The sequence below is a fragment of the Balaenoptera ricei genome, chromosome 15 (genome assembly GCF_028023285.1).
Source record: "Balaenoptera ricei isolate mBalRic1 chromosome 15, mBalRic1.hap2, whole genome shotgun sequence".
Taxonomy (NCBI): Eukaryota; Metazoa; Chordata; class Mammalia; order Artiodactyla; family Balaenopteridae; genus Balaenoptera; species Balaenoptera ricei.
In genome coordinates this window covers 81,974,483-82,110,938 of record NC_082653.1, presented here as the reverse complement: position 1 = coordinate 82,110,938, position 136,456 = coordinate 81,974,483, and the positions used below count along the sequence as shown (strand labels likewise).

Below are 136,456 nucleotides of genomic sequence, written 5' to 3'. Positions count from 1 at the left end.
TAGGATGGGGGCCCTCTTTCAACAGCATTGGAGATGTCTGTTTCTATGTTGCAGGGTAGACCAGATGGAAATGAAAGGGAAGATGATCCTGGCTGTCTCATGCCCAGGGTTGAGCTAAAACCTTCCGGGATGGGGAGGTAGGGGAGTGGGACACAGGCACTCAGCTGTTTTCTCTTCATCTTCCTCCCTTACTGAAATGGGGCTGTCTGCACTGCAGAGATCAAGGCTGAGAATATCCAGGCCTGGGATTTGGTCCAATAAGTCAGAGACGCCTAATTTGATGCTAGAGCAACCAAGCATTTGCTGTGCTTTCCTCCACTCTTGAACCCAGAAGGCAGGCTGAGCCCAGGAACCCTGATGCTCTTCTCAGGAGCAGCCCCACAGGTCTGGCCGACCCCCCAAGACTTACCAGGCACCAGCTCAAGACCCCCCCCACACACACACTCCAAGGAGAGGCTAACCCCCTGTATTCGTTTCCTAGGGCTGCCATAACAAAGCGCCACAAACTGAGTGGCTTACACAACAAAAATGTATTCTGTAGCAATTCTGGAGGCTGGGAGTCCAAGATTAAGGTGTCAGCAGAATTGGTTTCTTCTGAGGACCATGAGGAAGAATCTGTTCCATGCCCCTCTCCTGGCTTCTAATGGTTGGCTGGCGATCTTGGCATTTTTTGGCTTGTAGAAGCATCATCCCTTCTGCCTTCATCTTTCGATGGCATTCTCCTTGTGTGCGAGTCTCTGCGTCCAAACTTGCCCTTTGTATAAGGACTCTGGTCCTATTGGATTAAGGCCCAGCGTACTCCAGTATGACTTCATCTCAATTTAACTCACTACATTTGCAAGACCCTATTTCCAAATAAGGTCACGTGCTGGGGTACTGGAGGTTAGGACTCCAAAATACAAATGGGGAGGTGGGGGGACACAATTCAACCCATAGCATGGCTCTTCTCTTGCAACAGTTGTTCTCACATTTGGGGGAGGATCAGAATCAGCATCAAAGAACACAGAGGCTCAAGTTTGTTGACACAGGATGGGGACCAGGTGATTCTGATAGCACCACGTGTGCCACCTCCTCTCCTGGAGCAATTTTAACTGGACCTCAGGTGCAGTGGGCTGAGCTGGTTACACATCTCCCATCACCCCACCGTCAACAGTCCAGGCAAGGCTCATTTCTTATCACCTTTGTCCCTCTGTTCCCTGTCTCCTCCTTCCCCTCCTCCATCAGTGCCCACTCCAATGTGCCACTTAGATATTAATTATACATTTATATATTAAGGTAGGCTTGAAAGTTATATCGTGCTGTTTCATCTATGCAAGTGTTTTAAAATTATACACGTGAATGTGTTCTGTGGATGTTGTCTTTTTCTGTGTCTATTCTTTTAGGCTTTTAAGACCAGTCCACGCGAGAGTTTCTCTGGGAGTTGCATTTCTAGGTCATCAGATTTACACATAACTTAGTTTCGCTGCTTTGCCGGATGGCTCTCCCGAATGGCTGTGCCCATGTTTACTCCCACCAGTTCCCATGTCTCCACAGACCTGTCTTTGGATGGGTGCAAAGTTACCAGTGAACATCTTCGAAAATTCTTGCTAGCCATTTAACTTCCATAATCTTTGCCTATTTTTCTTTGGGTGGCTTGTCTTTTAAAAATTGATTTGCAGGGGCTTCCCTGGTGGCACAGTGGTTGAGAATCTGCCTGCCAGTGCAGGGGACACGGGTTCGAGCCCTGGTCTGGGAAGATCCCACATACCGCGGAGCAACTAGGCCCGTGAGCCACAACTACTGAGCCTGCGCGTCTGGAGCCTGTGCCCCGCAACGAGAGGCCGCGACAGTGAGAGGTCCGCGCACCGCGATGAAGAGTGGCCCCCGCTTGCCGCAACTAGAGAAAGCCCTCTCACAGAAACAAAGACCCAACCCAGACAAAAATATATAAATAAATTAATTAATTTTTAAAAAAATGGATGCCATTATTTGGCATCTATATTAAAAAAAATTGATTTGCTGGAATTTATTGGATGTGAATCCCTTGTCAATTTCAGATATTGCAAATATGTCCAGCTGGACACCCATATGTTAATTGTCTCTGCAGTGCCCTTTGCTGAACAGAAAAAAATTTTTTCTTTCCCTTATACGGTTTGTGTTTTGGAGCTCCAGTTCAAAAAGTCTTCCCCTATACAAAAATCTCGAAGATACTCTCCTACATAATCTTCTGTTAGTTTTGTAATCTTATTTTCCACATTTAGGTCTGGGCCTACTGGGAGTTCACCTCTCTATATGGTGAGTCAGGGGTCTGTAGTAGTTTCCCATTGCTGCTGCAACAAATTGCTACAAATTTAGTGACTTAAAAACCACACAAACATGGTGGAGTAGGAGGATGCGGAGTTCACATCTTCTCACAACTAGGGCACCTACCAGGCACTGATGGGGGACCTCGGACACGTAAAGGGATGGGAGGAAACCCCGCGTGACTGGGTAGGATGTGGGGGTGGGGAGGAGGAAAAGTGGAGGCCAGGTGGGACCAGCGCCCCTGAGGGGTGGCTGGGGAAAGGGAAGGGTTCCCACGCTGGGAGAGGCCCACTCACCATGAGGGGATCAGTGGGGATGGGGATAGACCTTCAGGGGATTGGAAGATCGGAGGGGAATGCAGCCAGTGTTTCCCCTGTCCGCTCTGTCCCAGGGGTCAGCCTGCTGGGGTCCCAGGCCTAAACCTCCAACCTCCAAGGCCCCCTCCAGCCGTGCTGAGCCTAAGCCCCGCCCCCACCCCTCCCCCCTTCCCCCTCCCCGAACATTTTCCGAAGGCTGGTCCTGAGCCTAGGCCCTGCCCCTGCCTAAGCCCCGCCCCCTACAGCCAAGGCCTTTTCTGGCCCCTTTCTTTTCTTTTCTTTTCTTTTTGCTGTTGTGGTTCTGTTTTGCCTTGTTGTTGTTGTTTCATTTATATTTTTATTTTTTCTAATATATTTTTTACTTTTCTAATATTATTATTATTTTTTATTCTTTGTTATTGTCCTGCTCTTCTTCTTCTATTTTTTTTTTTTGCCATGCCACACAGCTTGCGGAATCTTGGTTCCCAGGCTGGGTATCAGGCCTGAGCTCCTGTTCTGGGAGCACTGAGTCCAAACTGCTGGACTAACAGAGAACCTCAGACCCCAGGGAATACTAATTGGAGTGAGGTCTCCCAGAGGTCCTCATCTCAGCACCAAGACCTGGCCCTACCCACTGCCTGCAAACTCCAGTGCTGGATACCTCAGGCCAAACAACCAGTAAGACAGGAACACAGCCCCACCCATCAAAAAAAAAAAAAAAATGAGACGACAAAAAATATGTTACAGACGAAGGAGCAAGGTAAAAACTTACAAGACCAAATAAATGAAGAGGAAATAGGCAACCTACCCGAAAAAGAATTCAGAGTAAGGATAGTAAAGATGATCCAAAATCTCAGAAATAGAATGGAGGCACGGATCAAGAAAATACAAGAAATGTTTAACAAGGACCTAGAAGAACTAACGAATAAACAAACAGTGATGAGCAACACAATAACTGAAATGAAAAATACACTAGAAGGAATCAATAGCAGAAGAACAAATAAGTGAGCTGGAAGATAGAATGGTGGAAATAACTGCCTAGGAGCAGAATGAAGAAAAAAGAATGAAAAGAATTGAGGACAGTCTCAGAAACATCTGGGACAACATTAAACACAGCAACATTCGAATTATAGGGGTCCCAGAAGAAGAAGATAAAGAGGAAGGGTCTGAGAAAATATTTGAAGAGATTGTAGTCAAAAACTTCCCTAACATGGGAAAGGAAATAGCCACCCAAGTCCAGGAAGCACAGAGTCCCAAACAGGATAAACCCAAGGAGAAACACACCAAGACACATATTAATCAAACTAACAAAAATTAAATACAAAGAAAAGATATTAAAAACAGCAAGGGAAAAGCAACAAAAAATATACAAAGGAATCCCCATAAGGTTATCAGCTGATTTTTCACCAGAAACTCTGCAGGCCAGAAGGGAGTGGCAGGACATATTTAAAGTAATGAAAGGGTAAAACCCACAACCAAGATTACTCTACCCAGCAAGGGTCTCATTCAGATTTGATGGAGAAATCAAAAGCTTTACAGACAAGCAAAAGCTAAGAGAATTCAGCACCACCAAAACAGCTCTACAACAAATGCTAAAGGAACTTCTCTAAGTGGGAAACACAAGAGAAGAAAAAGACCCACACAAACAAACCCAAAACAATTAAGAAATGGTAATAGGAACATACATATCAATAACTACCTTGAATGTAAATGGATTAAATGCTCCAACCAAAAGACACAGACTGGCTGAATGGATACAAAAACAAGACCCGTATATATGCTGTCTAAAAGAGACCCACTTCAGACCTAAGGACACATACAGACTGAAAATGAGGGGATGGAAAAATATATTCCATGCAAATGGAAATCAAAAGAAAGATGAAGGGGACTTCCCAGGTGGCACAGTGGTTAAGAATCCACCTGCCAATGCAGGGGACACGGGTTCGATCCCTGGTCCAGGAAGATCCCACATGCCACAGAGCAAATAAGCCTGTGTGCCACAACTACTGAGCCTGTGCTCTAGAGCCCGTGAGCCACAACTACTGAGCCCGCATGTCACAACTACTAAGCCCGTGCACCACAACTACTGAGCCTGCACTCTAGAGTCCATGAGACACAACTACTGAGCGCATGTGCCACAACTACTGAAGCCCACATGCCTAGAACCCATGCTCCACAGCAAGAGAAGCCACCACAATGAGAAGCAATTGCACTGCAACAAAGAATAGCCCCTGCTCACCACAACTAGAGAAAGCCTGTGTGCAGCAATGAAGACCCAACACAGCCAAAAATAAATAAATAAAATAAAATAAATTAATTAAAAAAAAAGAAAGCTGGAGTAGCAAACCTCATATCAGATAAACCAGACTTTAAAATAAAGACTGTTATAAGAGATAAGGAAGGACACTACTAATGATCAAGGGATCAATCCAAGAAGAAGATATAACAATTATAAATATTTATGCACCCAACATAGGAGCATCTCAATACATAAGGCAAATGCTAACAGCCATAAAAGGGGAAACTGACAGTAACACAATAATAGTGGGGGACTTTAACACCCCACTTACACCAATGGGCAGATCATCCAGACAGAAAAGAAATAAGGAAACATGAGCTTTAAATGACACAATAGACCAGATAGATTTAAATGATATTTATAGTTCATTCCCCCAGAAAGAGGCAGAATACACTTTCTTCTCAAGTGCACATGGAACACTCTTCAGGATAGATCACATCTTGGTTCAGAAATCAAGCCTCAGAAAATTGAAATCATATCTAGCATCTTTTCTGACCACAATGCTATGAGATTGGAAATCAGTCACAGGAAAAAAACTGTAATAAACAAACTCATGGAGGCTAAACAGTGCACTGCTAAATAACCAAGAGATCACTGAAGAAATCAAAGAGGAAATTAAAAAATACATAGAAACAAATGACAATGAAAACACGATGACCCAAAACCTATGGGACACAGCAAAAGCAGTTCTAAGAGAGATGTTCATAGCAATACAATCCTACCTCAAGAAACAAGAAAAATCTCAAACAAACAATCTAACCTTATGCCTAAAGCAACTAGAGAAAGAAGAACAAAAACCCCCAAAGTTAGTAGAAGGAAAGAAATCATAAAGATCAGAGCAGAAATAAATTAAGTAGAAACGAAGAAAACAATAGCAAAGATCAATAAAATTAAAAGCTGGTTCTTTGAGAAGATAAACAAAATTGATAAAGCTTTAGCCAGACTCATGAAGAAAAAAAGGGAGAGGACTCACATCAATAAAATTAGAAATGAAAAAGGAGAAATTACAACTGACACTGCAGAAATACAAAGGATCATAAGAGACTACTACAAACAGCTATATGACAATAAAATGGACAACCTGGAAGAAATGGACAAATCCTTGGAAAGGTACAACTTTCCAAGACTGAACCAGGAAAAAATAGAAAATATAAACAGACCAATCACAAGTAAATTGAAACCGTAGTTAAAAATCTTCCAACAAACAAAAGTCCAGAACCAGATGGCTTCACAGGTGATTTCTATCAAACATTTAGAGAAGAGCTAACACGGATCCTTCTTGAACTCTTCCAAAAAATTGCAGAGGGAGGAACACTCCCAAACTCATTCTATGAGGCCACCATCACCCTGATACCAAAACCAGAAAAAGATACTACAAAAAAAGAAAATGCATACCAATATCACTGATAAACGTAGACCCAAAAATCCTCAACAAAATACTAGCAAACAGAATCCAGCAACACATTAAAAGGATCATACACCATGATCAAGTGGGATTTATCCCAGGGATGCAAGGATTCTTCAATATACACAAATCAATCAATGTGATACAGCATATTAACAAATTAAAGAATAAAAACCATGCGATCATCTGAATAGATGCAGAAAAAGCTTTTGATAAAATTCAACACCCATTTATGATTAAAAAAAACTCTCTAGAAAGTGGGCACAGATGGAACCTACCCCAACATAATAAAGGCCATTTATGACTAACGCACAGCAAACATCATCCCCAATGGTGAAAAACTGAAAGCATTTCCTCTAAGATCAGGAATAAGACAAGGATGTCCACTCTCACCACTATTATTCAACATAGTTTTGGAAGTCCTAGCCACAGCAATCGAAGAAGATAAAGAAAAGGAATACAAATTGGAAAAGAAGAAGTAAAACTGTCACTGTTTGCCGATGACATGATATTATACGTAGAAAATCCTAAAGATGCCACCAGAAAACTAATAGAGCTAATCAATGAATTTGGTAAAGTTTCAGGATACAAAATTAATGCACAGAAATCTCTTGCATTCCTATACACTAACAACAAAAGATCACAAAGAGAAATTAAGGAAACAATCCCATTTACCATCACAGCAAAAAGAATAGAATACCTAGGAATGAACCTGCCTAAGGAGGCAAAAGACCTGTACCCAGAAAACTATAAAACACTGATGAAAGAAATCAAAGATGACACAAACAGATGGAGAGATATACCATGCTCTTGGTTGGGAAGAATCAGTATTGTGAAAATGACTATACTACCCAAAGCAATCTACAGATTCAATGCAATCCCTATCAAATTACCAATGGCATTTTTCACAGAATTAGAACAAAAGATTTTACAATTTGTTTGGAAACACAAAAGACCATGATAGCCAAAGCAATCTTGAGAAAGAAAAACAGAGCTGAAGGAATCAGGCTCCCCAACTTCAGACTATACTACAAAGCTACAGTAATCAAGACAGTATGGTATTGGCACAAAAACAGAAATATAGATCAATAGTACAGGATAGAAAGCGCAGAGATAAACCCATGCACCTATGGTCACCTAATCCATGAAAGGAGGCAAGAACATACAATGGAGAAAAGACAGTCTCTTCAGTAAGTGGTGCTAGGAAAACTGGACGGCTACATGTAAAAGAATGAAATTAGAACACCACCTAACACCATACACAAAAGTAAACTCAAAATGGGTTAAAGACCTAAATGTAAGACTGGACACTATAAAACTCTTAGAGGAAAACATAGGAAAAACACTCTTTGACATAAATCACAGCTAGATCTTTTTTGACCCACCTCCTAGAGTAATGAGAATAAAAACAAAAATAAACAAATGGGACATAATTAAACTTAAAAGCTTTTGAACAGCAAAGGAAGCCATAAACTAGACAAAAAGGCAATCCTCAGAATGGGAGAAAATATTTGCAAACAAAGCAATGGACAAAGGATTAATCTCCAAAATATACAAACAGTTCATGCAGCTCAATATCAAAAAAACAAACAACCCAATCCAAAAATGGGCAGAAGACCTAAATAGACATTTCTCCAAAGGAAACATACAGATGGTCAAGAGGCACATGAGAAGATGCTCAACATCACTAATTATTAGAGAAATGCAAATCAAAACTACAATGAGGTATCACCTCACATTGGTCAGAATGGCCATCATCAAAAAATCTGCAAACAATAAATGCTGGAGAGGATGTGGAGAAAAGGGAACCCTCTTACACTGTTGGTAGGAATGTAAATTGATACAGCCACTATGGGGAACAGTATGGAGGTTCCTTAAAAAACTAAAAATAAAACTACCATATGACCCAGCAATCCCACTACTGGGGATATACCCTGAGAAAACCATAATTCAAAAAGACATATGTACCCCAATGTTCATTGCAGCACTATTTACAATAGCCAGGACATGGCAACAACCTAAGTGTCCATTGACAGATGAATGGATAAAGAAGATGTGGTACATATATACGATGGAATATTACTCAGCCATAAAAAGGAATGAAATTGGGTCATTTGTAGGGATGTGGATGGACCTAGAGTCTGTCATATAGAGTGAAGTAAGCCAGAAAGAGAAAAACAAATATCGTATATTAACACATGTATGTGGAATCTAGAAAAATGGTACAGGTGAACGTAGTTCCAGGGCAGGAATAGAGACGTAGACTTAGAGAATGGACGTGTGGACACAGCGGGGGAAGGGGAGGGTGGGATGATTTGGGAGATTAGGTTTGACAAAAATACACTACCATCTGTAAAATAGATAGCTAGTGGGAACCTGCAGTACAACACAGGGAGCTCAGCTCTGTGCTCTGTGATGACCTAGATGGGTGGGATGGAGGGGAGGGAGGTCCAAGAGGGAGGGGATATACGTATACATAAAGCTGATTCACTTCGTTGTACAGCAGAAACTAACACAGCATTGTAAAGCAATTATACTCTAATTAAAAAAAACCCGCAAACTTATTATTTTACAGTTCTGGAGGTCAGAAGTCCAAAATGAATTTTGTGGGGCTAAAACCTAGGTGTTAGCAGGCCTGTTCTCTTCTGGAGGTTCTAGGGAGAATCTATTTCCTTGCATTTTCCAATTTCTAATGGCCACCTACATTCCTTGGCCTGTGGCCCCTTCCTTGATTTAAAAAAAAAAGAAAATGATGTGATGCTTCTCTCCCTCCGACCACAGATAAGGTTTTCTACTTTGAAGGATTTATGTGATTAGATTGGACCTACCTGGATAATTCAGGATAATCTCCCCCTTTTGCAACCTCTACTTAATCACCTCTACAAAATCCCATTTGCCATGTAAAGTAACATACTCACAGGTTCTGCAGATTAGGATGTGGACATCTTTGGGGTACCTTTGTTCAGCTGAGCACAGAAACCAACTTGATTTTTGCTCCATATGGTGAGACAGTGTTCCCAGCAGCATTTACCAACAGGTCATTTTCCCCTATCAATTTGTGGTGGTGCCTCTTCCATATGCCAGGTAGCTGCATTCACACAGATCTGATTCTGAGCTCTCACTTCTGTTCCAGTCTCGTTTATCCGTGCCAGCACAAGTATCAGTGTGGTTTTGGTGTTTTTGGTTTTTTTATTACCTTGGCTTTATAAAATATTTTTTAAACTAGTAGAGTGAGTCCTCCTTTTCAACATTTTCTTAACTATGTAAGGACTTTATTCTGCCATATAAATTTAGGATTGCGTTTAATAGATTAACTTGGGGAGAGCTGTCATCTTTGCAGTGCTAAGTCATCATATCCATGAAGACAGTATATTCCACCTTTTATTCGGGCCTTCTTTAAAGTGTCTCAAGGGGGGTTTAAACTTTTTCTCTGTAAGGGGGTAAGTGTTCGATCATCAACCTCCTATGTGTGTGTGTTGGGTTTTCCCCACATCAACAAGCAATTCTTTGACACCAACTGAGTGTCTTACTATCCAACTCAATTTTGACACTGTCTACCTGAAGACAGAGTCAGATTCCGCAGGTAAAGGGGTTAGTCCTACAAGACTGCCCTCCACTTCAGATGCCAATCCCAAGTCCAGGTTGCTATCTATATTCGTGATCAACAGGCTATAAATCAGAGGTTCCCATGACCTCCTCCTTAGGTTCAATTAATTTGCTAGTGTGGCTCACGGAAGCCAGAAAACTTATTTACTCAATAGATAACCGGTTTATTACAAAGGATATTAAACAATATGAATCAATAGCCAAATGAAGAGATACGTAGGGCAAGTTCCCAAACCAAGGAGCTCTTGTCCCCATGAAGTTTGATGCTGGCACAGTGGCACGTGGAAGAGTTCTGGTTCACCAACCTGGAAGCTCCCAAACCGTCCTTCGGGATTTTTATGGAGGCTCCATTACATAGGCATAATTGATTAAATCACTGGCCATTGACAGCTAATTCAACCTCCAGTCCCTTTCCCCTCCCTGGAGGTCAGGGGGGTGGGACTGAAAGTTCCAACCCTTTAACCACCTGGTTGGTTCTCCAGGCAACCAGCCCCAAATCTTAGATGGGGTCCAAAAGTCATCTCATTAACCTAACAAAAGACACCTTTAAGGCTCTCATCACTTAGGAAATTCCAAGGGTTTTAGGAGCTCTGTGCCAGGAACTGTGGACGAAGATCCAATATATTTTTCTTATTCTAAATCACAACATCACAAGAAGTCACATCGATTCCACTGATGGGAACAAGCATTCCCCAATGCTCGTGTTTCCACCAGGTATTTCTCCTGGATCTTACCTCCTTCCTACACTTGGAATGGTGAGTGACAGTTATTTGTCTAAATCTCTTGAATGATTGTGCCAACCATTAAAAGGCTTTAAACATTGGGATTTATGACTCTTTTTCTTCTCCCTTCTGCCCTGGGCAGTGTGAGGGAACGGTCAGTCGTGAGTAAGTGCCTCTGATGTTTAGGGTCAGGAAGATAGGAGAACCCAGAGAAGGCGTGGGCAGGGAGTTAGGAAGAAAGCCAGGAGAGTAGGGAGACCAACACGCCAGGAGGAAAGAGTTTCAAGGAGGGTGGATCTCCTCTGCCAGACGCGGAGTAAGAGGAGCACAGATGAAGTGAAGATCGTTGGTGACCTTGACCAGAGCCGCTTCCCGGGGAGTGTTGAGAACAAAAGCCCAATTATAGTCAGTTCAAGAGAAAAAGGAAAACAAGACAGGAATGATAGGGCGTGCGAAGTCAGGCGGGGGACTGGTTTTCTTTCGTCTTAAGACGGGAAATGTGCTAAAGCAGGATCCACGGGAGAGAAGACAGGTGATTCTGCAGGAGAGAGGCAAATGCAGAAAGCCACGTCCTTGACTAATTGGCAGGGGGTGGAACCCATCAGTGCCGGGCTGAGCCAGATTGAAGCCTGAGGCCAAAGGAAAAAATCAGTAATACTGATTCTGTCTTGACTTAAAATTTTGATATTTTGTTCATTATGTATTTTTGCATTAATTATAATTATTAAAATATTATTTATGTTGATTAATGGAATTTTTGGTGTTCCTTTAAATTCTGCACCTGAGACCCTGTGGAGGGGAATCTTTGAGAGAGATATTCTAGTATAAGAAGGAGGTTGCAGGAAGGGCCCCTGTATAAGAATAAAGGGGCACAGGGCCTCTGATGATTGGCAAGGGTGGCCCACAGGCTGACAGGCACCCCCAAAGCCCAGAAACAAGGAGAGGTTGTTTGTACCCACCGCTTGACAATGGACCGTGTCCCAGAACATAGTCAGCTTCAGCAGGGATAGAGCTCCCCCTGGTGGGCCTGGCTGGGAAAGACAGCTCAGAACGGATGGGGCGGAGAGTCTAGGGCTTGCTTGGGCTGAAAGCTGCAGAGGATGGGAAGCCCGCTGACTGGAGGGAAGTGGTCCCAGAAGGAGGAGGAGGAGCAAGTTTTGAGAAAGGAGTGATCAACAGTTTGAATTGCCAGAGAGGCCTCCATTAATTTCGGCCTGGTTATTTACATAGGTGCCGCAAGAAGTGTCCATTTACGTGTGTCAACCTCTTCAAGCATAGGGTATTATGCAAACTAAGATGAGAAATTTACCTTTTATGTGGAAATTTTCTAAAGGAATCTTCGTTTGGACCTTTAAAATCTCTATTATTTGCTCTTTTCTCCTGAGTCTAGGATCAAGACCAAAAAAGTCCCTTCACACATGTCACCTGCAGTGCCTGTTAAGTGGAAGTGAAGTTCTGTCTCAGAGATATTCCTAACACTTTATAAGGTTCTTACTATCAAGGAGTGGTCTTCCTTACCACTGTGAGGCGGGGACCTTAAAAAAAGATTTTAAAAATGTCAGCGAAGTCAAGGAATGTAAAAGGTAAAAGGAACCCACTATCAACCTGGGTGGCAAGGCAGATTTTGCTGTCACTGGGCATCTGATCCTGGGGTCTTTTGCGCTGGGCAACAAGGGCTGGCTGATCAGTGACCAGATGGATTTTGAGCGACTCAGAGCAACTTCAGTTGCTATAAAACTGACTGAATCCCAGACTCACACCAACAAGAAAATCATGACTGAGCTGGCAGCTTTACATACAGAAGGTGAGCAGGAATTTAGAGACTGCAGCCAGACTTGCCTGGACAGTTGGAGGTATGATTCTACTGGAGCAAGAGATAAGTTTCAGTCATGCTTCTCAGCGAAAGTGGACACTTCCAGCCTAATGGGTTTAGGATACACACAGACCTAAAGCAGACATCCAGCCCACGTTGTCGGCTCCGCTGGATGGCAGGAACACAAATGCCAGGGCCCTAGGCTGGGTCTGGCTCTATAATTTTACTTTTAAGTGACTATTATCCAATAATTTCATTTTAAATTATTTTGCAGCATAACTACGTCCAGAATGTAATGGTTCTTTTTAATGATACTTGTCTGGGATGTAAATATTGCTAAGTATCCTGTGAGACTCGCATGTTGGTTTCCTCTGGAAAACTGAGGGAACCCAGCAGAAAGTAAAAGCCAGGGGAGACGTGAGTATAGCTGAACCCCTGATGTGTCCCCCAGCCCACGCACAGGTCACACACATGTCACTTGGCAGAGGGTGGAAGCCTTAAGGGCTCCAAGTATTTGGGCACAACCTCTGCCCAAATCATTGATTGACAAACAACTAAGCTAAGCAGACATGGGGAGATTCCCAAAGTCAGACTGAAAAATAAGAAGAGAAAAACCAAGTGGAGATATCAGTGACCTCACACCATGGAGAAATGAAATCCACAGCTTAAGGCGAGTCTAGTTGCTAAACAGCAGCATCAGCAAAAACCCTCAGCACTTGGGCTTCCCTGGTGGCGCAGTGGTTGAGAGTCTGCCTGCCAATGTGGGGGACACGGGTTTGAGCCCTGGTCTGGGAAGATCCCACATGCCGCGGAGCAAATAGGCCCGTGAGCCACAATTACTGAGCCTGCGCGTCTGGAGCCTGTGCTCCGCAACAGGAGAGGCCGCGATAGTGAGAGGCCCGCACACCGCAATGAAGAGTGACCCCCACTTGCCGCAATTGGAGAAAGCCCTCGCACAGAAACGAAGACCCAACACAGCCATAAATAAATAAATAAATAAAATTTAAAAAAAATAAAATTAAATTAAAAAAAAAACAAACAAAAAAAACAACCCTCGGGCTTCCGTGGTGGCGCAGTGGTTTAGAATCTGCCTGCCAATGCAGGGGACAAGGGTTCAAGCCCTGGTCTGGGAAGATCCCACATGCCACGGAGCAACTAGGCCCGTGAGCCACAACTACTGAGCCTGTGCGTCTGGAGCCTGTGCTCCGCAACAAAAGAGGCCACAACAGTGAGAGGCCCGAGCACCGCGATGAAGAGTGGCCCCCGCTCGCCACAACTAGAGAAAGCCCTCGCACAGAAACGAAGACCCAACACAGCCAAAAATAAAAATAAATAAATAAATTTAAAAAAAAAAAAAAAAAAAAAAAACAACCCTCAGCACCAAATACTCCAAGATTCACAGAGAAGCAGGAAAGTGTGACCCACAGTCGGGAGAAGAGTAGTCAACAGGAACTGGTTCTGAGCAGGCCCAGGGGCTGCATGTAGCAGACGGATACTTCAAAGCAGCTATTAAGAATATTTGCAAAGAATTAAAGGGAAATATGATGACCATGACCCCCCAAATCTTAGTAGATTAAAAGAGAGAGAGAGAGAACCAAACGGAAATTCTGTGGTTGAAAAGTAAAATAACTGGAATGAAAAATTCATCGGAAGGGCTCAACTGCAAATTTGGGATGGCAGAAGAAGGAATCAGTGAACACAAAGATGGATGAATAAAAATCCAATCCAAGGAATAGAGAGAAAAAGAAGTGAAGAAGAATGAACAGAGCCTCAGAGACTGTGCGACAATGTCAGGCACAGCGATGTACATATAATGCAGAACCCAGAAGATGGAGAGAGAGAGAACGAGGCAGGAAAAAAATATCCTTCAAAAATGAACACGAGCCCTCCTACACTGTTGGTGGGAATGTAAATTGGTGCAGCCACTATGGAGAACAGTATGGAGGTTCCTTAAAAACCTAAAAATAGAGCTACCGTATGATCCAGCAATCCCACTCCTGGGCATATATCCAGAGAAAACCATAATTCGAAAAGATACATGCACCCCAATGTTCACTACAACACTATTAACAATAGCCAGGATATGGAAGCAACCTAAATGTCCATCAACAACAGAGGAATGGATAAAGAAGATGTGGCACATATATACAATGGAATACTACTCAGCCATAAAAAACTACGATATAATGCCATTTGTAGCAAAGTGGATGGACCTAGAGATTCTTGTACTGAGTGAAGCAAGTCAGACAGAGAAAGACAAATATGATGTGATATCGCTTATATGTGGAATCTTAAAAAGGGGTACGTAGGGCTTCCCTGGTGGCGCAGTGGTTGAGAATCTGCCTGCCAATGCAGGGGACACAGGTTCGAGCCCTGGTCTGGGAGGATCCCACATGCCGCGGAGCAACTAGGTCCGTGAGCCACAACTACTGAGCCTGCGCGTCTGGAGCCTGTGCTCCGCAACAAGAGAGGCCGCGATAGTGAGAGGCCCGTGCACCACGATGAAGAGTGGCCCCCGCTTGCCACAGCTAGAGAAAGCCCTCACACAGAAATGAAGATCCAACACAGCCAAAAATAAATAAATAAATAAAATTTTTTAAAAACCATTCAAAAAAAAAAAAAATTAAAAAAGAGTCTGGGGCTTCCCTGGTGGCGCAGTGGTTGAGAGTCTGCCTGCCAATGCAGGTGACACGGGTTCGAGCCCTGGTCTGGGAAGATCCCACATGCCGCGGAGCAACTAGGCCCGTGAGCCACAACTACTGAGCCTGCGCGTCTGGAGCCTGTGCCCCGCAACAAGAGAGGCCACGACAGTGAAAAGGCCCGCGCACCGCGATGAAGAGTGGCCCCCGCTTGCCGCAGCTAGAGAAAGGCCTCGCATAGAAACAAAGACCCAAAACAGCCAAATAAATAAATAAATAAATAAAGTCAGGAGCTCTTTAAAAAAAAAAAAAGAGTCTGAGCTCTGGAATCCGAATGCCTGGATTTATATTTTTAAAAAAAGGGGGTATGAATGAACTTATCTACAAAACAGAAATAGAGTTACAGATGTAGAAAACAAACTTATGGTTATCAGGAGGTTGGCGGGGAGGGACAAAATGGGAGATTGGGATTGACATATACATGCTACTATATATAAAATAGATAACTGATAAGGACCTACTGTATAGCACAGGGAACTCTACTCAGTACTCTGTAATGGTCTATATGGGAATAGAATCTAAAAAAGAGTGGATATATGTATACGTATAACTGATTCACTTTGCCGTACAGCAGAAACTAACACAACATTGTAAAGCAACTATACTCCCCCCAGAAAATGAACATGACTTCTTCAGCCACTTCTGGCACTGCTTGTGGCCCATTTGGTGGGGCTCTGGTATCTCTTTTGTAAAAGCAGAAGCTGAGGAGACTTCATTACTACTTGCTATGATGGAAACTTGGTCCAGCTCGAGAACAATGTTGATGTTAATGTGAAGGTAGTTGAAGACTGAGGCATATACCACTTAGTAGACTAATGAAAGCCTATTTTGAATGACAAGGTGGGTCAGTGAGGCAGATCAGATTCTGATCTGATGGGCAGCCAACCAATGAAACAGACACTCCTGCATAGTTGAAACTGGAGGGCAAAGATACAGTTTCTAGGATTCCTAGAGCGGACGGGAAGTACCCACTAAAAAGAGAACCTGCCACTTTGGTCCAGAATTCTGTTTCCACAAGCCAGCAACGTGTTCTCAGTTGGAAAACTGTCATTTTGCCCCACAACATCCTGAATAATTTTTTCTATTCTTTCATTTTTCCCTCCCCATTCCTTCATTGTATATGAAATGACTGGGACGTGTGCACAAGCCTCTTGCTTTTTTTTTTTTTTAGCTAAATGGCCAATGATATATTTTCATCAACATCAAATGGAGGTGAAGTCAGGAAAAACACTGTTTCTGTGAAAATACTTCCTTTTTCTGTTAGGAACAGGCTCATTTAACGCCCATCTTCTTATTCCAAAAAGTTACAAAAACCAGTAACAACAACAACAAAAATCCTGCATATCTTGTTTGGAGAATTTCAATGTTTTTCATTTGTCATTAGAAAATCAAGGGCAATTTTGTAACCTTTTTTTTTTTAGTATGTAGCTGTTACATGTATGGTAATATGTCCTTAGTGATACATTACTTTTAAGGAAAGGTAGTTTTCTCTTTGAGTCAAGCACATTGTTTAAATAAATTTCTTATTTAAAAAAAATTTTAAATTAAAGCCAAAATATAAGACATTCCCAGATAAATACAAACAGAAATTGTTGCTAGCCAAACTATTTTACAGAACAAAGTCCTTCAGATTGAAAAGGAAGGACCCCAGATGGTAGGTTTAAGTTGCAGGAAGGAAGAATATGGGAAATGGTAAACTTGTGGGTAAATACAAAACACTGATCTATATCTTTCCTTCCCTTAATGTCTTTTAAAAATGAAATTGTTTAAACAGTTATTATAAGGCTGTATTGTTGGGTTTTTAACATATGTAGATGTAATAGATTTGACAAAAATAGAATAAAGAAGGGGAGGGGATAGAGCTATGTGGCTATATTTTATTGGATTTAAGTCAATATTAACCTGAAATAGTTTCTCATAAGTTAAAGATGCATATTATAGTCCCTAGAGCAATCACTAAGAAATGAGTTTAAAAACATAGAAACAGTGGAATTAAAATAATGCAATACAAATATCTTTAACACAAGATAAGGCAATAAAGAAGGAACAGAGTTTCTTTGTGTTTACGGGACAGTTCTGTATCTTGATTATTGTGGTGATCTCATGGTGGTCATACTTGTGATAAAATTGCATAGAACTATACGCAACACACACACACACACTTGAGTGCACGTAAAAACTGGTGAAATCTGAATAAGGTCTGTAGTTGAGCTCACAGTATTGTGCTAATGTCAATTTCCTTATTTTTATATTGTACTACTGTATAGCATGATTATGTTGATAATTACTTGACTATATACATTGTCAAAACTCATTGAGCTCTACATTTATTATTTTTTTAATAAATTTATTTATTTTGTTTATTATTTTTGGCTGCGTTGGGTCTTCGTTGCTGCACACGGGCTTTCTCTAGTTGCGGAGAGCGGGGGCTACTCTTCGTTGCGCTGCCAGGGCTTCTCACCACAGTGGCTTCTCTTGTTGCGGAGCACGGGCTCTAGGCGCGCGGGCTTCAGTAGTTGTGGCACGTGGGCTCAGTAGTTGCGGCTCTAGAGCGCAGGCTCAGCAGTTGTGGCGCACTGGCTTAGTTGCTCTGCAGCATGTGGGATCTTCCCGGACCAGGGCTTGAACCCGTGTCCCCTGAATTGGCAGGTGGATTCTTTTTTTTTTTTATAAATTTATTTATTTTATTTTATTTTTATTTTTGGCTGCGTTGGGTCTTCGTTGCTGCACGTGGGCTTTCTCTAGTTGTGGCGAGCGGGGGCTACTCTTCGTTGTGGTGCGTGGGCTTCTCAATGTGGTGGCTTTTCTTGTTGCAGAGCACGGGCTCTAGGCGTGCGGGCTTCAGTAGTTGTGGCATGTGGGCTCAGTAGTTGTGGCACACGGGCTTAGTTGTTCTGCATCATGTGGGATCTTCCCAGACCAGGGCTCAAACCCGTGTCCCCTGCATTGGAGGGCGGATTCTTAACCACTGCGCCACCAGGGAAGCCCAGCTCTACATTTAAATTGGTGATTTTCATTGTATGTAAATTATAACTCAGAAAGCTAATTTTAAAATATAAAACAATTTTAAAAATAAACAAAATAAAACATAAAACAATAAATACTACAGTCATCTAAAGAGGAAGGAAAGGAGGGAAGGAGGGAGGAAGGAAACCATAACTTGGAGGTAACAGATACTGTGCAAGATGAAGAAAACTCACACACACACACACACACAGACACACACACACACCACCACACCACCACCAACAACAATAACAACACTATCGTTTACATCCTCAGAGAGGTAAGAAAATACTGGTACAAATAGGGTACAAAAAAAAGGAACTCATAAATTAACATTGGGACAGCAGATTTGAAAAAACACAAGGATTGAAAGTTCAAGTTGGAGAAATTTTCCAGGAAGTAGTACAAAAAAGAAAGAAATGAAAAATAAGAGAAAAGGGAAAATCAGAGGACCATCCGGGAGATGCAACCTCTGAATGATGGAAGTTCCAGACAGGGAAACAGAGAAAACGGAGCGGGAGAGAATCAACAAAATACTTTAGGAGAATTTCCCAGTCCTGAAAGGCACATCGACAAGTAGACAAAAAGTATGTGCATACTATAAATACAATATGTCAGATATGTACAAATATATGTATATACATATATATATAGAATTGTGTAAAACATACTCATGTGGACATAGACCAAAGGAAATACACATAGGAAAAAAGTTATTTTGTTTCAATGATGATAAGTGTTTCAAATTTTAAATTATGCTTATTTGTATAAATTAAGATTAAACACCTTTGCTTGTCCCCACCCCCAAGTACCTGCACAACAAAGTCCAAACTTGCCTAATAAAAATCCTATAATGGCTCCCCGTTACCTTAAGGCCTTACAGGATTCTCAACAGGAAATTTTGAAGTTTGTTCTGCCTGCCTGTTCCCATCTCCTGCCACTTCCCTCCACCTGCCTGCACTCCAGCGGTATCAGAACATCCAGCAGGAGAAGCATCTTGAGGAACCCCCAGCATCTGGCAGGAACTCCTCCTCCTCCCGGGTCTCCAAGGTAACACTTACCACTTGGTTGTAGCTGAGTTATCCCTTGCCTTGGAAGCCTGTTCTCAGGGAGGAGAAACTGCCTTCCCGGTGCCTGCCACACTGTAGGCCCTTTAAGCAATTGTTCAATGTTTGGGGAGGCGGAGTAGGGCAGGCATTGTAATGCCACCCCTTTCATGTGGCCTTTCTGATTCCCACACCACCACCATTCCAGGAGAAATCAGACTTTCCCTCTGTGTTGCCGTAGCACTTTATGTGACCTTGGATGAATTATTCTCTCTATAACTCAGTTTCCTCATCTGTAAAATGGGGCAAGAATGGTACCTATCTTACGACGTTACTGTGAGGATTAAATCAGGTTATGTTTACAGCACCCCATGCCAAGCTCATGGTAAACGCCCAGGAAAAGGAAGCCATTGTGATGATTACTTTGACATCTTAATATGACATTTGTCTGTTTCCTATGGCAACATGTACAGATCTCACCTCTCCTATGTGATTATAAACTGCCCGTGGGCGGGGAACCTATCTTGTTGATCTTTGTCTATTGCACAGCACATGGCATGCTGTCTGACTGCAGTAGGCATCCAGAAAATCGTCCTTGGATATGCACAGACAAACACACACGGAGCCTTACACATGTGCAGATGTGTGCACACACTTAGGGACACACACGTGCCAATACATTTTTCTGTGCTCATCTTGGCTGACCGTCAGGTCTGTAGCATTCAACTGCGCTGACCACCTCCTCCTGGAAGTACAGCATTCTCCACTCCTGGCTCCTGGGACCTACTCTTGCCTGGATTTCAATCTACCTCTCTGGAAGTACCTCTCAGCCTCCTTCACGTCCCAGCTCCTCCCCAACTTGCCCTTAAATGTCTATGTTCCGCATAGTGCCATCTCGGCCCTGCTCTTCTCACTTTGGACACTGTTGGGTGACTTCATCAAAACCAAAGATACATTGCAAAAGTCTAGAAAAGTCATAAGCTGGGTTATCAGCAGCCAAGCTCTCCGTCCTGACCTCCAGACCTGCAAAACCTGAAGGACTTCCTACCCTCCTTCCGGCACCTCCCTCCACAGGGACAGTCACAAGACCCACGGCTTCTTTCACCTGCAGCCGCGGCTCACACGTGAGGCTCTCATCCTCCACCCTCCTCTCTGCCCCTAGTGGCGCTGTGTCAGCTCAGACCCCTCCACGTTTCACCTGGACCCATGGTCAGGCCCCCCCTCTATCCTCTTGGCCGCTGCCAGAGTGAGTTCTCACCGGTTCTGTTTCCTCCCGAAATCCCATCACTGTGGATAAAGCAATGCATACATGGGTAGCTGTGTGATGAATCAACTACGGCAAGATGTTAACTGTAGAATCTAAGGGGTAGGTACAGGGGTGTTCGTTCCAATCCTTTCAACACCTTTGTGCGTCAAAATTTTCAGAAGATGTTGGGGGAAATATCCTTCAATGGTTTCTTTTGGCTTTTTGGATAAAACTCAGACCCCTTCATGTAGAACATAAGGGCCTCTGTGACCTGGCCGTTGCCTCACGCTCATCTGCTACCACTCACATGTCCCTTTCCCACAAACCATCCTGAATTACTTGGATCCCCCAGCAGGGTCGTGGTATTTCATTCCTCTGAGCCCTCGGACTTGCTGTTCCCAATTCCTAGAATGCCCTTCCCTGCGTTCTTCTCAGGTGATCCCCAACCCCCATGCACTCTTCTGACTCATCTCAAGTGATGCCTCCTCCAGGAAGCCTTTGCTGACTCCTCAGTTCGAGGCCCTTTATCTGGTTCCCACAGCCCCTCCCGTATCTCAGCAGAGATTTATGGTACGAAGGGCCTCACCTAAGACTGGATTGGCAGATATGCAGCAGCGCTGGAACCCGGGCCTGAGGCCGGGCTCTAGTTACCCTACGTCTCCGAATCACCTATGATCTCTAATTTCTTCCCTCAGAGGACGCATCCTCAGGCATCTGGCCTGCCTTTGCGACAAACACACTTAGCAGGCTGAGCGAATCCTCGGGCTCAAACTGACAAGCCAACCTCGGCAACTCCAGCCGCGGAGGCTGCCCTGGCCCCGGAGCCCTGGAGCCCTGCTGGCGGGGGCTGTGCCCTGCTGGTGGAGGAGGCCCCCGAGGAAGAGCTCCAGGCAGGGTAGGGAGGAAGGCGGGGCCTGCGGCTGTACAAGTCGGTGTCCCGGGCCTGGGACGGAAGTTGCAGAAGTACAATTAGTTTCAGTTTTGTTTCTCTTTCAGGAGCCCAGCAACAGCAGCGCCAGGGCCTCGGGGGGTCCCCACTTCGGGTCCCGGAGCCCCGGCTAGGTAAGGAGAGGGGCTTGGAGGGCGGTTGAAGGGACAGCTGAACTGGAGGGAGTGGGGGAAGGGAGAGAGCGGGAGGAAGAGGAAGGGAGTGGGGAGAGGGACCCAGAAGGCGGGAGGAGAGGGGAGGCTTCCCCCGCGGGGCCAGAGATCTGAGACTTCCTGGGGAAGACACCCTCCCACTGTCTGAGGTCTCCTCCCAGCCCCTGCTTTCTGAAAGTTTGGGGGAAATCCCCCAAGTTTCTTGCTCAAGTATTTCACAGCCACTGTGCAGGGAGCTGGGGGCATTCACAGATGATCCTCATGTGACTCTTACCCTCCAGAGGCTTCTAGGAAAGCAGGAGGCCTCTTGCAGCAGGAAAGGCTGAAAGAAAAGGGCTGAAGGAGATGGGGCAAAGGCTACGGTGACCCTGAGTTTGAGGGCTGGAAGGAAGGAGCGAGGCAGCCCCTTTCTCTCAGGCATCCTTCTGCCTGTTCATTTCAGGACAGTTGAGGCAGGAAGAGGGGCCCTCGCAACCCGTGATGCCACTGCCAGGGCCTAGGAGGCAGGTGTACGGGGCTGTGGGAATTGGGGTCCCTCATACTCCCCCACCCTCCAGGAGTCAAGGCACATCTGCCCACCCAGACCCTCAGCTGGTCCTCTCTGCCCTCCCCTCACCTGGCATCCCACTCCCAGCAGGACCCCCAGGATCTATTCACACCAGACTCGCACCCCATGTGCCACAAGGCCTGTCAGTGGGGGGCACCGATCATTACACCAGCAGGTCTCTAAGGCTGGGCTTCTTGGTGTTGTCATATCTCGCAGGGCCTGACATGCAAAAGTGCCCTTTACTTTTTCACATTTGCTGAATGTCTGCAGGGAGGAGGGAGGCGGCTCTTTATCTCAAGAGACCAGAAGAAAATTCCTGGCCATTCAGGTGAGACCCCAGACCTGGTGGGGCTTGAGGATGGGGGAGAGGCGAGAGGGCAGGTGGTGGCCACCGTGGAGGTGCCCTCTGTCCTCTGACCCCGACCCCTCGCTTGCAGAATGGTTTCCCAGGGCTCCTCGCCCTCCCTGCTGGAGGCCCTGAGCAGCGACTTCCTAGCCTGTAAAATCTGCCTGGAGCAGCTGCGGGTGCCCAAAACGTTGCCCTGCCTGCATACCTACTGCCAGGACTGCCTGGGCCAGTTGGCCGAGGGCAGCCACGTCCGATGCCCTGAGTGCCGCGAGTCCGTGCCTGTGCCGCCCACGGGCGTGGCTGCCTTCAAGAGCAACTTCTTCGTCAACGGGCTCCTGGATTTGGTGAAGGCCCGAGCCGGTGGAGACCTGCGCGCAGGGAAGCCGGCCTGTGCGCTGTGCCCGCTGATGGGGGGCGCCAGCGCCGGGGGGCCAGCCACAGCCCGGTGCCTGGACTGCGCCGACGACTTGTGCCAGGCCTGTGCCGATGGGCACCGCTGCACCCGGCAGACCCACAGCCACCGCGTGGTGGACCTGGTGGGCTACAGGGCAGGGTGGTACGACGAGGAGGCCCGGGAGCGCCAGGCGGCCCAGTGTCCCCAGCACCCGGGGGAGTCCCTGCGCTTCCTTTGCCAGCCCTGCTCCCAGCTGCTGTGCCGGGAGTGTCGCCTGGACCCCCACCTGGACCACCCCTGCCTGCCCCTGGCCGAGGCTGTGCGTGCCCGGAGGCCCGGCCTCGAGGAGCTCCTGGCGGGCGTGGACAGCAATCTGGCTGAGCTGGAGGCCACCCGGCTGGAGGAAAAGGAAGCCTTGGCCCGTCTGCGGGAGCAGGCGGCCAAGGTGGGCACGCAGGTGGAAGAGGCGGCCGAGGGGGTCCTCCGGGCCCTCCTGGCCCAGAAGCAGGAGGTGCTGGGGCAGCTACGGGCCCACGTGGAGGCTGCCGAGGAGGCTGCTCGGGAGAGGCTGGGGGAGCTGGAGAGCCGCGAACAGGTGGCCAGGGAGGCGGCCGCCTTTGCCCGGCGCGTGCTCAGCCTGGGTCGCGAGGCCGAGATACTCTCGCTGGAGGGGGCGATTGCCCAAAGGCTTCAGCAGCTGCAGCGCTGTCCCTGGATGCCTGGGTCAGCCCCCTGCCTGCTGCCCCGGCTGGAGCTCCATCCTGGACTCCTGGACCAGAAGTGCCACCTGCTGAGGCTCTCCTTTGAGGAGCAACAGCCCCGGAAGGCCAGCGGGAAGGACGGAGCCAGAAGCCAGGGAGGCGACGAAACCCAGCCCCAGAGCAGGGATGGAGCCCCGACCCCGAAGCAGGACGGAGCGCAGACGCCCCAAGAAGATGGAGCCCAGGCCCTAAAGGCGGAGAGAGCTGAGACTCCCCAAGAAGACGGAGCCAAGACCCCGAAAGAGGGCAGAGCCCAGACACCCCAAGAAGATGGAGGAGCCCAGTCCCCAAGGGGTGGCAGATCCAACAAGAAGAGGAAATTCAAAGGCAGGCTCAAGTCCATTTCTCGGGAGCCCAGCCCAGCACCTGGGCCAAACCTGGAGGGCTCTGGCCTCCTCCCCAGGCCCGTCTTTTTCTGCAGCTTCCCCACGCGGATGCCGGGGGACAAGCGGTCTCCCCGGATCACTGGGCTCTGTCCCTTTGGCTCCCGGGAGATCCTGGTGGCAGACGAGCAGAACAGGGCCCTGAAGCGCTTCTCCCTCAATGGCGACTACAAGGGCGCGGTGCCCGTCCCTGAGGGCTGCTCCCCATGCAGCGTGGCCGCCCTGCAGGACGCCGTGGCCTTCTCGGCTGGCGCTCGGCTCTATCTCATCCGCCCCAACGGCGAGGTGCAGTGGCGCCGGGCGCTGAGCCTCTGCCAGGCCAGCCACGCCGTGGCCGCCATGCCGAGCGGGGACCGGGTGGCCGTCAGCGTGTCAGGCCATGTGGAGGTGTACAACATGGAAGGCAGCCTGGCCACCCGGTTTATCCCTGGGGGCAAGGCCAGCCGGGGCCTGCGGGCACTGGTGTTCCTGACCACCAGCCCCCAGGGCAATTTCGTGGGGTCGGATTGGCAGCAGAATAGCTTGGTGGTCTGTGACGGGCTGGGCCAGGTGATTGGGGAGTACCGGGGGCCGGGCCTGCACGGCTGCCAGCCAGGTTCCGTGTCCGTGGATAAGAAGGGCTACATCTTTCTGACCCTTCGAGAGGTCAACAAGGTGGTGATCCTCGATCCGAAGGGGTCGCTGCTCGGGGACTTCCTGACGGCCTATCACGGCCTGGAAAAGCCCCGGGTGACCACCATGGTGGATGGCAGGTACCTGGTCGTGTCCCTCAGTAATGGGACCATCCATGTCTTTCGGGTCCGCCCTCCTGACAGTTAAAGGGCTGGGACTGGGGAGAGACTTCGGGGTGGGGGGACTGGGGGGGTAGAGAGAAGGGAAGCAGGGCGGCCCGAGGGATGTGGGCATTTTCCCAGAGAGCAGGGGTTGGCAACTTTTCAAGGTGAAGTGCCAAACAGCTCTTCAGGTGCGCAGGAATAGGGACCAAGGGGCGTGGCGTGGCGTGGCCATAACCCTCAGAAGCAGAGGAGGAGGGGTTGGAGGGGTGCTGGGCATTAATGCTTCTTTCTTTTGCTGGGGGTGACTGCCGCTGCTGCCACCGTAGAGTCTAGGTTTCCAAGATGTGTAAGCTAGTCCTGATTTGAGTTCTTCTTTAAAACCATTCCTGATGGGGTAGCCCAGGGAGAGTCTTGGGGAAGTGGGTAGAAATAGTCCTTTAAGCCCAGGGCTTGAAGGGTATGTCAGGTATGTACTTTCTGGAAGAGAGCTGAGAACCCCCTCCCCTCCGACTTGAACGGGACGCACCAAGTCAGAAGAGGTCTGGGATTTTGAACCCGGCCATAAATGGCATCTTCCACCAGCCTCGGCTGGGAAGTTGAGGCTCCTCTGATAATGGCGTCCCCCAGTGAAGTGCGGGGTGGACTTCATGGGGGACCAAGTATAGACAAAAGCCGAGGCCAACAGGCGTTTACCTTGAAGTCCGTGAAGAGAATGTGCTACTAGAAAATGGAACCCGGCAGGGTTGGAGTCTAAAACACAGGGTTCTGAGTGTGAGACGAGGGGAGACCCTGGGTCTTACCCCCCAACTTCCACCACCCCTCACCTCCAAGCCAACCTGAGGCCAGACCTATGTAGGATATAAAGCCTTTTCTTTTTTGATGTCTTTATACTTCCTGGAGTTTATTTTTAGCCCCCTCTTAGTTTTCTGGCACAATTCCTTTTGAGAAATTTTGGCTGAACTAAGGGGTTGAAGGCATTTGTCCATATTGCCATTATGGGTGGGGAAAAAACCTAAGCCTAGAGGCCAGGTGTGGGACTCAGGGGCCAAACCGGTTGGAAGACCTGGGAAGTCGGTAGTGGGGCTGGGATGGGCAGAGGGGTGAAAATCTCATGGAGGGATCCCGTCAGAAGTGAGCCATGACCACCGGCCTTTTGCATAGGCTGTGGCAGCGGTGGAACTGAGGTGGACATGTTTAGCCAGGGGCTGTTGAGAGGTGACCAAAGGGAATAATATGTAAGGATCATGGGCAATGAGTGTTCATGGGAACCAGAGAGATTTTGGACAAGTCCGGATGGAAAGTGCAGGACATTAGGTGTAGGGAAAAGAAAATCTTTTTCCAGGGAGGTCATTGATTGTTTAATGAAGTGAAAGGGGAAATCATCAATGTCAGGTGGACAAATTCAATTATATAAAATTTTGAAATGTATGCACAGGAAAGAAGAATGAAGATTAAAGGAAAATCAATGAGATGAGGAAATTACGGAGCATTGATCTGAGGAGTCTCCAGTATATGCAGTGACTAAACAGATGTACTTGGTCAAAGCACCAAATAAGCCGTATACCCAAGAGAACGAATGCACACAGGCCAGGACACATAAAATGAAAAATAAATTAAAATCGACCACTTGCATTCGTCAAAAATACATTTAAAAAAATATGTCGTGGGGAAATAGACCCCTGGCACTATAAATGATGCTTCCTGGTGAACAGTTTGGCAGTTCTTGACAAGAGTCAAAGAAGTGATTATAAGACGAAGTTATCTCACTTTGGGGAGTACATTCTGGGAAAAGGATTCAAAAGGAAAAAAAGTATCTGCACACAGATATTTGTGGCCACCCTATATATTACAGTCTTTGACAGGAAACAGCTCCTGTTCCTGTTTCCAAAAAATTGGCTTCGCTAGCCAATTCTGGCTAGACCAGAATCTAGCCAAGTAGATTGTGGTCTAGCAGGGCAATGAGCTACTGCCTTCATGTATGACAATTATGAGAACTATTTAGAAGAATATGATGTTATATGATGCAATCGTAAGCCAAAAAGAAAAGATTTTGGCTTTCTGATCACGTAATGATAGCAACAAGGTAAAAGCATGTCTGAATAGTTACCGAGTGGAAATAGGTTCAAAATGTGTAAATAGTCAGTGATTGGGGAGATTGGGTTCTTTTTATTTCATGCTGTTATTCATATATGCACATTTCTACTTCAGTTATTATTGTCCACTAAATAACATATATGCTTGACTACTTCAGAAAAATACACTCAAGAATAACTACTGGATTTGTAAATGAATGTGTCAGAATAAGTGAGACTGTCCTTTCAGGGGTAGGGGTCGGGGGGTAGGCAGGAGTCAGGAGGAGAATCCCAGCCGGTCAGGACCCAGCAGGGAGGAAGGGTCGTCAGAGCAAGGTCCTGTCTGGTGACTGACCAAGGAATCTGCCCTGGGAAGTTTGCAGAGCTCAGGTGGTCCCCGTGGATGGTCCCCGTGGGTGATCGGTCATTGTGGAGTGTCCAGAGGCAGGGGAAGATCTTACTGAGTTCACCAACTAATTCAGACCAACTGGAAACCAAGTGGCGGTTCTGTGGAACCAGCTAGTTTAAGATGAGTTGCACGAGTGGGGTGCTGTGTCTGTCTTCTTGTAGCTCTCTCTACAGAGTCAGCACAGTGATGGCTCCTAGTAGGTGCTCTGTAAACGCCTGTGGAGCGAATTGATGTCTAGAAAACGCCAAGTTGTCCAAAACTTTGGCTTGTGGGAAATCTCCAGTAGGGGGCACTGTGGACACAGCCTACCATAAGCCTCCAGGAGACTGGCTCAGCTCTAAGTCACAAAAGAGGTGAAATTCAGGTGTCCTGCTTATACATCCTGGGTGTGGGGTGCGGTCCTGGCCTCTAGGGGATAAATACCTTCAGGTTGGAACAACAGGTTTGCAGAGCCGCATGGGAACCGCGTGCAGAGGGCCCGGCTGGTGGAATGGCTGCAGCCAAGTGGCTCACGCCTGAGGCAGGAATAGAGAACTTCCGGAGGGAAATATCACCTGGATGCAGGAAGAGAACCCCACAGGTGCTCTAAAGATGCAGGGCACATGGGGCTTTCAGGACGCTGTAAGAAGCCTGGGGAGTCGGGCACTGGACGATTGACAGACATACTGAATTTTCCTCGTGACGGGGTAGGGGTGGGAAGGCACAGAACACGGCAAAATGTGAAACGGATGAGAAGTATAGCACTGAGCATAATTTGGAGGTAAAATCCCCAGTGCCCCAACCGTCACCCGGGAATCCTAACAAATCCCGGCACAGAAAGCACTGCTCAGTGCGGAGAGAGAGTTCTTGGCTCAACTACAGATGTTAAGAAATCAGGAACATTGTGAAAGATCCAACATCCCCACCCTGCATTGGACTATGGCAATTAACTTGATCAATCATTCCTTGTGCTGTCTGGAACTTTCCAGATCGTGTAGGAATGGAGAATGCCGTTCGGGTAGAGAGAAAGGGAGTAGAGAACCTTGTTCATATTCTTTGGGTTTAAAAAAAGGAAGGTGAATGAGGCAGCGGAGACCTGGGTTGAGTGCTGGCTCTTCCAACTAAATAGCTGTGTGATGTTGGTCTAGCTCCCTAACCTCTCTGAACCTCAGTTTCTACATCAGTAAAATAGCGATAATAATATCCACCATGCCCACCTCACGGGGTTGTGGTGAGGACTGGCTGAGAGGCATAGAGAAGGATTTTGTACCCCATAAAGCTCAAATCTGCAGTCTTGGTTAGGAAAAATTTTAACCGACTTTAGTACTGACTTATTTTCCATCAGGGTAAGCGTGAATGGGGATGTTGTGTGCATGCCTTGTGAGGGGAAAACTCGAGAACGTCTGGGTAGAGTTGTGACCTGCTTCTCCTTTGGAGGAGACTCATGTTTCGCTTTCCAGCAGTTATTTGGAGAAGCCATTTGCTAAGACACAGCAGTGACCATAAGAGCGGAAGGGACCAATGGCCAGCTTGCTAAGACTCAGTGCTACTCCTAAAAGCCAGCTGAGAATCAGGCTGTACTAATGAAGGCCTGATAACCATAGGTATTTAGAAGAAATTCAAAATGGCAAGAGTAGCCCAATTTTTTGGTAATTTAGAGAAAATATAATTTGGGAGAGAATAACTCTTCTTTCGCTGTAGTCTTACTATTACTGTATCTATAAAGCCATGTCATAGAATAATCTACAGAGATAATATTCCAGAGGGGCAGACATTCAAGAGAGAAGTCAGAAGTCTTCCGAGGAAATTGATGAGATTGGTGACCTGAGCTGGGCAAGATGTGATAAGTGGATGCCAAGATCAAGGTACTTGACCATTTCTCCTGGGCAGGTCAGCTGAGAACTAGAGTTATCCTGTAAGTTAAGTGGGAGATTGGATGGGGATGCAGAGTTCTGTTTGGGGGAGAAAGTAGTCTTGGACTAGCTGGGGCAGGGAGCTGCCAGAGAGAGTGCTCAAGAAGACGGTCCCATTAGGAGAAAGGTCAAGTTCAGATGCAGGCTTAGGAAAACAGGTAACTTGACAGAAGGTAACAAAACCAGCCTACCCGACCGATTCATGAATGTAGTTTAATTAAATGAATCTGGATGGGAACAAAAATAGGTCTAGGAACCACAGAGTGATTGGACGTATGGAGAAGGCTCACCAGGGTCTGGCTGACCTCACCCTCACCTGAAGCCTGGGTGAGGAATCTTTGGGACCGGGTGGAGAGGGGACCGTATGTAAAGAGGCAATTAGGAAGTAGTTTGGGGAGGTTTTGGAAGGCTATCTGACTTGTCTTCAGAGAAGGTTTGAACTGGTTGCATTAGCAGCTAAGAGAAATGGGATTGAAAATGGTGGAATTGGGGCCTCTGTACCCGTGGTGTCAGCCCAGCAAGTATTTCTTTGTTGCCACCAGGCTGAAGAATCTGTGTTGTAAACTCTTTCATTCCTTTATACTTTGTATCTTTTTTCTGTTTCTTAATAAATTCTTTTGGAAAATGTGAACCTTCTCTCAGATGGTTCATGGGTATGGGAAATGATCAACATCCAGGTAACGATCTTCCCTGGCGGTCTAGTGGTTAAGTCTCCGCACTTCCACTGCAGGGGGCGCAGGTTCGATCCCTGGTCGGGGAACTAAGATCCCACATGCCTCGCGGCGCGGCCAAAAAAAAAAAAAAAAAGAAAAAACTAAAAAAAAAAAAAAAAAAGAAAAACCCTGGTAGTGAAGGGAATCAGATATCATGGCCATTCCCTGCTGTAGCTCCAAAGATGCTACACAGAATCCTTGGGGACATTTCAGGAGCACGGCGATCAACACTGTCATCATCTGTGGTCCCAGCCCTCGTCCAGGGCCACTCCCACCTGTAGGACAGAGGGGCCCTCTGGGCAGAAAGCATCTTCCAGGCTCACATTTGGTGGGAGGGAGCCCTCAGGTGATCTGGCCCAGCAGGACCCCGTGGAGGTGTATATGAAGGAGGTGGGCCAGGGGCCCAGGTCAGGATGGCCGTGCCCATCACTGGTCTCTGCTTGTTTTCTGGTTTGTGGGCTCCATCTAACGTGCTGCATTTGTGATCCCACAGTGGCCCCTGCAGGGCTGAGAGGTACCCAGGCTCTAGGAATATCTGCCTACTGGCCAAACCCAACCCCTCTGACCTACTCTCCAAAGCCCCTCCAGGAGCTCCTGACCCTCCCTTCTGAGTCCTGAGCAGGAAGAGAAAAGATCTCAGGTCTTTATTTCTAATTCACTCAGCCTCCGGCCTCCCCATCAAATACAGGAGTCAAACAACAGTTACTGAGTGCCACCTACCTGTGCTTCACATCCATCGACTTCCGGGATGGAAGTAGGCACCATCAACGTTATTTTACAGACACGGAAACCTAGGCCTGCGAGGTTTGCTCATTTTAAGTAGATTTCGTTTCTGACTCCAAAATCTGCCCTTCCGACCAGCTCTGAATCCTGAGCGTCTGAATTCTGAGCCTCATTCATCGATGAGAGAGCTGAACAAAATGAGACCTGAGGTTCTTCCCCGAGCCAACAGGCCAGGACCTATCCCTAAACAGGTCCAGAGTCTAGACCCAGGAAGGGAAGCTCGGTGATTCCCCACGCACCTCCACCACCATCTTCTCAGTGCCAGAGCGGCCCCGCTTCCCCACGGAGCAGGAATGACAAGCCACAAGAGAATGCTCTAAGCGGCTCGGTGGGGAAGCAGAGGGTGGGGATGAGGGCCCACCACTGCTGCGGTGACAGCCTGAATAACAATTCCACAATTCATCATCTAATGACTCAGCCTGGCCTTGGACCAGAGCCTCTGTGAACCCTGGGGAGTGTGACTCAGCAGATGAGGGGGCCGGGCGCAGGAGAGCCTGCGGGTCCATGTGAGCGGTGACTGTGGGGAGAACGGCCTGTTCTAGCTCCAGACCCCAAGGCGAAGCGTCTGCCCCTGTGGTCAGGCACACGTGTCCTCGGTTCCCAGCCATGCGGCCCAGCCTCCTCCCTCAAACCTGGGTCTCTCTCTCCTCTGCACCGGAGACGTCGCAGCCCCAGAGGCGGCAGGCCCACTGCCTCTGCTGACGGGGTCTGCAGCAAGTTGCCAGGCCACAGACTCTGCAGGCCTCTCTCCTCTTCGCTGCCCTGCTGGGGTCAGGCCACCTTCGAATAAGGGCAGCAGAGGCCACACTGTAGGGGTGGGGAAGCAGGGCTATGTCACAGGCTGGGCACACAGCTGGACAGATGTTCACTGCATCCCTCCTCATCACTGGGGTCGGGAACAGGGCTCTGGGGTCTTGATTTTGCTCCAGGGTCAACTCAGAAAATGTCTCTTCCCCATCAGAAAGGGCAGCGCCTGTTTCCTCTCCCCTGAATACTAAGTTAGGGACAGTCTCACCAGAAGAAAAGAGCCAGAGCAAGGAGAGACGGAACAGCCCCCGAATCCAGCGAGGGGCCAGGGCACCGAGGCCAGAGGTCAACGTGCAGGGCGGGTGTGCACAGACCCGCTTCTCCCCGCCAGCGCCTGCTTCCCTCCCGTCTCTGACGGCCCTGACTACTTTCTCACCTCGATTATTCACACGCAGCTCTTTCCTCACCTGCAAAACCCTTCAGGACAAGAACTTCTGATTCACACTGAATTTTCCATAACCAGGTGTTCTATAAATACCGGTGAGGGAAAAGAACGAATGAGTGAATTTGGGCTAAAATCTAGTCCCTGTCACTTACATCAGATAGAACACGGAGAGGAGCTGGAAACATTGCTGGGGCAGGCCCGGAGGCAAAGAGGGTTTATCCCTTTTCCTTAGAAGGGAACATGATTAAGAGTGAAGGTATCTGGAAAAAAAGATAGTAATCTCACTCCGTTGTACTTCTCCTATGTTCCATGGCACTTTAACCTTCTAACGTACTATTCCATTGAATTATTTGTCCTACTTATTGTTATAATTTGTCTCTTCCCCCAAATTCTACCCCAGGTAGAATGCAAGCCCCAGGATGGGGCATTTTGCCTGTTTTGTGCACTAATACCTCCTATGCCTGCAGAATAGTGCCTGGGATACGGTAGGTTCGGAATGAATGAATGGTATCTATGAAACATTTACTTGGAGGCAGGTCCCTCTCTGCCCACTATGCGTTTACGTGTACTAAAGTCCAGGAGGTGCATAGTATTATCACCTCTGGTCTAATTATGGGGACAGTGAGGTTAGAAGATTATGTGACATGAACAGGATCACCAGGAGCCGGGAGAGGAGCTGGGCAGAGGTCAACACCAGCCTTGGCTGGCCTGGGGCCAACCCTCCAGCACTCCCTGGGGAGGTGATGCACACGAGGTCTTCCCAGGAGCCACACCCTGGTCCAGCTTTGCTGGGTGAGGCTTTTTTTCTTTTTTTAAAGTTTTTTTTTTTTTTTTTTTTGACGTGGACCATTTTAAAAGTCTGTACTGAATTTGTTACAATATTGCTTCTGTTTTATGTTTTGGTTTTTTGGCCACAAGGCATGTGGGATCTTAGCTACCCGACCAGGGATGGAACCCACACCCCCTGTATTGGAAGGCGAAGTCTTAACCACTGCACGACCAGGGAAGTCCCCAAGGCTTTTTTTTCTTTCTCTTCCTTCCCACCAACTTCCCACACGACCCCATTCTACCCCCCAAAAGTTAGCTCTGCCCCAAAGTACAGCTTCTTGTCAGTTGGAAAGACCTTTCTTGGCAGGAGAACCACGGAGACACAGGAGCAGAGCGCGGGCCGCGGAGCCTGGGCCTGGCTCTCCCTGCCCGGGCCCTGCAGAGCTGGGACAGGGCCGTGCCATTCCTGCTCCCCACCACCTCCCTCCCCCCACCCCACAGACTGCGTGGGAGGCTCCCAGGCCCAAGCTGAGGGCAGGAGGAACTCCCCAGATCACTTTTTCTGTGCGTTTCCTGCTGCTGGGAGCTGAGCTAGAACCTAAGGAGGTCCCTGCCCGCCTCCAGGCGCGAGGGCTCCAGACACTGTCTCCTCTCCAGGCCAGCCCTGCAGGGCCCAGGCAGGGAGAGCCAGGCCCCCTCACCTTCTGCCTTGCTCCCCAGTTCCCTTCTTGGCTCCCGTGCCTCCGTGGTTCTCTCGCCAGGAAAAGTCTTTCCAGCTGAAGAGAAGCTACACTTTTGGGCAGAGATATCTCTTGGGGGTGGAACGGGGTCGTGTGGGAAGTTGGCGGGAAGGGAGCTATAAAGAAAAACATCACCCAGGAAGGATGAGCTGGGGTGTGGCTCTCGGGAAGGCCTTGTGCGCTTCACCTCCCCAGGGAGTGCTGGAGAGTTGGCTCCAGGCTGGCAGCGGCTGGCGTTGGCCTCTGCCTGACCACTTGCTCCTGTGTGATCCCTGGAGAAAAGAATAGAGACCCAAGAACACCAGGAAGCAGGGAGAAGGCTGCAGAGACTTGAGGACACACACATCCAAGCTCGGGGAGACACGACGCCATATATCTCCATCCGAGGCCTCGGGGAGGCAGCAGGAGAGGAAGGGAAGGAGGCTGGCGTGTCTGAGCATCGTCTGGAAGTGGTCCATCAGGGGAGGCGGAAGCTGGATTGGGGTTTGTCATCGAGAATCTGCGTCCAGATGTTGAGAAGCAGTGCCACACCCTACGTATGGGTTTGTGGGCGTGGCCAGGGCCAGGCATCTTTGCTGGTGTTTAGATGAGGTGTATCTCTATGCTCTGCAAAGCACACAGTGGTGGGGGACCTGCTGTCAGGGTGTTCCCAGGCAGGGCACCATGTTCCCAGGTAGGGCACCATGCCAACTTTTGCCTCATTAAAGAATCAAGACTGGAATTTCCCTGAAGCTCATTTCCTACCACTTACTACTTAGCGGAGGACCAGAGCTGCCACATCTGTCCTCCAGGGCAGATGCTGGGCGTGGGCAAGGAGCAGAGCCCTCCAGGAGTGCCTCCATGCCCCGTCCACCTCTCCACCCAGAGGCCCGTCTCCTAACACAGAAGCACACGTGCCTTCCCTCTTGGATTCTTCCTCCCTCTCCTCCAAGAAAGGGAGTCACAGGGAAGAGATCCACATTTAGTCCCAGCTCCACCACTCGCTAAGCAGTGACCTGTGTGCAGAGGTTCCTTCACCTCTCTGAGCCTCCGTTCCTCATCTGTAAAACAGATGCAGTAAGACAGCACAGAGGTTCCCAGATGAATAAACAAGAGGAAGAACATAAACACAGACAGTGCCTGGCACGTGGAGATGTTCGGTCCATGGCTACCCATTCACTCCTCCCCTCACCCAGCCCTTGGGACCACGGGCCTTCTCTCCAGCCTTTCAGAGGCAAAACACCCCATGCACCCATCACTCACTCCACCATGCAGCAGGTATTTACTGGACCCTGCCTCTAAATAACCAATGCAAACAGCGAGTGCAAAAACGTCCAGGGGGAGCTTCCCTGGTGGCGCAGTGGTTAAGAATCCGCCTGCCAACGCAGGGGACACGGGTTCGAGCCCTGGTCTGGGAAGATCCCACATGCCTCGGAGCAACTAAGCCCGTGCGCCACAACTACTGAGCCTGCGCTCTAGAGCCTACGAGCCACGACTTCTGAGCCCGCACACCACAACTACTGAAGCCCGCACACCTAGAGCCCATGCTCTGCAACAAGAGAAGCCACTGCAATGAGAAGCCCGCGCTCGGTGCATCTAGAGAAGGCCCGCATGCAACAATGAAGACACAATGCAGCCAAAAATAAAATAAATTAATTAAAAAAAAAAAGTGTCCAGGGAAGACACGGCCGGGGCGGAAGGTGGCCGGGCTCCCAGACAAGGCAGCTTTATCATGGTGCTTCATCACAGCCCAGCACCTCCTTCTCGGCTACATGTGCACACCTTGGACAAAGCAATCTCAGGTCCAATTAACATGAACCGGACGCACAAAGAATAGCTTACAGACCCCAAATGCTGGCTTGTTAATTTACAAACAGAGTCACATCCCCAGGCACCTGGACACATCTCTCCTGGGGGCCTCAGAATGTGGCTTTAGTGTGGAATCAGAACAAAGTCAGGACATTGGATGATCTTAATGGCAGGATGACAGTCTGAGGCATCCTCTGCACCTCCAGGCACACCCGTCCTGGGTCCTAGCCACTGAAGTTTGCGGGACGGGACACCAATTGTCCGGCACAGCCTGGAGCCCCAGCACCAAGCTGGGTCTCCTTGGATCCCCCTTTATGATGAAGAGGAACTTTCCCCTCGTCTTGGCATTTTCCCTCAGACAGAAGACAATGCAGTTACTTCGCTGAAATTCAATCACAATCTTATCTGCTCCTCTACGTCTCCTTAATTGGATTTGGGATATTCACAGACAGACAGTCTCCTAGGTAATTTCTACAGAGGGCTAATATCCTCTCCTAAACTGAGTTTCTTCTTAATTGAATTCTCAGAAGGCGATGTTAACTTCAAGGTATTTGGCTGTCAGGCCCAAGTCCCGCCCACGTGGGGCAGTATTAAGGGACACAGGAAGAAAGTTTACACCCAAACAGTTCCTACCTCTAAACGATGTACAACCCAGTAGGGAAAACAAAACAAACACATGCAATGCAGTCGATGAATAATCCAGTGCTGAATGTGTGATTGTGTGGGTCTGATCGTAAAAGGGATCAAGTTCAAAGGACAGACAGCTTAGGATGGCCTGGAGGAGGCTGGGAAGGCTTTGGGGAAGAGGCAGAAGCTAAGGCATCTTGGGAGGCTCTGTGGACAGCTGACTTACATAAGAAAAGCAGGGGAGGTGGAACATTCCAAAGGCAAAAAATAGGTGGGAAAAATGGAAATCAGATGGTCTAGATGGAAGGGGGACAGATGTGACCAATTCAGATCCCGCCCCTGTGATGAATGGCTTCCCGGTTCCCTCTTTCACCCCCACTGTTCCTGTTCCTCTTCCCCATCCATGAGCTGGGCTGGCGGAGAAGGTCAGGGAGGCCCATCTCCCCCACCCTCCCCAACATACACAAACACACGCGTGTCCAGACGCAGCAGAACTAACGGTCTGCTGGACAGGAAAGCCCTGTCAGAGTGCAGGGAACCTCCACCCCAGGCCAGGAGGGACAGCCCTGGGCTTTCCACCTGCTGCACTGATCACAACCTGATTCAGCCCGGAAACCAGCCCCAGGTGCTAGACACAACATGACTTCTTCCCCTCTCCTACCAGCCCCTTGGGATTCTCAGAAGTGATAACAGGGAGTTCCCGAGTCAGGGGTTTTCCATCTGGGCTCTGCTGCTGGCTCCCACCTCCACCCCCACTTCCCTGAGTAAGCTACCAGCACAGGCAGGCAAGGGCAAGATGGAGTTTGGCATGCCATTTCCAGAAAGAGGGAGAACTGGAGGAGAAACCCCCTCAGAGCCCCGTTCTGGTGGTTTAGGTTCAGGACCAGACCCTTGAGACATCCAGAGCAGAATGGTTTCCATTAGTGCTAGTCTAAAGCAGGAGCTCAGAATGAGAAGGGGTGCCCCCCAATTTCCTGGTGTCCCCTCTGAAGGAGCTAGACCCTGGAAACAAGACAACGGCCCCTCTGCTTCCCCAGACAGCCTGGTCCTTAGACAGAGCTGGCCAGTGTGGAGCTGAGGACTCAGGAGGGCGAGGTCTCTGCCTGCAGGGCCTACAGCTCCTTCCAACCCTGGCATGACTGAGGCTGTCTGCGTCTGGGACCAGCCTCGCAGAATGGTGAGCTGGCAGGCCGGGCTGCACCCTGGGAAAGAGGGAGTGGGCCCCAGGGAGCCAGTTGTTGGTCTAGGCTGTGAATAACGGAGGCCTCATCGGCGCCCCAGAGCCCCGGGGCAGAAGCACCCAGCACAGGGACTGACTAAGAGAGCAGGTCCGGGCGGGTGGACGACGACAGGGGGGTCGGGAGGCTCTGTCAGGCTACACACACACACACAGACACAGACACAGACACAGACACACAGACACAGACACACACACACACTCACACGAGCAAATCTCCCGGCCTGCTCTTTGGGGTCCTTCATTTCCAGGCCCTTCTACCCACACAACTCTCTGCTTCTCCAGGCTGACTCGTCCTCCCTGCATGCCCCTCTGCCCTATCCCAAAGGTTGGGGCCTTGGACTTCTCCCCCGCTGCCCCAGGCCGTGGCTGTATGCCTGATTTCATGTGTCACTCAGGAGGCATTTGACCCAACCTTCCTTGGAACTGCTTATCTTTAGAAATGCCTGTCTTTCTCCGGAACTGAGCCCTGAGCCCCTCCAGGGCTGGAGCCATATCTCCAGCCCCAGCACCTTCATATGCCCAGTGGGCAGAAAACACAATGAAAGCAGCTCTGCAGGAATGCCAGCAGATGACAATTATGATAGTGACCTTCATTCTTCACAGGCCCTGCCCCACAGGGAGCTTTCCTGAACAGTTCACAGCGTGGCTCTTTCAAGGCATTCGAGGCATGTTCTGGCTCCTCCAGCCCTGAACCAGCTTCTCGTCTCCTCTCTCCCTCTCCACCCATCTCAGAGTTGAGCCTGAAGTCCAAGGTCAGCAGAAAACCAGCTCACAGACATGAACAGGGCAGGAAAAGTGCTCAGGGAGCAACTGGGTCAAAGTTCAGCACGCCCATCCTCCTCCCCAGCTCACCGCCAGAGGCTGCAGCTCCCTGTCGCCAGGTGACCCAGCCTCCAGGCCTAGGGGAACACTGACCAGCTGTCAGGTAGACTCCTTCAAGTGTGATAAGGGGGCTCTGCCTCCAACAGCCTCCCCAGGGCAGCAAGTGCCTGACATTTCACGTCACTGGCTCATGGGGTCTAAGGTCATAGTCTCAATCCTAGAAGCACCCGAAGAGCTAGTAAAAACAAAACAAACCCCAGTATCCCAGGATTCCAGTTCAAGATTCCAATCATCAGGGGTGAGTCTGGGTCTCAGGACTTTTCAAAAGCTCTTGGCGGGGGTGGGGGGTGAATTCGGAGATTGGGACTGAAACATACACACTATTATATATACAATAGATAACTAATAAGAACCTGCCGTACAGCACGGGGAACTCTACTCAATTCTCTGTAATGACCTATATGGGAAAAGAAGCTTAAAAAAAAAAAAGAGTGGATATATGTATATGTATAACTGATTCACTTTGCTGTACAACTGAAATTAACACAACATTGTAAACCAACTATACTTCAATCAAAATTAAAAAAAAAAATTAAAACAAAACAAATGCTCCTGGGTGAGCCTCAGGTGCATTGGCGGGGGGGGGCTGAGAACCACTGGATCAAGGCACAGAATATCATAATTCCAAAGTGAGTGTGACTCGGGAGGGTTTAAAATGGTGAACCCTTAAGACCTGAGTTGGAATCAGTTCCTTGCTGGGCAGCAGATCTGGGGGGGTGCGGGGAGGGGAGAGGGGATGAGACCAGGGTCAGAAGAGTTCTGAAGGAAAGAGTCAAGGGTGGTGGGAAGGGGGCAGTGGGACATGCAGTGAGGGAGGGGCATGGACCCATCCTGGGGTGGGAGGTTAGGGGGGACAGCTGTACAGCTATGTGGACAGGTGAGGCACTGAAAAACAGAATGGAGTTAAGAGCTGAGGGCTCTGGAGCCAGCTCCTCTCATTAGCTGAGTGAGCTTGAGCAAGAAATCCGACTCCTTTGTGTGTCGGTTTCCTCATTTGTAGAATGGGGACATCGCCACTCCCCGACTCTGAGCCACAGGGGAACGAACTAAGGTGATGAGTACCAAAGAGGGCCTGGCAGATGGCAACCACTCAGCATACCGTAGCCATCATTACTGCTGTAGTTTGGGGAAGAGAGCAACTCCTAAAACCCTAAAGAAAAGGCATGCAGACCCCAGCACCTTAGAAAAGAATGGATTTGCAGATCAGAAGCTGCCTCAACATACTAACAGGGTCAGTCACAAATCCAGGCTGCCTGGCCGAGTTTTCAGAGGCTCAGAATCCATCCTTCCTCCAGGCTTACCAGCATGGGAGTCTGGGAGGCTCGGGGCCCTGCAGCCCTGACGTGGGGGTTGCTTCTCCCTGTCCCTTTGGGATGTAGGCTTCTTCTCTAGCTCTGGGACTTGCCACATTCTTGCTCTTTCTAAAGGCCCTGAAAGAGGACGGAACTTTCCCCTCTGGTATTGCACACAGTGTGGGACCCCGGACAGGCCTCCACCCTGTCCCGGCCATGACCTCATTCATCTCTAATGAAGTTCCTGCAGGTTCTAGCTTCTGCAAATCCTGCCCTAGAACCTAGAATTGTCTTATTTGATTTCCAGCAGCCAACTGGCCATTCGGGGGCTGTGACGGTCCCAGCATAGATGGGTTTCTTTACCAGATGCTCCTTTGGTTCTCCTGGGATCTGCCTGACCTTGGCAGGGGGACCCTGTTTTCCCCCCTAGGAGCTCATCTGCCTAAGAAGGCCAGCAAAGGGGGGGGGGGGCAGGGACCATTTCTCCCAGTCACTACAAAGCGGGACTCAGACCTCCAGCCTTCCACTCCAGCGCCCATACCTGGAAAACAGTTCACGCTGGGGCATCCCCAGGGTTGTTTACCTGATTGGAGCAGGAAGGCGCAGTCCCTTTCCTTTCCCCCTTGTTCCCTGGTAGGTGACTCTGTCCCTTGTGCATTGTTTTCTTTCCGGTGGAATTTCTGCTCTTGAAGACTCAGCGTTCTGCGTTCCTCCCACCGCTGCCGTTCCTCCCACCGCTGCCGTTCCTCACATCCTGGTTTCCTCCTGTCCAGACAGTGCTGGCCATCAGCCAGGACCTCGGCCATTCGTGGAGAGGGCAAGGGCTGAGGACAGCAAAGGGTGGAGGCGGGAAGTGGGAAGCTGATCATTCCTCCTTCATCGGAGCCTCAGGCCTCTTCTGCAGGGCCTGCAGTGTGTCCTCCATGGGCAGTGTGTCCACAGTGGGTGTCATGTCCATATGGGTGGCATGTCCACCATGGGCAGTGTGTCCACTATGGGTGGTGTGTCCACCATGGGCAGTGTGTCCACTGTGGGTGGCGTGTCCACGGTGGGTGCCTTGTCCACGGTGGGTGGCGTGTCCACTATGGGCGGTGTGTCCACAGTGGGTGATGTGTCCACCATGCGCAGGCAACCCCTCCCCCCCTGCAGTGGGCAGTGAGGCCCAGAGAGCAAGCCTGGGGTGGACACATGGAGAGGTTCTACACAGACGGGGACAGACCTTGGACTTCCCACTCCCAAATTAGTTCCTCCCTGGATTGGGTACAAGACCCGCCTGGCACTAAGGCAGGCAGGGAGCCCAGACGGTCAGGTCAAGATTGAGGTTAATCTCCAGTGTGGTCTCAGGACAGCGGTTAAGGGTGGGCGCGGTGTGGCAGGCAGTACTGCCCAACTTGTGCCAGCTCGCCTGCCCATGGCACTTCCTGTGGGGTTGTGGAAGGTGGGGAGAGGGGGAAGGTGTTTGAGGGGGGGTGGCTCATGCTTCCCCTCTCCTGACCTGGACCCTAGCCCACAGGCCAGTTCCAGGAAAGAGCCCAGGTCTGATTCCTGGGTGTTAAACGCAGCCCAGGTCAACCTGCCCCTCCAGCCATGAAGCAGAAGGGGCCCCAGAGCCTTTGTCAGGTCTGGGCCACCTCACGTCTGCCACTCAGCTCCCCTCACTCCAGCAGCCCAGCCCCTCCTCCACCCGTCCCCCCAGGCAGAGCTGTGATGTGAATGACAGTTACGCATTTGCCTGTGTCAGCCTTTAATCACACAGCCCTGTTAGTTCCTGACACTGATGGGAGTGGGGGGCACAGCAAGGCACAACCAGGCAAGGGACTCAGGACAAAGCCATGTTATAATTCTGGGTCCTGGGAACAGGAGGGACAGCAGGCATTGCCAGCTCTGAGCATCTGCTTTAGATCGAATTTCTTAACTTGGTAACGATGTCTTTTTCAAGCATCTGCAGGAAGCCTGGTCCTGCCCTGCCAGCGCCAGACATGGGCCTTCCTTGCCCCAGTGCCCCGGCCCCACCTGCTGAATTTCTGGGGTTCCTTACCTGAGGACCTGATTAGCTAATCCCTTCTATCACAGGAGTCTTGGTCTCTACCCTCTACCCTCAGGAAACCAATGGGCTCAAGAGAGGACACACACACACACACACACACACACACACACATTTTTTAAAGTCAGCTGAAGCCTATTGATTGCTTTCTTCCTATGGATACATACACCTGGTCATTTCATTCAAGCCATCTTTTGAAACCCTAACAAGATAGTTATGGAAGTGACATCATTCTCCCCATTTTGCAGAAGAGAAAAGTAAGGCTGTGGGGAGTAAAAAAGTTACCCAGAGTCTCCTGCTAGTCCTCAGGCCACATCTGCCTCTTTCTACAGAAGACATCTTGTTCATGCCCATGGTGTCTGTCTAGAGAGACTGAAGCATTAGGAAGGGAAGATGATTTGCTCTCGACCATGTGGATAACTGGAGCCAGGATGTCTGGTCACAGTGATGACCACCGGGGAATCCTGACGTGTTGAGAGCAAACACATGTGGCCCAGTAAGCAGGTCTGACTGAATACAGTCTTCCCTCGGTATCTGCAGATTGGTTCCAGGGCCCCCGCAGGTACCAAAATCCACAAATACTCTAGACCCTTATATAAAATGGTATAGTATACCCTGTCCTCCGTATTCGCACGTTCTGTATCCACAAGTCCTGCATCAGGAGATTCAACCGACTGCAGATATGATCGGTTGGTTGCACCCACGGGTTCGAACCCACAGATGCGGAGGGCTGACAAGAAGGGGAGGGGAACCTTCTGGTGGTGAGTCTTCTTGGGATGCCTTTCCTAATCAGGGTGGGGTCTCTGAGGTCAGGAAGAGGCAGCAACGGGGATCCAGGAGAGAAAAAGCAGGTCTCCGAGGATGACGTAAGGGACAGGAGCGGTTGCAAGGAGGAGCCCAGTGCTCTGGAGAAGGGAGTGGGCCCAGGAAACCAGGGATCAGGAGGCGGGTGTGGACGGAGTCGGGAAAGTGTTTCTATGTGGCCTCCAGCCTGCAGAGGGTAGAGGGTGCTGCTTAGGACGGCGACTGCGGTGCAGTCTCTGAAGGCATCTCTGAATGTCACATCAAACCCATCCCAGAAGAGATTCAGAGAAGCTCCTTTATGAACAACTGAGCTGGCGGATGAGGGGAAGGCAGCCGTCCTGTGACTCCCCGGATCAAGCTAACATCCTCCTGCTCCCTTTTCTTCACACACTGCACTGCTCTCCCCAGCCCTTTCTGCAGCCAAACGACAGAGAGGGGCAGAGGAAGAGCCCCCCACGGATCCAAGCAAGCCAGCAAGACAGGCACCAACTGCCTTCCTGCTCACCAAGCCAGCTGAGGCAGCCCGGGGTGACTCAGATGAACAGACATGCAGAGAAGGCCTGCTTCCATATGGCGAGGAAGTAAGAGAGAAGGAATAGTCAGTGACTCGGGACGTCCCTGGCTCCCCACTGGCAAATTCCATCTGTGCTGCATCACCAGGCTGCTTCGTTCCTGGGACCTCTGCCCCCCACAGTTTCCCCACTGACCCAGGGTCACTGTTTATCTGGGCGTCTGCCCAGCTCAGTAAACTGGTTGTGTCCAGAGCCAGGATGCAGACTAGAGTAGGAGCCTCTACTTCAAGAACCTGGGAAGAGGCTGCAGTAAGAGTAGACCTAGAACACGAAAGCCCATGAAGAGAGCAAGACGGAGATGGGATGCCTCAGGCAGAAAGGGTTGCTGCCCGGAGATGGAGACAGGTGGAGAGAGGAATGGGAGCATTGCCTCCCCTCCCTGTCCTGGGATCTGTGACCCGCACCCCCCACCCCCACCCTGCCCCATCCATGCTGCCCTCTGCTTCTCCCTTGCAACCCAGCATCAGTACCTCTTCCTCCGGGAAGATTTCCCTCCACATTTGGGCCCACACCCTGATAGCCCGAGTCTTACAACTTTGTATACAGAGTTTGACAGATGGTTTTAATCTAATCATTGCATGATATTAATCTTCTCTCCCAGGACGTGTGTCTGTGCCTTTGGAGAAGGGAGAAGCTTATGTTTCTCTGAATCACACCATCGGGCATTGATTGTCAATAACCATTTGGCCATTTGGGGGAAGAGTCACACAACAGCCAGGGTAAAATGAAAGAGGATGTGTCCAGAGAAAGTGATAAAGGGAGATTCAGGAACGCTGGGAATGAGGAACAAGTTCTGGTAAAGAGGAAAGAAGTGAATCAGAGTTAGACAATCTATGTACGTGGAGAGAGAAGTGGAAGGAAGGTTAGGATGGGACTGCGGTAGACCCGGTGGGAGTGGGAGGTTCCCAGGCCTGCGCTACCTCATTCTGGCTGCCACCGGCAGGCTCTGCGGTCACACCTACGCCAGAAATCACACATGCCATCAGCCCCATACTTCCCCCTGTGGCCACACTGGGCCCCGTTCTCTCCCTCTTCCTCTTTCTCCCAAGAGAACAGGCTCTTTCTTGCCTGGGGGCTGTGGGGGGGTCTCTGGTGCTCACTGAACACTGACAGTATGAGAGACCACCCCCAAGGGAATACTGCCCCCCAACGCCCCCCCTCCGAGAAATAAGGATAAACAAGACATGACGATGGCCACAGTAAAGTGAAGGATAAGCACAGAAATGACTGTAAGAGAAGGGGATGTTTGTAAAAGTGGTTCAACTGTTAGGGGGTGTTACAGAGGAATCAACAAGACGTAAGGGATGTGGGTGGCAGAGAAGGGGACAAAAGGGCCAAGACCAGAAGAGTAGGTCAAACTCTACTCCATTTTCACCTGCTGATAAAACAAGCCGCCGTCCTTCCTGGTATGCTGGAGGGTTCAAGACACGTGTCAAATGTCAGTGGGGTCCACATGTGACCCCACAGCTCAGAGAGGAAAATCTTCCCAGGATCTAAAGTCTGCAATGTCGGCCAGTGGGAGCATGTCAGGATCAGGGTGAAATCAAGAAGATCTGGCCTGAAATGGACAGAGGGGCTGACAGCCATTCTCCTGGGTGACCAGCCAGTCTGCTTCCCCAGGCATTTCATCCACTCTGCTAATCACCGAGAGACATCAAAATTTATAACAAGGCGCTTGCCTTATGTCAAAATTAACAGCTCAAGTTGTCTGGGTTCCTGTCCTGGTTCTGCCCCAACCGAGAGCGGCTGCCACTTAGTGAGCGCCTGGAATATGCCGGATGCTTACAATATTTCATTTAATCCTCACAAAAACCCTGGGAATCAAGGGTGGGAATCAGTGTCCATCTACATACCTACCTCACATACAAAAACTGAGACCCACAAAGTTTGGTTTTGCCCAAAGACACATAAGTAGCTAAGTGTCAGAGCCCTGACCAGGCCGGCTCAATGGGCACTGTTCTCCCATTTATGGTATGTCACTGTATGTTCTCAAACACATCCCACAGCCTCTCTGGGCCTCAGGTCTCTTACCTGCAAATTCAAAGGACCGGACCAGATGGTTCTTAGAGCCCTCCTGCTCTGAAACTCTATGACATGATTGGAGAAAAAAGCTTCCCACGTTGGGGGATGCAGGTTTTACTGTTACGGGAATTTAAGGCGAGATGGCTGGAGGTGGCGGCTGGAGAAGGCGTAAAGGAGAGGGGCTTATGGTGGCAGATTAGGGGGAAGTCAGGCTCGGCACCAGTGTGAGGAGGGACCCTGGACAGGCTGAGGTGGCCCATGTCTGTCGGGCTGTCCCAGGGTAGTGACCTTCAAAGAGAAGAAGCTGACACGGAGCCCAGGCCTCGGCTCACTCCTACAAAATGGGGCCAAAAGCCCAGCCCAAACACAGGCTATTTTGGGCGTTGTATTCTTTGGAAAGCCACCAGGCCAGAAATAGCGCTCTGAGTTAGTAGGACCCCGGCCTTCTGCCACCCCCGGCTCTCCCAGTGAAATTACCAAGAATCAGGAGCCTCTTAACATTCCAGGGAGCCTGTGTAACTGATAGGAGGCAGCCTCTTCTCCCCACAGGAAGGCCTGGAGCAGAGCATTTGACTGTAAAAGGGATTCTGCACAGGGAGAGGAGAGGGAAAGAGGGATTGAGTCACGGAGAGCAGAAAAGAGAGAAGGGGAAAACGGGGAGAGAGCTCACATAGCTGAGACTAGAGGAGAGGTGCGAGAGGGGATGGAGATTCCCAGTGGATGGAGGGATGAGTAGAAGAGATAAGAAGAGGGAGTCTAGAGGGAGAAAAGGAAAGAGAAAAAGAGGGTGGGTGCCTGGGGCTTGGAGAGCAAAGGGGAAGCAAAGAGGAAGAACAGAGAGCAAGAGGGCAGCTGGAGGGCAGGAGGTAAAGCGTTGGAGGGAAGACCAGCATAGCTGAGGCCCCAGTGGAACCAGGGCTACTGGGGTGGGTGGGATGGGGACAGGGATGGGGGACAGTCACGGAAATTGTGAGTCTGATCTCGTCACGAAACACCTGCTCAGGGCAGATGAAAACATCTTTCCCAGTTGGCTAGAACTGGAACTTCCCCCAGAAATCCACAGCCGTGTAACTCATCCTGTTATCTCTGACCCTCCGGGACTCAGAGATCCAGTTATTTCAACAGTAGGGACTTTTGGCCCCTTAAAAAAGAGCCAACGCTTGAAAGAGGTGACGGGGTCAAGGCTGTTAGTTTGGTGTTCAGGGAAAGGAGGGAAAGTGACGCCTCCTTGAGTCAGGCTGGATTCTGAGAAGGACGTTGCAGGGAGGTCTGCTTTGGGGCAGTGGGCGATCGGACTGCACCCTGGTGTGGAGAAGATCTCCTGAGGGCAGACCAGGGGGAGGCAAGGCCATTTCACGGAGAAGAGAGGCAGGGACCACGATCAAGTCTGGGTTTAGAACATCTGGTGGCCCCAAGTGATCAGAAAGTCAAAGGGAGGGTCAGAAAACCCAGCATGGTACAGTTACACTAGGCTTTGCCTCAGTTTCTAATCCACACCCACCAGACACCTACAAGTCTCCTCCAGTTTGGGAAAAGACCCCTTAGTAAGTCAGCCCTTTCTGTTTCCAAGGTAAAGCGTACCCCTTCTCTCCCCAACAGGACATAGAGCTGCTCCCAGGTGCTCCTGTGCCCAGGAACAGAGGGGCTTTTCTGGAATGGCATCAGGATCATTCAGGTCCAGGGGTGGGGACAGAAGTGGTCCCTGCCCTGGCAGGACCCAGGCGGTCCCAGAAAACAACAGGGCTTTTACGGCTGAGGCTGAGCGAGGAGAGAGACAACAGCTTCTGGAACAGTCCACGGAGGAAGGGATGAGGCTCATCTGAAGTGGCAGGAGAGGCCGGACAGCTGGGCACCTGGAGGGCAGGTCCAGCCACCTCTTGACCCACTGCTCTTCCAACTTGGGGCTTGGCACTCCCAAAACAGACTCCCAGGTCCCTGTCCCCCTGTGGCCCCCAAGGGTGAAGGGCAAGGCATTGGGGCCTTTCTGGGGTTAGGAGATGGCTTGGAGGCTTCCCCTTCTCTCCGTGCCACCCCACATCCCCACCTGGTTCCCAGGGGCAACAGGGAAAACAAAGGCGGAGGCAGAGTGAAAATGGGAAAGTCCTCCAGCTGCAGTTGCCCTTGGTATCTGTTTACTTAAAAAATCCAAAACAAACATCCCGACACATCCACCCACTTAAACTTCCTGTGATGCTGCTACCGGCTGTCTCCATGGATACTCCCAGTTGAACCCCACCACCTACACAAAACATGACAGTGTGTGGACTCCCCCACCCAAGTCAAGGGCACCATCCTCCCCAGGACCCCTCTGGCACTACCCTGTCCACAACATCAGGCTACACAGCCAAGGGTGCCACCAGACCCCTAAATGCACCAGCACAGCCCTACAAACTAGCCTCTAGCCAACGTCCACCATCTATAGAATTCTTTGGTCACTTTGCCACCCCTAATCCCGGTGCCCTAGAAGCACATCCCGTAAACCCGCCATGAACTGACGCCCTTACTTCCATCCCTACTGCCGCCACTCCAGCCCTCCAAATGTCTGCATCTGGAGGAAAAGGATAAGACGTAATCCTCCCCAGTCACAGCAGGGAGCTCAGAAAAATGAAACCTACACACTGGGCTCCTAATTTCCCGCCAAGGCTTTAGCCCTTTACCCCAGTTACCCACCACCCCGCCCAGCACACCTCAAACCCCAGCCAGACAGGACTGTTGACACAAAGAGAGCCCTGGGGACACCACCAGAGTCTGGACACGTGGGGGAGTCAGCCACGCATCTCCCGATGGACGGGCTGGCAGGCGCTTGGCAGGGAAGAGGGAAAGAGGAGAGGGAGTTCTCCACCAGGCTCATGTCCTAGACAGTCAAAACCCAGACAATCACATGGCACGCTCCGTGCCCTCTGGCTGCTGGGATGTGGTCAGGAAGAAGGAGGGGTGTTCTTCCCAGTTTGGCCAGTGCATGGAGCTGGTGGACAAAAGTTGGCAGGATCTTTAGGTTCTTTGATAACTTTGCAGTGATCTGTTTCTCCAAAGGAAAAAGAGGAAGTGTAAATCGTTTCCCTACACTGAGTGCCGGGGAAAGTAAGCACTGCGTGCCAGGGGTCAAGCTGGCATAACATCCCGAGGCAGAGGGCAGCAAAATCAAGGGAGGCCCTGGGGTCAGGGCAACCAGGACTTGCTCAATTGTTCCAAGCCCTCTCTCTCACATGTACACAGACAGGACTGCACGCACACACACACAGATGCCTCAGCAAGTCCCACAGAGGGAGGTGCTGAGGGGGCCCGACCGCTGTTCAGACAGACTTCCAGAGCCAGAAAGTGGGCGGGGCCGGACCATGAGGTAATCTACTTCCGGCCCACATCTGGTATAAAGGGAAACAGCAGCCTCCAGAGGAGCACGGCTGCATCTGGCTGAAGGACCAAGAGCACTGTCCAAAGAGCCACACCCCCTCCCCAGCAGAGGAATAGCCACCACCATCAACACCCGAAGCCCCAGCAGCAGCAGGAACGAACTGCCAGTCACAAGGCACCTTGAGAGTTTCAGGTAAGAGAAAAGCAAACTCTCTCCACCTCCGGACCTCGGGCTAAGGCAGGGAGTAGCCCTCTGCAGAATCTCCTCCGTCCATGATCCCCAGTGTTCCTCTTTCTTTCCCCGGAGACCTGCAGCCCTGAGTTGACGCCGTCATATCAGTGATCCCAGGAGAGCGGGGAAGATGGGCAGGACCCCCCAACAATCCCACCACCCAGAAGCAAGGGCCTCACCTCTCTTGGACCCTCTCCATTGAGACATTCCCCTTTCCCAGCGCGGGAAAGGGGTTTTTCACGCCTGCTAACTTGAATGAAGCAATGATTGTGAAAGCATCATAAGAGAATGAAAAAGCATCGTGTAAATCACAGATGTTATTATAATTTCGCCTTTCAGCCTCCTGGAAGGGAAGAGAGATCTCTTGGAGGGTGGTGCCAGCGGGTTCTAAGATTCCCACAGGTGAAAACGCACTTAAGACTCCCTGGGGCTGAGACAGAGGGGAAAAAGCTCAGAATCTGAACTCATCATGGTTTCTGTCTTGCCCTCCTGTTCACGTATCATCTGCCAGCGGCAAACATGGGGAGCCTGGCCATGGCTGGGGTCCCATCACCCCTCCCCACTCACCATCCTTCCAGAACTATGCCCTCATCTGATCCTTTTCCACTGGCTCTAGGATGCAGATGTCTCCTGTCTTTGCCTGCCTCGCCCTGGGCCTGGCCCTCATCTTTGGTGAAGGCTCTGCCTCCTACCATTACCAGTCTCCGGCGGCCCACCTGGCCACAGACTTTGGAGTGAAAGTGTTTCAGCAGGTGGTGCAGGCCTCCAAGGACCTCAACGTGGTTTTCTCACCCTATGGAGTAGCCTCAGTCATGGCCATGTTACAGCTGACCACAGGAGGAGAAACCCAGCGGCAGATCCAAGAGGCAATGCAATTCAAGACTGATGGTGAGAGATGGGGCAGAGTGGGAGGCGGGCATTCACGTGGTCTTCCCAGGACAGGGGTGTAACTGACCAGAAGCAGAGGAAGGGCTGACCCCAGCTTAGCTGAGCCAACTCCTGTCCTCCCATGCCACAGGGATGGACCACTGCATCTTCTTCTCACCACACCCTGTGTCACTTGGCTCTTGGACAGTCACAAGGTGTACAGCCAGTGGATCTGGTATAAAACAGCCCTGCCTCACCACTCATATACTGTGTGACCTTAACCCCTCCGAACCTCAGTGTCCTCATCTGCAAAATGGGGACAATAAAAGTATCTACCACGTGGGGCTGTTGTAAGGGTTAACTAGAATGATGCATGTGAAATGCCTAGCATAGCTATTGTTATTATTAAAAGAAAAAAATTAGGGTTTATAACTTAAAAACAGAGAAGAATATTCCAAGCCAAAGAAAGTGTTAGGACCTAAGATTTTTGAGGAAAAGAGGGAAATGCAGGAAAGATTAAGGTTTGGAATGAAATCTCCATCCAGAGACCTCCGGGGGAGCAGAGGAGTCCCGTGCATGTGGACAGGGTTGGGGGAAGTTAGCCCCACTGGGAGCCCTGGGTTTGAGATGAGCTTAATGTGTCCTTTCCTCCCCGCTTTGGCCCAGAGAAGGGCATGGCCCCTGCCCTCCGTCGACTCTACAAGGAGCTCATGGGGCCATGGAATAAGGATGAGATCAGCACGGCTGATGCCATCTTTGTGCAGCGGGATCTGAAGCTGGTCCAGGGTTTCATGCCCCACTTCTTCAGGCTGTTCCGGACCACAGTCAAGCAGGTGGACTTCTCAGAGATAGAGAGAGCCAGGTTCATCGTCAACGACTGGGTGAAAAGACACACAAAAGGTGAGCAGGCAGGGAAAGGAGGCCAGTCCCAAGGGCCTGCAGAGAAAGGGGATTCAAATCCCAAATGTCCTAACCTCTCCCTTCCAGCATCTTCTGCTCTGTAGACAGAAGGTCAAGTGCTTTAAGAATCAAAGCATCATGTTTTTCCATAATTAGGCTTTCCCCGTGAGCCAACTCTAAAGTCATCCCTAAAAAAGTATTGCGAGATGTTATAAGAACAGTAATAACCATGACAAGGGGCACACACAACCCGTCAAGACTGCAGCTTAGGGAGCAAAGTAAGGGGAGACTTATGTTTCCAGGTCTGATCCTGGACAGGATCCCAAGACCATGCAAGTGTGGTGAGCTGGAAGGCTTTCTGAGACTCTTAGGAAGATGAAAGGGGTTGAAAGCAACTAGATAGGTTCACTAAACCTTACCCAGGCTGTCTTCTGACGGAATCCCTTCTGACACACATCCATTTGAGGACTGGGCGCTGAAGAGGACCATCGAAAAGGATTTAAAAATATCTAGCCTCCTGATCACCTCGATCTCCCACAGGCATGATCAGCGACTTACTTGGCGAAGGGGCTGTGGACCAGCTGACACGCTTGGTGCTGGTAAACGCCCTCTACTTCAACGGCCAGTGGAAGATGCCTTTTCTAGAGTCGAGCACCCACCACCGCCTCTTCCACAAGTCCGATGGCAGCACTGTCTCTGTGCCCATGATGGCTCAGACCAACAAGTTCAACTACAGTAAGTGCAAGACCCTCCCTTCCCCAAGTCCCAGAGTGACTGCACCTCATCCCTGGGGGGCATCCCCTCTAAGGGAGGAGAAACCCTAGAATACACCCCAGCTGTGACAAAGACTCCCCAGGTAGGAGACACTGGGATTATCAGAGCAGCAGAAAGTGGCTTTTACCTTGTGCAAGATGAAGCTGAAATCCAGAAATTCCCTCAGGCCCATATTTGACCGCTTTGACCCCATCTCTCATCTTCATGTGGTTCTAGTGTGATAACCTGGGGTTCACAGATCCTTCTGGGGAAGAGTGATGTGAAAGTTGAGATTGAGGAGATGGGGATTGGAATGAATTAGTAGCTGGGTACTGGGGAGAAGGCTGTGAAGGTAAAGAAGGCCAACAAGAGACAGAGAACCCAGAAGACACTGTGATTTGGCAGAAGAGAAGGGAAATGGGAATAAAGACATTGAACAGGGGAGTGGTGGGGTGGGGGAGCCTCAAAAGCTAGGATGGAGAGCTGGCTTCCAGAAAGAGTGGAGGGGACAGGAGGACTAGTTGAAAAGCCAGTGCTGGGTTAGAATCAACAAGAGCTGGAGCCATTGCCAATGCGCCATCTTGGTGTCTTTGCAGCTGAGTTCACCACCCCCGATGGCCATTACTACGACATCCTGGAGTTGCCCTACCACGGGAACACTCTCAGCATGTTCATTGCTGCCCCCTATGAAAAAGAGGTGCCTCTCTCTGCCCTCACCAACATTCTGGATGCCCAGCTCATCAGCCAGTGGAGAGGGAATATGACCAGACTGACCCGCCTCCTGGTTCTGCCCAAGTAAGCCACCCTTTGCTCTTGCCACACTTGCCAATGCTCTAGTGCCCTCTGGCTACCCCCTCCCCTCTCCCCTGGTTCCCTGGAAGGGCCACCCCCATGTGGAGTTTCCCAAACGTGACATTTGCAGGGTAGGGACAGGGACATGTGTGGGTGGCTGATGGGAAACACTCCGGCCTGGGTTTGATTAAGATTCCTCCCATCATCCCTCTTCTGCTGGAGGGCAGCGGGGGAGTTTTCTAGACCGTGCCCCACATTTCCCACCCTCTGAATACCCAGCAAAAGCTAGCCAAAGGAAGAGCCAGAGAGACAGATGATGCAGGGTTGGGGTGGAGGGGAATACATTGATCTACACTCTTTTAGGAATGCCCCTCACTCCCACCCCCATCTCTTCAAGTTAGCATCCAAACAATGGAGACAAAAGGAATCACTTCCGCAGATGAAACAGCCGGAACTACAGCTTCTAGCTGGCTTCCAACAAAGCAGAGTTTTAAAAATCCTTCTGCAGAAGCAAAGAGGGTACCGGAGGCTGAGACTGGATAATTCCAGAATTGTGGGGAAGCGTCCCACCATGCTTACCCCAAATTTCCAGATGCCATAATGCCAGGCTTAGGGAAAGAGGATAATTTAGTTGGTTAGCATGCTCTCACTCTCTCAAAAAAAAAAAAAAATAGAGGTAATTAGTTGTGCCCTGATAGGAAGCAGAGCGAGAGCCCCAAAGCCTCGCTGCTGGAGTCCTTCTCAGGCTCAGCTCTCAGAACACAATCTACAGACCGGGTTTTTGTTCAAATATCCTTGCAGAAGAATTTGCCCTGCCCGCTCCCTCCCCAGTCAGACTGAATATCATTGTGCTGAAACTACTGCCTTATTTGAGGAAAGTAATTAGTCATAGGTTCAAGGGGGTGGGGAGATTGCAGGAAAATGTTCATTAGTACTAGAATCTCCCAGCAAGGAGGAGACCTTGCAAACGGATTTGAAAAAAACAAGCTTCCCACTTCTACTTTTTTTTTTTTTTTAAATAAATTTATTTATTTATTTGTTTTTGGCTGCGTTGGGTCTTCGATGCTGCACACGGGCTTTCTCCAGTTGCAGCAAGCGGGGGCTACTCCTCGTTGCAGTGCACAGGCTTCTCATTGCGGTGGCTTCTCTTGCTGCGGAGCACGGGCTCTAGGCATGCGGGCTCAGTAGTTGTGGCTCGCGGGCTCTAGACCACAGGCTCAGTAGTTGTGGCATATGGGTTTAGTTGCTCTGTGGCATGTGGGATCTTCCCAGACCAGGACTCGAACCCGTGTCCCCTGCATTGGCAGGCGGATTCTTAACCACTGCGCCACCAGGGAAGCCCCCCACTTCTACTTTCACATCAGTCCCCATCCTGTTGGTCTGTGGGGACGGGGGTACCTGGTAGGGTTAGAGGTGGCCTGAGCTTGAGCTGTGTCCTGCTTCTGTCTGCAGGTTCTCCCTGGAGAGTGAAGTTGACCTCAGGAGGCCCCTGGAGAACTTGGGAATGACCGACATGTTTAGGCCAAACCAGGCGGACTTCTCAAGACTTTCAGGTAAGAGGTTTTCCTTTCACTTTCTTCCCCTGGTGGACATTGGGGTCCCTAAGAGGACTAAGGAGCTTCTCACTGAGAACCAAAGCTGATGTGTTTTGGTATCCACCTCTGTTTCAGATCAAGAGCTTCTGTACGTGTCACAGGCGCTGCAGAAAGTGAAGATTGAGGTGAATGAGAGCGGCACGGTGGCGTCCTCCTCCACAGGTGAGTCAGGCTCAGGTGAGGCCTGGCAAGTCTCAGCCCCAGGCTTCCAGGAGGGGCCGCGGTCTGGCACCCAGACCCTGGGTGAACCGGGAAGACCCCACTGCCCATGTCAACCAGGTCTCTCGTGGTAGAGCTTCGCTTCCTGTGTGGAGAGCACCATCCCGATCCTACTAGGATACAGGCCTGCTTTCCCTGGCACCCCATTCCCTCCCCACTGGCTCTGAGGTCCTCTGAATGTGAGGTCCTGGCTTGCTCTCAGAGTGGTCAGTCAACTTAAAGGCACTTGCTTCCAATACGCCCTAAAAGGGTTTAGATAAACGTGCCTGCGAGTGACTACCTGAGAGATCTCTACCTGATTCCTGGAGGAAACCAGGCCTCAGAGGACATCCCAACACTTTTAGGGTTCACATCCAGGAAACAACTGAGCCTCCTAAAACCACCCTCATCCCAGTGCCACTGTCACTGGATCACCTGTGACCAATCCAAGCTCCCGTGCCCACGTCCCTCTGCTCTAAGACATGGTCCCTTCTCTTCCAGCCCTTATAGTCTCAGCCCGAATGGCCCCCGAGGAGATCATCATGGACAGACCCTTCCTCTTCGTGGTGCGGCACAACCCCACAGGTGAGCGGGGGGCCCGGGAGACCCCCCACCCCCCCTGCTCTCCTGGACTCAGGCACTAGTCCGGGCAGGTGTAGACGCCCCCACTCCCCCCAGGAGGACTCCAGGCAAGGAATCATAGCTCTGTTCCCCTTCCCCTCCTCGGAGGCAGTGTTCTCTCCAGATGGGGTGCTCAGTCTGTCCCCCAGTCCCAGCTTAGTCACTAGAGCGGCTGTGCCTCCAGACACTCACTCATCTCCCCGTATCTCAGTTCATCCGTAAACACCGAGCTGGGTGAGCTGTGCCGTTCCCCTTCCCCCCACTTCTCATCTCCCATGATTCTTCCGTCCTCAGGAACTGTCCTTTTCATGGGCCAAGTGATGGAACCCTGACCATGGGAAATGCAGCCCTCATCTGGGACGGAACTGGAGATGTCCAAGAAGAAGAAACTCCGGAGCAAAGAATTTTTATTTTAATTCATTTTTCTGGAGAAAGAGAAGATATTTACCTTTTTTTTTTTTTTTTTTTTTTTAAATGGTAAATCTTTCGAATCTGCCTCTTAGACCTCCAGCTCTCCCAGGAGGGGGAAAGAGGACCTTTGAGTTAAACTCCCCAGTGGAGACCCTGGGAGAGACCTCGGAAGCACAATGCCCCGAAGGTCTCCCAACAAGACTGCAGAACTCCCAGGATCATTTGCGCAGCTGCTTCTGCCCATCGCTCTGCCCGTTCGGGTCTTCGGACCCGGATTGCACTGAGGCCCTGGCAGGATGGCACCGCAAGGCTTACAGGAAGGAGCTTTTGTGTGTTTGCTAGAAATAATTTGTGTTCCGGTCACGTTGCCATCACTCTTGCACTGTCTTGCCACTGCTGAGAAAGCTGGCTGCAGGCCAAAGAAGGCCAATGGGAGAAACACTCTTTCATGTCAAGGTCCGTCCTCCCCCAGCTCAGAGGCGCGAGACCCACCCAGGCCTGGTAGCCCCCTCCCCAGAAACAGTGTGCATATATTATTTTGGAGTGTAGGTGACTTGTTTACTCAGAGAAGCAGGTTTCTGCTTCCCACAAACTTTATGTTGCAGAAATAGAGGGAGAGAGATGAGATGTATGCTTGGTTCTTGGCTCCAATATCCTGGTGGGGAGGGTGGGATGCCAGGGGTGTCCTTGAGTATTTATCACATCCTTGTCCTTGTATGCTTGTGAGAGAGAAAGGACTATGGAGAAAACATATTATTTAAACTTGTTCATAGTGTTCCTTTGTGGTCTGTGTCATTGCACCTCAGGAGTGGCCACTTGCCTGTCACTCCCCTCCTGGCAGCAGGCGTGATAGGGCCCACACTGCCACCTGGTGGCTGCCTGAACCCCATCGCTCGTCTCCTGGCCTTTCCACTCCGTGGAGCAGGACCCCTGCCAGGACTGTCCAACTTCAGCCCACTTTAGGGACCAAAAGGATGTGGTGGGTCAAGGCAGACAGAGTTGTTGTTTCAAAATTTTCCAATATATTTAGGAGCGGGAGTGCAAGAGGCTACACGACCTAGCAGGACAGAACTTTCCCCAATTACAGGGTGACTCACAGCCGCATTGGTGACTCACTTCAGTGTGTCATTTCCGGCTGCTGAGTGTGAGCTGTGGACACGTGAGAGAGAGAGAGAGAGAGACAGAGAGACAGAGAGAGCGAGAGAGCGAGAGCGAGAGAGTGAGAGGAGAGAGAATGAGAGACACAGCAAGAAGCTCGGGCTCAATTACCCCCCGTTAGATAATCTTTCTGAAAGCCAACTAGCTGGTGGGTAAGGCATGAAGACCAATTTATTGACGAATTGCACATAGATGTCGAATGAATGTAACCTAATAGAACCCTAATCATCCCACTGCGCCCTTCAGTGAAAAATCTTCGTTCTTTGTGTGTTTTTTTTCTTTTTCCATGATGCACTGGACAATGACAGCCACACAGTACCCTCAAGAATACCCAGATGTGGGGTCCAACGTTCTTGAAAGTGTGTTGAATTCTATGCTTTTTCACTTTTGATATAGAAGCAACTAAAAAATGTTTTTTTAAAATAATAAATAAATAAAAAGAATATTCCAAAAGCGTCCCTGGCCTTGACTTTCCATGTTTCACACGGTACAAAATCCAAACGCTGTCAGTTCACAGACCTCTAGGGGGAAAGGGATCTTTATGAAACACACACCCGCAAGTTCAAGGCACACTGACCTGTCGTGGGCGAATCCACAGGGCTGGCCACCGGGGCTCTGCAAGAAGACCCCCAGGGATACATCGTGCAGGACATGATTCTCCCTTTGGGCGCCATCCTCAAAAAGGAAAGGGGGTTCCCCAGACACCTGCCACCTGCCCAGACACACCTGCTCACTGCTCTGTCACTTCCCATCTCTGTTCATGCCATTTCCTTCCCCACCCTCCCCCATGCCTACCCCACTCCCCATTTCTCAAAACCCAGACCAAATCCATTTCCCCCACCATGGATAACCCATGGATCCAGTCAACATCATCGCTCTCTGCTTGGCATGTACCCGTCTTTCTTTTTCCTGGTGTGTAACAGTGCGTGCATGTGTGTGTGCTCTGTGAGTGTGCATGTTGTCCTCCCCACCCCCATTGACATATCAGGTTCCTTGAAAACAAGGCTCTTTTGTTACATAGATTCTTTTTTTTTTAACATCTTTATTGGAGTATAATTGCTTTACAATGGTGTGTTAGTTTCTGCTGTATAACAAAGTGAATCAGCCATACCTATACATATATCATCCCCATATCCCCTCCCTTTTGTGTCTCCCTCTCACCCTCCCTATCCCACCCCTCTAGGTGGTCACAAAGCACCAAGCTAATCTCCCTGTGCTATGCGGCTGCTTCCCACTAGCTATCTATTTTACATTTGGTAGTGTATATATGTCCATGCCACTCTCTCGCTTCGTCCCAGCTTACCCTTCCCCCTCCCCATGTCCTCAAGTCCATTTTCTATGTCTGCATCTTTATTCCTGTCTTGCCCCTAGGTTACATAGATTCTTTTTTTTTTTTTTTAATTTTATTTATTTATTTTTTATTTTGGCTGCGTTGGGTCTTCGTTGCTGCACACGGGCTTTCTCTAGTTGTGGCGAGCGGGGTCTGCTCTTTGTTGCAGTGCGCAGGCTCCTCATTGCAGTGGCTTCTCTTGTTGTGGAGCACAGGTTCTAGGCGCACAGGCTCAGTAGTTGTGGTTCGTGGGCTCTAGAGCGCAGGCTCAGTAGTTGTGGCACATGGGCTTAGTCTCTCCGTGGCATGTGCGATCTTCCCAGACCAGGGCTCGAAACTGTGTCCCTTGCATTGGCAGACAGATTCTTAACCACTGTGCCACCAGGGAAGCCCCTACATAGATTTTTAATATCCTCCTTAAAATGTTATCCTGAACAGTCCTTTATTGTCTTCTTCCAGTATCTTGAAGGCTTTTGCCAGAGGACATACTTCCCCCAATTATTTTCCATTCGTATATTCAAAAATAATTTTTAAATGGAAAAAATACCAAGAACTAGCTGTCAAAATTGCGTGCTATCCAGCTCCAGAGCCCTGCAGATGGGACTGAGAGACGCAGGCCCCCCCCCTGGAAACCTAGATCATGTCTTAATAGGAACTAATTATTGTCCAGAGGCTCTTGATCAAAACATTGTCTGATAGTTAAGCGGTAGTGAGTTCTCCATCACTGGAAGTGTTCAAGGACAGCCAGGATGACCTCTTGGTGGGGATGAGTCAGCAGTCAGGGTAGAGGTGATTTTTTTTAAATGACAAGGAACACCTGCTCATACTAAGACATTCAAACAGTTTGAAAGGGTAAAAGTGGATCACTGATTGACGTTTTGGTTGTTTCATGGCTTTTTAAAAAAATGTCATTGTTGTTACCAACAATGCTGAGACGGACATCCTTGCACATTTATCCCAGTGCACACGTGCTCGTATATGCATAAGATAACTTCTTAGCAATGGGACTAAGTATCTTTTAAGCATCTCCTAATCCCGCAAGAATGTGATTATGTTGGTAACACCAACATTTTCAAATGGTACAAAACAATCAAAGGTGATCATCTTGCCTGGTAAGAATCTTACTTTTTCTGAAGCTTAAAAAAGCCTTCACAACTTTCCTGAATAACCCCACTGCCATGAATAAAGATAGATTTTTAGACATTGAACTGAAAGAAGCTTCACATTATAATTTTCCCTAAAATTATGTTAGACTTCCTTGGAGCAAATTTTGATTATAATGTTTTGGAGAGTAAATCTAGAAAGGGTCTCCATTCACTGACTCCCTCCTCAGTCATTCAACACGTACTAAGGCCTTCTCACTGCCCTTCCCCTTCTGTATCCCTCTCAAGTGTCAGTGCAGGGGCATTCTTGGGGCCTCCAACACGATGCACTAGGATGTTCCAAGGAGATGTGGTTATTACACCTTCTCCTTATGGTTTCCTCTCTTTACATTCAGGATTTCTTGTCTCCCACGAGGCTGATGTAGTAAGAGGGGCCCCAAAGTGCAATCAAGCCTAGAAGGAAGGTCTTCCTCTCCCCTTAGAAAGCCAGTGGGAACCAGGGCAAGACCCAGAGGAACGAGGCCTAGAATGAGTAGCTCCCCAAAGCTACTCTCAGCTTTAGAGAGAGATGCTCTCCTTTAACCTCGATGACTTCTCCGTCTTTCCTTTCCTATTCTCACTGTGCAACTGGCAAGCCTTGAAGGACTAAGATATGGTTGTAGAACTACAGGGAAAAAGGCCAGAGAGGCCACTTTGCCTCTTCCTAGCTGGCTTAGAGCCCATACACAAAAACTAGATGTAGCCTGAGCCAGTTCACAAGATACTTCTACGCTGAGATTTATGGCCAAAACTTCAGCTGGGGCTAAAGGATTCCTCTTCCTGCAGGAATACTTCCTTCCTCTCATACAGATCCCGCTTCGGGCTCATAAAGGGTAGCTGGCTCATGAAGGCAAAAGTCCAAGAATTTAGGACACCAGCATCCAGATTTAACTTTTGTCCTCCTTATACCCTGAAAATGTGACCAAAGCCAGGCACTGGGCTAGTTGTTGAGGAGCTACCCACCTGTGACAGATTTGCTTAGAGACCAAAAGAGCCTCCTTTTTGCACAAGATGCTTCCAAAAGCAGAACACATTATAGCCTTAATTCTGCAGGATGTAATTCAAACACTGTCCATACATGCTGAGAAGGCTCAGAAGAAAAGAGTTCTTCAGAAGGCCTCTTCGCCACCAAGGGAGTTTGCCCCAGGAAGTGCCCCATTTAACACTACCTTCTTTTCTTCTCAGATATTTTGAGGACAAAGACGGTGATGCAGCCTCACAGTGTGAAGCCCACCCAGCCCTCCTTGGCCACTCTTCCTCTCTCTATTTCTAGGGATGAAAACTCCACAAGATCTGCCTGTATCTATCATAACTGCAGATTTCTTGTTCACCTCACCCATTGGAATTATTTATCTGCCCAGGTGTGGGCAATGAGTATGGATTTTGTAAATCCCTCAAGGGTAAAAAGATTCTATCAGAATGAAACTTGTCAAGGAGACACCATCTGTTTTCCAAATCATTTTTTTTTTCCAGGCGGTTCCTCAAGTAAGTTTCATTGTACTAATCATGGCATGCACTTCTGTAGAGATGAGGAAGGTAAGACACAGGAAGGTTGAATCCCTTGCCCCAGCCATGCCTGTGCTCCTGGCCACTACACTGTACCGCCCTCTCTGTGGCATTTGTGAACACAGGTCTCCCTGAACACAGAGGAGGGCTCAGACGCAGTCAGGAGCAAAGGTGCTGCCCTCACGTGCCCGTCACCAGGGCGTCCTGGGTGCACACCTGTGCCTTACCAGCTTGAACACCAGCATCCTGAATGCAGCCTTTTCTCGCCTGGCCACCAGAGGTCGCTTTGGCGCCAGTGGAAAGCTTCTGAAGCAAAGCAGCTATGGCTTCAACCAAAATCTTGCCAAGTCTGAACTCCAATTTAACAAGTTTTTCTTTAAACGTGTAACTGTATACTGGGGGCGGTGAAGCACTTTTAAAACAGAGTAAGTGAGGGACTTCCCTGGCGGTCCAGTGGTTAAGACTCTGCAGGGGGTGCGGGTTCCATCTCTGGTCAGGGAACTAAGATCCCTCACGCTGCTCAGCGCAGGCCAAAAAAACAACAATAATGTAAGTGATTGATGTTTCTTACTCTCAAGTACAGGCATACCTCGGAGATACACTTAATTTATAAATACTTTATTGCTAAAAAATGCTAACCATCATCTGAGCCCGTAATTGTAATCTTTTGCTGGCGGAGGGTCCTGTCTTGATGTGGATGGCTGCTGACTGATCAGGGTCATGGTTGCTGAATGAAGGTTGGGATGGCTGTGTCAATTTCTTAAAATAAGACAACAGTGATTGACTGCATTGATTGACTCTTCCTTTCACAAACAATTTCTCTGTAGCCTGCAATGCTGTTGGATAGCATTTTACCCAGAGTAGAACTTCTTTCAAAATCGGAGTCAATTCCCTCAAATCCTGCCGCTGCTTTATCAACTAAGTTTATGTAATACTCTCATTCCTTTCTTGTCATTTCAAGAGTCTTCACAGCATCTTCACCAGGAGTAGATCCCACCTCAAGAAACCACTTTCTTTGCTCATCCAGAAGAAACAACTCCTCACCATGAAAGTTTTATCGCGAGATTGCAGCAGTTCAGTCACATCTTCAGGCTCCCCTTCTGATTCTAGTTCTCTTGCCATTTCTACCACATCTGCAGTTACCACAGTAGTAACAAAGATCACTGATCACAGGTCACCATAACAAAGATAATAATAATGAAAAAGTTTGAAATATTGCAAGAATTACCAAAATGTGACACAGAGGCATGAAGTGAACAAATGCTGTTGGAAAAATGGCGCCAGTAGACTTGCTCAGTGCAGGGTTGCTACAGTACAAACCTTCAATTTGTAAAATACTCAGTATCTGCGAAGCACAATAAAGCAAAGCACAGTTAAATGAGGTCTGCCAGCATCTACGGAGAATACTCACCAAAAAGCTGAAATGTTACGGGAATCACTGCAAAAATGGTTGAAAGGAACATTCTAGAAATGATCACTGGAGTGTAAAGGGTCATCAGGACCGGGTGCTTTGTTCAAACTTAAAGGATGAATAAGATGGATTTGGGTCTGTGGGGAGGGAATGGCAGGGCATTCCAGAAAACAATATGAACAAAATCACAAAGGAAAAATAATAGCAAGGCAGGTTCCAGGGACATGCCTGAGAATGAAGTCCCAAGTCATCAAGTTGTTTTTCAGACTGCTGCCTCCCTCCTCTGATAACCCAGCCAGTCTCCCCTTTTTCCATACGCTCTCCTAGTCTATCAGGCAGGTCTGATCTATGTCCCTTGAATAAGCCATGCTTTTTGTGATCCTTCATGTCCCAGGCTGATAGTCTGCAAACTTAGGAAAAGGTGGCGATGTTGACCACAATGGGAAACCAAGAAATGGGATGGTTTCAGGGGAAGGCGGAAGGAAGTTACTCATTTTGGGCAAGTGAAGTTTGAGAGGACAATGAAATTTTCAAGTGGAGGATCCAGTGTACCTTTCTTCAACAACTCTTGGGTACCTGCTGTGTGCCGGGCACTGTGCTAGGCACAGGAGAAACAGCGAAAGAAGGCAGTTTATCCTCCAGCAGGAATAATAGATATTAAATATGTACTATTATATAGAAAATTAGAATTTAGCATATTTGGGGTGAGATGTAAGATTTAAATATCTCGATTAGGTAACCATGTATACCAATCATAATTGAAGCCAATCAACAAGCACTGTGCTAGGTGCTGTAAAGAAATAAAACATGAGTAAGACACTGTCCCAAGGGGAGCTTACAACTCACATGTGCCATCAACAGACAGTGTGGCGTGATTACCTAGTTTAGCACTCAGAGTCCTTTGTTACCAGGAACTGAAACCAACTCTGGCTAAATGAAGCAGAAAAGGAAACTGGGGAGCTCAGGGAACTGCCAGGAGGGCCAGAGAACCAGCAGGAGGTCTCACACTGGAGACAGAGCCCCAAATTACAAATCACCAGGTACCCCCACCCTACCTCTTACTGGTACGGGACACTGCCATTGGCGCCACTCCACCTGCGCCCTAGGTTTTGTCCTCTACCCTCATCACCCCATCCCCCCTCATTCCCTCCTGGACCAAAGTCCAGGTGAGAGTAAAGACTGGCCGAGTCCAGCAGACATGCCCATGCTGTGGGCACAAAGAGGGCTGCCAAAGGGAATATCTGGGAAATTCGAATGCTACACTGGGAGGCTGCTCTGTCTCCCCCTAGACTCGTAAGGTGGGGATTCCGAAACCCTAGGAAGGGGGTTTAGAGCCAGTGAAGTGAAAAAGAATGGCAAACATCTACCACAGAAAGTATTCAGGACCCTTAGGAATAGCATATGATAAGGTCCCAACTGCTTAGGTAAAAAAAGAAGTTAAAAAAAACCCCAGAGATGACTGCAAATGACATCATCAGGGAACAATGAGTACTTAAAGAATACACCAAAAATGGTGGTGGGGGGCTTCCCTGGTGGCGCAGTGGTTGGGAATCTGCCTGCCGATGCAGGGGACATGGGTTCAAGCCCTGGTCCGGGCGGATCCCACATGCCGCGGAGCAGCTGGGCCCGTGCGCCACAACTACTGAGCCTGCGCTCTAGAGCCCGCGAGCCACAACCACTGAGCCTGCGTGCTGCGGCTGCTGGAGCCCGTGCTTGACAACCGGAGAGGCCACCCAATGAGAAGCCCGCCCACTGCCGCGAGGGCAACTAAGACCCAACGCAGCCAAAAATAAATAAATAAAACATAAATTTAAAAAAAAAGAAAAAAAAAGGTGGCAGGGAGCGTCATCACAAGAGAAACATAGATCATAGACTCAGAAATGAAAGGCTTCGGAGGCCATGTGGATCACCCTTCCACCCACCGCAGGAACCACCTCTCCAACCGGATGAGGGAAGAGGGAAGGCTTGGGGAGGTGTCAGCATGGGGTTTGCAGGGTAACAATAAAGACGCCATTCATACCAATGAAGGAGAATCTCACCTCTCCTATTTTTCCATTTATACAAATGGCACCACTAATTCTCCAGACTCATCTTTGATTCTTCTTCCTTCTCTACTTAGATGAGTTCTAAATTCAGGTGATTGGCCCATTACAGGTATCTCTCCAATTTGTTCCTCTCCATTTCATTTTTGTGCCTAGATTCCCAAAACTGCCTCCTAGATGATCTTCCAGCCTTCCATTTGTCCTTTCAAATCATCCCCCATATTACTATAAGATTAACTTTTTCAAAGCTGTTTTCACCAAGTTATTCAGCAGCTCAGACAACTATAATGACTCCCAACTGCCCACTGCATCAAATCCGAACTCATCTGCAGACACAAGCTTATTGCACCCACTAACTCATAGATTCTCTACGTGTATCATTCACTAAACATGAAGAGATAAATGCGGTCCACTATCTTCTAGTTAGTTTAAACCACTTGAGTCTATGATTCTTCGTGAGCAAAACCCCTATTTCTCACAATTCTCTCATGGATCTTATCTTCTCTGCAGCTAGGCATGGCACGTTGAGACAAGGAATTCTAGAAAGTGTCATCTTTCCAAGGAGTGTAGGAGTTTACATCTCTAGATCTTCCGCACTTCCTCGGGCTGTTGCCTAGATCTCTGCTTTACATCTTTACCTCACTGCTCATTACTTCTTTATATACAACCTTCTCCTCTCCCTTATGAGCACATTTTATTATTTTGCCTTCTGCCCTTCTCACACACTCCCACTCCTTCTTTTCACTCCATGATGACAACTTGCTTTATTGATATGATTCTTGACCTAAAAAATAACACCAAGATAGTTCAGCCAATGTCTATGCCATTGGCAAGCCTATGATATAGGCAGAGGAGAAAGGGAGATGAAAAACAAAGGAATAAGAAAAAGAAGTAGACCAAAGAAGTTGGGAAAGGCAAATAGTAGTAATCGCTACCAATATCAAGTGTTTACAGTGTGTCAGATACTTTCTATACAGTCTCAAATCGGACTTGCAAGGTAGGTACTGCTATCTTCATTTTTTAAATGAGTAAATGGAGGGTTAAAGGACCCACCTGAGACTATACATCAAGTAGAGATCAGAGACCAGATTGCATCCCAGGTGATTAGGCCCACCCCCTTGCAACTAAAGCATATGACCTCCATAACAAAGAGTAAGAAGAAAAGAACGCAAAGTGGAGACAGGTAGAGCCTTACCAACAATACCAAACAATAGCATCATTAGTTACCAACAATTATCTAGAAATATGCCATTAAGTTTTCGGCATGACAGAATTTAAGATTTTTCTCTTATCCATTTATATGCAAACTCCTTTACTATGTGGACACACACACACAAGTATACACACTCACACGTGCACATCCTTAGTCAAAAAGCTTGTATTACAATTTACATCCTTCTCATCTTGACACTTGTGTCTGGGTTACGACTGTCCCTTTTTAGCTTTGACCCGTGCCAACTTTTTAAGATTCTCTTTATTTCTTCCTCTTTCGCCTTAATCATGCTTCTCCCCCTCTTCCTTACATCACTTTTCTATCAGCCCCTCCTTTTCTCTTTTTATTTCTCATCTGCCTCATTACCTACACCTTTCTCTTACTTTGAGTGTTGTTGCATCTAGCAGGTTCCCAGTAGATATCTATTTTGAGCTCCATACTTCTCTCATGCTTGCCCCACCACCACCCTTTGTCTTTGCCTTCCTCGTCATTCCTCCTTCCCTACAGACAATTCCCACCCTGCTCCCTCTCAATCGCCCACGCCCCTTCCATTAAACCACCCTACTTCCTCACAAACTCCAGCGGTCATCTCATCCACCTCTCACCCCTTTACCCGCCTTTCTCCCCCAAGGTTCCAAAGCGCGAGGACCTCATTGTCCTCCTCCCCCATTCTCCAACCAGCCCACAAGACAGCCTTGTTACCATGACGACAGGGCTACTCAAAGCTGAAGTCAAGGACCTGGTTGCCATGGCTTCCGCTTCTCCACCTCCAGCCCCGCCCGCGCGCCCCGCAGCGTTGGCGCCTGCGCAGTACGCAAAGCCTTGGTTCTCTGAACCGCGGCGGACAGGGCGGGGCTTCAAGCGAGAGGGAGGGAAGGAGGCGAAAGGATAAGAAAGGGAGTGGAGCTGGCGCCTACGGTGGCCGAAGAGGGACGCGCAGGGCCGGAGGCTGCAGGATGGTAGGCTGTGCAAAGAGGGAGGGGAGGGGGAACCGAGGGGCGTGGGCTGCACCTGCAGGGGTCCTTGGGGCCGCCCTCGGTGTGAGCCGCTCTTTCTCCCTCCGGTCCTCAGAGGCCCTCACTTACCTGGGCGGGTGGGCTAGCCGGCCTCGGAAGGAAGAGCAGCTGGAAATGGCTTTAGGGAGAAGGCGCGGAGAGGGGGCGCATTTGTGGGGAGAGAGGGAGGTGACTAGGGGGCGGCGGGACCGTCCGGAGCCAGGGGGAGCGCGCGGGTCGCGATCCAAGGGGTCCCAACCACTGCCGCAGGGAAGTCGCCCGAGGAATGGGGGCTCCGGGGCCTGTTGGCGGAGGGAGGCAGCGGGGGTCGCGAGTCACCGAGACCCTCTGTCCACGTGCAGCCCAGAGCGGCGGCGGCCGGCGGGAAGGGCGGTGTGTGCGAGGGGATAGTTTCCGGGTCCGAGGAGTGGACGTCCTGCCTCACCTAGAGGCGGGGGTGAGGTGGGGAAGCCAAGTGGGCTCGAGGTTTTGCTCTCGGGGACCCAGGCTTTGGCTTCCCGGTTCCGGTGCTCTTGGCTCTCCGCCCCCCACCCCATCCTCTTTCCGGAACTCGGGCCTTCCGTCTTCCTGCTCCCGGCCCACCTCCCATCGTAGCCGCACACGGCTCCCTTGCGCCCCTCTGTTGACCACCCGCCGCGCTAGCAGCGCTTCGCCTTCCCCGCCACCAAAAAAACCCAGTTCTCTCGAATTCTGATCCTTAGCCGTCTAAACTAGTACTGTTCCGCACACCCAGGGCTCCAGCCCTGGTAATGTACACGGAGAGAAGAGCTACAGGGAGAGGGAGATGACTCCAGGATGTGGCCCGGACCCGCCCACCCCCCGAACTGGGAAGCTGTGGTTGCACGGGGTAGTGAGGGCTCTGCACTCCCCAGTCCACCCGCCTGCGCTTGTTCCACAAACATTCCCTAGGCGAGCCACCCTGAATGGCTGTGTCCAAACTGAGGGACTGAAAGGGAAATTGGTCACCTGGTATCTGGGGAGGTGTGGGCGTTCAGCAGGAGGCACCCTAAAAGGAGGAAAAGAGGAATATGGCTGGCGAAATGCCTGGAGGGCCGAGGAGAGCAGAGGGTGGAATCCGGGGCTCCCAATACCATGTGCTAACGTGAAGGATGCCCCTGGGCACAGGACTGGCATGGGAGGGCAGTGCATTGGGGCCATCAGCAAGGGTGTATGGCTAGGATGGGGTGGAGAATTGAGGTAGCTTCTTGAGAACAAAATACCTGATTTCAGCGTGGTGGTGGATAGAAAGAGCAGGAAAGAAAGCAGACATCTCTGACATCAGCTATGGACTGCTTGTCACCGTGATAGCATTTTACCCACCTTTGGAAAACAGGATTAAGAAACAGGAGGTCAGGAAGTAATAATAGCGATACCTAATGTGTTATAGTGCTTACTACGTGCCAGGCACTGTTTCACGTATCAACTCCTTCAATCCCACCTAACAACTTAGGAAAGTAGGTACTTTTATTATTTCCATCTTACACACCAAGAAACTGAAGCCCAGAGACATAAAGTAATTGCCCAAGGCAAATTGCTCAACTACTAGAGCCAGGATTTGAACCCAAATGACAGACTCAGAAGCTCTGGCACCCCCTACAAGGAAAGGCACCTGCTGGTGGGAAGAGCCAGAGTTGACAGCAAGGGCTGATGTTTTGAAGAAAGTAGAAGCCGTGAGTAGAGAAGAGTTAGATGGGATGAGTTTGGGGCTGTGTATTTCTGGAGGAAACCAGCTCAGAGAACCAAATCTCTGACCCTTGGCTCTGACTCCCCCCCACCCCCAGATGCGATTCATGCTGCTGTTCAGCCGGCAGGGGAAGCTGCGGCTACAAAAATGGTACCTGGCCACCTCAGACAAGGAGCGAAAGAAGATGGTTCGGGAGCTTATGCAGGTCGTTCTGGCTCGCAAGCCCAAGATGTGCAGCTTCCTGGAGTGGAGGGACCTCAAAGTTGTCTATAAGAGGTGACTCCCCACCTACTTTCAGACCTGCCTGGATCCTGCTTGATTGGGGTCTGGGATGGGTTCACCTGGCCAAGAAATAGGCAGTCCCTTAGGTCAGGGAGAGCTTAGAGCTAAGGACATCTGGAGGGCAGTGATGAACTCCAGCCACCTTTACTTTCCAAATTCACCTTGAAGAAATTCTTGTTCCCTTTTGGTTTTGCTCAAGCCTGACACCTACTTCATGCACCTACCTCTGTCCCAAAGGCCCCATCTTGTCTATTGCACACATCCCTGGCAGCCTCATTCAACAATCATAGATCCTGCACCACTTTCCTAACACACACACACACACACACACACACACACACGTGCACCAACCCTTTCCAGTTCCTCCTCTGAGCAGGTGAATTCGTGGCTCAGGTTTTTGCTGAGTCAAACTGAACAGGTCAGAGGTCGACAGGGAAAGAGCTTGCCTCCCTGCCTGCATTTGTGAGAGGCAGAGTGAGTTACTGTTTGCATACCCTGGGGCCACCCCGCCTGTGTCCAGTAGGGGCACAGACTGGGAATGGGGGGAAATGAGAGGTTTGGGCACAAAATGCCTGGGTCCCAAAGCAGCCCCAGCAGCCGTCCCCGCCATTCCTCCTGTGCCCCTGTCCTCAGATATGCCAGCCTCTACTTCTGCTGTGCCATCGAGGGCCAAGACAATGAGCTTATCACGCTGGAGCTGATCCACCGGTACGTGGAGCTCCTGGACAAATACTTCGGCAGCGTAAGTCTCCCCATCCACCCATTTCCATACGCAGCAATCCCCTCTTTTTACCAAACTCTGGGATCCTTCCGGTCTCTGCCCTGTAAGACTCAGGAGAGGGGAAGTTGGAACAGTGAGAACAGTAGTTAATCTCCCTCTTTAAGCCTTAAGCCTATTAGCCATGCCCCTTAATCAGCTCAGGGGGGAGGAGGGTGGGGACCAGAATCTGCCACTTAGTCAATCCATCTAGAGCTCAGCTCAAACTTCTCACACAAGGACAGAGGCCTTGTTCAGAGTTTTATCAGTGGTTCCTGACCTTGACTTTGCTTTGGAATCTTCTGGAGAGTTTTTTTAAAAATAGCGATGCCTATGTCTCAACCCCGGAGGTTCTGAATTAACTGATCTGGGCTATAGTCTGGGCACTGGCAGTGAGCTCAGATCTTAGGTGGGGAATAGTAATAACTCCATAATTTGTATTCCACTTAATAATTTACAAGGTGCTTTCAGGTTCTCCTGTTTGCTCCTCATTCCATCCTATGAGTAGGTGTTGGTGTCTCCATTTTCAGATGAGAAAACTGAGACTCAGAGAAATTAAATGACATGTAGAGTTAGCTGGCTAGTGTCAAAGTGCTGCTTGGAACTGAAGTCATTTACCCCATGATCCAGAATCTCCTTCCCTGCCCTGTCACCGTGCCTAGGGAGGGAAGCTAGCCCAGCCTCTGGTAGGAACTGTGTCGCAGATTTGGGGGGAAGGCAACAGGAGTCAAGGTCAAGGGTAGACTAGAGCAACTAATATTTCATGATCACAGAGAAAGAAGCAAGAGAAGGAGAAGGAAAAGCCTAACCAAGGACTAAGGCCTAGGGGTTGGGAGGACATAGACCTGGGGCAAGAACCCAAGGTGGGGAGGAGTGGTCACGAAGGCCATGGAACCGTGATGAGAAAAAAGGGGGGTGGAGATGCACCTTGACACTCAGCTCTGCCTCCCCCACCTCCTCCCAGGTTTGCGAGCTGGACATCATCTTCAACTTTGAGAAGGCCTACTTCATCTTGGATGAGTTTTTGATGGGGGGCGACGTCCAGGACACCTCCAAGAAGAGCGTGCTGAAGGCTATCGAGCAGGCGGACCTGCTGCAGGAGGTGCGGGCCGGGGCGGTGAGGAGGAGGGGGAAGAGGGCCAAGGCCAAGGGCGCCCTCCCTACCCTGGACTCCTTGCCTGCGGGCCCCAGCTGCCCGTTCCCGCCCTCCCTGTGGCGTCTGGCCCCCAAGGCGCCTGGTTGGCCAGCTGGCCCTCAAGCCCTAACTGCTCAGGGTGGGAGGTAGTGGGGGTGGCAGACGGCCGCCTGTGCCAGTTCCCCCCTCCTTCTCCCAAGACCCAGGGTATCTCATCCCAGCCAAATCGCCTTTGTCCCACGCTTCTCTTGGCATTTAGGGTTGCTCAGAGAATTGGAGAAGGGGGCACATGATAGGTCATTCTTTCTTTCTTTTTTTTAAACACACACATACTCAAAGCCTCTGCTCCTCAGAAGCAAAATTTTGCTATGGGGATTTGAGGGTTGGGGTTGAGGGCACCTGGTTGTTGATTCTCCCTTCTATCCGGCACCCCCGCCCTCACGCCATTACTGCCTGCCCCCTCTCTGCTGTGCCACTGCTGAGCCTTGGTGCAGGGAGATGAGTCACCGGAACCTGCAATGATGAGCAAGCCGGCCTGAGCTGGCTCTGAGGAGGGGGAGAGATGGGGGGCGGGGGGGGGGGGGGGCTCATCCCTGCAGAAGGAGAAAGGGCAGAATCCAACTTGCCACCTCACTGGTCCAGCTCCCCCATCACTCACACACACACACACACGCACACACACGCACACTCATACACACGTGCCCTGGCACTCGCACACCCACCCTGTTGCTAGTGCTCTGCTCAGACCCTAGTGACTCATCTCTCTGCAGTCTGGTCCACCTTTCCTCGGGGACCTGATGCCAACTTCTTACTCCCTCCCCGCACCCAACCATCTGCCACCCCCAGCCCTGGGAAAGCCAGTTTCCCAGCCCCCAGTCCCAGTTTTACTCCCTCCCCTTCAGATACTAAGGCCGAGCCCCCTTCTTGCCAAGCTCCTGGCTTTGGGTTCTCTGGGTGGTGGTGGACTCAACCTGGACCCCACTCCTTGCCATGGCTGGCTCTGGGGGGGTGCACCTGGGAGGCGCTCCTGGGAGGCTGGAGAGCTCCCCTGAAGGGTCCCCAGCTGCTCCAGCCTTGGGCTCACGTTGGCTTCTCTCTTCCCTCCCCGTGTCTCTCTGTGCTTCCCCCCTCTGTCTGTCCTTACGATTGCTGTCTTGCCCACCCTCTGCTTCCTCACCCCGTCTGCCTCTCCTGGTGTCTCCACATCACCCTCTGTCTGTCTCTGCCTTAGGAGGATGAGTCGCCGCGCAGTGTGCTGGAGGAGATGGGTCTGGCCTAGCCTCCGCCCGGGGCCGCGTGGAGATGTGGGGAGCTGGTGGAGAGGCAGGGCATCGGTGGCCCTTTTCTTGGTGGGGCCCAGCTGCCCCTCCCCTGCTGCCTCACCTTCTTTTGCAGTGAGCTGTGGGCTCAGGGCCCTCCAACATTCCCTCCCTCCACCCCCTACCTCCTGTTTCCCCTTTTCCCACTGAAGGTTTTAGGAGCTAGGAGGCAGGAAAATGTGACCAAGTCGGGGGTGCTATTTGGCTTTCATCCCCTGCCTTTGAAGAACTAATGTCACCCCAAACTCCCCCCCCTGCCCTTATAACTGTAAATATATAAATATGTCAGGTTAAAGGGAAAAGGTTTTCAGGGCTCTTCTCTTCTCCCTGCCCCATAACCTACCTCCAGCCCTCCCCGCAGCCAGCCAGGGCAGCTTCTCTGCCTGGGAGGGGGACCTCTGTGTCTCCAGAGGGAAGTCCTTTTCCCTCATCTGTCTCCTCCCCTTCCTTCTTGGCTGCAGTGGGGCCTCTCTTGGCTGCAGTGGGGCCTCCGTTCAGTTCCAGCAGAGGAGCAACATAGTTAATGTTTTTCTAACCTTGCTACTTTGAGGGAAGGGAGGGCTGGGGGAAGGGTAGGCCTTACAGAAGACTGGGCCCTGTCCCTCCTTCACTCCGAGTTCCGGGTGAGGCAGGAGCTAAGCGGGTGGGGTGGGGAAAGTGTCTGATTTTTTTTTCTTTTCCTCCGAAATAAAAGGAAAAGCATTTCTGGACTTTGCCTGGCTTAGGCTCTGTGAAGGAAGGCAGGGCTGCTGCGATCAGTCAGGACGCGAAAGCAACACTGCCCGTTCCACTCATCCCTGGAACTAGAGTTGCCAGATTTAAGGCCAAAAAAAAAAAAAAAAAAAAGAAGATACCCCGTTCAATTTGTTATGATAATGATAATGTTTTTAGAATAAGTGTGTCCTGTGCAAATGTATTCATTGTTTATCTGGAATGCAAATTTGACTGAGTGTCCTGTATTTTACCTGGCACCGCCCTCCCCCCAAACAGATTTGTGAGCTCAGTGTCTTTGACCTCAGTGGCCACTGACCAAGGTGCCTCCAGCTCCCTGAGCTGCCTTCAGACAGGGAGGAGCAACTCCTGGGGATGTGGTTTCACTCCTCTGAGGTTTCTTTGTGGTCATTCACCTGGTTTAGTTTCATTTGGGGAGGAGACTCAAGAGTTCAAGGATATATCCCATCCTCTATGCTTAGAAAAGGCTTGAGAAGCAGTTAAAAGCAGGATGTTTCCATGGCCGCCAACCCCTCCTCCCCATATGTCTTGTGAGGTACATAGGACCAGGGAATTTAGGGAGCAGTTAAGGGAGGTGGGTGGGTAAGGTGGAGCAGGGGTGGTGGGAGCCACCAGCACTGCCTAAGTGGCCCTGAGATCGTGCAAAGAAGAATTTACTAGGTGGCTCAGAGCTGCGGCACCTTATCCGCTCTGCATCTCTCTGCCAGGGCCTGGGGACCTGTGACTTTAACCCCCAAGCTGGAAGTGGAATTTAGGGTTTCCTAAAGGATGTGAGCCTATTCTATGCAACCCCCCTCCCCCCCGCGAATACGGTTGAAAGAGGTTCTATCACTCAACCTTGGCTTTTGAGCAGGAGGAGATGGGTGTTGTGGATGGCGCTTCCCTCACCGCCCCTTGGGAAGGACCACGCAGGCCCAAGGGGACGGGTGAATAACCGAGAACAAAGTCCTAATAAAATAGTCACTTTTATTTCTTAGCAAAACTATTTCCTCCGTGAGGGGTATTTACAACAGAGTAGGGAAAGAAGGGGTAAATTCACAGCGATCCGGAGAGGGTGGAGAGGCTCTTGGGAGGCCCAAAGGGCGGGAGACAGACACTTCTTCACACAGTTAACTGGAAATCCTTTTTCCGGTTTCAGACCGGGACATCCCGAGAGGGACTAGGTGGGGACGGGGCCCCGCGGGGGCAGGGAACTCGCACAAACTACCCGGCCCCCTGTGCTGTTCCCGAGACACCCGTGAGTGAGTTTGGGATTTCGGGCTTCCGACGCACGAAGAGGTCTGACAGGTCCCGGCGTAGCCCGGGGGCGGGGCGGCCCGCGGGCGGAGGGGTGGGCGGGGGCGGGGCTGGGCGGTGGCCGAGGGCGGGGCCGGGCGCATGCAAAACACTGAGAGGGGAAAGGAGCGACACGGAGGGGGGGGGTGGCGGCGCGCGCGGCGGCGCGCGGGGGCGGGGCCGGGGCAGGTCACGGGCGCCTGAGCAGCACGTGCTCGATGTAATTCTCCAGCTCCTCCTGCTCCTGCAGCCGGCGCTCCTCTGCCTCCGCCTGCTCCTGAGCGCGCCGCGCCTGGGCCTCCCTGTCGGGATAGTGGCTCGAAGGCGGCAGGGCGTGGTGGTAGTGGCGGCGGCGCGAGGCAGCGGGTGGCTGCAGTGTTCGCGGCCGGATGTAGTTGGGAAAAGGGTGGTAGGGCCCCGGGGGAAACACCTCGTCCTCCTCCCGATCCCAGGGCGGGAGCACCTCGTTCCAGTCGGGCAGCTCGTCCCGAGCCGGGGCGGGGGAGAGGGGCTGGGGCTGCGGGGAGCGGGCGTGAGTGGGGACGGGGGCGGCCCGGGGGGGCGGCACAGGCTCGGGAGGGGCGTTCTTCTTCCGCTTCCGCTTCTCTTCCACCTCCTCGATGATGCTGACCACGTCGTCCGCTGGCAGGTGGAGTTTGGTGGACAGCTCAATGAGGCTATCGATTGTCTGCGGGTCCATCTCTTCGTCGTCGTCCTCCTCCTCCTCCCCGCCCTCCTCTGCCCCCTCGGCCTCCTTTCGTCGGTGGCCGGGCGTCTCCTCCTGGGAGCGCTTGTCTTCGGCTCCGGCTTCCCCGTCCTCCTCCTCAGCGAACAGTAAAGCGTTCTGTCGCGCCCTCTCCGCCTCCTCCGCCTCCGCCTCCGCCTCCGCCGCCTCCTCATCCTCTTCCCCCACCCTCTCCTCCCCGCCGCGTCTCTCCTGCTCCGCCTCCTCCTGCAGCCCCCGACCCCCCAGGCCGCGCTGCCGAGCCCCGCCCTGCAGCAAATACTGGAGCAGCAGGTCGGAGGCGAGGTCGGCCAGCCGCTCTTCCTGGGCCGCGGCCTGCCGTGTGGCCTCCGCCTGCCGCCTCCCGGCTTCCACCTGCGCCAGCCCTTGCTGTAGAAGGCGCTCTCCCGCCTCAGAGCCGCCCAGGAGTGAGGTCTCCGGCCGGCGCGCCTTGGTAAAGGGAGCGCCCAGGCCTTGGTACGCCTTGGACAAGGGTGCCAATGCCTCACCTAGGTGTGTTTTGGGGGAGGACACTCCTTCCCCGAACTGGTGGGCTTCGGGAAGGGGCCCGCTCTCGGGCATACGCGCCTGGAATTGCGGGGGAGCAGGCGGCGGCAGGGCCGCGCGCTCCGGGACGCGCGCCTGGAACTCTCCCCAGGAAGCCCGCCACACGCGCTCCGGCCCGGGGCTCTCCAGGTTGACTCGGGTCAGCGTGTGCGTGCGGGTTTCCGTCTCTGCTGCCGCCGTCTCTTGCTGGCGCTTGGCACTGCTCGGACTGAAATCTCGCAGTTCCTGAAGCAGGGAAGCTAGCGCCTCGAGCTCCTCGGAGGGGTCGGCCGCCTCAGGACCATTCTCCTGAGTCTGAGGGCGAGGCGGGGCCGCGGGCGCCTGGGTCTCTGGCGCTGGGAGACTGTGGGTCTGGCTGCGCACGGTCTCGGTCAGCAGAGCTTCTGCTGCTTCTTCCTCTGGCCGCTGCTGGGAGCCGCCAGGCGCTGGGGGCGAGGCCGGGCGGTCGAGTGCCTGCAGCAGCACCGCGGCCAGCGCCCGGGGATCCACGCCCTGGAAAAGCTCTCCCTCGTCCTGCGGCTCTGAATTTCTAGCGGCTCGGACCTCTGGGGCGCTAACACCCTTCGGCCCGAGCACTGCGTCCCCAGCTACCGGCTCTTCATGCTCAGAGCTGGGGGGAGGTGGCTGAGCCTCAGGGTGCCCCGGGGGCGCTGCTCCCAACCCCTTGGTCAGTAGAAGGAAGCAGAGGAGGACAGGAGCCGGCAACCTGAGCGATTTCATGACCGAAGGGCTGCCGGAGACTGTGAAAAAATAGAAGTGACCAAAGAAAGAGAGGGTTTCTGTAAGAATTTTCCGCTCTCTGATTTTATATTCCCTTCCCCCACCTTTAATCAGGAAAGCCGGGGCTTCCCTTATCCCCCTAACCTTACCCTGAAAAGGGACGTTTAGGAGCAAAGGAGGAAGATGTTGTGCCGATCTCTGGAGTCGTGTAAATGGGAAAACGCCTGCAACCCTTGCTCCCCCAGTGCCTCCTCGCCCCCTTCCCTGAGCCAGCTCACTGCCAGCGCCCACGTACTAAGCAGCAAGGATACGGGGAAAAAAAAAAAACCTCTGCTCCCTCCCCACAGGACTCCCCGGATGGTGCGTGGGCGACTTCAGCAGCAAGAGAAAAGCGGCGACTCCCCCATTTACCAGGGACCCTTCCCGGGGGCTCCCCGCTGTGTTTTCAACACTCCCAACTGGGGGAGAGAGAACCCTCCCTCACGCCCACGGCTGCTGAGGGTTTGAGGGACGGACAGCAGAGTATTTACCAGCTGGTGCCACGACGCGGGAGGTGGAGAGGAGGGTCGGGGCGGGGTTGGGACAGGGGAAGATCGGGACTCGTCCGCCTCGGCTCCGAGCGGTGGCTAGGATACGAGCGATGGTCGAGGTCTGGCGTCCAGTGGGCTGGGCTCAGCTGGGTCCGCGCGGCTCCGGGAGACTCGCTCGCTCAGGCTTCAGCACGCTGGACAGCGCCCGCGCCGTTACCGCCTTATAAAGAGGAACGCGCGGGGTCACGTGGGAATCGCCCCGCCCCATTGACGTCAATGTTCATTCATGGGGAAGCGGGCGGGCGCCTAGAGGCGGGAGGCCGCCCAGCGATTGGAGGATGCGTGCCTCTCCCGGCCCGCGCCTGCGCGCTGCAGGCCTCTGTTGGAGGGGTGTGCGCTAGCCTGGCACCAGGGAAATGAATGAATGAAGGAATGAATGAATGAAATGCTGAGGCGGGCGGGGCAGGGGGGCTATGAATGAATGAAGGAGGGACGAGGAGAAAAGGATGAATGAATGAATGGCAGAATGAATGGAAGGGTGGATTCAGAGACGCTGCAAGGCGGGTGGGTGGGTTACAGAGCAACTTGCAGCGGCGGGAGCCCGACGAGCGGAATAGGGTGGGGGCTCTCCCAGTGTCTGACTGGGTCCCATAGGAGATCCACACTGGGAAGGGGGAAGATAAGGATTGCAAAACTGAGGAGGGGGCCAGACTCCCCATTCCCCGACTGCACGGTGCGTGGGGAACACGCCCAAGGACGGCGTGAACCTGAGAGAAGAGGGATGGTTCTGCGCGCCTGCGGGCGCTGTCCGCGGATCTGCGGTGCAGGGTGCGGGCCCGGGGCCGGGGCACATGGGTGGATCTTGAAGCTTGGGTGATCCTGTCGGAAAGGATCCGAGTTGGAAGAGATAGGGAAAAGATTGAGGATGTGTGTGCCTCTGTGTCGTGTCTGTGCATGGTCTGTGCGTGTCTCGAGAAAAAATGTGTGTCTGTCCTTCTGTCCAGCTGACTCTATTGGCCCCTTTTCAGACCACCTCTCCCCACCACCCTCCTGCTTCTTCCCCTCTCGCTGCTACCCCCCAAAGGACGTTTGGAGGACGAGAGCAGACCAGGTGGGGAGAGGGGTGCGCAGGTGGGGGGTGACTCAACTCCATCTCTCTCCATTGCTTAAAAGGAAGATTTAAACGCGATGTGGGGGGGGGGGAGTGGAGGGTGGGAGTGCAACGTCAGAGATCGCCCCTCTCTGCCACCAGACCCCTCGTCCGCATCTCCTGCCAGAGGGGTTGGGATTGGGGGCTTGGACAGTTAGAGGTTCCGGGGGGATGGGGGGCGATGACGCACAGATTGCGCAAAGAGAATCCATCAGCGAGCCGGGTCCAGTGAAGGGAGACCAGCCGTGGGCGGGGGTGGGGGAGGACGGAAATGAGGAGGGGGGCAGGGGAGAGGAGAGGGAGGCAAGGGGAGCAGCCACTGCAGGAATGAACGGGAGGGAGGGAGGCTGGAGGGGGGCTGCGGCGCAGGCAGAGAGCTGTGCGGGGGCGTGGGCAGGGAAAGGGGGGAGTGGAATGACACATGCCAGACACACAAGGACTGCGGACACGGGTGCCTGTGGGCACACACAGGGCACCCGCGCCCTAAGACTCTGGAAACCGGGATCAGAGCTGTCTGTCAGGAGCTCCGAGACTCTTTCAGAGCCAGTCCTCAACCCCTTCCTCATCTCTTCCTAGCACTGACCCTCATCCTCTCCTCTTTCTCTCTCTCTCAAACTCTCTCTCTCTCTCTCTCTCACACAGACACACACACACACACACACACACACACAAACACACGCTCACGTGCTTTCCCTCTATAGCCAGCAGTGGCTTCTCGGTTCCATCAGTGGCTCCACTTTCCCAGAAGAAAGCCCATCAGCTCTGCGGGGAAAGAGGTGGGGAGAAGTAGAGAGAGAGGAAGGAGAGAAGAGATGGGGGCAGGAGAGGGAGGAAGGCAGGCAGGCATCTGGAACAGGTAAAGGATCAGGCTAAAGAAAAAAAAAAAGGAGAACCAAGGTGACTGTGAAGATGCCAAAGATGGAGAGGAGGGGGCAACAGACCTGAGACTGTGCCTTATCCCCCTCCCCCAAACTATCTAGGACATCCCTCTGCCCCTATGGGTTCCCCTCATTCCTCTTCCTCCTCATCCCACTCCCCTTTATCCTCCCTGCCTGGTTACCGAGAGCAGTGGAATGGGGAGGGGGGGTCACGTTACCTTCCTGAGGAGGATGAATCAGAGAGAGATGGCTCAGACATCTGGTGGGGGGGAGGGGAAGCCATCCAAGAGGGAAGGAAAGAGGGAGGGAGGGAGGCGAGGTGGGGGGGCAGCCTGAGAGGCTGATGGGGCTAAGAGACCAAGTATGAGATGAGGGAGATGGGCATCTAGAGAAACTGTTTGTGTTCCTGTGGGCTTGTATATGTGCACATGCATGTACATACGTGTGCATTGCATTTGTGTGTGTCCAGAGATTAATGAAACATACGGGGAAAGAAAAAGAAAGGGAATGGGGGGGACCAATTGTGTATTTAATCAGCTAGAGAGTGGATAGGCATGGTAATGTTCCAATTTAAATATGTAATTTTCTCTTCCAATCTGTGGAGCTGTGTTTTTGCCTATTTCCAGGTGTCTCTGTAAGTGTGAGTGTGTGTGGGTCCTGATCCCTCTGAGTGCCTGTATACCTGTGCGGTTGGGAGTTTGAGTGCATCCAGTCTGGGTACCTGCTGGTGTCTGAAAATTGTGCCTGGCTTGGTGTGTCAATAATATGTGTGTACCCGTGTGTCTTTGTGCATTTATCTGGGTCCTTCCATGTCTGTTGATATACGTTACAGGTTATGTGGACTGCTATGGGCTTTTGATCTTTCCTGCCCCTCCCCCATTTACCTTCACCTCTAGATTTCTGTGCAGAAAAGCCTCAGTATCCTAGCCAGTCATCTGCAGCCTCCAAGTTCAAGTCTTGCCCCGCGTTTTTTAGAGTGTTCCCTCATTCCTCCATTCTTCCCCAACGCTTTCCTCCTCCACTCCGCCCAGAAGTCCAGGGGAGCTTCTCAGAAATCGACATCCTAAGAGTCTCAGTCATTATGACATGGGGGAGGGGGTAGTGAGATGGAAGCCAGGGCAATAGGTTTGGTGATTCCACAATCTGGATTGTGTCTGCATGGACTCTGAATCTCTGGGTCTGTTTCTGCCTCTCTCTATCCCAGTTCCCTTCCAGGGTCAGCTCGTTCACATGCACCCCACCTCTCAAAAATGTGCTGTGCCCTTCACACCTGGCTGCCTCTAAGGGCTTCTGGAAAAGAGCTGGACTGGGGACAGGTTCCTGGGGTTTGGGAGAGGAGGGAGATGGCAGGAAAGAAAGAGGAATGAGAGACAGAGCTGGGAAAGGCAAAGCTGAGATGGGGACCAGGAGGGGATGCCTGGTGTTTGCTCTGAGATGTTTGTATAAATCCGTCTCTTTGTCTTTGTTTCTGAATCTCTCATACTCTCCAGGAGGGTAGTAAGAGAAGATGGGGTCCAACCAAGTAGTGATCCAAGCTGAAGATTTGGAAAACCAAGGGAGGGGGCAGAGCACTGGGTCTTTTCCCTGAGAAGGTTTGGGAAAGAAAAAGAGAGCAGGGGCTTGGGGGTCCCCGCAGCTCACCTCCCCTCTCTTCCTCCCTTCCCCCAAACCGGTGACTCACCTCTGCAGCCTTTCAATGTGTCAGCTATGGGGGGGACAGGCAGGGAGGGGCACTTTATGAGAAAGGCAGGGGTCTCCACCTTGAATTGAAAGAAGGTGCTGAAGAACCCCGTGGAAATGGCCCCATTAGAACACATCATTGCCTAGCCCCTGCCCACCCCAGTTCAGGTGGGTGGGGAGTCCTGGGAAGGGGACTGGGAGAGGGCTACGGGCCACTGGTGGATCTGGGAATGATGAGTAATAAAGGGGGGCTCACCCTGATTTTTAGTCCCAGGGTCCCATTCCTTCATACCCCCACCCACTCCTGGGTGGGGGAGGGGAGACCCAGCAAGCTGGGGGAAGGCAAAGCCGCAGAGATGAGTCACCAAGAAAGGAAAAGAGAAAGAGGGAAAGAGACAGAGATGAGGAGAGACACAGAGACAGCCACTGGAAAGACTGAGAAAGGAACACACACACACACACACACACACACACACACGCACACACCATGAAGGTGGTATCCACAAACTAACAGGAGGAAGGAAATTTTGTACTTCCATAATCCTGAACCAGCCTCCTCCAGCATCCACCTGTCACACAAATACACACACAACACTATCATTCAGAGTTACACTGATATCCTGAGACACACCCACTTACACAAACACAATGTCACACCTAGTCCAGCAGAGTCACCTGTCCAGGCACATGCTGAAGATGTGACCAGTGTAATGGAGGTTCAGGTTGAGAGTCCTCGATTCCTTTTACACAGGATGGTGGGAGGGCATAAGAGCCCTAAAGGAATGTAACTTCAAAAATCCAAGACTCACAGGCTATGCCTTGCACACGCGACGATACACACAGTCCCCTGCTTCCCCATCCACACGTACATAGTAACCTATCAAGCGCCTCCTCGTCAGGAAGCCACTTGGAGTACCTGATTCTGGGGTACGCCAGGCCCGTAGCCCCGAATATATCCCACCCAGACACCCCCTGAGTCGTACACACATGTACAGAAACACAGACACACAAAGACGCCCATGGCCACACTCACACGGACGGAAACCACCTTGCGCTGCCTTGCCCGCGTCCGCACACGTCCTGGCGCCCCCGCGTGGTACTTTTCGGGATCGCAGTCTCCGCCGCTTCGGAGCTCGGCTCCCGCGGGGCGGCGCCCAGGCTCCCTCCACCTCTTCCCCCTCCGTGCGGTGCCCACCCAGGAATGGGGAGAGAGCAAGGGCGCTGGCCACGAGAGAGCCGAGAGCTGGGAGTTAGACGCCTGGATCGTGGGAATGAGGCAGGCTGGTTCCGGATGCCAAGGGGAACTTGCGAGAGAGCAAGAATTTGGAGCAGCAGCGGACTCCCAGGTCCAGGGGAAAGCGAGGCCCGGGGCTAGTCCAAGCGCCGCGCCGCTGCCCGCCTCGGTTCTGAGCAATCAATTCTTTCTGCCGCTTGGCTGGTGTGGGGGGTAGGGGCGCGCAACGGCCAGCAGCCCTCCCCAGCTCCCCTCCAGGAAGTCATTAGCCCCAGTGGCACAGGGCTTAGAGATCCTCTCTGATACAGGCTGCTGGGGAAGGGGGAGAGGACAATGCAGCTCATCCCTCCCCACCGAGAAGAAGTGAAACAGACACAGAAGGTGGGCCAAGGGCCCGTTTTATTGCAATACAGCCATGGCTGAAGTGACAGGGAGGAGGGCAGCTTGGTCAGGTGCAGGAGGCAGCCAAGCAAGGCACAGCAACACAGCCGGAACGGGGGAAAAGAGGGGAGCAGCGGCTGTCTTCTTTGTCCACCTTCTTCCACCTCCTGGCGCCCTCCTCTGTCCATGTCTTTGATTCCATCCCCAGCGAACCCTGTGCTCGCTGTCCATTGTCCAACAAGAAGGTCCAGCTACAGTGAGGTTCCGAGGTATGCTCTGGACTGGGGACACCTGGTTTCTAGTCTCTGCCAGACTCCCAGCTATTGTGAGCCACTTGGAAGGCACTTGAGTCTTTCTGAGCCTGTGTCCTCCCTCTGCGGGAGATGTGAGGATCCCGTGTAGGAGACATCGCTGTGCAAATGCAGCTGTTACTACTTGCATTTAAATAGAAGACCGTCAAAGTCCAGAAAAAGCATAAAGGAACAAGAGGATGGGAGGGGTGTCCAGAAATATCTGGAGGAGGGGGTTCCAGTCGCGCTAGAAGGCAGCCCGGGTAGAAGCAGGAGACAGCCTCGCACCAGGCTGAGGGACCTGCCCTCCACTACACCAGGCTCTCCACCCAGAACCCTCTGGTTCACGGGCCTGCTTCGGGCCCCTGGTTGGGGGCATAGGGAAGGGAGCCTGCAAAATAGCACCATTGTGCAAAGTTGGAGGAAACCCCAGTCAGAGGAGGCAGCCTCAGAAAGGTGCATCACCAGAGCGTAAGCAGGGGCCAAGTGGGGGTGAGGCATTATAAATCTATTTCCTTTACAGGGTCCTTCTCCATATTACACACAGGGTGGGGGATGAAGAGATCATGGGGAAGGGGAATGGAGGGGCAGACAAATGGACAACGGAGAACTAAGAGAGGTCCAGGCACAGGAGACTGAGAGGGTGGTGAGGAGAGAAGCAGAGGGTAAGCTCTGGGGGCCTGAGGAAGATGGGGAGGAAGAAAAGTAATACCTATTGGGCAACTGTGCTCCTGGCCGGGTACTGGGCGTTGCACACACTTCTGCCAGCTCCCATCCACGAGGGGGCAGAAGGGAGAAGCCACAAAGGGCAGAGTACACTCCCAGGCTGGGGCACGGACAGGGAAAGACTCTGAAGCTGTGAAGGAACCCATTCTTTGGCGGGGAAAGGGAATGGGTGGACAACAGAAGCGCGAGTGGCTCCCCCAAACCCGGCGGTTCAGATCAGGGTGTGGGCAACTGCGTTTGGGGGCGCTAGAGTCAAGATGGCAGACAGAGATGTAAGGGGAAGAGGGAAGGGAAGCATGGACAGCGGGTGAGTGTAGGCGGCAGAGCCGATGACCGAGGGCAGGGGGAGGGGGCGGAGCTTGAAAACAGCAGGGGCGGGGCTTTGGGGGGATCCGAGGAAGGAGGTGGGTCTAAAGTGCATCTTCTCTCCCCTCCGACTGGAGAGGACTTAGATGTCGGCCTCCAGCAGGTATTGTTCGGTATAACCCTTGACCAGCTCGAGCCCCAAGCCAGCCTGGCAGAAATCAGCCAGCCTGGCAGAAATCAACCAGATGTAACCACAGCTGGGGCGCCAGGAAGAGCTGGCACATGACGTTGAGGCCGACGAGACGCGGGGCCTGGCGCTGCAGATGCCACAGAAGCTGGCTCTGAACCTGCGCGCCGTCGCTGCCGAAGGCGTAGATGTTGAGGTAGCGCCACGTGCCGTTGCCGCCAGGTGGGATGGGGAAGGGGCGCGTGCACAGCGTGAGCACGCGCGGGCGCGCGCGGCTGTCCACGCGCCACTCCAGGCCCTTGGCCGCCAGCAGGCTCAAGTTACTCTCGCTCGGCCGGTAGGGCTGCCAGTCCTGGATGATGGTCCCGCCCGGAAGCACGTCGCGCTGCACAGAGGGCGACAGCAGGGGAGGCGTGCCACGTCGCCGCCAGCCTCCGACACGGCCTCCGTGGGCAGCGGCGAGAAGGTGCCGGAGGCCCGCAGAGCCGCCAGCCGCGCGCCCAGCCCCTCCAGCAGGGCCGACACGTTGAACTGGACCAAAAGGATGCCCTGCGGGGGGCACGAGTGAGCGCGGGGCGGGCGGCGGGAGGGCTGCGAGTCCGGCGCCTCTTGGCATCGTCACTCCCACATTCACACCCACGGGCTCCCACCTGGGCCCCTCGGGAGGGCCGACCGTGCGGGGCCGCCGGGTGGAGTGGGGTATGTGAGAGCATGCAGGAACCAGGGGCAAGGCCTCCGAAAACCTGGATCCCCAAGGAGAGTGGAGATCAATGTGGAGTAGTCAGAGACGTGGGGATGTGTGCCCCAAGAGTGGAAGCGAGGGAAGCTTATCGGTCGGTAGGATGGGGGAGGCAGAGGGGAAGGACAAAGGCTCAGATTAAGATGTTTGGGTCCCTGAAGAGAGGCGGGATCGATGTAGGGGAGGCAGGGACACGAAGTCCGGACGCCTGGGCTCCAGCCTCCTGGAGTAAGGATGGAGGGTTTAAAGATTGAAAGTCGGGAGCTGTTCGACTTTCCCTGGGCAAAAGGGCCTGGGTAAGGACTGGGAGTCCCAGGGCAGGGCTCATGGGCGCCCCCACTCGGCCGAGTCGGCAGCAAAGGAAAAGCCGGTGACTGGCTGCATGTGGGGTGACAACGCGCGGAGGCCCCTCGGGGACAGGTCCGCCCATCCGAGCTCCCTTGTCCTTCTCACCTGCTTGGTGATTAGGTGGTATTTCTTCAGCTCCCGGGACGCCAGCTGGTCGTCCCGGGTGAGTCGTGCCACCTTGATCCCCGGGTGCCTTCGCTTGACCAGCTGCGAGCAGAAGCGCTGCAGCATCCCAGCCAGGCCCTTGCCGCACTCCCAGGGCGCCGCGCGCAGCCCCTCCACCAGCGCCGTCTCCCCGGCGTCGATCACGTGCACCGACCCCAGGGCGATCTGCGGACCGAGGCCGTTAGGGGGCCCCCGCCCCGCCTTCACCCCTGCCAGGGCTCTCCGTTCAAAGGGCTCGCCTCTTCCCACACGCTGAGCACTCCGTCGTCACCACCCCGAGCGCTGGGCCAGACCCGGGGCCTGCCCAGGGAGCTCTCCTCAGCACGTGGGTCTTGGATTCAAGAGCCCGCGGAAAGATCATTCGCGGGCGTCTCTTCCACCTCTTGAGATGCTCCAGACCCCCGAGCATCAGGTCCTTGCCCATTCGCCACGGCCCCTTTCTTTGGCTCCACTCCCAGGAGCCTGCTACTCCCAGCTTCCTCTTAGCTCCGCCCCGGAGCCCATCTCTTAGCTGCTCCTGCATTCAGGCCCTCTTGGTGCGAGAGTTCAGTCTACTCAGGGGTCCAGACCCCTTTCTAGCTGCTCCCACCCCCAGACTACCCCCTCTTGTCTGCTCCCCTACTTTCTGTGCTCCTTCCCCCAGAAACTCGTCAAAGGAATCCTAAATTACCGAAGCTGTCAGGTTCCTCCGCTATTCCGAGTTCTACACATCCGCCACGCACCCTCACTGGCTGGGCCCCTGCATCCACACGCCCTTCTCTCTCTCTCCTTTTCTTCTTTTTGGGAAATTTCTTCCTGTAATCCTTGCTTCATCTCCCACTCAGGCTACCCCTGCTCTTCCCATTCCTCAGAGTTTCCTTTTTGGGTCAATGGCTTGTGGATCTGGTACCCCTTTGGCATCCAGCTCTTCTTTTTCCCCTGCCCAGAGACAGGACGAAAGAGAAAGGCCCGTCCCCAAGTCCGGATGATTCCTCATTTCCAGATGTCTCTCCTCCAGACCAACCAAATCAACCAATCAAATCCCCTCTTCTCTCTTTCAGCCAATTAGAATTGTCCACTCACATAACCTACATAAGCCTCAGTAACCAACATCCCAGGGGACACACATACCAGCTACTTTGAGGAGGGTGATTTTGGGATGATTAGACTTTTTTTTTTTTTTATATAAGAACATGACCTAGGTTTAGGAGATGGGACCAGCAGGGGCACCAAGGGGTGGGTTAGGGATAATTTTAGCTTCCATATCACAAACATGGCTTATATGAGCACAGTGTGGTTCCAATACAAACAAGCTTCAAAACAAGGGCTCCATCTCCCTCTTTCTTTTCAGTCTAATTCTTAGGCTTAAGGCTCTCCCAGGTAAGCTGGGGTGAGGTAAGACAGCTCAGGCCAGTATCATCAGAGGGCAGGGAGAAGCACAGGCTCAGAGGATCTTAGAGCCCCTGCTATGGCCACTAGGGACCATCAGGTTCAACCCATTCCTTTCACAAAGAGGAAATCAATCAAGGCCCAAGATGGTTAAGATCTCGCCTAAGGTGAGTTAGCTTGGACAAAGCTGGGCTAAAAGTTAAATTTTCCTGGATCTCAGGCCAGTGGGGAGATCTCCGACCCCAGCCTGAAGAGCAAGGATAGGCATGACTGGGTCCTTGGCAGGAGTCAAAGTTTCCAAGTGCTAAGGGTTAAGCTGACTCAGAAGCAGAGATGAGATTGCGGGAGGAACCCCCACTGCCCTCTCCCCACCGTCAATAATTTCTAAGCCAACAGTGAGCTCAATCAGATTCCTTGCACCAGGCTCTGGAGATGATGAGTCCGGAGAGGAGCAGGTTAGCTTGTGGCTCCCATCTGGATCTCCAGACAACCTCATCAGCTGTTCATGGGTCCCTGGAACATACAAGCTGGTGCTTCAGGGATATTCCAGCAATTCCCCACTGCCCCCATAAGGGGGCAGAATGTGAGCAACTTGTAGACCGGAACACATCCAACTAGGTGCAAACATTAGGCTCCAGTTTCCCTCTTACTTTCAAGATGGGGAGACTACTGCCAAAGAGTGTGTCTGCATCTCAGATAAAGATGTGTGTAAGGGGAGGGCATTCCCAGGGTCACAGGAAAGAACGGGGAACTTGCTAATTCACCCTGCATCTTTTCTTCCCCGGCACTCTACTCCTATTCCCTTTGGGGGAGATGTAAAGGTTCCAAGGTCCTTCAACCCTGGAAGAGGTGGGAGCTGGGAACAAAGCAGGTCAGGGGTAACAGGCCAAGTGAAAGCAGCCAGCTGGCCCCACAACCCTTACTCCACACTCTGATCCCTTCCCACCCTCCAACGTGGCTCCTTGAATTCTAACTCCCATTAGGTGTCTAGACAGAGACAGAGGCAGCCTTGTGCCCCTGGGCACTATGGGAGATGTAGTCCAAGCACCCCCTGGACCAGGCTCCAGGAAAGCGGGCAGCATTTCCTTATCATCCTTGTGTCCTTTCTCTCAATCTCATAAATATGAATGATCCACTCTGGCGAGAGGATGATTGGAGTCATCGCTGGCCATGCCGGGAGCCCACCCCCCACCCCATCTCTCTCCCACCAAACACACCTGAAATATTGATGGCCCTGAGGTCGCAGCTTCTCTGAGCTGGAACACGGAACAGAGGAAGCAGAGAGAGGAGGGGCGGAGTCAAAGAGACCGCAGCTACACAAAGCGCCCAAAGAAGAGAGCGAAAAGGACTGGAGCCGAGGCAGAAAGGAGACCAAGGCAACCTGGAGATGATGGGGGGTGGGGGAGAGGCACGGATACCGAGTCACAGACATGACACCTCGTGACTCAGGGCACAGCAGATGCCAAACAAGTCCTAGCACGCGCCCCCTCCCCAAGGAGACCAGAAATAGAAAGCAGCTTGACACACCCCCTTCTCCCCGCGGTGTGTGGTGGGGAAAGGGGTCACGGGCAGGAGAAAATCAGCAGAGGTTGGAAGAGAACAGAGACTTGAGAGCAGAGGCAGGGGAGACAAGATGAAGTGAGGCAGGGGCAGGGGATGAGGAAGATGGACCAACGAACTGGGGAGAGGGGGTGCCTCAGAGGGCCACAATCATGGAGAAAGGGCGGCTGTACTGGAGGGTGGTTCCCGGTCTTTTGGGGAAGCAGGCGGGAGGGAGATCCCGAAGGAAGCTGTCTACTAGGCAGGGGTCCCCCTGGGCACCAGACTCTGGGGACAGGTGGGAGCCAAATGATGATGGGAGGCGGAGGGAAAGCGCCTCCGAACACCTGGGCGAAGTCGGGTCTCAAGTTATCTGGGACGCGGGACTGGGATGGGTTGGGCGGTAGGAGGCGCAGAGGCTCTCTTCCCCTGAGGGGCGTGGCCTTCCGCTGCCCCCATTCCGCGGGGGAGGAGCACGCCAGCCCCCCGCCCCCAGGCCTGGCTGCCCCCCTACCTCTCTCAAGCCAGGGCCAGGGACCGGCTGCCGAGAAGCCGATTGGGTCCGGCCGCGCAGACAGCGAACGGTACCTAGAGCGGGGTCACCTCGGAGCTCCGAGGGTCAAATTCCGATGACACGCGGGGACCCGGCCGCCGCCGTCCGGTCCCGACTCGGAGTTCCGATGCGAAGGCCGGGTCTGCTCAGTCCTGCACGCGGGCTCGGGCGCCCAGAGCTTCGGGATTCGGGCGGTACGCGCGGCCGCGGCTCTGCTCGGGCTCGGCCGAGGGGAGGAAACCCCAGTGATGCCGAGGAAACATGGCGCGGATCTGGAGCGGACTCGGTTGCGACCGCGGGCAGGCGGTGGGGTGGCGGGGCGCCTGGGAAAGCGGAGTTGCCCCTGGGCGGTGAGGTGGGCGCTGCTGGGTGGCCTCTAGCCTTGCAGACGAGAATCCGCCCCTTGTCCCGGTGGGGGGCGGGACTGAGGGTGGGGAGGCGTCTCGAGGGTCGGTGGAGGGGCCTGATTGCTGGCTTAGTTATGGCCCCATGCCCGCAGCATCTCTATGTTGGGTCCGGGAATACCCCCCACGCCCAGTCCCCCTTCTCCGGGGGCCACGCTCCTACTCCCCGCAACGTCAGCCCCATTCTCCGACCTCCGGCTGCTAGACAAGTAACAGCGGCGGGAAAGGGGACGCGGAGCCGGACACCCTGGGGACCTGGTCGGAGAAACTGATAGAGGAAATTGGAAACCCATGAAGATCAGGAAGGGTAGAGACACCAAGTGGCAGAAGCCAAGAGCTGAAAGGAGCAGAGCGAGGCCAAGACGGGTCAGACGGGCCACCACTCCCCGGGGGTCGCCGAGCAGCCTCACGCCCCCCTCCCCGCCCTCCGCAATGGCAGGCTCAGCTCCACTCAGCCGCGGGCATCTCAGCCGCGGGCATCTCACCCGCCGTCAGGCAGCAAGGCCCCCGCGGGGCAGCACGCAGAGAGAAAGACTTCAGTGTACACCTGGGGACACCCGAGTACAAGAACACAGACCTCTGTGCACACGGCTGGGCACCCGTGCTAAGCCGGTGGGTGGACGAAGGGTGGGAGGGAGAGCGCAGTGCAGACGCGGAACCGGAGTGGCTGCAGCGCTGCTGCTGACTCTGAACAAGCTGGTGACCCGGGCTCTTAACTCCTGGGGGCTCCCCACCCCGTAAAGTGAGATAAAAACACCTGCAGTTCTACCTGCCAGGAACCAGGAAAGGGATGGATGTGCATGTCCTTTAAAACCTGTAAAGTGCTGCGGAGGATGGGACACCACCCCCTTGTCTCCACTCTCGTTCCTGCCCAGCTCCCCATACGCCCCCCCAGCCCCCAGGCAAAAGCAGACAGTACTTTTGTGTGTCTGGGTAGGGCTCTGTTTGTGGGGTGCCTCAAATGCTGTGCTGAGGAGTTCACACCTTCTGACAATGAGGATCCAGTCCCAGTGAATAGGAGGAAGGACACGATGAAAAGTTTCCCAAAGTTCCCACCGAAGTTGACCTCTCACCTACCTCATCCCAGTTTTATACTTTCCAAGGTAATCACTCCATAACCTGGTAATCCCATTGGCTGTGCTAATGTGAAAAGATGGAGGATCGTGTTCCTGGACTTCCACACACAAAGCCACCCCAAGAGTTAAAGGGATCAGAGTCATCTCTTGGCTTCAAGGCCAACAGGCCAATAAGTAAGTCACTCAACCTTTTTTTAAAAATAAGACTTCCCCCCATTTCTGATTTTTTGAAACTGCCAACACACTGTGCATTTCACAAAGCTGCAGTCAAGGTGGAATACATTCCAGTGTGGGAAAGGACCTCCAAAAGTTAAAGGTGTTGGAGCAAAAAGTCACTAGTGGCCGAAAGGAGATGCGATCACACTCTAATTCCTTCCCTTTCACCAGAAGACTCCCCTCTGCCACCAGAAACGCTTGGATTGGTCCAACATTCACCCACCTCTAGTTTCCTCAACCAATCAGAATTGAAAGTTTCCCAAAGTTCCAGTTCTTTCCTGTCCAAGCTATAGGTGGTGTTGCATTCTTCCATCAAAGGCTCAAATGCAGTTGTCTTACTGAAATTTTATCAAATATTGATGTTCGACCTAAATCCAATCATTTATTAGGGGTTACAAAACGGTGATATTCTTAATCTGTCATTCTGGGTTTTTTTCCCCCCCTAGCTGGAATATGCCTATAAAAGGAAACTTGTTCTCTTCTACTATGATTACCCTTAGAGATAGTTTGTTGAAGGAAAGACCAGATAAATGCTTACATTTTTCCCTTTATTTGTTAACTATTCAAATAATGTGGTGGTTCCTCAGCATCCTTCAGTGGTGATCGATTATTACTTTCAGACCGTTATGAACTCACTGATTTTAAACAGGCTTAATGTGGTGCAATCCAATGCTGTTATTGTCCTTATTAATGTTGAAGCTAGCCAACTTTTTGGATAAATTGATGTTTTAAAGCGACACGGAGGATCGTCCTAGATCTTCAGGAAGCACTACGTGGATGCAGAGGAGAGGATGCCCTGGACCAGCCTGGCACGTTGGCTGGTCAAGGGAAGTGAGACCCCAACTGCATCTTAGAAATTCCCCTCTGGGGACTTTCCTGGCGGTCCAGTGGTTAAAACTCCGCATTTCCAATTCCCGGGGCGGGGGAGCTGGTTCGATCCCTGGTCTGGGAATTCATGCCACGGGTGAGGCAAGAAAAAAAAAAAATCCCCTCCAGATGACAAAGAAGGGCAGGGTCCCTCCTGCGCAAGGGGAAGCCTGAGCAAAGCCCAGAGCTGAGAAACAGCCTGCTTTGCAAGAACAAGCAATTCTGGGTTGCACCCATCCTGTAGGCGGGGACTGGCCAGCCAGGGGAGGGCTTTAAACAGGAGAGTGACAGATTTGCCTTGTGAGTAGAGGTTGCCCTCTGGTGGCCACATGGACAATGGCAGGGAAGGAAGAAGGCCTGCCAGGAGGCAATTAGCTGTGCTCCTAAGGCATATATTCATATATTTGCAAGTTAGACGCTTCCAGATAGGAGGAGAAACCACACAGTGTTGGGGGTTATTACCCAGATACACGGCAGGAGAAATGGGACAGGGAACCTTGACGGCTCTGTACTGTGGAGTCCAGAGCTCTTGAAAATACAATAGATCCTTTAGGCAGTTTAGTGATCCATCTTCTCTCTGTGCACGTGGCACCTGCACTTCCCCAAAGAGAAGATCCCATAGCAAATGTCTGTCACCGCCCAACCTGGAACATTCTTTGTCTAATTTGCACAAAGACCACGTCTCGGTGGATGCAGCCCCCAGGCAAAAGCAGACAGTACTTTTGTGTGTCTGGGTAGGGCTCTGTTTGTGGGGTGCCTCAAATGCTGTGCTGAGGAGTTCACACCTTCTGACAATGAGGATCCAGTCCCATTGAATAGGAGGAATGACATGATGAAAACCGTGTTTTAGGGAGAGCATCTTGCCAGCGTGAGAAAGTGTTAGATGGGAGATGAGAGGCAAGACCCCTGCTCTCTGAGGAGTGGTCCCAGAGGAAGTCCACGGGAGGGATGGGAGCCTGGAGTAAGAGAAGAAGCTAAGAAGCACTTAGAAGAAGACAGGAGGTGAAGGTGATTCTGGCATCCCTAGCATGTTACCGGGGAATGATAACGTCTGGTGGCAGCGGGCAGTGCAGGATACTAAGCTCCTTGGATACGCAGATGCTATGTTTTGTCTACAGATGGGTTGGCTTTTCAGGGCTGCAGAGACTAGCAGTAGGGGAGGACCCACTGGGGCTGGAGCTCTGGAAGAATGACCAGAAATAGGTCTGTAGAAGAGCCCACATTAGGGTCTACATGGGTGGCGGGTGAGTGGGGATAGCCCCGGGCGCAGGGCTGAAGTCTGACCCAGTGGGATTCTCACTGTCTGGGGCTGGAGCTTCCGAAACAGCTGTAATGATTCTCTAACCGACCCTAACCTCCTCCAGCCTGCTGGGTCGACTCCTCTACCCATTCAAAAGGCTCGTCCCCAGCCCAGCCCAGCCCAGTGCTGACCCCTCTCTTCTTTCTCTGAAAAGGCTTCCAGATGTTTCCTCCTGGCTCCATCCTGGGTGAGTGGGCACCCACCCAGCAGAGAAATCCAAGGGTAGAGATGGGTGGGAAGATGATGGCTGACAGTTCTCCTCAATCCACACCCAAGGACGCCAGTGCAGCTGTCCCACGAGCCTGAGTACATCTCATTCACTTCCCAGGACAACCCCGTGTATGTTCAGTGGAAGAAAAATCAAGCCGTGCCCTTGTGATCTGTGCACTTCTCTGTGTTGTATTTCAATAAAAATTAGAAACCCTGCAACTCTGAAGTAGGTAGCCCCGTGTTATAAGGAGGATAAAGCTGTTAAAAGCTTAAGTGACTTGGATAAGGCCACGGTCAGTTGCTCGTGGAGCTGAGAATCCGATGGCAGGCGTCCGATTCTACAAAGTAGTGGTGCGAGAGAACTACCTTTTATTGGCGCAGTAGCATGGCAGTAGGTGGGGGTCTCAGGGCACTGGGATCAGGGGCTGGGGGGGCTGGTGGGTGCGGGAGGAGGGCTAGGGCTGGGGCTAGATGAAGGTGGGGCGAGTGGAAGCTGGGACACCACAGCTTTCCTTGTTCTCATCAAACAGTTGCTCCAGAGCCTTCATGTAGAGCATGTGAGAGTGGTCAACCTGCTCCTCGGTGGGCCGGAGACACTGGGACACTGGGACGGGGCAGCCCACTGAGGGGAGAGGGGAGACACGGGTGAGGCGCTGCTCATGAAGCTGATGGCAGCCTCCTTCCCTGGAGATGGGCACTCACCCGCAGTGGTCATGGGCCTGGAGAAGGGCACCAGGCCCCAGGAGTTGGCTGAGAAGAGACCACAGCCCCAGAAGAGGCAAGGAGAAAAGCCCAGGAGCTTCTTGAAGCCCAGCATCTTCTAGCACAGATGCTGCCACGAGTCTGGGGCAAAAGCCTTAACTCTGAAGATATCATTCTCCCCAAAGGATTACATGGGCACCAGAGAAGCACTGGGAAGGGGCGGCAAGAGAGAAGACGGGTGGTCAGATCAGTGTCTCAAGGAGTGCCCCAAATTCCTCCCTCGCATGATTCCACTTCCCCAGGCCATTTGAAGCAAATGACAGTGGCTACAAAAGAGATCTGAAAGAGGGATTTACATTTCTTGAGGAAAGACTGTGTATTGGGCCTTCCTATATACATCTTCTCATACAGTCTACAACTGCAACATGGTGGCCAGGTAGGTATTAACCCTATTTCACAAGTAAGGAAGCGTGCAAGGACTTGCCTTTGAGAGGGTGTCATAAAAGAATTTGAACCAAGGGCGTCTGAGCCCCGGGGTCCTGTGACTTGCACTGTGATCCTGTCTCTCTCCGCCTGGGAGGGAACCTGGGGAACTGGCACCTGTGCTTGGCACAGAGGAAACACTCAAGGGGCAAGAGCGCCCTCTAGGTGTGGTCACAGTGTAAGCTCTGAGGACACACTGGCCCACCTACAGGGATGCGGGTGTGTAGGGACAGAGAGTGTAGACCCCCAGACGCACTGTGACTTCTGAGAATTCAAGGCAGCGCCCCTGGGCACCCACTCACCCGTGCCTCAGTGCCAGGCAGACAAAGCCTTTCCGATTCTGGACAGTGAGGCAGTGCTCCCCTGGGATGGCTTACAGGGACTCGTGGGCCCCCTAACCAGGACGACCACAGCCTGCCCGACCTGAGGCTGCGGCAGAGTAAAATCCAGGCTCTGGCGGTTCACGGAACATCCTCCTGCAGGCACGAGGAGGTGTGGGAACAGTCACTACCCCGTCCTTGGCTCCCTAGTCCCTTACCCCACCCTTTAGCCTAGGAAGGGTGAGCCCCCCATCCCTTTCCTTCCAAGCTCCCCTACCCCTGTGCCCATGTCAGTGTGCCCTACAGCACCTCTCCCGGCAAGGATGCAGGACGCTTGCTCCAAAGCCATTCACTGACGCCCACTGTGAGCCTGGCCAATGTTCAAGCCAGGTCCCTGGGCTGAATGGTGGGTGGGGGCCACTGTGGGTGGGTGGGTGGGTGGGGTGTGGCTGCTTCCTCCCCTCAGCTCAAGACTCACCAAAGGACAGAAGGTAGTCTCGGTAGGCTGGGATATGGAAGAGGCCATTCAGCATGGCCGTCAAGGGCTGGAGCCTGGGGAACTGCTGGGAGAAGCCGGAGCTCTCAGTGGAGAAAGTTACAGAGGATTCCCATGGCCATGATCCCATGTGGGTGAGCGACCAGCAGGTAGTTCCGGTCAGGGGGCAGCTCTACTGTTTTCACCAGTTTTGGGGGCAGTGGGCAGGATGAGGGGAAGAAAGCATAGACAGGAGGATACCAGCTGAACAGAATTCCCTCCACACCAACAGACTTAACTTAGGGTTAGAGTTCAAGGTCCTACGATGGGGTCAAGGGCACAAGGGGCCCCCTCTGGTACACCATCCCACCCCTCCCCCATTGCCTGAACTTAGGCAGCTGGGGGGCTCAGACTCCAGCATAGGGAGGGGTGAGTAGGTGGGGTACATAGAGAGAAAGGGAGGAAGCAGAGCATCTCCTTGGAGGGTCACCTGTTGCCTCAATGGGAAAATAATCCCTTAGGTGCTTCCAAACAGTCCAGTTCCTCATCCACTCAGAACGCCTTCCGCCTTGGGCAGACAGATAAGGGTGGGAGAATTCCTGGAGGCACCATTTATCACCTCTCACTACTTGTTTAGTCCTCACCTGGGGGGCGGGGTGTGTGTCTCGGTCCAGGAAGAACCGTACCAAGTAGAGAACAGAGAAATACCGGAGCGACGTGAAGAGGAGGAAGAGCAGGAGAAGGGAACAGAAGGGCCCTGGGGGAAAGATGAGAAAGAAAAATGAACTAGCTTTTGAAACTCCAGTGGCTCCTCCCCTCCACCCTCACCAATGAGATCACTGGCCATCTCCCAGCTGGACCTCTGGCCCCTCCCCCCTCCCTTGGCCCTCGGACATCCTGGCAGGTAGGGATCCAGCCTTTCTCCCCCGACCCTCCCCCTTGCCTCCTTCCCCAGTGGACCCCGGGCACCACTCACCCGTGAAGAGGAAAGTGAGCAGGTAGCAGTAGGCACTGAGTACTTCTAGCCGCTGCTTCTTCAGGGTTTTCATACTGCGCGAGGGCGGCGGGGCTGTGGAGACTCCCACTCGCTCCCCTTCTGCCAGCAGGGCTCCAGGACCCGGAGGACAAACGGTGAAGATTTCGGTACGAGCCGGGGAAGCCTTTCTCGTCTGAGTGGCCACGCCCCTGGGGCCTCCCGGGGTTGCTTGTAGAGGGCTGTGTGGATGGGGAGACCTTGGGATCCGGAGCGCCACAGGCCTTCACACACTGATCTTTGAACTCCAGACGGTAGGTCTGGGCTGGCCGCTGGGCGGGGCTGGGAGGCGGGGTAGGGGCCGTGCGATGGAGGTCCACCCCCGCGTGCATTAGGAATCGTTGTGGGGAGCGGTCGCAGAAGAAGCCGCAGAGCCTACCGACTGGGTCCCAGCCGAGACTCTTTGATCTCGAGTGCGGCCAGCAGATCCTGGACGCGCGCCCCGGGTGTGTCTGCGGGTCTCCGGGAGTGTCTGGTCCCCTCCGAGGCCCGGCCAGGCGCGCGGACTTCCCCCGCCAAGTACAAACACACACACACCGCAGGTCTGTACCCACCTTTAATTTCAGTGCCCACCCACAGTCACCGAGGGCACCGGTGGGGGCCGGCGGCGCGTCTAGGTGGGGGGAGGTGCCCGTCGGCGGGGACGCCAGAGCGCGCCTTGTGCTCTTTCAACAGCTGCTTGAGCCGCTCCAAGTAGACCTCGTGCTGCGCGTCCACCCGCGCCCGGCTGGGCCGCGGGGTTCGCTGCGCCGGGATCGGGGCCCCCACTGTGGGCAGAACAGGAGGCCAGAGGAGTGGTCGCTAGCAGCCGCCCGCAGGTCACCTTCTCGCTCGCCGCGATTAACTGGGACAGAGTTCAGGGCTGGCGCGGTTGCCAAAGGCAGCCTGGGGGCATGGCCGGAGTCCAGGATGTCAGGCCCCAACCGGGGGGGCCTTCACCTCCCGGCGCGGGGAGGGTGCAGGGGCCTTCAGCCCGGGAGGAGCAGGCGGGCGGGCCGGATAGCGGAGCGGGTAGAGGCCGGGGCTCGCCGACGGTGTGGATGGGCGTGCGGAAGGGCAGGAGGAGGCCCCCGGGGGCCGTGGAACAGCGGCAGGGCCACTCTCAGCAGTGGCTGCAGCGCTTCCTGTGTCCTTCGCACCCATGAGCCCGGCGGGTTCGGAAACTGCTGGATGAGCTAGTTCTCCCCGAAAGAGAAGACTGGCACCAGGGAGGTCCTGGGGGAGCAGGGGGGCAACTGACTCCGGACCCCGCCCGGGGCGCGCTGCACTCCTCCCCGGCAGCGCTGCCCTCTTCCAGCGCCAACTTGACAAATCTCTTCTGATTCCGAATTCGAAAGCTCAGCGCTCCGGGCTTTGCCTCCCACGCCTCCAGGGGCCCTCCCACTCCCAGGAGGCCCCCCGGGGCCGGGACAAGAGATAGGAGGCGCTGGTCTTGTCCCAGGACACTGATCCTGCGAGAGAGGGCGGAGGCGGGGGGACCTGACGCCTGATTCTTCCAGAAAAGAGGGCGCAGGGCTCTGGGGAAGTAAGTAGAGCTGGGACCAAGTGCCCGCATTCGAGAGGAGGGCAGGTAGGAGGTGACAGCAGGGACTGGGGCTCCTGAGACCCAGCGCTCTCCTCACCAGCACACATGATGTAGTCCTGGAAGACAGGGAGCTGGAACCAACAGGGCAGCGTGAGCAGGTGGGGCTGGAGGTGAGGGAAGAGGTGGGAGAAGCCAGTGGCCTCTGTGCAGAAGTTGCTGCAGGCCCCGCTGACCAGGACCCCGTGAGGGTGGAAACCAAAGAGGTAGTTCCAGGAGGGATCCAGATCTGCGGTTTTAACCAGCTGGGGGAAAGAGGGTGCACACCCTACTGGGGAGCTGACATTGGACTTCGGGGGTGAAGGTCCCGAGAGTCCATTCTGAAGCCCTGCTCCCAGCCAGCGCACCGTTCCCGAGTGCCTCGCCGAGGTGGGGAGGTGGTCACGGATATGTCTGCGAATGGCCCGGTTGCGGATGCAGGCGGAGCAGTGGCCTCCTGCCCCAGGTGTGTTTCTGTCTCCAGGGAGCCGGACCAGGTGGAGGACCGCTAGGATCCCGGCCCGGCCCAGGAATACAAGGAGCCGGACCAGGTGGAGGACCGTTAGGATCCCGGCCCGGCCCAGGAATACATGGAGCCGGACCAGGTGGAGGACCGCTAGGATCCAGGCCCCGCCCAGGAATACAAGGAGCCGGACCAGGTGGAGGACCGCTAGGATCCAGGCCCGGCCCAGGAATACAAGGAGCCGGACCAGGTGGAGGACCGCTAGGATCCAGGCCCGGCCCAGGAATACAAGGAGCCGGACCAGGTGGAGGACCGCTAGGATCCAGGCCCGGCCCAGGAATACAAGGAGCAAGGCAGCCAGGCACACCTGGGCGGGAGGTGGTGGTGCTGCGTGGGGGGTTGTGGGGACTCAGGATCCGAAGGTTCGAGTCCCAGGTCCCCCGTTTGCCCCCTTCCCTGTTCCATGGCTTCAGGCCCACCTGTCCAATCTACATCTTTCTCCCTCGTTGAAGGACCCCACCCCACAGACCCCTGCCCTGCCTCCCTCCCTCCCGTGCTGGAATGGGGAAGCAGAGTGCCAGGCGCAGGGTTCCTCAGGTCTTCAGGGACTCAGTGAGCCCCCAAAAGGGGAAGACCCATTGCAGGATGGCAAACACTTGGAGGCCCCGGAAGAGGTGGCTGGAGGAGGATGCAGAGGGGAGTCACCCAGGGGCCACCACGGCTGTGAAGCGTACCTTCTTTGACCCAACCCACTGGTCCTGACCCCGGGCCTGGATTCTGCCCTCGCTTCCGCCCCCGCTGCTGACCTGCACATTGGAGCATTGTGAACCCTGGCATGGAAGGGTTAACCATTATTTGGGCTCACAGGGCAGTGACCAGTAGGACCAAAAGGAAAGACCAGGGCTGTGGCTTGGAGCCTGGGGGTGAGGAAGGCGTTTGACTTTGTGGAGGTCAGGACCGGCTCCCTGTGAGGAGCAGGGCTGGGAGAGGTCTGGGTCAGCAGGGGTTGCCATGTGTGTGTACCCTGAAGAGCAGGGCTCCCCATTTGTCACCCGGGCCTGGCCCCTGAACGGTAGGTGACCTGCAGGAGGATATATTCCCTAAGGAGTAGCTTAGGCCTCTGTGGGGAGACCTCCAGAGGGAAGGGTTTTATGGGAAAGGCTAAGGATTGGGGAACCCCTCCAAGAGAGAGCCCACTGGTCTGTCGGCACACCTTCCAGTGGGCTGGGGCCAGTCCTCACTGTGACCGTGGCCCTGTTTAACATTGACCAGAGGCCTGCAGAGCCAGCACTTTTTCCAGGTCAGGGAACGTCACTTGTTTTTGGTTTTTTTTGGCTGCACCTTGCCTTGTGGGATCTTAGTTCCCTCTCCAGGGATGGAACCCATGGTCCCTGCAGTGCAAGCCAGTAGTCCTAACCACTGGACCACCAGAAGTCTCAGTAAAAAAAAAAAAAAGTCCCGGTCTTGTCTTTTTCAAGGCTGCTTCCCATCCCCCCTCTTCCAGGAAGCTTTCCTGGGCTGACCCTCAGGATTCCCCTCTCCTGATTCCACCTAACTAACAGCTTAGATGCAAGAAGCCACAGTAAGGTTCCAGCCTGTCTTCCCTCAAAGAACACATGCCCCCAGGGGGACTTACTTCCCCAGCAATGTCCCTGGAGCCCAGCTTAGGGCTGTGCCACCCCACACTTCATGCACTGGAGAAGATGCTATCAGGTGAGGAGAGAATCAGGGAGGAGAGCTTGCGGGCTTTGCGGGGGTGGGGATGGGGGGTTCTCACCTCAGCCCAACAAGGGAAGTCCTTCTTTCGGTCTGGCCCTCCTCACGTCCTCCCCCAGCTCTGGCAATGACGGGAGTTAGACATGGGAGCCAGGGAAGCTTCCAGGCTCCCACTCTGCTCTAAAATCATGTTTCCACCTTTTCTTCTTCTCTGTTCTTTTCCTCTGGAAAACCCCAGGTCTCCCCTCTACACTGGGTGGTGGGAGAGATACGGGGTCCACAGGTAGATGAAAGAATAAATGGACTCGAGAATTACAAATCCTCTTTTATTGAGAGGGAGACTGAAAAACAATAATTTATCACGTGGTGAACACCCAGAATCCCTCTCCCCGGGAACCCTTGGGGGCTGAGGGGTGGAGCAAGGGGGCTCCCTGAGCTTCCTGAGGGCTGTGTGGTGGGGAGTGAGGCGACACATTCAGTCCCAGGCACACGGAACGTACACCCAGGAGGCGAGGAGCCGGACAGACCCCCTCCGAGGAGGGGGGCACAAGAAGGCACAATGGCAGGGAAGCTTGGGCAGAGTGGTGGAGCGTCAGGGGTCGACAAAGGACACCATGATGTAGCGAGTGCCCCGAGTGGTGGGCAGCCCCTCGTGGTAGTGGGTGAGGCGGCCAGGGTGCAGGAGCCCCCAGCCCTTCCGGGGGGACGACACCACGCAGTCGTAGCGCAGGAAGCGGCAGCCACCTCCCTGGGAACAGGAGAAGGGGCAGGAGTGCAGGGTGAGCGGAAGTGGGGACTGGGCGGCGGGCTGACAGCGGGGAGAGCCCGACCGGGGGAATCAGGGAGGCAGGACACAGGAGGTTTGGGCATCAGCAGATGGGAGACCCAGGAGAAAGGGTGAGGCTGCCAGCCCGGAAGGGGTCCAGAAGAGGATACCCACGAAGTCACTGAGAAATATAAAGAAGGCAGACCAGAGGGAGAGAGGTGACTGAGGGGTGTGTGTAGGGATTGTAAGGGGGCAGGACACAGGGTCCTGCGTGTGGGGAGGGGCCCTGGGGGCGCCCTGAAGCGGAGGGCAGTAGGGACTCACCTCATAATCCAGGCCCTTGTGGTTGAGGGCGACATTGAGGGTGAAGGTGGATGAGTCGTGATGTGGCCGCAGAGAGGGCTGCTCATCTGGCCGGTAGCGGACCACAAAGTTCATCACCGCCCGGGTCTGTGGGGACACGGGAGGAGAGGCTGGAGGGATGGCCATCAGGTCCGGGGAGGGGGAGGGGTTCTCACTGGTACCTGCGGGCTGCCTCCCCCAGGGCTGCCCTCCTGTAGGATCTCATTTTATGGGGCCCCAAACACCACGGGGGCCAAAAAGGCATCGTGTGGAGACGTCCCACCGGGACGGGGTGTGGGAAGGGGGAGGAGCGGGGGTGGCGAGTGCAGCGGCCCACCTTGGTGTGGTAGCCTGGGAACAGGCTCTCGGTCATGGGCCCCACGTACGTCCTCAGCAGCTGCAGCCACTGGTCCTCATAGCCCACCTGCTTCATGTGGATGTCCACGGTGGGCACGTTCTCGTAGCCTCCAGCCAGCCTTGAGTCCTGTGGGCAGTGGGCACTGAGCCGATAGGGCAGTGCCAGCCTCCCCCTCCTCTTGCTCCCAGGCCTTAAAGCCTGTATTCCCTCCGTCTGGAAGTCTCGACCACTTCTTAGCTTGACTCACTCCTCCTGTCCTCTAAGTGTCAGCTAAGATGTCACCTCTCCTGTGAAGCCCCTCGGTCCCCCCACGTCTGGGTCAAGGTTCCCTCCGGAGACTCCTGCAGCACCTGGGCTGCCCATCACAGCCTTTAGAAGCTGGGTTGCTGCTGCTACTGACAGCAGGTGAGACCCAGGAGGGCAGAGCTCGACCTGCACCACCCGGGTCAGGGGCTGGCGTTTAGGACCCACCCCGTAAGTATTTCTTGAACGAATGGATGAATGAATGAATACAGTTGTGCCTCCTGTGGGCCCCTCCCCCTTGGGGACCCCTCCTTGCTCCCACTCTCTGGATTCCATTTTCCCTCAATCAGGGAAATTTCACCTCCCTCCTCCTGAGGTCCCCCCTCCTCCCCTGCCCCAGCCCCTCACCTCATGCCGGCCTCCTGACCACTGGCCGTAGTGCTCCATTTCCTCCACCAGCTCATCACACATTTGCTCAGACAGCAGAGGGAACCAGTACACGTCCGGGCAGGGCTGAGGACGGACGGGGCAGGGCAAGAAAAGCAGGGCCGGGTCATGCTCGGGGAGCGGACAGGCAGCCAAAGGAAGGGAGAGAAAGCAGGGAGCAGAAAGGGAAGCCAGGAGATAAGAGAATCTGCAGGAACGGGGATCTGAGTGTGGGGACGGGTCAGGAGGCGCCGGGCCAGAGAAGGTGGGAGCAGTGCTGAAAACATGGCGCAAACGGCACGGGGGTCCTGGAGCCCCGGGTTCTGGGATAGTGGTTTTCAAACTCGTCTTAAAAAGTATCATTTCACCCATACACCAATATACCCAACAGACAAGAGAGGACCACCCTGATTAATGCCAGGATGGGGGCGGCAGGCCTATCTGCTCAGCCTTTGCCCTCATCTTGCCTGAGCAGAAAACCCTGAGGCACCACTAATCCAGGCGGTGGGCCCAGGGGGTGATGGCCGTGTGATGGGTCGGGGTCCTGCGTGGGGCTCACCTGTTCCACGAACCCCTCCCCTTCCAGGGCGCGGCTGTAGTTCTCGTGAATGTACTGCTCCTTCCAGTCCTGGGGGTGGGAGGAGGCGCACCTTGACCCAGGCCCTCTTCATTCCATCTGCTCCCACCCAGGAAGCCCCCTCCCCAGGCAACAGGAGAGCCTGCACAGCGCGCATGCGCGTGCGGTGGGTCTGGGGCATCCTCCTTTACGGAAGGAGGGGAAACTACCTTCTGAGCGAGGGGCCGCCTACTCACCAGGGGGTTGTCGAAGATCTGCCAGAGGTCAGGGTGCAGGTGGTCTGTGTCATACCGGGAAGTGGCCAGGAGGCGCCCAAATTCGTGCTGATTGCTGAGGTGGAGAAAGATGCCCTGGCGTGGGGGGAGGGTGTGAGAAGGGTGACAGGGAGCAAGCGCCTTGCCCCGCCTCGAGCCCCAGGCCCACTCACCTTATCCCGCAGGCTCTTGCAGAAGGCCATGTCTGGGTCAGTGTCACTGCCTGAGAACACCTCCCTCTGGGGCAGCTCCGTCCTCAGGGTCTCCCCGCGGATCACGTAGGCCTGGGATATGTAGGGCACATTCCACACGCCCCTGGAGGCACCCACACCGGGGTCAGCTAGGTGGGCGACCCCCACAATCCTGCCCTGTTCCTCCCAGGAGCCCCTTCCCTCGAGGGCTGTGAGCTGCTAGGTCCCACTGGCTTCCCCCGTCAAGCCCTGCTGGTCGCAACCCTCTCATGCCCCCCTGCACGGTCAGTCCCTGCCCACAACCCCCAGCACGTCTTATGGGTGGCCACTGGAGCCCCGAGACCGGGGCTTTGGGGCAGGATGCACGGGTCTCCGAGGGCCCAGCTCGGGGGAGGGGAGGGGCTGCAGGACGCACACTCGCTTCCGCTGCACCAGCTCCACGTAGTCCTCGGAGCGCGCGTAGTACTCATCGGGACTCAGGGCTCCCCAGAAATTGGACCACAGCTTCCCGTGGCGGGACAGCATGGGCGCTATCACCTTCCTGTGGACGAGCAGAGGTGAGGGCCAGGCGGAGTTGTGCCCCGCGCCCAGGGGAGGAGTTGGGGGTTCCCTGGGGACTACTTGGGGGCCCTCTGGCTGAACCAGGCGAGCGACCTGTTCTCTTCAATGAGGATGCGCAGGGTCTGCGGGTTGCTGATGACCGCGTCTGCGTCCAGGCTGAAGTAGAATTCACACTTGGGGTCCTGCCGGCAAATGTCCCTGGAGGTGACAGACCAACAGACAGATGAGCTGAAACGGGAGCAGGTGGGGGGTAGAGGGGACTGTAGAGTGGGTGGAACTCCCCCTACACGCTGAGGAGAAGAGGAGGAAAGTGGGTAGAAGCACCAGCAAGAAGACAGGAGGGAGAAAAAGACGGGGGGGAGGGGGAGGGCGGGAAAGGGGGAGGCCGAGGCCTGTGTGCCTCCTCCCCCAGGACCCCCAGCTTCTTCCATCTGTGCGGGGCAAGGGAGGGACAGCACGCGTAGTGGCTGGGAGTGCGCCACTGTGGAGGCCGAGGAGAGGCTGGATGGGGAACGGAGAGGGAAGGGGGCGTGCAGTGGGTGGCAGCCCCTCGCCCTCTGCTTTCACCGCCCCCCCCCCCCCAGCAACACCCACCCGAGGCTCACTCACATGGCCATGTCCCTGGCCTCGCCTGGCGTCAGGCCCTCCTCGGGCCCCACCAGCTTCACAGCTGAGAAGTGGTCCTGCAGCTGGGACCAGGAGTCAGCAATGTGGGGCTCGTGGTACACCTCCTGGAGATGGTGGGGGGAGAAGGGGGAGATGGGGAGACTGAGAGGGCAGAAAAGATGGTGCCTGAGGGACAGGAGCGGGGAAGGAGGTGAGCGGAAGGGTGCAGGAAGGAGTCTGGGATAGGGAGTGGGAGTTCTGATGAGGGCAGGGGCGGGGTCCCTTGGGAGGGAGAGGCTGTCAGTCGGGGTGTCTCACGTTGTTGTGCAGAAAGAGGGTGACCCTGTCGGGGGGATAGTCCAGGAGCAGCAGCCTCTGGAGGAAGCGGGGCAGGAACGGGCTAGGTTGTTCCACAAACACTGCGAGAAGCACCCGGGGGGGAGTCTGGAAGATACAACGTGATGGGGCTCAGAGGAAAGCCCGCCAGTCTGTCCTCCACAACCCTGGCAGGTTTGGGGGTCTCCAGGGGCTTTGCCCCCACCCACTGCTGCCTGGAATGCCCTCCCTGCACCCCCTGCTTCCAAGCGCTCTCCCACCCACGCTGGCACCCCCTCCTCACCTGCCCCCCCGGGAGTGGCCTCCGGTCCTGGTCGCAGAACCCACAGCCTCCCTCAGGAGTCCAGCCATTGGGGACGTAGTTTCCCAGGTAATTCAGCTGGAGCTGTTGGGAGAGACGGTGAGAGGCTGAGGCTGACGAGTCCAGGGCCAGAGGTGAGGGAGGTGGGGCAGACAGGCAGGGGACAGGGCAGGATGGGGAGCGGTGGCCACTGAGAAACTCTCCCAGCACCCGTGCTTCTGGGGCTGGGGAGGACTCACTACTTGGAAGGGCTGGAGGAACCTGGGGGCTGGGGCGAGGTCTAGGGCAGGGGCTGTGCGGCCAGGACTGACTGGGGCTGGGGCTGAGTGTATAAGCAACTGGGGCACCTTAGTGGGGCCGTTCCCATGGACCACAACAGGAAGTGTGTCATAGGCCACATTCCGGATACGCACGCGATTCCGACCAAACTTTAAAACCACCTCATCTGGGGAAGAAAGGCCAGGCTTCAGACTCCCTTTCCCCAAAAGCTGCCAAACAGCACGTGCTTCTAAATATAGGGGGGCGGGGGCTGCCCAGCTTCTCTAGAGGATGAAGGACTGTGACCCATGGGGCAGGGACGGGATACCTTCTCTCTCTGAGGGCACTGACCAGGCTGCTGCCACCCTGGGGCACCCCACCACTTACTACCTGTGCGACCTGGGCAAGTCACTGGCCCCTCAAAGATGCAGTTTCCCCATCTGAGACAGGTGGATAACCACAGACCCGCCCTTTGTAGAACTGTTGTGTTAAATGAAATTACAGAAGTAAAACCCTGGCCCAGAGCCTTGCCACATAGTATGTCAAACAGACATTAGGTACGACCATTGCTGCTTCTGTTACTATTAGCACAGTGCAACTAACTCTATCAGCCATTCTGACGTTTGATGAAGTTAACATCGAGGTGAGTTGAAGATCACCCCAGTTCTACCAGGAGCCCCTCCCACATTCAGGACCCCCAGCAGCCTCTCATCACCCCTTCTGATTGCCTTTTCCTCACCTAAAGCCCCGTTGAGGTTCTGAAAGATCTGCGATTTATGATCCAGATTAAGGCTGAGTTTCTCCTGGATGGGATGAGATGGGGCAGTTAATTAAAGAGGGGGTGGGACATCATTTCCCACTCTTTTCTCTTTATGTCTTTCAAGAAGCCTCTTTACCCCTTCCCTCCCATTCAGCCTGAGAGGCCTGCCACCTCCAGAGCTTCAGGTCGGGACCCCTCCTCTGCCCCTCCCTACCCTCAGTCCTGGGTCCAGGTAGAGCCGAGTGTAGAACAGCTGATCGTCATCGTCATCTTTGTACTTCCACTGGCGGACGATTTGGTGGATAGCGGGGGCGAAGCCAATGAATCCTGGGTCGGGGGAGGGGAGGTGCTGACTCCAAGATTCCCAGGGTCCCAGGACCTGTCCCCACTCCCCCTCCAGCCCTCAGGCACCTGGAACACTCCATGCCCCACTACTTTTGGACACTCTGCCACTCACCACCAGAGTTGAGGAAGCGCTTCCCCGTGCCCACCTCAGGGTACTGCTCCGCCAGCCCCCACTCGGGCCAGCAGAAGCCCTCTGCAGAGAAGAGCAGGCGGCTGCCACTCTGGACAAACTTCTTCAGCAGCTCCGAGGGGCTGCCAGCCAGAATCACATCGTAGCTGGGGGAGGAAGGGGAGGATGAGCAGGACAGCCACTAGGAACCTCAGTATCCTCACCCCCTCTTTCTGTCCACCCCTCTTCTTTCTCCCCAGCCCCAGCCCCTTTACCTGTCCACAAACATGATGACCATATCTTCCCTGTCTGCATATTTCTCCATTTCCTTCTTTAGCCACCTGACCTTCTGTCCTCCACCAACCGTTCGGGCTACATCACCCCCTCGCCACTCCTGTCCCAGGCCCAGGGTCTGTGGAGGAGACCCAGAATGCCAGGGAGGGGCTCAGGCGGCCAGGTGGTCCCACCGCCCTGACCAGGCTCACCGTGGGGTCCCAGGCATCCAGCCCTCAGCCCACTCCTAGGCTAGACCCCACCCCCACCCCTTCTAGAAGCCACGAGGGTGTTCCTCTCCTCACCCGCACAGTGTAGTTGAAAAATTCTGCTGACCGAAGGAAACGCCGGTATCCTTCTGTCTCGCCTGTGGCCACGGTGATCACCAGCAGCTTCTCTGTCACCAGCCAGGAATTGGCACTCAAGCCCCACTCGCCCAGCTCGCTGCCCCACGCGCTCCACTCACCGCAGGCCCCCTTCCCCTCCCTCTGACTCTGCTCCTGTTCCTCACCTCCTTTCCGCATTCCCTCTTAAACTCTTCCAACCCAGGGAAACCTGACCCCAGTGAAAGCCGGATGGGAGTAACACCCAGAAATTCGGGGTCAGTTTCCATGCGGAGAGTGGAAACAGTTCAGAGCGAGGAGTGGGCAAGGGGCCGTGTGGTTCGGCCCTAGGGAGCCCGCTGGGCGTGGGAGAGGCCGGCCTCGACCCTCTCCCCGGGGTCAATCTGGCGCCACTCGCCCCTCCCGGGGTTCTCACCTGGGTTGACAGGGTCGCTGCCCCGGGGACGATTTGAAGCCGAGGCCTCAGGAGGCGGCGACAGCAGTAGCAGCAGTAGCAGCAGGAGCCGGAGTCCCGGGCCCGAGGCCATGACGGGGAGCTGGCCGAGCGGCACACAGGCCCGCACCGGGCTCTGGCTGTGCGCCTGGACCCCAGCTCCGGAGAGGGTCTCTGGGAAAAAGGATGCGGGCTGCTGTGCGGCCCGCAGCTAGGAGGAGCCGGGTTGGGGCTCCGCCCTGGGGGGAAAAAAAAGCGTACCCGGAGGTTACAGAAAACTCGAGATGCCGGGCCTTAGACAAGGCGAGGATTGTCCCGGGCGGTGAGCAGAACTGAACGAGCGGAGGGGGCGCCCAGCCTGGAGGCGGGGGAGGGGCGGGGACTAGGGCCGGCGATCCCGAGCCGAGGACATTTAGAGCCAGCCCGGCCCACAGCCAGCCTAACACTTGAGGAAAGTGAAACGCGGAGAGGGGAAGTGACCCCTTGCGGGTCCGGCGGGATGCGGAGGCGGGTCTTTGCCACAGCCCTGCATCGAGCAGCCGGGCGGAAGACCCAGAAAGAGAGGCGGTGGGGACGCGCGGAGCGGGTTTGACGGCAGGGAGGGAGAAGGCCGAGGAGTCTGCGGCCCCAAGGGGTCTGGGGGTTGAGGTTTTGGCAGAGGGTCACCGGGGACCTCTGGGATTGCCCACTCAGGCCAAGTTCTTTGGTACTCCGCACCATCATCTTCACCGCCCAGGGGAGAAGCTCCAGGGGATGCCTTTGTGATGATTGTATCTTCAGACGGACCAAAGGAAAATGACGTTTCTTGAAAGATCACTGGCAACACCTCTTTAAAATGACCCATTTCGAGGGTCCCGCAAAATACACAACTACACCGAGGTCGGAAGTAGTTTTGCCCGTATAAAATATGGCGGAAAGCTTTCTGGTCTCTAAGGGAACATTACGCAGTTAAAGCGGTGGATTGCACTGCGCACGCGTAGAGGCACGCGCCACAGGAAGTCGTCATGCCCCTACCACAGCGCGTGATTTAGAACGCGTGCGCAGTAGGCTCATCTGGCGGCTGTGTTGTGAAAATGGTGGAGAAGAAAACTTCGGGTATGTGAGCCCTCGGCTGTTGGCCCCCTACCCTCCTCTAAAACCGAACCTGGCCTAGGATTCCCTCAACCAGTTATTAGTCTTAAATCCCTACCCCGGGCCTCGGGTCCTGACGTCGGGGCAGACCCCCAAACCATCCGTTCACGTTTTATTCATGCCTGCTGCAACCCGGGCCCTGGGGATGGAGAAAGAAAAAAGATCCTTAGCATCCAAGAACTGGCTTTCCGGGAGCTGGGCAGACGCGCAGACTTACCACTGCATTTCAGAGTGATACGTGCTATGGTAGAGGGATGCAGAGTGCCTGGGCTCGGGGAGGAGTGGCATCCAACCCAGCTTCTGGGAAGGAGGGGACTGGAGGGAAAGAAAAGAAAACGCTTGGATTGAGTCCTGAAAGTCACAGTTTAGCTCAGTGCAGTTGCGTGGGGACTCCTTCCCTGCAGCGGGAACCGCACGTGCCAAGGTAGGAGAGCAAGAAAAAGCAAATCGCTTAGGAAGCCAAGTTCACAGTTCTGGGGCTTGCAGAGGAGAGAGGCTGGAGAGCTAGGAAAAGGTATCCTTGAAAGGCATTGTATACACTGCCGAAGAGTTTGAACTCTCTGGAGAGGGCGGTGGAGAGCCATCAAGGGCTTTTAAGGCAGGGGAGTGACCCAGACAAATTTATCTCTTAGAAAGGGAGTTTAGCTTCAATGCGGAGGATGGATTGGAGCGACTAGAGCTGCGCCGTCCGGTAGAAATTTCAGGGATGATGGAAATGTTCTTAATCAGCACTATTCAGTATGGCAGCCGGTAGCCACATGTGGCTATTGAGCACTTGAAATGTGGCAAGATTGAGAAACTGAATTTAAAAATTTATGTGTCTTAATTAATTACAGCTTAATTAATCTACATCTAAATTTCAGTAGCCTCATGTGACTAGTGGCTGCTCTATTGTGTAGTGCAGGTTCAGAGATTGGAAGGCCAGTTAGGAAGCTGTTGAGGAATCCAGATAAAAAGAGATGAGGGTCAGAACACTCTGCCAGATTGACTTGTAATAAATCCAGTCATGTCATCTTTAAACCCCTCACTGGATCTCCAACACCCTCACCATAAAATCCCCAAATCCAAATTCCTTTATTTTGTTATTTTAAAAAATTTTTAATTTATTTGGTTGCGCTGGGTCTTAGTTGCAGCAGGCGGGCCCCTTAGTTGTGGCATGTGAACTCTTAGTTGCAGCATGCATGTGGGATCTAGTTCCCTGACCAGGGATCGAACCTGGGCTCCCTGCATTGGGAGCTCGGAGTCTTATCCAGTGGACCACCAGGGAAGTCCCAAAGCCAAATTCCTTTAGATACTTAAAGGTAAGATTCTTAATGGTCTGCCTGACTTCCTATCCCCATCCTCCCCCCGCCCACCACACACACATACTTTATATACCAGCCATACCGAACTTTAAAAAATTTATTGAAGGCACTGCAGTCTTTCATCCAGGCCTTCTCTCATGCTGGTACCAAGGCCTAACACACCCCACCCCCATCCCAATCAGGCTAACTTCTATTCATCAGTCAGGCCTCAACCTAGACTTACTTTGCTCTGGAAAATCTTCCTGACTACCCCAAGCCCCGGTTATGTGTTTCTGTCATGTGCTTTGTAGTACTTTGTACTTCCCTGTCCTAGCATGTACTGTCCTGTACTGGGCTTGTTTATTTGATCATTTATATTCCCCACCTGACTGTAAGCTGTGGTTGTATTCCCAGAACCGCCTGGTACTTGGAAGGGAGGCAGTATAGTACAGCGATCAAGAGGATCTTTTTTTTTTTTTTTTTTTTAAGAGGATCTTTTTTGATGCTGGGCAGTTCTGGGTTTGAATTCTGACCCAGGTGCTTATTAGCTGTGTAAACTTTGGACAGGTTTCTTAACCTCTGAACTCCAGTAAACTGGGGATGATAATGATACCTATCTCGTAGGGTTGATGTAAAGATTAAAGGATTCCATTTATGCAAAGAGCTTAGTACAGGCAGATCTCAGAGTTACGCAGGTTCGGTTCTAAACACTGCAATAAAGCGAATATCGCAATAAAGTGAGTCACACAAATTTTTTTATTTCCCAGTGCATATAAAAATTATGTTTAGGGACTTCCCTGGCTATCCGGTGGTTAAGACTCCACGCTTCTACTGCAGGGGGCACGGGTTCAGTCCCTGGTCGGGGAACTAAGATTCCACATGCTGCTCGGCGCGGCCAAAAAGAAATCTTTTTTGTTTTTACGTTATAGTCAGTTAAGTGTGCAATAGCATTATGTCTTTTCAAAATGTACATGCGTTAATTTAAAAATACTTTATTGCTAAGAAATGCTAGCCATCATGTGAGTCTTCAGCGCGTTGTAACTTTTTTTGCTGGTGGAATGTCTTGCCTCGATGTGGATGGCTGCTGACTGATCAGGGTGATGGTTACTGAAGGCTGGGGTGGCCGTGGCAGTTGCTTAAAGTAAGACAGCACGGACGTTTGCCACATTGATTGACTCTTCCTTTCGTGAAGGATTTCTCTGTAGCCTGCAATGCTGTTTGATAGCGTTTTACCCAGAGTAGAACTTCTTTCAAAATTGGAGTTAATCCTCTCAAGCCTGTCACTGCTTTATCAAGTAAGTTATATAATATTCTATTTTTTAAAGGTCTTTGTTTTCTCCTTTCCTTTCCTTTCCCTTTCTTTCTCCACCCTCCCTCCCTCCCTCCCTTCCTTCCTTCCTTCCTTCTGTCCCCACACAGCTTGCAGAATCTTAGTTCCTCAACCAGGGATCGAACCCTGGCCCACTGCAGTGGGAGCTCGTAGTCCTAACCACTGGACTGCCAGGGAATTCCCTGTTATGTGATACTGTGAATCATTTGTTGTTGTTTCAACAGTCTTCACAACATCTTCACCACGAGTAGATTTTATCTCAAGAAACCACTTTCTTGGCTCATCCAGAAGAAGCAACTTCTCATCCATGAGTTTTATCGTGAGATTTCAGCAATTCAGTCACATCTTCAGGCTCCCCTTCTAATTATAGTTCTCTTGCTGTTTCCACCACATCTGCAGTTACTTCCTCCACTGAAGTCTTGAATCCCTCAAAGTCATCCATGAGGGTCGGAATCAACTTCTTCCAAACTCCTGTTAATGTTGACATTTTGACCTCTTCCCATGAATCACAAATGTTCTTCATGGCATCTAGAATGGTGAATCCTTTCCAGAAGGTTTTCAATTGACTCTGCCCAGCTCCATCAGAGGAATCATTATCTATGGCAGCTATAGCCTTATGAAGTATATTTCTTAAATAATAAGACTTGAAAGTCAAAATTACTCCTTAATCCACGGGCTGCAGAATGGATATTTTGTTAGCAGGCGTGAAAACAACATTGATCTTGTTGTACATCTCCCTTAGAGCTCTTGGGTGAGCAGGTGCATTGTCAATGAGCAGTAATATTTTGAAAAGTATCTTTTTTTTCTGAGAAGTAGGTGTCAACAGTGGGCTTCAAATATTCGGTAAACTATGTTGTAAACAAATGTGCTGTCATTCAGGCTTTGTTGTTCCATTTATAGAGCACAGGCAGAATAGATCTAGCCTAATTCTAGCCTAATTCTTAAGGGCCCTAGGATGTTCAGAAAGGTAAATGAGCGTTGGCTTCAACTTAAAATTACCAGCTAGCTGCTTTAGCCCCTAACAAGAGAGTCATCCTATGCTTTGAAGCTTTGAAGCCAGGCATTGACTTCTCCTCTCTAGCTATGAAAGTCTTGGATGGCTTCTTCTTCTAATAGAAGGCAGTTTTGTCTACATTGGAAGTCTGTTGTTTAGTGTTGCCACCTTCATTAATTATCTTAGGTAGATCCTCTGATTTTTTTTTTTTGGCCGTGCTGCGCAGCTTGCGGGATCTTAGTTCCCCAGTCAGGGATCGAACCCGGGCCCACAGCAGTGAAAGCGCACAGTCCTAACCACTGGCCCACCAGGGAATTCCCTTAGTTTGAGCTTCTGAATAACTTACTGTAGCTTCTACAACAGCACTTTTAAAAAATATATTTATTTATTTATTTGGCTGTGCCGGGTCTTTAGTTGCGGCATGCGAACTCTTAGTTGCAGCATGTGGGATCTAGTTCCCTGACCAGGGATCGAACCCAGGCTCCCTGCACTGGGAGTGTGGAGTCTTAGCCACAGGACACCAGGGAAGTCCCTCTACATCAGCACTTGCTGCTTCAGCTTGCACTTTTATGTTATGGAGACGGCTTCTTTCCTTTTTTTAAAAAATAAATTTACTTATTTATTTATTTATTTTTGGCTGCGTTGGGTCTTCGTTGCTGCGCGCGGGCTTTCTCTGGTTGCAGCGAGTGGGGGCTACTCTTCGTTGCGGTGCGCAGGCTTCTCATTGAGGTGGCTTCACTTGTTGCGGAGCACAGACTCTAGGCTCGCGGGCTTCAGTAGTTGTGGCTCGCAGGCTCTAGAGCGCAAGCTCAGTAGTTGCGGTGCACAGGCTTAGTTGCTCCGCGGCATGTGGGATCTTCCCGGACCAGGGATCAAACCCATGTCCCCTGCATTGGCAGGTGGATTCTTAACCACTGCACCACCAGGGAAGTCCCTGGCTTCTTTCCTTAAACCTAATGAACCAACCTCTGCTCGTTTCACACTTTGTTTCTGCTGCTTCCTCACCTCTCTCAGCCCTTGTAGAATTGAAGAGAGTTAGGGCCTTGCTCTTTATTAGGCTTTGGATTAAGGGAATGTTATGGCTGGTTTGATCTTCTATCCAGATCACTAAATCTTTCTCCATATGAGCAGTAAGGCTGTTTTGCTTTCTTGTCATTCAGGTGTTGACTGAACTAGCACTTTTAATTTTCTTCAAGAACTTTTCCTTTGCATTCACAACTTAGCTAACTGTTTGGTTCAAGAGGTCTAGCTTTTGGCCTGTCTCAGCTTCTGACATGCCTTCCTCACTAAGCATAATCATTTCTAGCTTTTGATTTAAAGTGAGAGACATGTAGCTCTTCCTTTCACTTGAACACTTAGAGGCCACTGTAAGGTTATTAATTGGCCTAATTTCAATATTGTTGTGTCTCAGGGAATCGGGAAGCCCGAGGACAGGGAGAGAGACTTGGGACAGCTGACTGCTAGAGTAGTCGGAACACACACACATTTATCAATCAAGTTTGCCGTCTTGTATGGGCGCGATTTGTGATGCCCGAAAACAATTACAATAGTAACATCAAAGATCACTGGTCACAGATCACCATAACAAAGATAATAATAATGAAAACGTGTGAAATACTGCAAGAATTACTAAAATGTGACATATAGACACAGTCTCAGGCTATGGAGAGCTCAAGCAAACACACTGGATTTGGCCCTAGATGGTCACTGGTGTCCTGAGTGTGAGTGGTTCCCATTGAATGGAAGTTGGTTTGCCGGGGGTTGGTTAGGAGTGGATGGGAGGTAAGGAAATAAAACTTACCATGGACTGCACTCTCAAAGCAGAGTAGGTATGAAGTTGGGTAGACACGTGAGAGTTTAGCAGGTTTTTCTGTGGAGGGGAAAGTACCAGTTGAGTGGGAGGGGTTGAAGATGCAAGAGGTGGGGAGGACTCGAGCTAGAGGTAAAGGGTTTGGGTTTAGCAGTGGGACTTGGGGGTGCATCCACTTGGAATGGAGGGACGGGGGTACCCATGCAGTTACGATTGAGGGTAGGCTGATGGATGAGCATCTCTCCATGGTGGCTCATGTCCTTTTAGGTGGGAAAGGAGATTGCTGAGTGTAAAGGCTGAGTGCATCAAGGTCCCAGTGGAGCCTGGAAGCCCCGAGTGTACTGTGGTCTCCGTCAGCATGGTTGTGTGATTTTGGCCAGCAGTGAGAGGTCTCCAGGAGGCATTTCATTGGCTGTGTCTGGGATTAGGAAGAAAGGCTGGGGCCAAAAGGATAGAAAACAGGCATGAATGGGGACTTACCTGGTAGTCCAGTGGCTAAGACTCCACACTCCCAGTTCAGGGGGCCCGGGTTCGTTCCCGGGTCAGGGAACTGGATCCTGCATGCCGCAACTAAGAGTTAACGTGCCGCAACTAAGAATCCCGCGTGCCACAACTAAAGATCCCACATGCAACAACGAAAATCCTGCGTGCCGCAACTAAGACCCAGCGCAGCCGAATAAATAAATAAGTAAATAAGTAAATATTTAAAAAAAAAGAAAAGAAAACAGGCATGAGTGACTGAAACGGCAGTCTTAGGTAGCTGGGAAGGAAGTAGCCAGAGTGGATGATATATTGGGAGAAGATACAGGGGCCAAGGGCTTGGGGGCTAGGATGAGATCAAAGAACTGTGCCTCCCCAACCCCTGGACGTCTTCCACACACGGCTCAGAGCCAAGGCCGCCCCAGCTTCTCTCTTCTCTGACCCCATAACTCTTCTGGCCCCGTCCCGTCTAGTTCGCTCCCAGGACCCTGGACAGCGGCGGGTGCTGGACCGGGCGGCCCGGCAACGCCGCATCAACAGGCAGCTCGAGGCCTTGGAGAATGACAACTTCCAGGACGACCCCCACGCAGGGCTCCCCCAGCTCGGCAAGCGGCTGCCTCAGTTTGATGATGATGCAGACACTGGTGAGTCGGGTGGAGGAGGGAGCGGGCGCCGGGTGCCAGGAGACAAGGCTGCAGGAAGAGGGAAGAGCCTGCCCGGGTCAGGGTGCGTAAGGACATCGCGCTGGGGGATGGATGATCCAGGAGCTCCTCTGGCTCCTTTGAGCCAACTGCTCTCCCTTTCTGTGCTTCCGTTTCCTTTCCTGTATGTATCAATAGGATAAAGAAGCTGGAGCCGACGAGCTCTGAGATCCCTTGAGCTCGGACACAAAGCTCTAGATATAGGGAGGGTGGAGATGGAGGAAGGCTTGGCTTGGAGAAGTGGGGGGCGGGGAAGGGTGTTAGAGAGAGGCCGGCTTAGAACCCAGGTGGGCACCTGGGCAATGAATGGACACGGGGGATCGGAACGGTGAAGCAAAGAACCAGTGTCTTCCTTGGCACGTGCCAAGTAACTCATTGCTCTTGACCTCTAGGAAAGAAAAAGAAGAAAACTCGAGGTGATCATTTTAAACTTCGCTTCCGAAAAAACTTTCAGGCCTTGCTGGAGGAGCAGGTGAGAGGAGCTGGCTGGGGAGGACCCCACAGGGCAGGGATGCACCTGCAGAGATCCTTGGCCCCAGCGGGTGTTCCTGGGAGGGGACAGAGGGGTCACAGGGCCAGCCCCCTTGTCTCTGCAGAACCTGAGTGTGGCTGAGGGCCCCAACTACCTGACGGCCTGCGCAGGACCCCCATCCCGGCCCCAGCGCCCCTTCTGTGCTGTCTGTGGCTTCCCCTCCCCCTACACCTGTGTCAGCTGCGGCGCCCGGTACTGTACTGTGCGCTGCCTGGGCACCCACCAGGAGACCAGGTGAGAGGGGCCTCCCCCGGGTCCACACCCTCCCCCTCCTCCCCCCGCAGCCTCCTGGACCCTCTGCTCATCCTGGGCTTCCTCTGCCTTGCAGGTGCCTGAAGTGGACTGTATGACCCTAGGCGTCCCCAGAGAGGAAGGCCTTCCGTGCATCACCTGGCCTCGGAGAGGGCACCACCGAAAGGAAAGGCGCTCCCCCTGGACCAAGAGAGGAGCCCAACAAAGCTCGTGTCCTGTCCTCCAGGGAAGACCAGTCTTACTCCCAGGGACTGTGGCAGGGCAGTGGGCCGAGCCCTCAGCGTGCTGTTGTAATAAAAGGTCTCATGCGAGGAGGAACCTGCCTGTTTGGTCCTGTGGTGTTTTGGGGGTGAGGCTGAGGGGTCTGCTGTCTCTCGAACTCACTGCTCTGTGTCTTTTCCTACTCCCGCTCTCTGCCCCTCATGGTCCCTGACCGTGAAAGATTTTGTCCCATTCTCCTGCCATCCCCAGGTCTTTGCATTTCTTGGCTGCTTCTTTTTTTTTAATATTTATTTATTTATTTATTTTGGCCGCGTTGGGTCTTCATTGCTGTGCACAGGCTTTCTCTAGTTGCAGTGAGCAGGGGTTTTTCTTCGTTGCGGTGGCTTCTCTTATTGCAGAGCATGGGCTCTAGGCGCGCAGGCTCAGTAGTTGTGGCTCACGGGCTCTGGAGCGCAGGCTCAGTAGTTGTGGTGCACAGGCTTAGTTGCTCTGCAGCATGTGGGATCTTCCCAGACCAGGGATTGAACTTGTGTCCCCTGCATTGGCAGGCGGATTCTTAACCACTGCACCATAAGCGAAGTCCCTTGGCCTGCTTTATGTCGCTATTCGGATTATCGATCTAGTTCTTTTTTTTTTTTTTTCTTAATTTTGTTTCTGTAGTTCCTCTGGGTATCTTTTTTTTTTTTTTTTTTTTTTGGGTATCTTTTGAGTACCGCTGGCTCCCAGGACTGGTGATGGGGAAGTGGAGCGAGGGAAGGGGTGGGGACGGGGGTATAGAAGGGTACCACAGAAGGCACCAGCCCTGTCTTTGTCCTCTGGTTCTTAACCGAATGGGAGAGACTGGGACCTCGTTCTTGGTGCTGCCCGTCTGAGGGAGCACTTGTCCTTAGGAAGCCCCTCTTACCAGGGGCTGTGGTGTGTGAAATTATTAGCAGCAGAGAGAACCCAGAAATTTCTGGGACGCGTCAGGAAGTTCACGGTATAGAGGCTCCTGTTCTTGGCGGCCCTGGATGCTGTAACTTCTGTGGTACTAGAGCTTCTTACACCCACACCTTCTCTAAGTGGATTGCAAGCTATGAGCTCATAAGTGCCTTGGAGTTGCTGTCTTAAGGCCCCATACCCTGTTGCAACATAGCAAACCAGGTGCTTAGGAAATACTTGTTGCACAAATTACTTCAGTAGGATATTAATGGGATCCAGCCAAGCTGGTGTCAGGGAACTTCTTAGGCTCTTCTCCCCACTCTTGGGGACTTTCTTGGGGTTGGCCCACATATTCCCAGTGTCTTCCTGAGGAGCTTCCTGCCCTTCCTCTGGAGACTTGGTTGGGCAGGTGGTGTTGGTGACGTCTTCGTGTTCAGTGGTGGCGAGGACAGGGTTTAGAGACAGTCCTCAGTGTGGTGGTTTTGAAAAATGGCTGTAAAATTTTTTACTATCCTTTCATCAAAAGGTGGTGCTTGGTCCCCTTCCCCTGGGATCTGGGCACGCTTATGACTGCTTGGACCAGTAGAAAATGGTAGAAGAGTGATCACATGACACTCAAGGCGAGGTGGTAAAAGGCAGTGCGGCTTCTGCCTTGTCCCTAGGACACTTGGGACACTTTTGGAACCTTCAGCTACCATGTAAGAAATCCAAGCATCCTGAAGCTGCCATGCTGCGAGGAAGCCCAGGCTACACCCAGAGGCCACGTGCAGGTCCTCCCACTGACAGGTCCGGCTGAGCCAAGCCTTCAAGCCATCCCAGCCCAGGCTTCCATCATAGGAGTGAAGATGCTTCCTGATGATTCCAACCCCCAGACATCAAGTTACCCTCAGCCATTTGAGTCTTCCTAGCTGTGTCCTCAACATCGTGGAGTAGACGCCGTCTCTGCTGTGTCCTGTCTAAATTCCTGACCTGCAGAATCTCTGTGTATAATAAAATGGTTTATGCCTTTGAGTCTTGGGATGGTTGGCTATACAGCAGTAGTAACTGGGACATGAGGAATTCAGTCTGCTGGCTGCTAACTCTTGGCCTAGATTAATTATCTGGCTCTCAGGAAGGGAAACTTTCCTAGATCCTAACCTTTCTGTTTTTCTGTCCACCAAGAATTATACTCAAGAAAGTAAATAGAATTCCCTGGTGGTGCCATGGTTAGGACTTGGTACTTTTACTGCCGGGGCCCTGGGTTCGATCCCTGGTTGGGGAACTAAGATCCCACAAGCCGCAGGCATGGCAAAAAAAAAAAAAAAAAAGACCATTTCTGGGCTGAGAAACACCTTCTGTGATTCACTGTGATCACCTGCGTCGGAATTCCTGTCAGATTTCCACTGAGTCAGCACAATCTCTTTGGTTTATTTCCTAAATTTACTGACTTTGTTTCATATTTTGTTGCTATAAAAAGAATCACATAGGTTCCGCTTGCTGTAAGATTTGTCTACTCAGTGACACACTCAGTCTTCCCCAACTGCCCTTGATAGGACAGAGCCAGACCCCAGGGGCTCCCGATGCTCTGATGCTGATTAGGTCCCCAAGTCATTCATTGATCTTCTCTAGGAAGGATCTCCAGACCCGCATTTGAAACCTTAACTCCTCAAGGAAAACCTTGAGCAATTTTTGCCAGCTTCCTGTGTACTAGTGGAGACTTGGTCCCCACCTTGGGAAACACCTTGGTCTTTGGGAAATCTACACTATGCCAAAGCTTCTAGAGGCTAGAAGCTTCTAGATCCAGTGTCATGTGATAGGGCAGCACAGACCCTTCCTGGGCCCGCAGGGGCAGAAGAGGTTAATGCTAGGATCTGGAAGGCTGAAGACTGGGGCGCTCCCACCTAAAGACCTCAATGAGCTTTAAATATAATTGACATGGATCAGGGACTTCCCTGGTGGCGCGGTGGTTAAGACTCTGCACTCCCCTCAATAACAAAAAAACAAACAACCCAATCCAAAAATGGGCAGAAGACCTAAATAGACATTTCTCCAAAGAAGATATACAGATTGCCAACAGACACGTGAAAGAATGCTCAACATCATTAATAATTAGAGAAATGCAAATCAAAACTACAATGAGATATCATCTTAACACTGGTCAGAATGGCCATCATCAAAAAATCTAGAAACAATAAATGCTGGAGAGGGTGTGGAGAAAAGGGAACCCTCTTGCACTGTTGGTGGGAATGTAAATTGATACAGCCACTATGGAGAACAGTATGGAGGTTCCTTAAAAAACTAAAAATAGAACTACCGTACGACCCAGCAATCCCACTACTGGGCATATACCCTGAGAAAACCATAATTCAAAAAGAGTCCTGTACCAAAGTGTTCATTGCAGCTCTATTTACAATAGCCAGGACATGGAAGCAACCTAAGTGTCCATCGTCAGATGAATGGATAAAGATGTGGCACATATATACAATGGAATATTACTCAGCCATAAAAAGAAACGAAATGGAGGTATTTGTAGTGAGGTGGATGGAGTTAGAGTCTGTCATACAGAGTGAATAAGTCAGAAAGAGAAAAACAAATACAGTATGCTAACACATATATATGGAATCTAAGGAAAAAAAAAAAAAAAGGTCATGAAGACCCTAGTGGCAAGACGGGAATAAAGACACAGACCTACTAGAGAATGGACTTGAGGATATGGGGAGGGGGAAGGGTAAGATGTGACAGGGTGAGAGAGTGGCATGGACATATATACACTACCAAATGTAAAATAGATAGCTAGTGGGAAGCAGCCGCATAGCACAGGGAGATCAGCTCAGTGCTTTGTGACCACCTAGAGGGTTGGGATAGGGAGGGTGGGAGGGAGGGAGACGCAAGAGGGAAGAGATATGGGAACATATATATATGTATAACTGATTCACTTTGTTATAAAGCAGAAACTAACACACCATTGTAAAGCAATTATACTCCAATAAAGATGTTAAAAAAAAAAAAAAAGACTCTGCACTCCCAATGCAGGGGGCCTGGGTTCAGTCCCTGGTTAGGGAACTAGATCCCACATGCATGCCACAACTAAGAGTTTGCATGCCACAACTAAGGAGCCCACGTGCCGCAACTAAGGAGCCCACGAGCTGCAACTAAGGAGCCCACTTGCTGCAACTAAGACCTGGCACAACTAACTAACTAAATAAATAAAATATTGATAATAATAATAATTGACATGGATTAGTTTGGAGAGCCAGGAATTCTGGGAAACAGGCCATTTGGGTCTTCAGTCTCAGACAAATCTTGGGCCCACTACTTACTAATTACTGTACTACCAATTATTACTAACTTGAACAGGTCACTTTGCCTCTTTGACTCTGTTACAGCCACCTCCCAGAAACTGTGAGGATTAAATGAGACTGTACCAAGCCCAGTGCCTGGCGTCTGGTAAGTACTCAGCTGTTGACATCATTGCCCAAGACCTAAAGCAGTTTGTTGCTGAGCTTTCTCATAGCTAGTTCCTCAAAAACTGGAGGATTCCTGGAGTAGCCTTAGCACCTTGCCTATTACACGGTAACTAGCTGTCTGCATTTCTGTCTGCTCCCAGCCTGTGAGTTCTCTGAGGGCAGGGGCCCGGTCTTGCTGCTGTAGCTTCTAGCAAAGAAGAAAATAGTGTTGAAAAGGGTACATTTGTCTATGAGTCTGTTTCTGTTTTGTAGATAGTTCATTTGTGCCTTATTTTAGATTCCTCATAGTTGGTAGGTGCAAACTATTACATTTAGAATGGGTAAACAACAAGGTCCTAATGTATAGCACAGGGAACTATATTCAATATCCTGTGATAAACCATAATGGAAAAGGATATAAAGAATGTATATATGTGTATAACTGAGTCACTTTGCTATACAGCAGAGATTGACACAACATTGTAAATCAACTATACTTCAATTTAAAAAAAACTACAAAAAAAAGGTACATGTGTCGATAGCTCTTTATAGCCATGTGACCCTCGCACAATGGACAAAGAAATCAAAATTTAACCCCATGGTCATATTAAGGCACATAGTAAATGCTCGAATGTGAAACTCGGCTCCGGTTTGTTTTCCTGAAAGGGGGAAGGGACGAGAAGAGGCAGGTCAGCATCACGTGGCCCAGGGCCTGTCCTGGTAGATTGTTACACTAAGGGCCTGCATGAAATACACTTCCCAGTGTCTATGCTCCTGGACAGTCCCTTCCACGTGGACTTTGGACTTGGCCAGGGGACATCCGCAAATGGTACGAAAGCAGAGTATTGGTGGTGGAGGGGCAGGGATAGGCCCTGGAACCCTTTATGTAGGGAACAGCGCAAAAAGCATAATTGTTTCTGGGTGGAGCCCAGTAGGAAGCCCTGACTCAAATGTGTGTCCAAGTGAGCAGTCCAGCTCGCTGAGAGAGCACGGTTGCATGGAGGAATAGTAAGAAATGGGGACAGACAGGCAGGCTAGGGCCAGGTAGTGTGTCAAGGTGTAACTGTCTTTTTTTTTTTTTTTTTTTGATTAATAGCTACTTTATTTATTTATTTATTTATTTATTTATTTATTTATTTATTTATTTATTTATTTTTAGCTGTGTTGGGTCTTCGTTTCATGCGAGGGCTTTCTCTAGTTGTGGCAAGCGGGAGCCACTCTTCATCGCGGTGCGCGGGCCTCTCACTATCGTGGCCCCTCCCGTTGCGGGGCACGGGCTCCAGACGTGCAGGCTCAGCAGTTGTGGCTCACGGGCCCAGTTGCTCCGCGGCATGTGGGATCTTCCCAGACCAGGGCTTGAACCCGTGTGCCCTGCATTAGCAGGCAGATTCTCAACCACTGCGCCACCAGGAAAGCCCTGTAACTGTCTTTTTTGTTTTGTTTTTTCTGAGGCACCGGGGAGCTGCCAGGGCAGGACAATGAACAGTGCTCCAGTAGAGGAATGGGGACTGAGTCACAAAGATGGGATAAGAAGCTTACTTAGGGGAATTCTGTAATGAGTCCAGGCAAGAGAGGTGAGGGCCAGACCCAACACCAGGCAGTCAACGGGGAGAACTAGGGGGATGTGGAAAAACTCTGTGGAAGGAGAGTTGATAGGATTTGGCAGCCAACTGAGGGGAGGTGGTGAAGAGGAAGTGAAGGGAGAAGCCAGAGATGACTGAGGATGTCAGTCTCTGAGTGAGACTCAGAGCTTGGCATGACAGGAACTGTGGCTTTGGGGAAAAGTGATGAATTTACTGAGCCTGGTGAAAACACACAGGGGGTGCATGACTTCTGAAGCTCCGGAGAGAGGGCCCAGTTAGAATGCAGATGTGGGAGGTCCCTACAACCCAGGAGAATGTTGGTGCAGGTGAGCAGATGGGATGAAAGAGAAAGGGGAGGGGGCCAAGGTCAGAACCCAAGCCACCCCGAAGTGTCTGGTCGCTGTATTCAGCACGGCAGGGGATAGGTGCCAGGACAGGGCCCTGGTCCCCCCTCCTTCCACCAGATGCCAGGCTTCTTTCTCACGGCCTCAGTTTCCTGTCTCAAGTGTGTACTGGCCGCTCTGTTCAGTACTCCCTGGGCCTGTGCCAGGCATGCCCATGACCCCGTGCCACACCCGAGCTGGATACTGAGTCACACACACACCATCAACACGCAAGCCTCTCTGAACAGACCTCCAGTGCCTTTTCTGGAAGTTATTATTTTTTAAAATAAATGTATTTATTTATTTATTTTTGGCTGCGTTGGGTCTTCGTTGCTGCCCACGAGCTTTCTCTAGTTGTGGCAAGTGGGGGCTACTCTTCGTTGCGGTGCGCGGGCTTCTCATTGCGGTGGCTTCTCTTGTTGCGGAGCATGGGCTCTAGGTGCGTGGGCTTCAGTAGTTGTGGCACTCGGGCTCAGTAGTTGTGGCTCGCGGGCTGTCGAGCGCAGGCTTAGTACTTGTGGTGCACAGGCTTAGCTGCTCCGCGGCATGTGGGATCTTCCCGGACCAGGGCTCGAACCCGTGTCCCCTGCATTGGCAGGCGGATTCTTAACTGCACCACCAGGGAAGTCCCTCTGTAAGTTATTGAACCGTCCCCAGAAAACTGTACTTGCACCAGGCCTGGTTGATTTGACACAGTTTCAAAGGGCTTGTCAGTTTCTGATATCCACTCTCAGGCCCAGGTAAAGAAACTCTGCTCTAGACCAACTGTCTCCTTGTACAGCTGTGAGAAAGGTCCAGAGTAAAAGGAGTGATCTGTTATCAGTCTGGCCAGAGGGTATCTCTGCTATTCCGGTTCCTAGAGCTGGATATTCCTTATCTGCTCCTTGATGGCCCTTATCGGTAGTTGTAACAGTGCCACACTCTAGAAATCACCTGCCACTCCTCTTCTCTTCTGCTGGATGGGACAGTCCAAAGGCGATGGAGAGGAGAACAGGTGACAGCCTGGGGTCCAGGAACTGAGGCGACCCTGGGTGCTGCCTCAGCCACCCCTTGCTGGGCCAACTGCCTCATGACACCTTCAACCCCTGAACAGTTCCCAATACAAATTTATTTATGCAAGTATTTATACAGACCACAAACACTCGGGGACGCCTCCGCCCCCTTAACGGCCCAGAACCCAGACTCAGAAGGTTAAGAGGGGTCCAGCCTCAGGGGCCAGAGGTGAGTTCTCAGGAAGCGGGTTCTTGGCCTGAGAGGATCCAGGGAGCCAGACGAAAGAGGCGTGACCGGGGCGGAGCTCCGACGGGGAAGGCGGGGCCTGAGGTCAGAGCTGGGCGCGGCTTCCAGGCACGGGGCGGAGCCTGAAGCGTGGCTTGGCCCTGAGCTTGTTACCCCGAGCAGGGGCCTGCGCCTGCAGCCCCGGGTTTACAGGGACCCCTCTCCACTGGGGGCAGTGGGAAGGGAATGGGAGGCCAGGCCTCCTACACGTAAGCGTTTTTCCCGTACTTGCCAAAGCTGCTGTCGCCTTCTTCTTCCGAGGCCGAGGTGGGCAGGCGGGCAGCGAGGCTTTTGGCGGGCATCGCTGGGGCCTTGTAGGGAGGCCGGATGCTGGCAGGGGAGAGAACCCGGGTCAGAGGGAGATGCGGCCCTCGCCCTGCGCCCCGCGCCCCGCCCCTCGCGGCACGCCCTCCCTTACCTGGCGCCGTGGTCCTCGTCCCGAGAGCGGCAGCAGTTGGAGAAGAGGCAGATGCCACCCAGGATGGCGAGCAGGGAGGCGCTCCAGCCCAGGTAGAGGGCGGGGCCCAGCTCGTACCTGGGGACAAGGACGACGAGCAGGTGGTGCTAGCTCGGGGGGGGGGGGGCAAAGGCCCACCCATTACTCCCGTGGGTGGGGCTCCCACACTCACTTGGTTCCAGGGTACAAGGGGTCGAAGAAGTCCTGGGTGATGCTGAAGGCGTACCAGGAGATGGCCACAATCCCGCAGACACCTGGGGGAGGGAGAGGAGAACCGCACTAGGCCCTGTGGAGGAAGGGCGGCCCAGAGAGCAGGACGTGGGCATCAAGTCCAAGAGCAAGTTTCATTGGATCCCTTTCATTCCCCCTCTCCAGCTCATGACTCTTCTGTTTCCTAGGTCAACTGCAGGCTGCTCGATCCAGCCCCCAGGACCCTACCACAGCCCACCTCTCTTGTGGTCTCCCACTCTGCTCCTTAGACCCTCTTCCCACTGTTTATCCCCGACCTGCCCTGGCATTCCTACCTCTAGCGCCTGGACCACATAGTTTCCTCGCTGGGAATCTGCTCATCCAAGTCCTACCCATCCTCAGAAGCCCAAGCAGTCTTCCCCATCAGCCCTGCCTGCCCCGACTCCCCTTTCCTTGGCCTCCTAGAGCCCTCAGCGCTGTGCCAGGTCTTCACCACTCGGTGCATGAAGGCCTGAAGCCAGCTGGGCCCCCGGACTACAGGTCCAGCCTGGCCGCCCCCTGGGGGCTTGTCTTCCAGCAAGCCACCTGGCCTTTCTGAGCCTGTTTCCACATCTGGAGAACAGGACAAGACCTGCCCTCCCTCACAGGCTTGTTGTGAGGTGATGTGTGCAGAAATGTTTTGCAAATTGAAAAGGGATGGCAAGTCAGATGGTACTGTTATTGTGTACAGTGTGTGTGAGTGTGTGTGTGTGTGCATGTCCTAACTCTTCCCATCCAGGCTGTAAGCTCTGGAGGGCAGAAACTCTCACCTTTGGAGTCCCTCCCACACCTCACTCCTACCTGGCTCCTAGTGCGGGCTCAAGAAACATTGCTGATGGACTGATTTGATGGACTCACCAAGGGAGTTGGTGAGTATGGGTGAGAGTGGGGTGAGCAGGGAGAGAGGGCAGGTGTCAATGCAAAGGGGAAGGTGAGGCAACCGTGCAGTCTGGGCCAAGGGCCACCCCACCCCCACCGCGGCACAGCCTCCCCCCGTAACATTCCCCCAATTACCAGCCAGTATGTGTAGGGCCCCTGCGGTGGCCGCCAGCTTGGTTTTCCTGTAGGGCTCCAGGCCCCCAATGTTCGTGCAGCGCAGCCCCACCATGCCTAGGAAGAGGCCCAGGAAGCCCAGGAGGACGGCGGTGATCACGAGCGCCCGGCAGGCCTGGATGTACCCTAGGGAGGTGGGGCGCAGCCATGGGTCCCAGAGCCGGCCCCTTCCCCTCCATCTACTCTCCCGGCTATGACAGTCAGCCCCTTATACAACCTGCTCAGGCCTCAGTCCCTAAAAGCCGTCAAGTCCTCTCCCTGTCCTTCAGGCCCCATCCAGCCTAAGGGGTCAGGCTGAGGGGTCACACCCCCCTCCATCCCAGGAGCTCGCCTCAGTGCCAACGAGGCTTAGCGCCGCCTGACCCTCCCGCCTGCGCAGGCGCACTTCGCCTCTACCGCCGTCACAGGGCTTCTCCTCGGCGCCACTGACACTTTGGCTGGATAACGCTTTGTTCTGGGGGGCATTCTCTGCATTGTAGGATGTTTAGCAGCATCCTTGGCCTCTGCCCACTAGACCTCAGCAGCAGTCCCCCCAAACAGGACAATCAAAATGTTTAGACATCGTCAAAAAATCACCCCTGGTTGAGAACCGCCGTGCTCTGCTGGGTATTACAGACACTGCCCCCAAGCACCCCCTCCCTTTCCCTACATCTACTAGGTCCCATTTAGTGCCCAGCGCAGTGCCCGACATCCTGAACTGAGCCTCTTCCTGGAGTGACCGATAGGGGGCAGCAGTGGCCTATGGGTCACTGGGTAAAGGGCAGCTTCTTATCTGGAACGTGGGATACCTGGGCCTAGGACCAATCCACGTCAGTCTAGCTCATATGCTTTCAATGCCTGTTTCCCCTTTCTCAAACTCGAAGAAAAAGGCTGCTCCCTTTCTGGCCCCCCTTCCTCCTTCTCTGTCTTTGGTAGTTGCCAAGCACTCCCAAGGACCTTGCACCCCTTTACCGGGTGGGGCAGTGCCACCTGTGTTGAAGAGGAAAGGCTGGGTCCCTGCCAGGAGGATGTGAAGCGGCCCAGAGTTGGGGAGCAGGGAAGAGCGACAAAGTTCTCTGGGAGCATTTTCTTATTCCCAGCCACTCCTTCCGGAGTTCCTACCCTCTCCCCATCCATCCATCCACCCATCCCCACCTGGGGCAGACCAGCTCCGGATCCTCAGGTAGCTCTCGTAGACAAAGAGAGATTATTGAAGGGCCCATAAGAGCATGGGCTGGGTGGCTGCGAGGTGAATAATTGATAGGAACCTTCCCAGGACCAGAACCAGCCTGGGAAGGAAGTATCCGCTGGCTCGTGATACACACGAGTCTGGATTCCAGCCCCCCTACACCTGTGTGGCTCTGGACAGGCCACCTTGCAGTTTTCCAGCTTCTGGAAGATGAGGTTACTAACACCGCCAAAGGTGGGGCTGTTATCAGCACTGAAATGGTGCATGTGAAGCATGCAGCACGATGCCTGGAACCTCAACCTGGGCAGCTGCGCTCTCTGCTCTCCCCCTCAGCACGCCCTCGCACCCCTGTCTTTCATTGTCTTTCGTGCACACTCACGAGAGGTTTCAAGCAGCGGTCCAAGTTGGGGCCCCTCCTTACACCATGGTGTGGTTGAGGGGTAAGTCAGAAGGGGGTGGCCAGGGCTGCTGAGTGGCTGCCGCCAATGTCCGTTCTGGCCACCCAGCATTCTAGGTGTCTGGCCCAGACTGTACTCAACTTTTACAGAGGGCTTTTTTTCGGGGAGGGGCATCCTGGATGGGATGAGAGCATGAAGCCCCTGCAGCTGCCTCAGGAGATTCTGGGAATAGTGGGGGCACGAGAGACCCACCTGGACTCCCTAACGGCTCAGAGCATCTTTGACATACACGGGGGCGATTTCGTGGCATGCTGACCTCGGCTCTTTCCCCTACCACCTGGCCCCTGCAGCAAGGGGCCTGGAAGAGCATGACGGCTCCATGAGCACCCAGTGAGGGCATGGGAGCTGCACTGCATAGGGTTCCTCGTCGTCCCCTCTTGGCCTGGCGAGAGGCCGACTGAAGGACTCTCCTGGGGAATGATGGGGGTGCTACTCATAGGTGAGCAGGGAGCAGGAAGATGCTCCAGCCACCAGGGAGGAACTTTCTGGGCCAAAAGAGCTGTAGGCTCCAGCCCGCCAAGAACCTCAAAAAAGTACGTTGACCCGAGAACCCCAAACACATATACACACACACCCCTGCTTCCAGTGGACACTGAGATGTGCAAGAGGACTCCCTTTAAAACAGTCCTTTAGAACTCACCATGGCAGTGAGACCAATGCCCCAGTGGAAGCCTGGCGAAGCTACTGAGACTTTTAAGTATCTCAACCCCCAAGAATCCAAGATGAGGTTTCCTCTTCACCCCATTAGCCCCAGCACTCCCACCCTGAAACTAAAATGCTGAATTTGATTGAGCAAATATAGATGCTCACATCACATTAACATTTTGCACATCTTATCTCATAAAATCCTCACGACCACCCGGTGAACCAGTGCTATTATGACCGTAATCTTACAGATGGGTCAAATGCAGCTCATTTTGTCACCTGCCCGGGGCACAGAGCTAGCCAAAGGCAGGTGCTGAAGCCAGCACTCTGGCCCCAGTGCCTGCACTTGTAGCCACAAAGACAGAGGGTCAAGTCAGAGCAGGGGGCCACGTGTTGGTGAGGCCTCCACCGTGGTTCCAGAGGGCTGCCCCCAGCACTCCCGGCTTCAGGAAGCCAGGTCTCCCAGCTGGACTGGGCCTCCCGGATCTGTATGGCGCCCAAGGTCAGACCGCAGGCAGCACCCACCCTTGCCGGGGTCTCTCCAACCTCCCGCCTCCCTCTGCTCCCCTCAGCTCTCCCCACCCCGTACCAGAGAGGGCCAGCATGGACGGGAACTCCCAGCAGTTGTAGACTCCGAGGGAGTCGGTGGCACAGCTATACCAGAGGTTCTCGAAGATGGTGCTGGTGGTGATGACATTCCCGTGCACGGTGGACACTCGCCAGCTGCTGTGCGTCAGGGTCACCCCGAGCATCAGCAGCCCCAGGGCTGCCATGAAGAAGCCGAAGATCTCCACAGCCACCGACATGGTGGGACACAGGCCCCGAGGGGAGCCTGGGGCCCCAGAGAAGGGGAGGGACTGAGCCCCAGGGGAACTTGGTGGGGCTTTGGCTAAGGAGGGCGGTTAAGGCAGGCTGGGGAGAGGGAGGGAGGCAGGCTGCAGCCTCTGCCTCTTCCTTGGCCCAGGTCTGTCTCTGGCTCGTCTCTCCCCTCTCTCCGGGTCTCTCCGCTTCCCTGCAGGTCGGTCAGAGGAGTGAGACGAGTGCACGGCAGCTGTTGAAGAGGAGACGGAATAAACGAAACGGGCCAAAAGTCCACCCCCTCCCCCCCAGTCTCTGGGCTGCCCTGGGCTCCCCGCCCCGCGAGGGTGTGGGGAGAGGACTTACCGGGGAGGGACTAACGGATGCCGCCAAGGAAGGGCTCCCACGGGAGGCACTGGGAGCCAAGGGGAAGCGTCCGCCTCTGACTCAGCTTTAATCGGGGGCCAGAGAATGGAGTAAGGGGGACAAGAGACAGAGACGGAGACTGACCACAGACGGGTCCCCTGCACCTTTCAGTGGGGAAGGATCAAGGGAGCGGAGCCACCCTCTCTGAATGTTGGTGAGAACAATTCAAGAAACTCAAAGACCTAGGGGTTGAGGCATTGAGTCTCCAAGGAAGATGAAGGTTGAAAAAGGGAATGGGGAATCTGGGAGAAACCCATGGCTCTGGAATCCAACCAACCTGGATTCAAACCAGGTCCCATCATTTACCAAAGGGATGTGGGCATGAAGTTTGAGCCCCTTGAGCCTGTTTCTGATTCTGTGAACTAGAACTACTCCTCCTCACTTCATAGGTTGTATTAAGAATTGTGACTACAGATCAAAGCTCCCCGCAAGTATGAATTGCTTGATACTTGGTGAATGCACTGGGTCTGGGCGCCCAAGGGCCAGGGTGAGGCCACCAGGAGGTTGCTCTCCCCCAAACTTCAACTTCCTGAACTTGAATTTCCCCCCTTGTTGGGATGATCTTTGACTCTCGGCAAAAAGCTTGATCTTGCTGCTCAGGGGCCTCAAGGGGGCTAAATCACAAGCCCAGGACATGATCCTCTGATAAGCTAAGAAGCAAAGAGTTATCAGAACTCTCACCAGCTCTATTAATTATGAGAGATCAGAAACCTCTGGGTCCCCACCCCAAACCGAGGCTGGGCACCTGTCCCAGCACAGACGGTCTCAGTTCCCGCCCCAAGGCCACGGCTGGGGCAGCTCTGGTTCTCTTCTGGCAGGTGAGGCTGGGGCTCAGTCCAAGGGGCCCGTCCTACACCCAGGCGGTCCCATGGGCATCACTGCTCTGAGGTGTAGTCCCCCATCTCCTCCTCCCCGTGTCAGGCTCCTCTGTGCTCCCCCAGGTGCCTCCGCCCCAATCCCCCCCAAGCTGGGCTGAGGAACGAGAAGTGTGCAGTGAAGCAAGGCAGGCCCATGCTGAGCCTGGCACGGGGCGGGTGCTGGGCAAAGCAGGCTGTGTGGGGACTGGGTCCCGATGTTCCTTCTGCAACTGGGATGTCCTGGGTTCCTGACCTCTCCCAAGACCTCTGCCGACTCCATGCCAAATGCCCATTTCCTTCCCCCCACCAGTGGCCCCCCTCCCCTAAGGAGTGGGATGGGGAGGAGGAAGGGGAGGACGCAGGAAAACAAAGGGAGGGAAGGGTGGAGGTTTTGGAGGAAACTGAGTGGGGGCCCCCTGGTGTGGAAAACTCCACACGCTGAGAGGCAGCTGAGTGGGTCAGAGGAGATGGGAGACGTAAATTCTTGCCTGTCCCTTCAGCTCTGCCCTTTCCACCTCTGGTCACTGCTTTTTCTCAGGATTCTACGGCCGTGCAAAGGGCACGTCCCTATGCTGCCTGCCACTGCTCAAGGACGTGGCTGGGCTGAGGCGGGGGAGGAAGGAAGGGTGTAGGGTCTGGGCAGCTCAGCGGACAAAGGAGAACCCCACACCAGCCTGGGGGGCAGGAGTAGGAGGGCACAGAGCAGGGAAAGCCCATGCATGACCCCCACCCCTGGGCCCAACAGAACCTGCCCCTTCCTCAACACAGACACAGAGGTTCCCAAGCCAAAGCCCAATTTTATTTACACTCATCCCAAAACACATGATTTGGGGCTAGGGGACAGGTCCCAGGGGAGAGGAGGTTGAAGGTCACAGAGGACAGTGACAGGTGCAGAAGAAGAAAGGGACGGCGAGGATGGGTGGGCCTCTCTTCCAGTGTCCTCCACGGGCTCCCACGCACCCCCACGCAGAGGCAGAGATGCCGTCTCGTTCAGGATTTGGACTTGGATACAGCAAGTCCGATGAGCCCAGCCAGTCCCGCCACGCCCAGGGCCATGCCTCCAACAATGGCCATGCCCACTAGACCGTCTGGGGAGAGGAAAAGGGAGACCGTCACGAGTCCAGAAACCTAGTCCCTGCAGGGACCTCGGCCACCATCTTGCTGCCCGTTGCTCCTCGACAGAGGACGTGCCTCTCTATCTGGAGTCAGGGGTGAGGGACCCCTGAGGGATGGAGAAAGAAGGGGGTTTGGGGAGGAACTGCTTGGAGGGCACCATCTGAAGAGAGCCCAGAGGGCCCAGGCACGAGGGAAGGAGGAGGACTTAACAGAGTTGAGAGGGACCTGTGGATGCTGGGGGCCAGGGAGACACGAGGGTGGGGAGTGGACGGAGACGGAGGGAGAAGGGCAGAGAGGACGGCCTTCACCTTTCTTCATGGCCTTGTCAATGAGCCGTTCCAGTTCCTTGGCCTGGCTGTTCTGCGGCTCTGTCTGCAGCAGCCCCCGCACGTACTTCAGGGCCTTTTCATATTCCTACGCTCGGGGAGAGTGACACACCCCCTCAGAATTCTATCCCTCCTTCTCCCCATCAGAAGGGCCTTCCCTCTGCTGGCCCCAGGGCTCTTCCCTCTACCTCCTCCCCTCCCTCCCCCCCGCCCCACCCAGTGGAGTAGAGTCCACAAACCACCCCAACTGTGTGGGGTTGATAAGCCGAGGGAGATAAGAGCCCAAGGCTTGGGGCTGCACCCCACTGCTGACGTCACACTGCTCCCCACACCCTCGGCACCTGGATCCTCTGTCTCTCACCTTCCTTCAGCGTCCTGCTATCACCCTGCGCCTCTGTACCCAACACCACCCCCTGCCTACCGCCCTCTTCAGCCTTCCAGAGGGCCTGGGCTCTGTGATGGAGGAGAGGGACGAGAGGGAGCTTGGCCACCCAGGCCGGGTGGAGGGGGAGAAGGAGCTCTCTGCCTTACCTTGAGCCGGTAGTTCCCCACGGCCAGGTAGAAGACATAATCCCGCTGCTCCTCTTTGCTCCCTTTGGGCAGCAGCTCTAGGGAGGGAGGGAGGGAAGAGGGTAAAAACCCCTTCTCTCCCTTCCTAGTGCCTGTGTCCCAGAGGCCCCCTCCACTCCCTGAATACCTATAAGATCCTGGGAGAAAGTCACTGTCCTGAGCCTCCATTTCAGCTCCGGTCACTCCGGGCTTCCCAGCCAGAGCTCTGGGGCAGCATGAACCCCAGCTGCCCCAATGCCCCAGTGATCCACACCCCGGTATCAACACTACAGTCAGCTTTGGTTCATCCAAGTGAACTGAAAGGAAATCAAGGCACCGGAGAAGCCAAAAGGCATCTCTACTCAGCTGTGGCATCTGCTGTGTATTTTAACTACAGCCGCTTGCTGACCAGAATAGTGTTCAAAACCAGTTTGCACTCCTTCCCCCTTTAAAAAAACAGCTCCAAACTCACCTTCAGTTACCCCTCCCTGAAAGACCCCACCTGACTTTCTTAGTTCAGTGACTTCCCAGAGGCTCATGTGTTCAGTTGTACTCTGCATTAGAATTTGCTGCTAAGTGGTTTTGCAGGTGTTTACACATCTTCCCAAGTGTCTGTACTGCCTCCTCAACTAGACTGGCCATGTTTAGAGACCAATTCTACAGCTGTGCCCTGCTGTAGAGGAAACCTGAGAAATAGACAAATGGAGGCGGAGATGATTTGCATTAAGGAAGAGTCTTACTTTTATGGATTTACAACAGGCATCCTCGGCTAGTACAGTGATTGCTTATACACCATTACTTGACCAAGAGAAAGGGGGTACAGAGAAATTTAAAGGTCAAGTATTGTGGCCTCTGACAAACGGTGACCCATCCAAAACCAGCAGGAAATAGGATTCTGATCAAAAAAGCACCATGTGCTCACAAGTTTTGGGAACCGTCTTCTGTACTTCTTCCACACCGCCCCCCGCAAAAGGTTTTCAACAACAGCTGCTAAATAAGCAACACGGTGGGGGTGGGGGGCAAAGAGCATGGGACTGGGACACACAAGCAGGAGCTTCTAGTCCCAATTCAGCCATAAATCAACCAGCTGTGTGACCCGAGACAAGCCACTTTCCTTATGTCTAGACTACGGGATCACCAAAGTCCTGTGGGGACCGACATGCTATGACTCTGTCTGGCAAAACAACCATCGATGAGGTGGCAAGTAGCCAAAAGCACAGTGGGAGAAGTCAGGCTAAGTACAGCCCTTATTTTGCAGTGCGTTTACTGGTAAATAACTGCGAGGTGACTGCACTATGAGGTCCCATGTTGAAAAAGGATCCCCGAACTTGAGATGGAGGGAGCGAACCAGGCCAACGGTGGTTGAGGACGATGGCAGTTGGGAAGGGGAGAGCTGGGGAGCCAGCCTAGCACCTCACCCTCCAGCAGAGCAAGGCCTTTACGGATGTCATCGTTGTATTTGCTTCGCACCAGGCACCAGGCATATTCAAACTGCGTGCTCTTGGACACTGAGCCTGCTGCCTTCTCAGACTGAAATTTCCTTTCAAACTTCTGCCATAGGAGAGGAGAGGAGTCATTTAGAGGTGAAGGGGCAAGCCACACTGTAGCAGGACCTGGGTGTCCCTTTCCCTGTTACTCTCCATCTTCCCCTCTGCCACATTTCTCTTGCGGGTCTTGGGGCCTGGTACCCCAGGTTCTGCCATCTCCATCCCTGGGACCCAGGCATTCTGCTTCTTAGTGGCGGGCTGTCTTGGCCCCCCTCTGCTTCCCTCCCCCTAGTGGTACCGACTGGAGATGCCACCTGCTGGCGGCTACAGGCACCGCTCCCGGAGCAGCTGACCCCGAGAGGCTGAACAGTAAACACGCTGTCAGAACTGCTCAACAACAGCCCACGCGGTCCCTCGTCGGAGACTGCTTCTCCCATCCCCACCCTGCCGGTCTGGACCCTTTCTTATCTGAAAAACGGGAATAAAAATAGTGCCTACCTCCTACTAGAGCTACAAAGATTGAGATCTCCCCTGAAAGGTACTCAGCACCGTGCCGGAATTTGACTAATATATGAAAGTTTAAGGTGGTCACTGTGTTCCCCCTGCCACTGAAGGAGCACTCAAAATCGGGTGCCCGCACCCTGACCTCCTAGCGCCTGCATGCATTCAGCACCCGTCAAACTCCAGGCCCCCAGGCTGAGGCGTGGTGGCGCAAGGAAACTACATCTCCCATTAGCCTTTGGGGCAAAGTGGACCCTCTGGGCAGGAGCTGGACGCTGCAGGGGCTGCCGGGAGCCGTAGTTCGACTTCCCTAGGCAAAGCTGATGCTGGGAAGAGGGTTTGGCCCCTACCCGGGCTCTCCTCAGGGCCCGCCCTTCCGAATCTTCCTTTTCCCTCCCTCAGGGCCGGGCCTCACCAGCAGGTCCTCCACAGACACCAACTCGTTCAGCACGGCCTCCATGGCCGCCGGCCCCGCAATGCTCACAACTCAGACGCTACTGTGCCACCTTCTCCATGGCCCACTGATCGGGGCGGAGAGTCACTTCCGGCGTCCGACGGAAGCGGGATCGCCCTCCGCTACGCAGAGCCAATCGCTTCACATAGCCGCCGCGAGCCCGCCCCCCCCGCCCCCACGCCGCCGCCGCGGAGCAGCTGGGATCAGTGATGCGCATGCTCCAACAGGTCCTTCTCCTTCCCCCACGACTCGCAGGCCGCAGGCGGTGCCGGACCTGTCCTCAAGCCAGTCTTCCCGGGTACCCTGCGTGTGCCTCCGTCTACGGAGGCTGCCTCACTAAACTCTGAGACTATGTCTTGGTGGTTAGCCCCCAGACTGAAAACAGCGGAAAGAGAAGGTGGGGAACTGGGCGTGAATCACATAATTTTAGGGACCAGTGTAACGCTCCTTCGCTCCTCCTCGCCCCCCCCCCACCAGTTCTCCCCTCCCAGATATCTAGGACCCTAGAGGCTACGTGACTTCTCAGTGCCGGCAAGAAAATCATAACTAGTACCAGGGTTTCCAGGGCCCCGGCAAGAGGAAAGAAAACTGATCTGTTAACCATACACCCAGGACTGGAATACATAATAATGGGGGATGCTATCAATGGGAATTTAAAGAAAAGCTGTTGCCACTGCTTGCAGAGAGGGTCCAGTCTTCTAAATATTATTTAATAAAGCATCCTCTGGGTGTACCCAAGGGGGAAAGGCCTGCCATGTGGGGTCATGGACAATAAGGAGCTTGGCAGTGAGAAGCAACAAAGCATGGAAAGGAGAAATGCTGCATGCCACTCTGGCATCTGTGTTCTGTGCAGTGATGGGACTGGGTAGGCAGTCATTTTCAAATTTCTTTTTACCTTGACCCACAGTGCTCCAGTACACATGTGAATGTAAGTTCCACGAGAGCAGAGACTGTATCTTGTTTATCCGTGCATCTCCAGCTCCGAGCACAAGGTAAATGTTCAAGAAATATTCGTTGAATAAACAGGAAATGAAGCCGACAGTAGTAATGACGACAGTGCAAGCGCAAAGGATTATCATCCAAACACCTTTTACATTTGCAAGGCCCCTTGATTTTTTTTTTTCTTGCCTCATAATAGCCTTGTGAGTTAAGTTGGCAAATTATTCTTCTCTATTTGGCTTGGACAGTTGAAATGACTGTGATATGAGCTCAGTAAACTGAGAGAAACCTCAGTTTAGGGAACTGGCTCCATAATAGTCAAGGAGAAAAATTCACATTCATTCAAAGATGTATTGAGCTTCTAATCTTGGCTGGGCTTTGAGGTAAGCAGAGAGGGTAAAAAGATGTACGGAATACGAAGCAGATGGGTGAAAACAGGACCGAGCACAAAGGGCAACTACTAGCAAGGCAGGGAATATAAGAAAGCCAAAAGGGCATTATTTCTAGCAGGATGTTACTTCCTTTGGGTGGCCTGCTGCCCCTTATGCATGTTTGTATCTGTTGCAGCTCTTGGCACGGGCCTGGCATGTGGCAAAAGCTCCATCAGGGTTTGTTAAATGTATATTTGTGGGGGGGAAAGGAATGCCTTACTCACATGGCTCAATTCTGTGCCAGTGAAGAGATCCTAAGTCTGAGTTTGTGTTTCTCTGGTCTAGTTAGCATAGCCATCCACCCTGGATCACAGGGATAAGAAGTAGTGCCTGTTAATTTTACATCCAAATTATGTTTCTCCATCTTCTTCAACCAGCATCCAAATGCAAACCATTGTCATCTCTGCCTTGGGAGACACTGACAGCCAGTTCACTGATGCCCTGTATCCATTCTTGCCCTGTTACTGTCAATTTACCACCCAGCAGTCAGAGGGACCTTATAAAAACACAATTCTCAATTTATCTGGAACCCTTTAATGGCTTCTCATTGTCCTTCTCATTGTCTGGTCTGTGCTTACCTCTCTGCCTCATCTCTCCATCACTGCCTCTCCCTGTTAGGCCTTCTTTCAGGTCTGAAACCCCCAGTGGCCACAGGCCCTCTGCACATGCAGTCCCCTCTATCTGGAACATCTTTCCCCTCCCCCTTTGTTTATATGGCTCATTCATTCATTCATTCATGATTTAATTCATTCAACAAATACTCATTGAGCATCTGCTATGTGCCAGGCACTGTTTAAGTGCTAGGGATCAGTGCTGAATAAAGTTCTTGTTCTCATGGAACTTGCATTTTAGTGGGGAAAACAGAAAAAATACTTGAACAAGTAAATAACTAAAAACACAATAATGGCAGGGGTTGAAAATGCTTTGAAAACAAATAAAGCAGGGGAAAGGGATTGAGAGAAGGGATTGAGAGAAGAGGATACTATTGGAGGAGAGCTCAAAGAAGCCCACCCTGGAGAGGTGACACCTGGGCAGAGAACTGAAGGGCGTGAATGAGCCATGCAGGTAAATGGCGGAAGAACATTCCAAGCAGACAAATGGGCAGGTGCAAAAGCCTTAAGGAAGGAATGCACAAGAGTTGTTTAGAAAGTGAGGGCAGAGGGGTAGCCAGGGGCAGATCATGTAGGGCCTTGTAGACTCTGGGAAGGAATCTGGATTTAATTTGATGAGTGATGGGAAGGCACTGGAGGGTTTTGGGCAACAGAGTGAAATGATCCATCGTAAAGGAATCCCTCTGGTGGCTGCTGTGGTGGCCCAGGCAAGAGGCAGCGGTGACCTGGTCTACCGTGGCTGCGGTGGGGGTGAAGGGGTTAAGGGTATATGGTCAGAAGGGAGAGTCAGCAGGGTCTGCTGATGGATCGGATGTGTGAGAGGGAGGTAGGGTGACAGATAGGTTTGTGCGCTGAGTGACCTGGTGAGCTCCTACTGACCCTCAGTTCTAAGCTCTAAGGCTCTTCCTTAGGGAAGGCCTTCCCTGGCATCCAGACTAGGTGAGGTCTCGTGTAGAGAGGCAGAGCATTACCAGTGCTACATTTTAAGAATATAAAACTATAACCCGCTCATTCCTTTCTTAGTTCGCCCTGTGTTTTTGTGAGCCACACAAGTATTGGTTTGGGTATGGTAATAACATCTGCCAGGAGCCAGAGACTTTATTCTGCTCTCGTCTCTTTTTTTCCCCCGTAAAGGAATGCTCACACATGACCTGTGGTCCAAAATCATACCAGGAAGGTATGAGCTCCATTTGATCCATAAGGAAACAGAGGCTCAAAAAGCTTAAGTCATCTGCCCAAGGTCACAGAGCTAGAAGTGGAGGAGCTGGGATTCAAACCCGAGTCCTGCTTCAGCTTCAGAGATGAAGAGTCAGTTAAAGAATAAATAGAAAGAAAGGATATGACAAGTTTGTAAGTACTCTCTAGTTTTTCATCTTTAAAAAATGTAGGTGTAAATTTGTAATTTTTTGGTTTTGCACGGTAGAGGACTTCCCTTTAGCAGCAGATGAACGAGGAAGGAAAAATTCAGATTAATTTAAAATCAAAACAGGCAAAGCAATCCTGACAAACCATTTTTTTAGTAAAACACGGTAGTAAAATTGAAAACAAAACCCCCCAAACCACCACCAGTGCTGCTGAGATTGTTGTAAAACTGGTTTCTGCCTCTTGGCGAGCGGCCTGTATTTTTAGTTCACACTATGTGTTAGTTTCTAATTATTGTGTGATGAGCTGATAAATGCCACCCTCCTGTACTAGACTGGAAGCGACAGGAGGGCAGGGTCTGTCTATCTTGCTCATCTTATGCTCCTAGAGCTCAGTGCCTAGCGCGAGTAGATACTCAATTTGTAACTGTTGCATAAATGGATATTGCTGTTGCCATGATTAACTTTTTGGAAGAGAATCAGGCAATATATAGTAAGAGCTATAAGATAAAATATTATTTAACTAGTAATCTACTCCTGTGAGGAAAAAATATTCAACAAAAGCCAAAAAAAACCAAAAGAAGAAAGAAAAGACATGAAGATATTCATTCCTTAAAGAAGATGTGGTACATATATACGACGGAATATTACTCAGCCATAAAAACGAACGAAATTGGGTCATTTGTAGTGACGTGGATGGACCTGGAGACTGTCATATAGAGTGAAGTAAGTCAGAAAGAGAAAAACAAATATCGTATATTAACGCATATATGTGGAATCTAGAAAAATGGTACAGATGAACTGGTTTGCAAGGCAGAAATAGAGACACAGATGTAGAGAACAAATGTATGGACACCAAGGGGGGAAACTGGGGGTGTGGGGGTGTGATGGTGTGATGAATTGGGAGATTGGGATTGACATGTGTACACTAATATGTGTAAAACAGATAACTAATAAGAACCTGCTGTATAAAAAAATAAAATAAAATTCAAAAAAAAAAGATATGAATACCTCTGATCTAGGGATTCCACTGCCAGCTATTCATTAGTGAGAAACTTGCACATGGGCAAAACATGTCTAAGAATGTTTATAGCATCATTTTTAGTAACAGAAAAAAACCCCTCAAACTGGAAACAACCCAAATACCTTTTATATGAATTTAAGAATGAGTACTTTATGGTATATACACATAGAATTGAATATAGAACATTGAAAATGAAGTACACATTTGTCAACGTGGTAAATCTAAAAAATTGTAATGCTGAATAAAGCAAATTTATTGAAAAAAAAGATATTCATTCCTGCATATCTTCGAAGGTAAACAAACAAAAAAAGCACCAGAGAATGGTTTTATTAAATGATGGCACATCAATATTACGTTACATCAATATAATAATAAACAGCCTTAAAGTTATAGTCATTTGGATTCTAGGCATGTGGCTGATAATACTCAAAACAAAACAAAGAAGTATGTACTTCTCAAATTCAGTCCTGTGAGTGGGCAGAAAAGAAACGGACATTTTTTGTTGGTGGAACTAAAACCTAGAAGTGGTACTTGGTGGCAGATTCCCTCCCTTG

General features: G+C 52.5%; 11 protein-coding genes and 2 long non-coding RNA genes across 16 annotated transcripts; 5 read left to right on the top strand and 8 right to left on the bottom strand.

Moving 5' to 3' along the window:
• The first annotated feature begins 21,404 nt into the window (after window positions 1-21,404).
• Window positions 21,405-29,736, top strand: TRIM56 (tripartite motif containing 56). Of its 3 annotated transcripts, none has more exons than XM_059897196.1 (3): window positions 21,405-21,483; window positions 22,340-22,397; window positions 22,507-29,736. In XM_059897196.1, exon 3 carries the CDS (start codon window positions 22,508-22,510, stop codon window positions 24,773-24,775), a length of 2,268 nt encoding a protein of 755 aa, XP_059753179.1. In that variant the 5' UTR covers window positions 21,405-21,483; window positions 22,340-22,397; window position 22,507; the 3' UTR covers window positions 24,776-29,736. The 3 variants fall into 3 exon arrangements, with proteins under 3 accessions (XP_059753179.1, XP_059753177.1, XP_059753178.1); XM_059897194.1 differs by having other exon boundaries at window positions 21,411-21,483; window positions 22,286-22,397; XM_059897195.1 differs by lacking the exon at window positions 22,340-22,397 and having other exon boundaries at window positions 21,420-21,483.
• Window positions 29,737-47,984: 18,248 nt separating this feature from the next.
• On the top strand, window positions 47,985-54,584 carry SERPINE1 (serpin family E member 1). 2 transcript variants are annotated; one of them, XM_059895838.1, is made up of 9 exons: window positions 47,985-48,116; window positions 48,772-49,043; window positions 49,689-49,922; window positions 50,463-50,657; window positions 51,272-51,470; window positions 52,920-53,020; window positions 53,138-53,224; window positions 53,762-53,845; window positions 54,176-54,584. In XM_059895838.1, exons 2-9 carry the CDS (start codon window positions 48,773-48,775, stop codon window positions 54,211-54,213), a joined length of 1,209 nt encoding a protein of 402 aa, XP_059751821.1. In that variant the 5' UTR covers window positions 47,985-48,116; window position 48,772; the 3' UTR covers window positions 54,214-54,584. The 2 variants fall into 2 exon arrangements, with proteins under 2 accessions (XP_059751821.1, XP_059751822.1); XM_059895839.1 differs by lacking the exon at window positions 47,985-48,116 and having other exon boundaries at window positions 48,998-49,043; window positions 49,694-49,922.
• Window positions 54,585-60,025: 5,441 nt separating this feature from the next.
• LOC132349107 (uncharacterized) lies at window positions 60,026-65,642 on the bottom strand. The gene is made up of 3 exons (XR_009497621.1): window positions 65,180-65,642; window positions 60,657-60,773; window positions 60,026-60,561 (listed from the first exon to the last, which is right to left on the bottom strand). It is a non-coding gene; the product is annotated as an uncharacterized LOC132349107 (long non-coding RNA).
• On the top strand, window positions 64,944-70,997 carry AP1S1 (adaptor related protein complex 1 subunit sigma 1). The gene is made up of 5 exons (XM_059897243.1): window positions 64,944-65,053; window positions 66,892-67,070; window positions 67,710-67,818; window positions 68,798-68,935; window positions 70,200-70,997. The coding sequence occupies exons 1-5, from the start codon at window positions 65,051-65,053 to the stop codon at window positions 70,245-70,247; spliced, it is 477 nt and encodes a 158-aa protein (XP_059753226.1). The 5' UTR covers window positions 64,944-65,050; the 3' UTR covers window positions 70,248-70,997.
• Window positions 70,998-72,484: 1,487 nt separating this feature from the next.
• On the bottom strand, window positions 72,485-74,305 carry VGF (VGF nerve growth factor inducible). Its single transcript, XM_059898760.1, has one exon. It carries the CDS (start codon window positions 74,303-74,305, stop codon window positions 72,485-72,487), a length of 1,821 nt encoding a protein of 606 aa, XP_059754743.1.
• Window positions 74,306-80,187: 5,882 nt separating this feature from the next.
• On the bottom strand, window positions 80,188-86,642 carry NAT16 (N-acetyltransferase 16 (putative)). The gene is given in 6 exon segments (XM_059898720.1): window positions 80,188-81,730; window positions 81,732-82,073; window positions 82,076-82,216; window positions 82,860-83,084; window positions 86,341-86,436; window positions 86,538-86,642. Coding segments are annotated over 6 exon segments (1,017 nt in total). The 3' UTR covers window positions 80,188-81,622.
• Window positions 86,643-90,632: 3,990 nt separating this feature from the next.
• Window positions 90,633-93,683, bottom strand: MOGAT3 (monoacylglycerol O-acyltransferase 3). Its single transcript, XM_059898593.1, is given in 9 exon segments — window positions 90,633-91,074; window positions 91,155-91,363; window positions 91,940-92,033; window positions 92,036-92,113; window positions 92,436-92,550; window positions 92,552-92,645; window positions 92,934-93,009; window positions 93,091-93,189; window positions 93,409-93,683. Coding segments are annotated over 9 exon segments (993 nt in total). The 5' UTR covers window positions 93,482-93,683; the 3' UTR covers window positions 90,633-90,919.
• Window positions 93,684-93,898: 215 nt separating this feature from the next.
• Window positions 93,899-96,311, bottom strand: LOC132349905 (2-acylglycerol O-acyltransferase 2-A-like). The gene is given in 5 exon segments (XM_059898718.1): window positions 93,899-94,680; window positions 94,734-94,860; window positions 94,863-94,916; window positions 95,088-95,876; window positions 96,296-96,311. Coding segments are annotated over 5 exon segments (1,233 nt in total). The 3' UTR covers window positions 93,899-94,433.
• Window positions 96,312-97,517: 1,206 nt separating this feature from the next.
• On the bottom strand, window positions 97,518-105,554 carry PLOD3 (procollagen-lysine,2-oxoglutarate 5-dioxygenase 3). The gene is made up of 19 exons (XM_059898591.1): window positions 104,671-105,554; window positions 104,217-104,308; window positions 103,914-104,050; window positions 103,642-103,805; window positions 103,399-103,511; window positions 103,164-103,227; window positions 102,514-102,611; window positions 102,149-102,250; window positions 101,848-101,973; window positions 101,533-101,654; window positions 101,017-101,121; window positions 100,778-100,903; window positions 100,345-100,486; window positions 100,154-100,267; window positions 99,900-99,968; window positions 99,323-99,427; window positions 98,651-98,797; window positions 98,296-98,421; window positions 97,518-97,953 (listed from the first exon to the last, which is right to left on the bottom strand). The coding sequence occupies exons 1-19, from the start codon at window positions 104,780-104,782 to the stop codon at window positions 97,798-97,800; spliced, it is 2,220 nt and encodes a 739-aa protein (XP_059754574.1). The 5' UTR covers window positions 104,783-105,554; the 3' UTR covers window positions 97,518-97,797.
• On the top strand, window positions 105,309-113,523 carry ZNHIT1 (zinc finger HIT-type containing 1). The gene is made up of 5 exons (XM_059898592.1): window positions 105,309-105,783; window positions 112,190-112,360; window positions 112,810-112,889; window positions 113,014-113,183; window positions 113,278-113,523. The coding sequence occupies exons 1-5, from the start codon at window positions 105,762-105,764 to the stop codon at window positions 113,297-113,299; spliced, it is 465 nt and encodes a 154-aa protein (XP_059754575.1). The 5' UTR covers window positions 105,309-105,761; the 3' UTR covers window positions 113,300-113,523.
• A 6,449-nt stretch (window positions 113,524-119,972) lies between these two features.
• On the bottom strand, window positions 119,973-127,801 carry CLDN15 (claudin 15). Its single transcript, XM_059896555.1, has 6 exons — window positions 126,187-127,801; window positions 125,612-126,073; window positions 122,713-122,877; window positions 121,643-121,724; window positions 121,432-121,548; window positions 119,973-121,343 (listed from the first exon to the last, which is right to left on the bottom strand). Exons 2-6 carry the CDS (start codon window positions 125,826-125,828, stop codon window positions 121,217-121,219), a joined length of 708 nt encoding a protein of 235 aa, XP_059752538.1. The 5' UTR covers window positions 125,829-126,073; window positions 126,187-127,801; the 3' UTR covers window positions 119,973-121,216.
• Window positions 127,802-127,880: 79 nt separating this feature from the next.
• Window positions 127,881-131,636, bottom strand: FIS1 (fission, mitochondrial 1). The gene is made up of 5 exons (XM_059896556.1): window positions 131,498-131,636; window positions 130,513-130,645; window positions 129,077-129,153; window positions 128,528-128,633; window positions 127,881-128,191 (listed from the first exon to the last, which is right to left on the bottom strand). Exons 1-5 carry the CDS (start codon window positions 131,540-131,542, stop codon window positions 128,094-128,096), a joined length of 459 nt encoding a protein of 152 aa, XP_059752539.1. The 5' UTR covers window positions 131,543-131,636; the 3' UTR covers window positions 127,881-128,093.
• Window positions 131,637-131,755: 119 nt separating this feature from the next.
• Window positions 131,756-135,800, top strand: LOC132349212 (uncharacterized). The gene is made up of 3 exons (XR_009497631.1): window positions 131,756-131,933; window positions 132,444-132,528; window positions 134,652-135,800. It is a non-coding gene; the product is annotated as an uncharacterized LOC132349212 (long non-coding RNA).
• Window positions 135,801-136,456: the final 656 nt, after the last annotated feature.

What these genes read in the sequence shown, in the direction of transcription:
- CLDN15 (XM_059896555.1), bottom strand. Translation starts at nt 125,828, where the DNA reads ATGTCGGTGGCTGTGGAGATCTTCGGCTTCTTCATGGCAGCCCTGGGG. An exon ending in GTCCATGCTGGCCCTCTCTG is followed by an intron (nt 122,878 to 125,611) that starts GTACGGGGTGGG and finishes CCACCTCCCTAG; the next exon opens with GGTACATCCAGGCCTGCCGG. An exon ending in CCCTTGTACCCTGGAACCAA is followed by an intron (nt 121,549 to 121,642) that starts GTGAGTGTGGGA and finishes CCTTGTCCCCAG; the next exon opens with GTACGAGCTGGGCCCCGCCC.
- AP1S1 (XM_059897243.1), top strand. An exon ending in CTCAAAGTTGTCTATAAGAG is followed by an intron (nt 67,071 to 67,709) that starts GTGACTCCCCAC and finishes CCCTGTCCTCAG; the next exon opens with ATATGCCAGCCTCTACTTCT. An exon ending in AGGCGGACCTGCTGCAGGAG is followed by an intron (nt 68,936 to 70,199) that starts GTGCGGGCCGGG and finishes TCTCTGCCTTAG; the next exon opens with GAGGATGAGTCGCCGCGCAG.
- PLOD3 (XM_059898591.1), bottom strand. Translation starts at nt 104,782, where the DNA reads ATGGCCTCGGGCCCGGGACTCCGGCTCCTGCTGCTACTGCTGCTACTG. An exon ending in GCGCTTCCTCAACTCTGGTG is followed by an intron (nt 103,512 to 103,641) that starts GTGAGTGGCAGA and finishes CCCCCGACCCAG; the next exon opens with GATTCATTGGCTTCGCCCCC. An exon ending in ACAAGGGCCTGGATTATGAG is followed by an intron (nt 97,954 to 98,295) that starts GTGAGTCCCTAC and finishes TCCTGTTCCCAG; the next exon opens with GGAGGTGGCTGCCGCTTCCT.
- TRIM56 (XM_059897194.1), top strand. Translation starts at nt 22,330, where the DNA reads ATGTCTGCAGGGAGGAGGGAGGCGGCTCTTTATCTCAAGAGACCAGAA. An exon ending in GAAAATTCCTGGCCATTCAG is followed by an intron (nt 22,398 to 22,506) that starts GTGAGACCCCAG and finishes CCTCGCTTGCAG; the next exon opens with AATGGTTTCCCAGGGCTCCT.
- SERPINE1 (XM_059895838.1), top strand. Translation starts at nt 48,773, where the DNA reads ATGCAGATGTCTCCTGTCTTTGCCTGCCTCGCCCTGGGCCTGGCCCTC. An exon ending in CGCCTCCTGGTTCTGCCCAA is followed by an intron (nt 51,471 to 52,919) that starts GTAAGCCACCCT and finishes TTCTGTCTGCAG; the next exon opens with GTTCTCCCTGGAGAGTGAAG. An exon ending in GGTGCGGCACAACCCCACAG is followed by an intron (nt 53,846 to 54,175) that starts GTGAGCGGGGGG and finishes TTCCGTCCTCAG; the next exon opens with GAACTGTCCTTTTCATGGGC.
- FIS1 (XM_059896556.1), bottom strand. Translation starts at nt 131,542, where the DNA reads ATGGAGGCCGTGCTGAACGAGTTGGTGTCTGTGGAGGACCTGCTG. An exon ending in TGTCTGTGGAGGACCTGCTG is followed by an intron (nt 130,646 to 131,497) that starts GTGAGGCCCGGC and finishes CTCCTATGGCAG; the next exon opens with AAGTTTGAAAGGAAATTTCA. An exon ending in TGACAAGGCCATGAAGAAAG is followed by an intron (nt 128,192 to 128,527) that starts GTGAAGGCCGTC and finishes TCCTCTCCCCAG; the next exon opens with ACGGTCTAGTGGGCATGGCC.
- ZNHIT1 (XM_059898592.1), top strand. Translation starts at nt 105,762, where the DNA reads ATGGTGGAGAAGAAAACTTCGG. An exon ending in TGATGATGATGCAGACACTG is followed by an intron (nt 112,361 to 112,809) that starts GTGAGTCGGGTG and finishes CTTGACCTCTAG; the next exon opens with GAAAGAAAAAGAAGAAAACT. An exon ending in AGGCCTTGCTGGAGGAGCAG is followed by an intron (nt 112,890 to 113,013) that starts GTGAGAGGAGCT and finishes TTGTCTCTGCAG; the next exon opens with AACCTGAGTGTGGCTGAGGG.
- VGF (XM_059898760.1), bottom strand. Translation starts at nt 74,305, where the DNA reads ATGAAATCGCTCAGGTTGCCGGCTCCTGTCCTCCTCTGCTTCCTTCTA.